Source organism: Macaca nemestrina, chromosome 7 (assembly GCF_043159975.1).
Source record: "Macaca nemestrina isolate mMacNem1 chromosome 7, mMacNem.hap1, whole genome shotgun sequence".
Classification (NCBI taxonomy): Eukaryota; Metazoa; Chordata; class Mammalia; order Primates; family Cercopithecidae; genus Macaca; species Macaca nemestrina.
This window is the reverse complement of record NC_092131.1, coordinates 84664829-84803971: the sequence shown is the minus strand read 5'-3', so window position 1 is coordinate 84803971 and position 139143 is coordinate 84664829. Positions and strand designations below refer to the sequence as shown.

Genomic DNA, 139143 nt, shown 5'->3' with positions numbered 1-139143 from the left:
AGAGAAAGGACGACGAAAACGAGCAAATGTCATGAGCTCACAACCTCATTCCCTTACGCACTTCAGTGACATCAGTGCTTTGACAGGGGGAACTTCTCATCTTGATGAGGTGAGGTTGAGATACGGTTGTAGTAGGATGTGACTTTCATGCTTTCAGCCAAATGTATGTGGGGCTTATTACCATGAGAAACTGGGGAAGGGATGCTGGCTCTCAAAAGCACAGTGCCATTCCTTCACTTCTCCATCTGTCTCCAGGATCAGAATCCTATTAAGAAGCGGAAGAAGATACCTAAGAAAGGTCGGAAGAAAAAAGGTCAGTGAACTGCTAGGACTTAGGTGATCAGGTGCAAGGTGGGGAGTACAAATTGAGACTCTCTGGATTTGCCATTCTGGGTCTCACCAACCCTTGTAGTATCTCTTCCGTACTGGACAATAATCTCCTTAGGTGGGCTTTTATTGTTTCTTTCCTAAGCTGGAAATCAGCATCATTCACAAAATGAATTTCTGGATTCCACCTCTAAGGTCCCACAGCTCCTGTTCAGGCTTCCCTAAATAGAACTGATAAAGTGTCACTTGAAGGAACCGTTATCCCATTTCAATTTATTCCTACTTCTCATCTTTTGTCCTGGGAAGATATTCAGAGTACTGCCTAGGAGACCCCACCCCTGTGAGCCCTTCTCTCTAGATGTCCTCTTTTCCTGTCCCTTTAGCTTTTCCAACAGTCCTTTGCCTCATTCTTGGTTTCCCTTCCTTTCAGGTTTTCGGAGGCGGCGGTGATTATGGGTGTACGTATTTGTCTATTTTTTGTCATCCTGAGATACTTCTAATTTCATTGTATATAGGTTGTTTTCCGTGGAATTCATTAATTGTTTGCGTTGGACATGTGGAAAGAACCTTACTAATAAAACTGATTTTACTTATGAATTAAAGCCCCTTTTTTCACATGTGTTATGTGACTGGAGTCGTTGGGTGTGGGATATTTTTGGTGAGTGGTTGGTGAAAAGGGAAAGATTTTTTGGAAGTGTAAAACATTTATATTGTTTTCTTTGATAGTATATTTTTCCCAGAAACCAAAAATTGGAAAATATTGAGAGACGAGGGTGGTATAATAACTCTTCCAACCCATGTTGCCTCAACTTCCTGTATGATTTGTTACAATACAATACAGATTGAGATATTAATACATGAGTTTTAGGTTTTATTGGTGTTATCTGGGCTGGCCACCAGGTGGCATAAGTGGTTCAAGAAACTGGTGGAGCTTGGCTGTTATCAAAAGCAAGATAGAACCTTTCCACATCAGCAAGATTATTCTTGTCTCCCCTTCTCTGAATGTTTTTCATTTCTTTCTGAAATAGCATGAACATAAGGCTGACCTTTGGTCCGTTACTGAGAGAGTTTGTAGAAAATAGTAGAGTGAGTAAGAAGGCTAGAGTGAAGAGTCAGTATAGTTGTGTTATTCAGTCTCTTACCCTGCCTTCAAATGAGGATTGTTTTACCAGAGTCAGTAAAGGCCAACCCTTCTATAAAGAGCTGGCGAAAAAAAAAATTGCCAGCAGACAATCAGAATATTCCTAGCTTAACAGCCAAGCAAATGAAACTCCCACAGAAATAATTAGCCAAACTCAATCCAGGAGACTGGTGGGAGTTACACATCTGAGATCTTGTATTCTAACGAGAGAATAACCTCTGTTGTGAGATATCCCCCAGGCCTTGGATAATACAGAAAGTGAAAAAAGGGATAAAAAAAGATAGAAGTTGGGTTTGTAGAATTAATTCATTGGAGTTTTTAAAAAAGGCTTTGGGTCTTATAAACATCGGATTTTAGTGTCTAGTATTGCTGGATTATATCGATAGACAAATTAATTTGGGTTATTTTATGACTAAAACCTTGTTGATTCTGAATTTATGAATTTGGATTTATACTATTCTGCCTGATTGGGGCAGGGGTCTACTTTCAGTCGTCTGCTGCCTGGTAGAAAGTAGTTAAGAGACTGGACCTATGACTGTCTTCTGCTAATTCTATGATCTTGGGCAAATCACTTAATATCCCTGGCCTTTAATTTTCTTCAGCTAAGAAATTAATGTATTAGACTTCATCTCTGAGATTCCCTTCAAGTCAAAGAGCCTAGAGCTTTTGTGGATGACACCAAGATGGGCTTATGTCTGGGGCTGGTCACTTTTAGTCCCTGATAGATCTGAGGGAGTCTGACATGCCCTGGGCTCTCATACTTCTGTTTCCTCGAGGGAATCTAAACAAAGAGCCACAAGAACAGATTTGGAGACTTTTTTTCCTTTGCGACTGAACTAACTAGATGAGTGATTCTGTTAAAAAATATTTTAGTTAAAACCACTTCATTTGCTTGTTAGGACGACTGTATTTGTTTCTAATTTATTAAGATTTGTGGATTAGGGGAACTGCCAGGGGAAGGGAAGCACTCTTTTTTAAAAAAGCAAAACAGATACTACCTTCTGGCCAGGTGTGGTGGCTCATATCTATAATCCCAGCACTTTCGGAGGCTGGAGCAGGAGGATTGTTTGAGGCCAGGAGTTCAAGACCAGCATGTTTAACACAACAAGACCCTGTCTGTAAAACAAATAAAAAATAAATAAATTAGCCAGGTGTGGTGGTGTGCACCTATAGTCTCAGCTGCTTGGGAGGCTGAGGCAGGGGTATTGCCTAAGCCCTGGAGTTTGAGCTTGCTGTGAGCTATGATCTCACCACTGTATTCCAGACTGAATGACAGCAAGACCCTTGTAAAAAAAAAAAAAAAAATTGTGTTATATGCTGAGCTAAGTGCTTTATGCTTAATCCTTACAATTTTTTTTTTTTTTTTTTTTGAGACAGAGTCTCGCTCTGTTGCCCAGGCAGGAGTGCAGTGGCACAATCTCCGCTCACTGCAACCTCTGCCTCCTGGGTTCAAGCGATTCTCATATCTCAGCCTCACAAGTATCTGGGACTGCAGCTGCGTGCCACCACGCCCGCCTAATTTTTTGTATTTTTAGTAGAAACGGGGTTTCACTGTGTTAGCCGGGAAAGTCTCAACCTCCTGACCTCGTGATCCACCCATCTCGGCCTCCCATAAGTGCTGGGATTACAGATGTGAGCCACTGCGCCTAGTAATCCTTATAAAATGTATGACATCTCCACTTTACTAGTGAGGAAGCTGAGACACTTAGGGCAAACAACTTTTCCTAAGTTGTAGAACCAGTGCTTGGAGAACACAGGATGGAGGACTTCAAGTGTCCTGTGGTTCATGAAAATCTTCAGGGTTAAAAAATCTTTTTTATTTGTAGGTGGTTTATAATCTAGCTCTCCCACCCTACTGCCGCATTTTTGTTAGAGGCCTCGTCTTCAAAGAAACCCCAAGTTCCACAATTCTGGTCTCTCTGTGGTATACCAGGGAACACAGCAGACAAAATCCCTGCCTTTGTGGACCTTGTATTAATTCAATCAAGTCTTTAATCCCAGGACATTTTGTTTTCCCTGGCTTTTAGGTATTATTTGAAATAAGTTTCTGGTAAAAAGTTGAACTATTTCTGAGAATATTTGTGCCAGAGTCATCAAACACTGTTGAGAGTGTATTGTTTGATGGAGTATTACATGGATTCTCAATATGTAAAACAGGGGTAAGTGTGGTTACTTTGATTGAAGTGGGGATGAGGAGTCCTAAAGTTCCGTATTCTTATGACCCCCTTTCTCCAAGATTCCTGAGGAGCCCCCAAGGAACCTTTCGAATTCCTTAGAATATAGTTTGAGAACAACTGTTAGGGTAGTAGAACAAGGGAACTAAGAATTAAAATTTTAGGATTTTGTTATGGCTGTTCTGTTCACTTTTTTCTTTCCCTTATTCCTACTCATAGATTCAGTTCTCTGATTATTCAGACCATATGAATATCAGATTTTCTCAGTGTATTGCTGACAACAGATCATTTCTGGTGTTCACTAAGTAATAGCTGTCATTAATGCACACATGAGCACCTTACTTGTTCAGTTTTATCGTGATCGTTTTATCATGTGATAGCTTTATTCTGTACAAGTAGTTTAAATGTCCGCCTTATTCTTTTCATCTTAGGGGACAGGGAAGAGAGTTTGACCAAGGCCTGTCTTTGCTGTAAAAGCATTGTTTTGTTAGGATTTTATGAAGGCTTGGGGAAATGTCTGTTGGGAATTCACAACAGTCTTCATAGATAACTTTATTAGGAAAAATGTGTTTTGTTTGTGGGGGAGATTATTAGTGTGTCAATTGTCAGCACCGTGGAGAGTTCAAACTCTCCTCATTCCTTGGGTTGGTGAATAGGATGTAGCTAAACCACAGAATTGCGTGATATAGACCTGCCCTTTTTCAGAGCCCAGTTTGTCCAATCTCCAAGTTCTGATTGGTACAGATTGGGTGAGAGTCAAACACCTCTGAGTGTCCCCCATCCTCCCTGGAATCGTGTAAATGTATAAATCCCAGATTCATGCCAAAGATTTGGCTAATTTGATGGAGGTATGTGAGTGGAATCCTGCCTCCTGCTCCATTAGTAACATCATTTATATTGTGATACGTGAAATTTTTACCAGCCCTTAAGAAAAACTCTTTCCTATTCATCTTTGCTTAGAGAACCTTGAGGGAACTTAAAGTTGCTTTTTCATTCCTTGGGCCTCGTTTTCTGCCTCTGCATGAGGAAAGGCATCAATGCTCTGGCTCTCTGCCCAGTCTTGCTTTTGTGTTTCTTTGATCTCATTGTTCAGAGGGTCTCAGAGAAGCCCCAAGAGCCATGCCTTTGCATGTTTAAGCTATTGATGCTTTTGAAATAACAGAGCGTCGCTGTGTAAGAAGTGTATTAAAGGTCTATCTTGAACAAATTTGGGTCAATAGGTGGCAGTAGTCACCGAGTCTTGAGGCCCTGACACCCCCTAAACACAAACACATTTGATGGCCATTATATTTAAGGAAGGATGTGAGAAAGGAGGTCACATTGAGATTAAAATGGGGGAGAAAAGCAATCCTTTTTGGTGGAATCCAGGAAATGCTGAAATGTGCTGGATTACATCTGTGGGAATGTTGTGTGGGGTATGAGGGAAGATTGCTGTCAGCTAATGAAGGGCACTGATTGGAAAGAGCACAGCCTCAGGATTGGGGGAGCAGATTCATTCATCTAAGATGTAGGTGCTAAGGCCTCTTCCAGCTAGAGTAAGCCTGTGTTAAATGAGGACCAGCACTGAAAGGATAGAGTGGGGTTGGAGTGAGTAGAGATACAAGTGGGGGAAGGAGGGGCAGATCTGTGTGAAGGGACCATGGAAAGGGTGGGCTGTGAAGGGGAGGACTGCGGTTAGAGGGGGAGGGGGGAGGCTGCTGCAATACTTGAGCCTATCTAATAGGGGAGGGGAGGGGGAGATATTGGTCTGTGCTGCAGCTGCATTGCTTCCCCTCCCCCACACTTCTCAAGGAGCCAGAGCAGTGCTGGCAAATCTGTCTTCATGTATTTATTATTATTAAAAATGTGACAGATCCTTCCTCCCTGGAAGCACAACAAATACTGCTGATCACATTTCTCTCTCCCCTCCCTCTGCAGAGCTTTTGCATTCTCTCTTTCATTCCACCCTGTCCTCCCCCACTTGGTCTGTTTGGTGGGGGGGAACCTTTCCCTTCTTTCCTTCTTAGAGCTTGGTGGCTCCCTGGGGGTTTCTAATGGTGGTTGGGAGTTTTGAGGCAGTGCTGGGAGGAAGCAGCCGAGTGAGGGGCATTCATGGCCCCAGGGAGGTAGCTGTATTCTCTCATATCCAGTGGGGAAAGGAAATCACTTGGAAATAAAGATAAAAACTCTTTCTCCAGGTAATGAAATAAGCAGGTGCTCACATTCCTTTCAGTACCTGGTGTTCCTCCCTCTTCATATTCTTGTCTTTTTTACTGCCTGAATTCTGAAGGGGAAACCCCCTTGTAATGGAAAAAGCCAGGAGTTCTCTGTCTTCCCTCCCTTACCTTAAGTCCCTCTCTTCCCAGGAGAGCCATATACAATTTATTCTTCTAGCCTGCATGTTGTGTAACCAAGAGGTTTGAAGGGCAAAAGCCATGGCTTCTTCCTCCCAACCTGCACCCCAGACTCCCATGCCCAGGCGAGGACCTCTTTTGTTGCAGCCTGTAGCCCTTCGCCATACCCATAGGTGGTGCTGCTGTTGCTTTGCAGGCAGGGCCCTCCCCACCAACATCATTCCTCCCCACCCTGTCGCCCTCCCCCTTTCTCCAGCCCTCTACTGCCTGATTGTTATTCCACCAACGTCTCCTCTACTGTTCCCTTCCTCAAATTAATTTTGTGGTGCTCTTTTTTTCCGCAGTGCCATCTTCTTCCCCTCCCCCAGCTCCAGCTCTCTTGCTTTCTGTCTCTCTCTTTCTCTCTGTCTGTCTGCACTATCTCCATCTCACTTCCCTATCTGAAATCTATACTCTTCCTTACTCCTTTCTTTTTCTATCTCTTTCTCTCTGTCTTTCTGCAGGATCTCCATCTCACTTCCTTATCTGAAATCTACACTCTTCCTTACTCCCTTTCTTTTTCATTATCTGTTCTATCCTTGACATCTTACACATGACTCTCCCAATGAAAGAGGGCTGTAGATGAGAGTGGCTTAGAAGAGAACAGGGTGAGGAGAACCGAGGGGTCAGTACTGAAGAGTAGGTGGGGAGAATGACGAGGCTTTGTAGGGGAAACATGATAGGAGAGAGAAAATATCTTTTGCTGTCTGCATCTATTCAGTTCCTGGATTTGGATAATGAGAGTTCACTTGGCAAGGGATCGATCCTGTGTTATCTGAATCTACAGATTTGGGTTCTACATGCTGGGAAAATGGGAGCTAGGGAATAGCAGTAATTCAGATAATAGTGGCTTCATCCAGAAACTTTTGGATTAGATTGCTAAGGATACTTCTACTTTCGTTATCCTATGTTTTGAAGACTGGAGGAGATGTCCTATTACTGATCTTTTGTGTCCTTAGAAGGTTCTTGCCAGGACCTGTGACACTTATGTGATGGGCATCCTGGCTCTCTGGTCACTGCTAAACACAATTCTGGCTGCAGGACCTTGGCACACTCTTGTAGTCTGCTTCCTCTTTTTGTCATTTCGTGTCATTCCTTTATCACAGCTGAATTTACATGGTTGCCCCATTCAGCCCACAGTGCCCTGTATTGTTTAGCCTTTCCAGAATACACCCACGCTCCTTAGACTGTTATGTCAGCTCTTGCATCATCTCACTTCTTAACTTTATTTTGGAGACCTTTCATTGTGAGACCAGTACCCCACAACCACCTAATTCAGCAGTGTTTTTTATTGTAAAGTTATCCAATTTCTAGGATGGCTAATTTTTCTCTTATTGGATTATTCTTTATGAATTAATAGCATCCTAGTTATTCCCTGGATGGTAATGCTGAGTCTGACTTCTGTATATCCTAGGAATAGGCCAGAATATGGACCTCTTTCCTTGATTCCCTGGTGGGAGGAGATCTTCCTTAGCTTAAGTGGCAGTCCTAGAATGGCTGGCTTCCATTTCCTCAGCATGTGTGGGTCAAGACTGAATCCTGGACTATGGGGAGAGGCAGAGTTTGCCAGAGCCAAGTGAAAAGCAGGGACTAGAACACCAATCCCTCGCCTTACTGTCTGAGCCTTGGAAGTACCTGTGGAGCCCTGTCTTCTTGCCTGCCTCTCCTGCCTTCCTAAGGTGCATACATGTGTTGGTGGAGGCAGAGGCCAGTGGCCTCTTCATTTCCTCGGCAGATTTTCCTGTTTCCTTTCTTAGAGATCTTTTTTGCTCTATTCAGGGGACTGTAGTTGGGATCATGGTTTCATGTAATATAGACAGTGATCTCTGTTTAGGTCCCTCTTTTAAAAAGCGAGGCCCAATAAATATTTGTTGAAGTGGATGGTAGAGACTTTTCTGCTTTAGCATCCTTTGGGAGAGCAGTAAATTGAGTTTTAACTATTTTTTTTTCTAGGTACTTACATTGCTGTAGCTAAAATTGTTTGATTTTTGTTTTCTTTTGCTTACAGGCCCTATAGGGGGAAATGATTTATCTAAGACTATTCAAATAAATCATTAGCAGAACTGGTATTAGAATCTGTTTTCTCTGACATCCAGGTCTGACATTCCCTTTACTACCCCTTAGGAACCAATGTCCCCAATTCATCCCCAGAGCCACTGGCAGCCTTGGAGGCAGCAATGTGGCCAGGTTTTGTGTCAAAAGCTGGCCTTGGTTGGCCTGATGCTGAGACAGCATCAGCAGCAAGATAGTCAGGGTATGTGGGCTTGGCTGGCTGGTTGAGGAATCTAGCTCACTGGGATGGGATTAGCATTTCCGCAGGCCTTACACAGGCTAGCCTACTACAGGGGCCTCCAGAATACCAAGGCAGGGAATAAATTCCCATTCCAGATTTAATTTGACCTTACTGCTGGCTAGCATACTCCTTCTGCTAAATACCTTGGGGCTGGGTGGCACATGGTGGTGGATGCTGGAACTCTGGATGCTCCATTCTCTCTGTGCTGATCATTTGCAGCAAGCTCTTCAGTCCCAGGATCACTTAAATAACAAAAGGCTCTATAGACTACCCCCTTCCACTAGTGCTGGTAACTCTAAATCTTACAGCATTTCTTTCTAGTGTAAAACTACCATTGTGGCTATGTTAATACATTTCCTTATAATTTTTATCGTTAGTTAAAGCTTAGAATAGAAAATAGGCTTAGAAAGCATTTGTATGTGCCACTTTGACTGAGCCTATGGTACCTTACCCTGACAACTGCTTTGTTTCATTTCCCAGCCTTGGGTTTAGCCCCACGGGTGGGCTCTGGAGAACAGAAAGCCCCTGAGTTTCTACTTCCTCTCTCCCAATTTTGATTTACTCACTGCTGACTCTTACAGGAAGCCCTAGGTGGTAAAGAGATCAAATCAGAATTCCTAGCCAGGAAAACCTTGTCTCTTAGTTACAATGACCCTTCTCTGTACTGCATTCAGCTCTGTGGCAGTTAACACCAGAAAACCTTCATCTGGCTTCACACCCTCCTTCTTAGTTTCCTTCAGTCACGTCTTATGTAATCTGTCACTGATGGCAGACTTCCTTCTTACCCTCCTTAGGTAGTCCCCCTGAGGCTTCAAGCCACAAAGCTTCCTAGGTGCCTCCCACCAAAGGGGTGCTTTCTGAAACTAAATCTTTTCTCTCTTTCTCAGCCCTCGTATCCTCACATCAATCCCCTACTGGATACATTTCCCCTGAGAGTATCAGGGGACACTCCTAGAGAGCCACTAGGTACTGCTTCAAATCCCATTCCTCACCCATCTCCCTGCTGGAGCTCCTGGAATCGGATTTTGCAGTTTCCTGTCATTCTAGCCTCCTCCTCTGTTCATTTGGAAGATTTTCTCCATTGCTTTTGATAAATTCCTGGTTTGGTAGAAATATCCAGTTTTTAGGAAGATCCTGTGGGATGGGTTCCCTGTCTCCAGCAGCTTGATTGCCCCTCAGAAAGATCTGCTCCTGCATTTTGCCTGCAGTGCTGCCATTGCCCTCTGCCTGGCCTAGGCTATGTGGGATCAGTATGTGGAGTCCTCTGCATAGACATTCCGTCCCTCTTTATCCATCTTGGCAAACAAAGCATCGCTGTGCCCCTAACTTCCTCCTCTTCCTTCTCCTCCATCATTTATTTCTTCTTTGCTTTCCACACTTCTCCCTTTCTTTCATGGATACCCTTCCTTTAAATCTCCTTCTTGTTCATTTGCTCCCTGTTGCCCATCCGTGCCCACTCCCCCCATCTTTCATTTTGAATAGCTATCTTCCTCATTGCTTGCTCCTGCTGAGCAAACAGCATGCTGTGGGAAGAATGGCAGCAGAGTAGGTCCCTGGTTGCCAAAGTAAGCTATCCTTTTTCTCCAGAAGATCAGTTCTATGTTTTCCCATCTTGTCCTCAGTGATCCTTAAGAGCCAGGGAACCCCAAGATGCTGACTCTTGGAATGAACAAGCTCTCTTGGCTTCTTCCAGTGTTGAAGAGGAGAGGAATTATTCGGTTCAGATGCCCCATTCTTTGGCTCCTGAGTGTGGGTATGTCCATGTCTCTCCCTCCCTTTCTCTTGTTTTCTCTTTCTGTTTCTCCCCAGCACAAAGCAGCGGCAGGACTGAATGAGCCTGTCTAGAGACTCTGCCAGCCTATGCCCCTCACTTTTGTCCCTCCCCCCTCGCTGTGCATGCTGTTGGCGGGGGGCGGGGGCAGGGGGGGCTTGGAGGGCAGTGGCATGATGCCAGCCAACCCAGAACCATCTGCGGTGCCTTCTGCACTGAAGCGGGCGCTGTCTGTCCCGCCCTCCTCCTCTCCCTCTCTTCCTCTCTCATTTTTAATTAGGTGCTGAATTAATTAAATCCTACATGCTAATTAACATTTCTACAGGGAAGAATGCCAGGTCAGAAAAATGGGGGGTGGTAAAACAAGGCTTTGTCCATTTAAGATAGGAGATTTAGGGATGGGAAGGTAGGGGGAAGAGGAATAAAGGTTGAGGTGGAAAGAACAATCTTAAGAGTGGAAAGAAACTGAGATAGGTATAAAGAGATGGAGAAGGGAAATCATGGAACCTATGAAAAAGAAAAAAGTAGAATTATTAGCACTGGCGAAATGAAACTTGAAGCCTCTAAAGGTTAGGAAGTAGAGCCGTGAGTCTCAAGCGTTAGCATGCATGAATAACCTGAGAAATAATTACACAGGATGCTAATTTGCTGCCTTGAATGTCTTCTAAAGAAATAAATTTCAATTTTAACAGGAATACTTTAGGTTAGAAATGGAGGAGAACTTCCTTATTTCAAGGCCATGGGACACTTTACTAAAGGAACTCTAGAAGGTAAATTATTTTCTGCTCAGAATGGTTAAAGTTTGCCCAAAGCCAGGGGAGGGGATGTATTTTGAAGATTTTTTTCTAGATAAATACTAATCCTGTAGTGTATACTGTATCCTCGAGACCCAAGAAAATCCAGGATGGGAAAATTCAGGATTCATCCTCAGTTCTCTTTTCTCATTGCATCCAGGGTGAACTTTGACCTTGCTCTCTATGGTCCTATCAACTTTTTAGGGATGAACCCTCTCTTTAAATTAGGTTGTTGCTTCCCTGGGAGGTTTAGGTCACTGATTCCTAGCTAGGACTTCAGATGGCTGTCTGATGGCTAGCATGAATTCTCTTCTTGGCTGAGGGGTTGACAGACAGGAGAATGACGAGTTCTGTATGAGGCCAGAAGAAGGGGGGATGGGAGGGTATGGATTGACAAGGTTATGGCCGGCACAGAGGACTCCACTGTGAGATGTAGCCTAGCCTGAAAAAAAGTAGGGAAAGCTTGCTTGTCATTGCTTTTTTCCTCTGAAAGGTAAAGAAAACTATGCTTAGTACAGATCTAAACTCTCCCTTGTGTCCCCTGCTCCCCCACCAAGAAATGATGTCTGGAAGGTATCCAACAGGTTAGCAGATCCTTCTGATGGCCCTTAACCGAATGTTTTTCAGTCTGAAATGCATCAGGGGCAAGTACTGTCTTATATCCCTCACACCACCATTCATTTAATTAAATGGCATTGCCCACCACCATTATTCCTGCTATAATAATCAATTCACTCAAAAATGTTTGCATATTAAGCACCTACTATCTCTGTCAGACACATTAAGCATTAGGGTTAGATACAAAAATAAGGAATGAGGTAGAACTACTATATCTGAGGGGTTTATAGATTCCAGTTTAGTGGGGTGGGGAAAGGATGTACACAGTGAAGTGTGGTAACTTGGCCGGGCATGGTGGCTCACACCTGTAATTTCAACACTTTTGGGAGGCTGGGGTGTGAGGACAGATTGAGCTTAGGAGTTTGAGACCAGCCTGGGCAACATAGGGAGACCCTATCTCTAAAAAATTTTTAAAAAATTAGGTATGGTGGCATGCACCAGTGATTTTAGCTACTTGTGAGGCTGAGGTTAGAGGATCGCTTGAGCTCAGGAGGTTTGAGGCTGCAGTGAGCTGTGGTTCATGCCACTGCACTCCAGCCTGGGTGACAGAGTGAGACCCTGCCTTAAAAAACTCAACAAAGTGCAGTAACTCATTCTGCATATACATAGGAACATACAAATATGAATTCCTGTAGCACTTGTTGCCTGTGCTTCTTTTTTATATATTGTTACATATTCATTCTTACATATATGTGTTTTATCTGTCCCCAGAGATGGGGGCCTTTTTGATGGAAGAAACAGGGCTTCAGAGTGAGGTCCAAATAGCACTAGCCTAAAGTCTTACATGTTAGCCGCCGTTCAGTAAATTTGTTGATTAATATATCACCATTTATTAAGGTGGAATCATTGCTTTAGAGTCTGTGACATTCCTAGTTGTGGCAAGTATTTGTCCTATGAAGGGAGCTCTTATTTTTTAAAAGTTGCAAAAAGTATGAGGGTGAGTAAGATACAATTATGTGATAAACCTGATAGGTAAATGAATAGGATCAATTGCTTAGGTTCCTAAATGGGAGTTGAAGCCAGCCTGGGTGGCTAATTTAGGAACTGCCTAGGGCCTAGGGGCAGTTCCTAAATAGGGGCAGGCCTGAAGAGAGGCAGTGGGGAGTGAAGAGAAAAGGGCACAGGCCTGTGTTTGTATGTACTATATTTCCTTTCACTTTTTTGTAGACATTTCCCCCCATCTTCCTACTCCAAAATTATGATTAGGCAATTTATATACATTTATATTGTTTACATTTATATTGTTTTGTTCCCTTAACATTGTGTCATCTTTTCCTATACTATTTAAAAATCATATTAAAAACATACTTAGGTTAGCACGGTGGCTCACGCCTGTAATCCCAGCACTTTGGGAGGCTGAGGCAAGAGGATTGCTTGAGCCCAGGAGTTCAATACCAGCCTGGCAACATAAGGAGACCCCATTTCTATAAAAAAAAAAAAAAGAAAAGAAAAGAAAAATTAGTCAGGCATGGTGGCTTGTGCCTCTAGTCCCAGGTACTTGGGAGGCTGAGGTGGGAGGATTGCTTAAGCCCAGGAGGTCAAGGCTGCAGTGAGCCGTGATTGCACCACTGCACTCCAGCCTGGGCTATAGAGCAAGATCCTGTCTCAAAACAAAAACAAAAACATGCTTAATGAACATGTAATAGTCTATCGTGGATATACCAAAATTTGTAAAACCATTTCTTATTTGTTAGACATTTAGAATGTTTCCAGGTTTTTGTTGTTTTGTTAGGTTTTCTTCCTTTTATGATGACATTGACATCTTTATACATAAGTCTCTGTAGTTTTCTGAAGAGGAATTTCTGGCACAAAGCATAAAGACCCTCATTTTAGTCTATAGATTGTGTTAGATTCACCTGGGAAAGCTTATTATTATTTAAAATTTTTAAGGACTTATTTTTTGAATAGGTAAAAAATTTAAACACTGTGAAAGGGAATGCAATGAAATTTTCCACTTTTGCCCCTTGTTTCCCCTCCATAAAGGTGTTCTATGCATGTATGAGTACATGTGAAGATATTGAATATCTGTGCAAAAAAAAAGAGATTTGTTGTTGTTGTTGTTGTTGAGACAGAGTCTTGCTTTGTCGCCCAGCCTGGAGTGCAGTGGCTGGATCTCAGCTCACTGCAAGCTCCGCCTCCCGGGTTCCCGCCATTCTCCTGCCTCAGCCTCCTGAGTAGCTGGGACTAGAGGTGCCCGCCACCTCGCCCGGCTAGGTTTTTGTATTTTTTAGTAGAGACGGGGTTTCACCGTGTTAGCCAGGATGGTCTCGATCTCCTGACCTTGTGATCCGCCCGTCTCGGCCTCCCAAAGTGCTGGGATTACAGGCTTGAGCCACCGCGCCCGGCCCAAAAGAGATTATTTTGATTCTACCTCCCAGAAGTTCTAATTCAGTCTGAAATGAAGCATTGGAATATCCCCCCACTCCCAAAGCTTTCTAGCTAATTCTACTGTGTAGCCAAATTTGGGAACCACTAGGTTAGATGAACTTATAGGATCCTTTCCAGCTCTAAAATTTAATGACTGAAACTCATAGAGTTCATAATTTTAAAAAGAGTGATGATTATTATAAATAAGTCATAATCAAGTGTCATAAAGATTCTCTTTGAAATGATCTCAGGGATCCAGTTTTTTACACTGAATTTATTATTAATAATAATACAAATAATGGCTACCATCTGTTGAGTGCTTATTTGTGGTGATCTCTGTGGAAAAAAAAAAAAGTGCTGTATACATTCTCACTTAAACCTCATAGCACCCCATGAGCCAGCTAGGTAATTCTAAAGGCTTTGGGGAGATTAAGCAGCTTGCCAGTAATTGTGGGACTAGTAAGTGGCAGAGTGAAGATCTGAACTCATGCCTCTTACTGTAGGCTAATGTTCATCCTCCCTCATTCCCTGCCGCCAACCGTGAGATTAATAATATAGATAAGAGAATACCCCTTTCATCCTTACCCCCAAATTCTTGTAACCACTGTTATCAAATTAATGTGTATCTTTCTGGATTCCCTTCTGTGCGTTTATTTATGTAGAAGAGTATTACATGGTTTTGTGAGTGTTTTGAAGTTGTTATTTTATTTTTAGATAACTAGGAGCACACTGTACAGAGGGTTATACCATACTTGCTTTTTTACTCTTAATAATACACCTTGAAAATATTTCTGCCTAAAGATACAATGTTGGCTGGGTGAGGTGGCTCACGCCTGTAATTCCAGCACTTTGGGAGGCTGAGGCGGACAGATCACCTGAGGTCAGAAGTTCGAGACCAGCTTGACCAACATGGAGAAACCCTGTCTCTACTAAAAATACAAAATTAGTCGGGCATGGTGGTGTATGCCTGTAATCCTAGCTACTCGGGAGGCTGAGGCAGGAGAATTGCTTGAACCTAGGAGGCGGAGGTTGCGGTGAGCCGAGATTTCACCATTGCACTCCAGCCTGGGCAACAAGAACGAAATTCTGTCTCAAAAAAAAAAAAAAAAAGTAATGTTATTCTAGGGAACGAATGTCTCTAGTTCATATAACTGTTTCCCTAATGGTGGGAATTATTATAAGCAGTACTATTAGAAAGAATGTTGAATTATTTTGTCATAAATTCATAGAACTAGAATTGCTGGAGAGAAGTTTTAAATGTTAATGGAGATGGAAGTTGCCCTCCAAAAACGCTAAACCGTGCTAGCAAGGGAAATGGTATTCTCATACACTGCTAGTGCAAGTCTATGAGAGTACCATTTCCCTTGCTAGCATGGGACAAACGGTAGCTCCTCACCTGAATTTGCTTTATGTTAATTGCTTCTACTGGATGGTCTCTTGCAGAAAAAGCCAAATATTGACAGATCTCTTTTGATTAAACTCTAGGGTAACTTTCCCCCTATTATTTCTGACCTCTGTCTGCACCTGTTCTCGGAGATACATAGTCTTTTTTTTTTCTTTTTGAGTCAAGTGTCTACATTTTATGTCTTTTTTGAACATCCTTGTGCCTGTCTGCATTTCCTTTTTTTTAGTCACTATTATGCCTGTGGTTTAGGTATAACTCTGCTTAGAGTCAGAATAATTTCTCTTAACTACCTGTCAGCCCCGGTGGGGGTGGGGGTGAGGAATTATATCACACTTTAACACATTGCTTATTTTCTGTTTTAACACTTTATTTGTTTGCTAAATATTGTTTTGCCCTATTTGTGATCTGTTTAGAATGTGTGCGTCAGGCTGCCTTTGAACAGAAGCCACTAAAGGGTGGGATCAGAGTGCTTGTGTGTGCGCATCAGTTCAGCAGGAGGCCTCTTGATTATAGGGCAGCATTGGCTCATGCACAGTGAAAATGGGCCTGCCCTAATGAAAAGGGGTACAGTCACCTTCAAGCCCTACTGACTTTTGAATTACACACAGGAACAAATAAACAATAAACTAAAAATAAATAAGAAGTAATGAATATTGTTTGCTACTTTAATAACTTCAGTTGCCTTAGTAGTTATTACAGAAAAAATAAAAGGGATAGATGCATTCAGGAAGGCTTCTATTTTTGAAGGCCTTTTTTGATTTTCCTCCTGTGTGAGTAATGGAGGAGTAAATGTGTGGAGGGAGGAGTAAGAGGCCTCTTCCAGCCCCAGGGATCCAGGATCCTTGAATAATTGGGAATGTTTGCCACTGTGGCCATAAAAAGTTCAAGTTGGGCTATTTAGCTTCTAGATCTTGATGCTATGAACAGATCAATGAAGAAAAACTGACATTGAGAGATCATTTAAGAAACTCCAGAGCATTAGAGCTGAGAGGGAATTTGGAGGTCATTTACAGTGGCATATGGCTTAATGGGGTTTGGAATCTGAAAAAACTGACCTTGAAACTCAACCACATCCTAGCTGCATAGCTTTTGGCAAGTCGCCTCCCCTCTCTGAGCTGCAGTTTCTTCATTTGCAAAATAAAGATAATAACTACTTCATAGGATTGTTTTGTTTGTTTTTTTAAGATGGAGTCTCACTCTGTCACCCAGGCTGGAGTGCAACGGCACAATCTTGGCTCACTGCAACCTCTGCCTCCCTGGTTCAAGCGATTCTCCTGTCTTAGTCCCCCGAGTAGCTGGGATTACAGGTACACACCACCATGCCCAGCTAATTTTCGTACTTTTAGTCAAGACAGGGTTTCACTGTGGTGGCCAGACTGGTCTTGAACACCTGACCTCAGGTGATCTGCCTGCCTTGGCCTCCCAAAGTGCTGGGATTACAGGTGTGAGGTACTGCGCCTGACCACTTCATAGGATTTTTATGAAAAATAGAAATAAGTATAAAGCATTTCCCAAAGTGCGTAGTATGTAGAAGGTACTCATGTGGTTATCATATAGGCCAGCACCTTCATTTGGATGAGGAAACTGGTTTAGAGAAGTGAAGTAGCCAGCTTGAGGTCACAGACCTTGTGAGTAGCAGAGGCAGGCCCAGAATCTAGATATCTTGACTTTTCGTCCAGTTTCCTTTCTACCATACTACAATACAGGCTTCTTTCATTTATTCTTTAGTTTAAAAAGAAAAAAAGCAAAAACATGCTGCTGCCACCGCCCTCACCCCACAACTTGTGCGCACCCTCTTCCTTCTTTGTCTTTCTTTGTGTATAGGGAGATAATTGGGATGGGAACCCCACCGAGGTACAAGATAGGAAGAAATGCTCAGTTGGGGAGATTTAATTGACTGGCTTATCAGAAGGCCTTGCTGGCAGCAAACTAGTCATCTTGGATCCATCTCTGGCATTAAGCAGTGAGGAATGTACTTTGAGCTCCTCCACTCCCCTCCCCCTTTTTTCCTACTGTGCTCACAGGCTCTGGTTGGCTGGGACTTCCAAATGGATGAGGCTGATTTGCACTGGTATCTTATTGGTCAACTCTTGTTTCCTCCTAACCAGGAGCTGCTGAGAGAGGAAAATAGCTGGTTGGCCTTTGGGATATTTTTTTCTGCATTTTGCAGAGAGAAGAAGGGAGGAGGATGTGAAACTGGAAGGTCCAAGACTGAGAATCTTGCCTCAGCAAAAGTATGCAAGTGTCTTTGGGAATCATTGGCTCCCATATTGCTAAATTCTGTACAGAGATTGTCCTGGATGGATTAAGTTGGCAACACTTACCCACTCTCCTTTTAGAGCTAACTTCAGGGGACTGTTGTGTCCTATGCTAACGACCATGGCTGCTGTCTTCACTGTGGTACCTCTAGCTCTGGACCATTACCTGCTTTTCTTGCCCTATATTATCTTTTCCTACGTCCATTCCCAAAGGGCCTTATTTTCTGTTGGGAGACACTGAATAGTGATGTTAGCTAAGTGCTGCTAATGAGTTTGATTGCTCATGGTATCCTTCCCAGGTGACGTCATGCCTTAACTTAGGTAAGGGTAGCACATGTCTACAGAGGATTCTAAGGAAATGACTCTAGGCATAGGTAATTTGGGCAGTCTGATATCTGCAACAGGCAGCATTTGCTAGGCACACCATAACTCTTTCTGAGTGCTGCTTTTTGTATTAGGCACTGTGCTAGGTGCCAGGCTAAGACAAGAGCCCTCTCACAGAGGAATTCATAATTTGGAAGAGAGTTGGGCATGTTTGAATGGTCATTACAATATAGGGTATGCTCTGGAGTGGACTGTCAAAGTACTATGTAAGATCAATGGAGTGGGTCCATAAGACATGGCAGAGAGATTTGAGAGCCTTGGTCCAGGACTGTGGTGTTGGGTCTGGGGCTGTACTTTAGCTGTCTGCAGACTCAGGGTCGTATGCAAACCTGGTATGATGGTAGAGGCATTCCCCTCTTTTGAGGAGAGTTTATTGGAGCAGAAACCTTGATAGCATCATGGGTCACACCTGGGTTTAGGGATACTCTTCACATGCAGTCTGGTGTGGTAAAGTGGCAAGAACCCTAACTGGGAATAATAAGACCTAGGTTCAAGTCCCAGTTCTCTTACCTAGAGCTGGATCATAATCTGTAAGTTAATTGAGTACCTCCCATGTGCAAAGAGGGTATAAAAATTGGACACATAAAACTTCCTTCCTGATCCCAAGAGCCCATGATGAAGTTTCAAGGCAAAGCTTAAAGGGATTTAAAAGGAGGAAGAATTAAGTGATTCAGTAACTATTAAAACAACTTAATAGCAGGAATTGGGATACTCATAATTACATCTCTCTCTTTTCTTAAAAAGTAGGTACTCTACAGCTCCTTACTTGAAGCTAGATACTTAGCAAAGCCCTTGATAAATACTAGTTGATTGACTAAGATTTGACAATGAAAAGTTAGCCATTTCTGAGGACCTTGGTAAAATTGACAAAATAAAACTCCCTTAGCTCTTTATATAAAGTGCTTTAAGATCCTTGGAGGGAGATATTGAAGTAAATGCAGAATGCTATCATTAGTCTGATACATGTCATTGGGAAACCCTTGTCACCTTATGAGATGTGAGCTGCCTATAGCTTCAGTCCAGGCCATGTGTTATAGAGAAAAGTGCCCTGGATTATGAGTCAGAAGACCTGGGTTCTACTCTCACCTCTGCTACTTAACAACAGGGTAAGTTTGAGGGAGTCAGCCTTTCAGTTGCCTCATCTTTAAAGGGACAGTAATATCCACTCTGCGTTGATACATAGAACAGGAAATTTCCAAAGCAAAGCTTAAAGTAGAATGTGCTCTTACCCACAAAAACACCTTCCTCGGAGGCATTAAGTCTCCTGTGTTCAGGTAGGTCCTGAAGTATCCCTGCCTTACAGATGAAGTAACTGAGACTTACAAAGGTTATGTTTTGAGCTGATCTTGTCTTTGTTTCAGAGAATGATCTTTACTCAAATGTCCCCTTCTCTATCACCACTCTATTTAAAATGGCCCTATCTCTCCCTCTATACAAACCCCTGGCCCCCTTCCCTGCTTGATTTTTCTTTGTGGCATTTTCACCATCTAACATACTACATATACTTAGAGATGGCTTATCTACTGAACATTGCCTTATGGTACAATTTCTGCTGGCATTTCAAGAGCAGAGGAATGCCATGGCTGGAGTGAGCCTTGGACATTATACATCTCGGGTCTTGCCTTCTGGCTAAAAAGGGATCCTGCCAAGTGGAAGGATCTTGGTAGTCTGTTTAGCTGGGTTCAGCTTCTAGGTCAAGGATAAAACTGGTAGTAAATAATATTCGGAAGAAGAAATCTGGGAAATAGGACTCTTGTGTTCCTTTGTTCCTGAGCTTGATCATAGGCACTGTTCTGTTGGGGAAGGCCAAGAGGGTTCAGAGGGCTCAGGTTCCCTAGAGTGAATTCCCTGTAGATTGGTCCAGTTACTAATGAGGTTACTATATTAAAAATTCAGATTTATGGTGGCTCACGCCTGTAATCCCAGCACTTTGGGAGGCCAAGGCAGGCAGATCACTTGAGGTCAGGAGTTCGAGATCAGTCTAGCCAACATAGTGAAACCCTGTCTCTACTAAAAATACAAAAAATTAGCCAGGCATTGTGGTGCACACCTGTAGTCCCAGCTACTGAGGAGGCTGAGGAAGGAGAATGGCTTGAACCCAGGAGATGGAGGTTGCGGTGAGCTCAGATCGTACCACTGCACTCCAGCCTGGGCAACAGAGTGAGACTCCATCTCAAAAAAAAAAAACCAAAAAAACTCAGATTTATGCAAAATTTAATGATTAGCGAAAAAGGCTTTACTTACAAAAAGATTTGGGACATTTATGTGTTATAGATGACAAAACCCTGGACTAAGACTTAGCAGCTCCGGCCTGGGTGCAGTAACTCAAACCTGTAATCCCAGCACTTTGGGAGGCTGAGGTGGGTGGATTGCCTGAGCAGAGGAGTTTGAGACCAGCCTGGCAACATAGCAAAACCCTGTCTCTAAAAAAAATACAAAAATTAGCTGGGTGTGGTAGCATATACCTATAGTCCTAGCTACTCAGGAAGCTGAGGTGGGAGGATCCCCAGAGCCTGGGAGGTCGAGGCTACAGTAAGCCATGACTGTGCCACTGCACACCAGCCTGGGTGACAGAGTGAGACCCTGTCTCAAAACAAACACAAACAAACAAAAGACTTAGCTCTGCATTCTAATCTTGGCTCTGCAGCTAATTTTCTGTGTGGCCTTTGGTAAGGCACTTAACTTCTCTGAAGTTGGGTTTCACTGTTTCTTCCTCAGTTGCGATCTCTCTAGTTTGATCACATGAGATCTTAGGTTTCAAATTTTTTTCTTTTTTTTTTTTTGTTGAAGCAGAGTTTCGCTCTTGTTACCCAGGCTGGAGTGCAATGGCGTGATCTCGGCTCACCCCAACCAGGTTCAAGCGATTTTCCGCCTCACCCTCCCTAGTAGCTGGGATTACAGGCATGTGCCACCATGCCTGGCTAATTTTGTATTTTTAGTAGAGATGGGGCTTCTCCATGTTGGTCAAGCTGGTCTCGAACTCCCGACCTCAGGTGATCCACCTGCCTCGGCCTCCCAAAGTGCTGGGATTACAGGCGTGAGCCACCATGCCCAGCCAGGTTTAAAGTTTTTAACACTAGGCCAGGTGCGGTGGCTCACGCCTGTAATCTCCAACAGTTTGGGAGGCCTAGGTGGGTGGATCTCCTGAGGATAGGAGTTCAAGACCAGCCTGGCCAACATAGTGAAACCCTTTCTCTACTAAAAATACAAAAATTAGCCAGGCATGGTGGTGCGTGCCTGTAGTCCCAGCTACTCGGGAGGCTGAGGCAGGAGAGAATGGCGTGAACCTGGGAGGCGGAGGTTGCAGTGAGCTGAGATTGCATCACTGCACTCCAGCCTGGGCGACAGAGCAAGACTCTGTCTCAAAAAAAACAAAAATAAAAATGAAAATAAGTAAAAGTTTTTAAGACTTATAAAGGAAAGAAGGAAATGAATATGTGTTAGCATTTATTGGGTGACTCCTAAATGCCAACCACAGGATAAGGGGTTTTCCTTAGGAAAATGAGCTTATTTAATCTTTACAATCACTGGGGCATTTTACAACCATCTTACAGATGAGGAAACTGAGGCTTTGGGGATTTTTCCTTAGATAGTGAAAAATTTTTCCAGGGTTCCAGATTTATTATATGAGCTCCTTTCTCAGATGTGGATCTTGGTCCTCAGGATGCTGCCTAGCTGCCCCCTTGGAGTACTGCTGTTGCTGTCCTGGCATGCTTCTTTGCTAAGCTTCAGCATGAGAATATAAATAGTTTTTCTTGGCCGGGCGCCGTGGCTCACGCCTGCAATTCCAGCACTCTGGGAGGCCGAGGCGGGTGGATCACAAGGTCAGGAGATCAAGACCATCCTGGCTAACATGGTGAAACCCCATTTCTACTAAAAATACAAAAAATTAGCTGGGCATGGTGGTGGGTGCCTGTAGTCCCAGCTACTCGGAAGGCTGAGGCAGGAGAATGGCATGAACCCGGGAGGCGGAGCTTGCAGTGAGCAGAGATCCTGCCACTACACCCCAGCCTGCGCGACAGAGCAAGACTCCGTCTCAAAAAAATTAAATAAATAAATAAATAAATAAATAGTTTTTCTTATTCAGTGGCATTAAAATGGGAATAATTAAACAAAACAGTCCTAAGCAGTGTCCCATGGCAGTAGCCTGAATGGGACAGATTAGCATGGCCACAAGATCTTTGGCTTTGCCCAAACCCGGTGGACCTCACCATGTGACCTGTTGAACTTTTCTTCTTGAAACTCTTCTGCCTTTGTTTCTGTGATATACACTCCCATTGGTCTTTGTATCTCCCTTTTCCTTCTTGGTCTCTTTGGCTTCAGAGCCTTCTCTCACCCCTTAGACATCTTAAGAGTCTGTCCTCCTCTCTGTTCCTCACACAGCATTTTCTCACTGAGTCATGCCATTCACTCCCGTAGTTTCAACTACATCAATTTCCTGGTAATTCCTAAGTCTCTATCTTCAGCTTTTAACTTCTGTATTCATTATTTGATGGGTACTTTCACCTGGATGATCTAAACAAACTTTAGTTTAATAATTTTTTTTTTTGTATTTTTATAGTTTTTGGGGAATAGGTGGTATTTGGTTACATGATTAAGTTCTTTAGTGGTGATTTCTATGATTTTGGTGCACCCATCACTGAGCAGTGTACACTGCAACCAGTGTGTAGTCTTTTATCACTCACACCCTGCAACCCTTCCCCTCAAGTCCCCAAGGGCCATTGTATCATTCTTTTTTTTTTTTTTTTTTTTTTTTTTTTGAGACGGAGTCTTGCTCTGTCGCCCAAGCTGGAGTGCAGTGGCGCAATCTCGGCTCACTGCAAGCTCCGCCTCCCAGGTTCATGCCATTCTCCTGCCTCAGCCTCCTGAGTAGCTGGGACTACAGGCGCCCGCCACTGCACCCGGCTAATTTTTTCTAATTTTTAGTAGAGACAGGGTTTCACCATGGTCTCGATCTCCTGACCTTGTGATCCGCCAGCCTCGGCCTCCCAAAGTGCTGGGATTACAGGCGTGAGCCACCACGCCCGGGCCCCATTGTATCATTCTTATATCTTTGATTCCTTATAGTTTAGCTCCCACTTACAAGTGAGAATATATGATGTTTAGTTTTCCATTCCTGAGTTACTTCACTTAGAATAATGGTCTCCAACTCCATCCAGGTTGCTGCAAATGCCATTATTTGGTTCCTTTTTATGGCTGAGTAGTATTCCATGGTATATATACACCACATTTTCTTTGTCTACTCATTGATTGATTGATGGGCATTTGGGCTGGTTCTGTATTTTTGCAATTGCAAATTGTGCTGCTATAAACACGCATGTGCAAGTGTCTTTTTCATATAATTACTTATTTTCCTTTGGGTAGATACCCAATAGTGGGATTGCTGGATCAAATGGTAGATCTACTTTTAATTCTTTAAGGAATCTCCACACTGTTTCCCATAGTGGTTGTACTAGTTCACATTCCCATCAGCAGTGTAAAAGTGTTTCCTTTTTACTGCATCCACGCCAACATCTATTATATTTTGATTTTTTAAATTATGGCCATTGTTGCAGGAATAAGGTGGTATTGCATTGTGGTTTTGATTTGCATTTCCCTGATAATTAGTGATGTTGAGCATTTTTTCATATGTTTGGTAATTTGTATATTTTCTTTTGGGAATTATCTATTCATGTCCTTAGCTCACTTTTTAGTGGGATTATTTGTTTTTTTCTTGTTGATTTGTTTGAGTTCCTTGTAGATTCTGGATATTAGTTCTTTGTCGATGCATAGTTTGCAAAAATTTTCTCCCACTCTGTGGGTTGTCTGTTTACTCTGCTGATTATTTCTTTTGCTGTGCAGAACCTTTTTAATTAAGTCCCATCTATTTATCTTTGTTTTTGTTGCATTTGCTTTTGGGTTCTTGATCATGAACTCTTTGCCTAAGCCAATGTCTGGAAGTGTTTCTGATGTTATCTTCTAACATTTGTATGGTTTTAGGGCTTAGATTTAGGTCTTTGATCCATCTTGAGTTGAATTTTGTAAAGGTGAAAGGTGAGGATCCGGTTTCATTCTTCTACATGTACCTTGCCAAGTATCCCCGCACCATTTGTTGAAAAGGGTGTCTTTTCCCCACTTTATGTTTTTGTTTGCTTTGTGGAAGATAGTTGGCTGTAAGTATTTGACTTTATTTCTGGGTTCTCTATTATGTTCCATTGGGCTATGTGCCTACTTTTGTACCAGTACCATGTTGTTTTGGTTACTATAGCCTTGTACAGTTTGAAGTCGGGAATGCGATGCCTCCAGATTTGTTCTTTTTGCTTAGTCTTGCTTTGGCTATAGAGGCTTTTTTTTGGTTCCATATGAGTTTTAGGATTGTCTTTTCTAGTTTTATGAAGAATGATTATGGTATTTTGTTTTTTTGTTTTTCTTTCTTTCTTTTATATATATATATATATATATATATATATATATATTTTTTTTTTTTTTTTTTTTTTTTGAGACTGAGTCTTGCTCTGTCACCCAGGCTGGAGTGCAATGGCGCAATCTCAGCTCACTGCAACCTCCACTTCCTGGGTTCAAGTAATTCTCCTGCCTGAGCCTCCTGAGTAGCTGGGACTACAGGCGCCCGCCACCATGCCTGGCTAATTTTGTATTTTTAGTAGAGACAGGGTTTCACCATGTTGGTCAGGCTGGTCTTGAACTCCTGGCCTCAGGTGATCTGCCTGCCTTGGCCTCCCGAAGTGTTGGGATTACAGGTGTGAGACACTGTGCCCGGCCTTTTTTTTTTTTTTTTTCTTTTTGAGACAGAGTTTCACTCTGTGGCCCAGGCTAGAGTGCAATAGCTTGATCTTAGCTCACTGCAGCCTCTGCCTCCCAGGCTCAAGCAATTCTCATGCCTCAGCCTCTCCAGTAGCTGGGATTACAGGCATGTGCCACCATACCCGGCTAATTTTTGTATTTTCTTTTTAGTAGAGATTGGGTTTCACCATATTGGCCAGGCTGACCTGGAGCTCCTGGCATTAGGTGATCCATCCACTTTGGCCTCCTGAAGTGCTGGGATTACAGGTGTGAGCCACTGTGCCTGGCTGATGATGGTATTTTGATGGGAATTGCATTGAATTTTTAGATTGCTTTTGGCAGTACGGTCATTTTCACAATATTGATTCTACTCATCCTTGAGCATGGGATGTGTTTCCACTTGTTTGTGTCACCTATGATTTCTTTTAGCAGCATTTTGTAGTTTTCCTTGGAGAGGTCTTTCACCTCTTTGATTAGGTATATTCCTAAGTATTTTATTTTTTGCAGCTATTGTAAAAGGGGCTGAGTTCTTGATTTGATTCTTAGCTTGGTTGCTCTTGGTGTATAGCAGTACTACTAATTTGTGTACATTGATTTTGTATCCTGAAACTTTACTGAATTCATTTATCAGATCTAGGAGCTTTTTGGATGAGTCTTTAGGGTTTTCTAGGTATATAATCATATCATCAGTGAACAGTGACAGTTTGACTTCTTTACCGATTTGGATGCCCTTTATTCCTTTCTCCTGTCTGATTGCTCTGGCTCTTTTTCTTTCTTTCTTTTTAAATTTTTTGTAGAGACAGCGTCTCACTGTGTTGCCCTCTCTAGCCTCGAACTCCTGGCCTCAAGCAATCCTCTAACCTCGGCCTCCAAAAGTGTTGGGATTACAGGTGTGAGCCATCGTGCCCGACCTTAGCTTAACATTTCTAAAGCCACTACATCATTTCTCCACCACGTTTACTTCTTTTTTTTTTCTTAAATAAACTTTATTTTTTTAGAGAAATTTTTGGTTCACAGAAAAGTTGACTGAAAATTACAGAGTTCCCATGTCCCTTGTAACCCGTGTCCACACATGTACAACCTCCCCCATTATCAACATCCCCCCACCTCAGTGGTACATTTGGGAGTTTTGTTGTTGTTGTTTTTTGGGTTTGTTTTGTTTTGTTTTTTGTTTTTTGTTTTTTTAGAGATGGGGTCTCACTAGATTGCCCAGGCTGGTCTTGAACTCCTGAGCTTAAAAAATCCTCCCATCTTAGCCTCCTAAAGTGCTGGGATTACAGGTGTGAGCCACCATGCCCAGTCTCACAGTGGTACATTTGTTACAACTGACAAACCTATATTAACCCATCATCACCTTAAGTCCGTAGTTTACAGTAGGATTTGCTCTTCGTGTTGTACAGTCTATGAATTTTGTCAAATGTATACTGACATGTATTCACCATTATAGTATCAGACAGAATAGTTTCACTGACCTAAAAGTCCTCTGTACTCTGTCTCTTCATCCCTCCCATCCCACTGACCCCTAGCAACCACTGATCTTTTACTATCTCCATAATTCTGCCTTTCCAGAATGTCATTTGGTTGGAATCATACCGTATGTGTAGCCTTTTCAGAATGACATTTTTCACTTAATGATATGCATTTAAGTTGTCTCCATGTCTTTTTATGGCTTGATACCTCATTTATTTTTAGCACTAAATACTATTCCATGTACCAGAGTTTGTTTAGTCACTTACTGAAGTATATCTTGGTTGCTTCCACGTTTTGGCAATTGTGAATAAATCTTCTATAAATATCCATTTTCAGTTTTTTGTGTGCTTATAAGTTTTTAACTTTTTTGGGTAAATATCAAGGAGCACAGTTGCTGAATTGTATGGTAAAAGTATGTTCGGTCAGGCATGGTGGCTCACGCCTGTAATCTCAGCACTTTGGGAAACCAAGATGGGTGGATCACGAGTTAAGGAGTTCGAGACCATCCTGGCTAACACAGTGAAACCCTGTCTCTATGAAAAATACAAAAAATTGGCTTGGCATGGTGGCAGGTGCCTGTAGTCCCGAGTTCCCAGCTACTCGGGAGGCTGAGGCAGAAGAATTGCTTGAACCCGGGAGACAGGTTGCAGTGAGCCAAGATGGCACCACTGCACTCCAGCCTGGGCACCAGAGCAAGATTCCATGTCAAAAAAAAAAAAAAATTATGTTCATTTTTTTAAGAAACCGCTGAACTGTCTTCCAAAGTGGGTGTATCACTTTTCATTTCCATCAGCATTGAATGAGTGTTCCTGTTACTCTGCATACTCAACAGCAGTTGATACTGTATTTTGTTCTTAGCCATTCTAAGGATATCTACTAGTATCTCATTGTTATTTTTATTTCCAATTCTCTAATGACATATATGTTGAACATCATTTTTTTTATATACTTACTTGCCATCTGTGTATCTTTTTTTTTTTTTTTTTTTTTTTAGATGGAGTTTCGCTCTTGTTGCCTGGGCTGGAGTGCAATGGCACAATCTCGGCTCACTGCAACCTCCGCCTCCCAGGTTCAAGCGATTCTCCTGCCGTGGCCTCCTGAGTAGCTGGGATTACAGGTGCCTGCCACCACGCCTGGCTAATTTTTTGTATTTTTAATAGAGACAGGGTTTCACCACATTGGTCTTGAACTCTTGACCTCAGGTGACCCACTCAGCCTCCCAAAGTGCTGGGATTACAGACATGAGCCACCGTGCCCAGCCTGCCATCTGTGTATCTTATTTGGTAAGATATCTGTTCATATCTTTGGCCTATTTTTAAATTGGGTTGTTTGTTTTCTTATCATTGAGTTTTATGTGTTCTTTGTATGTTTTGGAAAATACTTATTAGATGTGTCGTTTGCAAATATTCTCTCCCAGTCTGTTCCTTGTGTTCTCATTCTCTTGATATATATACGTGTGTTTGTGTATGTGTACACAAACACACACACTTTTTTTTTTTGGCAGAGCAGAAATTTTTGATTAAAAAATATAGTTTTTTAATTTCAATAGGTTTTTGGGGAACAGGTATTTGGTTACATGAATAAGTTCTTTAGTGGTGATTTCTGAGATTTTGGTGCACCCATCCCCTGAGCAGTGTAGACTGTACCCATTGTGTGTGTAATCTTTTATCCCTCACACCCCTCCCACCCTTTCCCCCATGTCCCCAAAGTCTGTTGTATCATTGTTATGGCTTTGTGTCATCATAGCTTAGCTCCCAGCATCTACTTCTTTTAGTCACTTTCCAGTTGGTGGTTCCAGTATCTTCCTGATCACCTAAGCACATAGTCTGAGCATCACTCTGGATTTTTTCCTCCACTTGTCCCTATATACCATCAGTTAAGGAAAGCTAATATTACTTTCTATTACCTATTACCCATGTTTTTGTTTAGTTTCTAATTACATCTAACCTGAACCAGCGACAACCTCCTCTTACCCCTGCCTCTGGTATTATTCCTATTCAAATCTGTTCTTCAATTAGCCACCAAAGTAATCTATCTGAAGAATAAACCTTACCATTACTGTAATCCCAGCACTTTGGGAGGCTGAGGCGGGTGGATCACTTAAGGTCAGGAGTTCAAGACCAGCCTGACCAATATGGTGAAACCCTGTCTCTACTAAAAAATACAAAAATTAACTGGGCATGATGGTGTGCACCTGTAGTCCCAGCTAGTCGAGAGGCTGAGGCAGGAGAATTGCTTGAACCTGGGAGGCAGAAGTTTCAGTGAGCTGAGATTGCACCACTGCACTCCAGCCTGGGGTGACAGAGCAAGACTCTGTCTCAAAAAAAAAAAAAAAAAAAAAAATCTTACCATTACTCCCCTGCTTAAAATCCTTCAATTGCTCTTAATAGCCTTCAGAATAACATTTAAATTTCTAAATGTAGCATACACAGAAAACCCTTTCTGACCTGCCTTCTGCACATCTTTGCCTTGTACTTTTTTTTTTTTTTTTTTTTTTTAAGAGACATTATCTCACTCTGTTCCTCAGGCAGGAGTGCAGTAGTGCAATCATAGCTCACTGTGGCCTCAGAAATCCTGGGCCCAAGCAATCCTGCCTCAGGCTTCTAAGTAGCCAGGACTACAGGTGTGTGTCACCACGCCTGGCTTATTTTTTATTTTGTAAAGACAGGGTCTTACTATGTTGTGCAGGCTGGTCTTAAACTCATGGCCTCAAGCAGTCCTCCCGCCTTGGTCTCCTAAAGTGCTGAGATTAATAGGCATGAGCCACACTGTCTGGCCCTTTGCCTTATACTTTTTGCTGTACAGCAGTAATCTACTTGTAGTTTCTTGTGCTCACCATTACTCTTTTGTGGGCCTAGCACAGTTCCTGGCATTAAGTAGGTACTCATTAGTTTTATGTTGAATGATAGTGAAATATATAAATGTGAGATCGCATGGACTAGAAGTATTCTAGGTTCAGAGCTTCTAGAATAGGATACTAGGGAACCAGCTTATCTAGAGAGCTTAAAATTTCCCTGAGAGGATATGTAGATGCCACTGACTTTATAAAATTCATTTCTGCTGTTAATTCTATGGTGGGAGACTGACATCCCAGCACTGTCCTGGAATTTAGGAGACTTAGACCTAGTATTGGATCTGTCACTTGGAGCAACTAACTGGCTATCTATAGGCCCAGAATCAGTGAGTTTGCAATGTAGTTAAAAGAGTGGGCTCTGCATTTACTTAAGAAAGACTGTGAAGGGAGTAGGTTTAGGGATAAAATCAATAATTTAGTTTTTGGAGTAAGTTCAAGAGATCTGTTGTACAAAATGATGACTATAGTTAATAACAATGTATTGTATTGAAAATCAAGGCCGGGTGCGGTGGCTCACACCTGTAATCCCAGCATTTTGGAAGGCTGAGGCAGGTAGATTACCTCATGTAAGAGTTCAAGACCAGCCTGGCCAACATGATGAAACCCCGTCTCTACTAAAAATACAAAAAAATTAGCCAAGTATGGTGGTGTGCACCTGTAATCCCAGCTACTTGGAGGCTGAGGCAGGAGAATCGCTGGAACCTGGGAGGCGGAGGTTGCAGTGAGCTGAGATGGTGCCATTGCACTCCAGCCTGGGCAACAGAGCAAGACTCCATCTCAAAAAAGAGGTACAATGTTCTCACCACAAAAATGTTAAGTATGTGAAGTAACGCACATATTAATTAGCTCAACTGAGCCATTCCACAGTGTATACATATTTTAAAACATCATGTTATACACAATAAATATATACAATTTTTATTTGTTAATTAAATAAATAAGTAATTTTTTTTTTTAAAGAGTGGGCTCTGGAGCCCAGTCTGCCTGGTTAGAATCTCAGCTGTTCCTCTCACTAGTTAACCTCTCCTTGCCTCAGTTAATAGGTGTAATAATAGACCCTATTCACAGAGCTGTATTAGATGAGTTAATATAGCACCCGATATAAGGGAAGTACTGAGTAAACATTGTTTGTTATTGTTATTGTTGAAGGAAATACAGTTGGCCTTTGGAGATCTCCAGGTGACATGACCTTAACCTAGTAGAGGCAGAGGGGAGCCAGGGCTCCTTTTCAACCGCTAGTCTTGGGATCTGACCTAGCTATATTATATCTGAGTGACCCACTCTTCCCTATTCCCAAACAATACTTGTTACTACAAATGCCTTGTGGGTGGGGAGGGTTATTAGAATGCATATTTCTGGGTCCTTCCTCTGCCCTAGTGAATCAGAGTCTGAAACGTGGTCTGGGAATAAGCATTGTCAGCAAGCTTATCAAGTTATTCTTATACTTACTCAAGTTGGAGACCATGGCTCTAGAAGTTTGTATTTAGTTTGGGAATAGGGGACTGAAGTCTGTAGGAGGACTAAGCAACCCCATTGAGTGCAAGTTGGGAAGGTGCTTGGAGTTCCAGAAAACATCCCACTGAAACATCCAGGTTCTCCTGATTGGCATGTTCTTGAGGCTGTGATAGAGACAGAGGAGGATGTAGAGTGTTTACCAGCCATCTTGCCAGTAGTTAGAGAACACTGAAATGACCCATTTCTCCCTGTGCTCAGCCTTGATGATGGAATTAATCATCCAAAACATATGCCAAAACATATACCATTCTATACTTAGCTTTGTTCATTCAGCAAATATTTATTGAGCACCTCCTTTATATCAGACACTATTATTGGTGCTTGGGATATATCAGTGAATAAAGCAAAGATCCCTACCCTTGTGGAGCTTACATGCCAGAGGTGAGAAATAGAAATAAACAATAAACATAATAGCTAAATTATATAGTGTGTTAGAAGGTAATAAATGCAATGGAAAAAGGAAACATAGAGGAGGGTAAAGGGGTTAGGTTGGAGATAAGCTACAGTATTAAATAGGGCAGGGCGCGGTGGCTCATGCCTGTAATTCCAGCACTTTGGGAGGCCAAGGCGGGTGGATCACCTGAGGTCGGGAGTTCGAGACCAGCCTGAACAACATGGAGAAACCCCGTCTCTACTAAAAATACAAAACTAGCCAGGCATGGTGGCTCATGCCTGTAATCCCAGCTGTTTGGGACGCTGAGGCAGAAGAATTGCTTGAACCAGGGAGGCGGAGGTTATGGTGAGCTGAGATCATGCCATTGCACTCCAGCCTGGGCAATAAGAGTGAAACTCCGTCTCAAAAAAAAAAAAAAAAAAATAGAGTTGTCAGGTTAGGCCTCAGTGAGCAAAGAGCAGGTGGAGGACAGGGAGCTTGCCACCCGGTTATCCACGGACATGCACACCAGGTACAGAGGACAGCTAGTGCAGCGGCCCTTGGTGCGGAGCATATCTAGGTTGAAAGGTTGGAGTAAGCTGGTTCGGGTTGCAGGGGGTATGTGGAAGTGGTGGATGCTGAGGACTTTTCATCTTCCTCAAGGTTTCCTGGCCTTCTGTTTTTCTCCCCTGCATAGCCTCCCCATCCCCCAAGGGCCACCACTAAGTAGTCTCTCCCGCTTCTTTGCTGCTAATGGTAGGAGACTTGGAGAGTGGCTCTCAGGCAGAATGATGGTTCCAGAAGACAATATACAGTTTATCAATACTGAATTTTGTAGCTCACCTCTACCACCACTGTTTAGGGAGCCAGCCAGGCTTGGCAATGTTATTTGATAATATAATAATCATCATTTATATTGCAGCTCTGGAGTGCCTGTGCTACTGACAACCGCTCAGTATCTGGGTGTTGGAGAGATAAAACAGGCTCTAGAAGGGAAAGTGAACCAGGATGGTCTACAACCCTGGCATACTGAATATTGGCCTCTCTCACTGACCACTGAGAGGATAATTTAGCAAAGATGTCACCCAATGATAAAAGCAGCCCTGAAACGCTTTCTTTAAAAAAAATGTGTCCTCTGAGAACATTGAGGTTTTGCCTCTATACTCTGGTTAGGTGAGTGACTTCACTTTGTCCCCCTTTATCCTATGGTTCCTCAGCTAGAGGAGTAGTCAGCAGGTGGGACAGTGAGTCACACTCTAAAATGGCTCTGTCAGCCCTGTGCCATAGGGCTGTCAGGAGCCTGGGACTTCTACAGGAGGCTTTAGAGAGGGAAGGAGGAGATGGGGTCAGATGGCACATTCATAGACTTTCAGAGTTTGGAGGGACCTTATCACCTAGAAATATGAATGTAGATCTCTTTGGCAAATCAAAATTGTATTTTAAAGCTGTTCTGTATTTGAAATGGTATGGTGAGTTTTCTTGTGAAGAGTCATCACTCATGTTAAGTTGTTGGGGAGTTGTACACTGGGAGTGTGGGTATGAAGTAGGATGGGACCAACAATAGGACCCAGAAAGTGGAAAAAAAAGATAATATTCTTATTAAAATGAGTTGGTCTCCACATATTACCATTGTTCTTCAGCTCCACAAAGGGCCATGCAAGGGAAGGTGGGCTCATTATGGCAGGGGGAGGCCAGTCATCATGAGGGTAGATGTTCTGAAGCTCAAGGAGCTAGAGAACCACCCCTGGTCACTTGACAAGCTTTCCCCAAAGTGGAACCTGCTTCTGTGGGAACAAAATTTAAAATTAAGGTGAGTCATGTGTCCCTGCAGGTTTCAGACAGCCTATCCTCTCTTGAGGACTCTGATAGAGAGGTTAAGTGACCTCAGGGACTCCAGATGCCTAAGTGAGGACAGGAAAAGGAAAGGTTGCTAGGGATGTAGCAGGAGATGTCCCAGGAGACATTTGTAGTTTCTGGACCAGAATGGGATTGAGGAGGTAATGGGAATAGAAGCTTTGGGTTGATACCAGTGGTCTATAATGAAGGATGTTTTAGAAGAGAGAGCAGAGATGGCTTAGCACTGAAGTTCTGAATCCAAGATATCAGGAACACTTAGGGGAGATTTTGAAAAACACAAACTCCTTCTCCCACCCCGTGCCCCTACAGGGATACAAAATAGACTTTCCAGGAGAAGGTAGATGCTGCAGGGTTCCAAAGATGGAGTGAAGGCAAAGGGTATAGGTCTGTGATATGATTTCCGCACCCCATGACCTGGTTTGGTACTTTCCTGTGTTACTCCTACATTAGAAAGACAGCCTCACTGCTGTCCCTTTGTTCATGGACTGTTAGGATCTTGCTGACCTGGGTGGGGCTGGCTTATCCATCTGCCAGCTTCCAGGTCAGAACCAACACTAGTTACTTGATAGGGCTTTCCCCAGAGCAGAACACTGCTTCTGTGGGAATAAAATTTAAAATTTAAAATTAAAAGTTAGCTGGACATGGTGGTACGTAACTGTAGTCTCAGCTACTTGGGGGGCTGAGGTGGGCAGATTGTTTGAGCCCAAGAGTTGGAGGCTGCAGTGAGCTGTGATCATGCCACTGCACTCCAGCCTGAGTGACAGAGCAAGAGCCTATCTCAAAATAAATAAATAAATAAATAAAAATAAAACTTAAATATGGCCAAGTAAGTTTGAGAATTAGTGGATTAAATATGGTCAACCATTTGGGTTTTTTAACCAACTCCTCAGAGCCTTTAACATACCAGCATACGTTGTGAATCTCTTAAAAGAGGGAATATGCAGTATTTCTCAAACTAATTTGATTGGGGGGTCGTTTTTTTCTTGAGGAGCATTTCATCAGATCAATGTTGCACAGAGCACACCCAGGAAGAAGTTTCACTATACTGGCATCTGTCTCTTTTTAAAAAAATAACAACTCAAAGTTAGATAGCCCTTACTCACTTACTCCTAAATTCCTGACTTTTGAGTTGGGTAAGACTACACACTTTTCCTACTCTGGAACTCCAAAGGCAGGCAGTGTTATGTCGTGGTCTTCTTAAGGCAGTCTTACGGGCAGTGCCAGCGATTCTTTGCTGTTAATAATTCCCATTGAATTGATACCCTCACATTTCCCTATATTGATCTCCCATGTCTCCCTGCAGCAGATGTTCCTAGAATACCCCTTCCCCTTGACAGAGAGGTAGACAAGGGCAAGTCAACAGGGGCGCCTCTGAGCCCAGAACGTTCCCTTGGTGACCTGGTCTGAGGGTCAGTGTGGCTGGATTGACAAATAGTAGCTGTTGACTCCCTGGTTTGGAGTTGGTTTTCTATAGGAGAAGCAACTGTTGGAGTCCGCTGCCTGAGGAATATACTTCTAGGCTGGGGTGGGGAAATGAACTTGAAGACAAGGAACTGGCTAAGTCTTAATTTGGGTAAGAAGGTTCAGTGGCGCTCACTTGGATCTCAGTTTTACACCTTATTTTCCATGCTTATTCTCTTCCTCCCCCTGCCCCAACCTGTCCATCACCACTCAACTCTCTTCCTCCTTCATCCTTCTTTTGGGTTCTCTTTCCCTCTCCACTGTTCTTCTAAGAAGACTGGCTCTCCTTCCTCCTCCCCCATCCCAATCTCTACTTCTCTTCACATCCCCTCTGTACCCCCAGCCTGGCAGCCTGCCCTGTAGGAATGTTAATTAGCATCCACGATTTAATTAATTCAGTAGCTAATTAATGATTGGGGGCTGGGGAGCTGGGGTGCAGGGGGTTGGGAGCTGGAGGTGACAGGGAGAAATGGCAGAGGCTGCAGAAGGCATCGCAGATGGCTGTGCGGTGGCTGGCACAGTGCCCACCGCCATGGATGCAAACACACTTGCGCGCACGCACATGTATACACACACACACACAAAAAGGAAAGGGTGATCGAGGAATCAAAAGCAAGCAGGGAAGGGCACAGGGGCCCTGGGAACTGGGGCTGTGGGGCTGGGGGTGGGGAAGGCTCTAGATCTATTTGAATCTGCTCCGGAAGTAGAAGAAGAGAAAAAAAAGAAACAACCACAGGCGCAGAGAGAAGAGAGCTCTCCCGATACCCACCTCACCCCACCCCCACCCCACCCCAGCCACCCCTCCTCCCTGGCATGGGATTCATGGGCACCAGCTGAGGACGGGGTCCCCTCCCTCTGCCTGCCATAAATATTGGTACCGAGGACCCAGACTCAGAAGGATAGGACATTCCCAAAGAAAAGAGTTTTTATTTTAAGTTGCTCTAAAATATATATGTGTGTGTGTGTGTGTGTGTATATGCATATATGCATGTATGTATATATGTATATATGAATATATATATATATATATTTTAAATTGCACCCGTTCTGGTGTGAGGGCGAAGGCGAGTGAAAGAAGGTGACTGAGCCAGGAGGAGAGCACAGATGGCTTGGTGGTGGTATGGTGTGGTGAGTTGTGGGGAGGAAAAGAGGGGGGTCTGGGAGAGGTTGGGGGTGGGCGGAATGAGGACCCTGTTTTCCTCTTTTCGTTTTGCTGTGGGTGAAGGAGAGAGAGAGAAAGAGGGAAAGTGGGTGGGGAGAGAAGCGAGACAGATGGCAGAGTGGAGAGGCGGCAGCCAGTGCCGGCACTGCCCAGCCTGGGCGGACCCAGCTCCCTCCGCCTGCCAGCTCTCCAAATGCCACCCTTCCCCCATCCTCCCCTCTCCCCATCCCCCCAGCTTGGCACTGATCTCGGGGAGAGAGAGGGAGGGAGGCTGGGCAAAGAGCATCTGTTCCCTCCATTCTCCCAGCTCCATCGGCTGCCAACCTAGGGCCATCGTCTGCCTCCATCACCCCTCCGCCCGCCCGCCTACCCACCCAATCCCAAATGGGTGCTGGATCAGGTGCTGAATCTGGCTGCCTCCTCGGGTACCAGTCACTGTGCATTGCTGTGTGTCTGCCACCGCTGCCTGGCACTCATGGGGCCGTGTGTGTGTGTATGTGTATGTGCGCACTTGTACGTGTACGCATAAGCGTGTGCTGTATGTGAGCCTCCTGGGCATGGGTGGGGGTTGGCATTGCGGTTGCCAATCTAGTGTCCAACCAGAAGGACAGAGGGATGGAGTGGAAGAAGGAGGGGAGAGGCTTGGGGTCTGGGAGGGGAGAAGCGGGGGCACGAGTTGCTTCATGCTGCCTGCTTACAGGCATTGGCATTGCAGCTGCCACCCTTGTGCCCACGGAGATGGGAGGAGGCGAGTGGAGGGCGCAGCAGCAGGAGTCCTGTGCTCTGGGAGGAAGGCTTTGTACATGGGAGCTGTTGGCATCATATCTGTCAGGCCAGTGCCCAGAACTGGGGCAATGGAGACTAGGGGATCCAGGAAGCAGGGAGAAGGGGCAGGAATGTGTTTCTGACGTTGCTGTCCCTCTAGAAGCTCAGCTCTGAAAAATGGTTGGAGTATGAGGTGATTAGTGCTCTTCCAGCTTGAGAAAGTAAAGTGATGGAGAGAGTAGCCAGGGAAGTGCCAAGAAACAGTCAACGAGCCAGGGAGGAGGGATTGTGCCACCGTACCCAGGGAGAACTTGTTGGGGCTGGCAATCTGGCTCTTTGTCAGAGTATTGAAGGAGACAGCAAGGGGACCAGATGTGAGGTGGGTGGGTACTGGCACTGCCCATGGCACCTGGCACAGGCTCTGGCATTGTGTGGAACAGGGGAGGGCGACAGTGCCTCTTGCCAATCTGGTTGAGAGGGCAATGGTGCCAGGAGTGAGAAGGAAGGAGGTGAAACATTTCGGGAGGTGGGGTGTTTGGGAGACCAGAGTTTTTTCCTGCCAGGTCCTCCTTCCCCTTCCCTCTTAGGCATGGGGAGTGGAGCAACAGACGGAGAGTGGCATGAGGACACAAAGGAGGAAGCACACCATTGCCAAGACCTCAAGGAAGAAGGATGGAAAGCACTGGCAGTCCTGCCTGGCCCCCAGCCAGTTCCCTGCTGAAGATGGCCAAATCCCCTTGCCTGGTCTGTATATGCGACTTTTGCTGGGGTGGAAGGAGGGAAGGGCTGACTTGCTGAGCTGGGCTCTAGAATGGGAAGGGTACCTTTCTGCAGATCCCATTTGGACTCTCCACTTGAACAAGTGAGGTGTCTGATTTTCCTCTTTGGTACCTTCCTCTCCTCCCCCTCCCTTCGCCTCATCCCCATTTCATCTTTCATCACCACCTGGGTCCTACTGCTTGGCACCCAACCAACTGGATGCCGCCACGTTTGGCAGTGCTGCACTGGCACGTGAACAGTGTCTCAGATCCTGGCACTGCGGCAAACCCAAAGCCACCAAACATGCTCATGATGGCACTTGGTGGCAGTCAGGGAGAGGGGGCTGTGCACATAGCGGTGCCAGGCATTGGATGGAGCTCTGTGTAGGGAACTGGCATGAGAGGATGCCCTTAACAACTGGGCTGAGTCAGCACTCCCTCGTCAATCTCAGCTCTGCCTTCCTCCCAACTAGATATCCACCTCCCTCCTACCGTTACTGCCCCCAAGAAAGGGATTTAGATGGTATCATACTGAGTGTTTGAGCACCATGCAAAAGGAAACGAGCACAGAGGGACAGGCTATAGCACAGGCTGTAGACACACCCAAGGCTCCAGGCCAGTAGACCATACATATCCTTGGACAACAAGAACAGAAAAATAAAACCCTAGGAGGGCTAAAGGAGGTGGAGAGAGGGACACCAGCTGTGTTGTTACCAGGATGGCACAAGAAGAGATTGGAAGGCAAGTAGGAAGGAATGACCCTCAGACTTTGCTCTTGGGTGATGGGGTGGTTTGTACCTATGCATATTTCATTCTGCCTTGTACCTTGTGATTTGCTGAGCTGTGGTTGAGATGAACTGGTTCTTTCTCCCTTGTTAAAAGGTCCATATTCAATAATAGTCCTAGGAAGATGGAAAGGTGCTCTAGGCCTAGAGAGGTAGACAGGTGTTAGGAAGACAAAGGGACTTGTCCTTCCAGAAAGACTATGCAAGGCACCCAGTTAGAGTTGGATAGATTTCCATATCTTTGAAATCCACCCCAAGAAGGGAGATGGGATCAGCAATGATCCCTGGTAGAGGGGGAGGCCCCTAGGAGGAGAATCCCCAGCAACTGTGGTGATACAGACTAGCCCTCACATAACTAGACCTTGGGCCCCCAATCTGAAAGAATTTCAAGTAGCTTTGGCTTTCCTAATGACTGGGCAGATCTTCAGATCTGGAAGATTTGACTGTGGGTGATGTGGAAGGGAGGCTGGGTGGCTCTGGGAGATAGGACCTGCCCAGAGGTAGGAGTAAAGTCCATGCTGGGCTGAGCTGCTCAGGGCTGGGGAAGTTCTGATTTCAGCATCTCTGGAAGTGTATGGCCACTTCAGAAGAAGCAAGGTGTTTTCCACAGCAGAGAAGAAAGCAGGGAGACACTCAGCCAAAGTGGTGAGTGGACAATGTTTATATCTTTTCTCCTGTTCAAGAACAGCCAACGCAAGCAGAAGACCATGGTCAATTTCCAGTATGTTGGCGGTGGGGGTGGGGGTGATGTCAGAGTGATGAAGTCGGCAAATCTGAGGTTATGATAAGCCCTGGTGTGGTAGCTCCTAGGGTAGCAGGGTTGGTCCCTGGGTGCTGAAAAGATGGGGGCAGGTCACAGATATGGTGTTAAGCTCTCTAGGTCAGTGGTTCTCAAACTTCAGAGGGCATAGAATCTCTTCAGGAGTTTCTGATTCAGTTAGTCTTAGGTGTGGTCCGGGAATATGCACTTTACATAAGCACTCATGTTGCAAGTGCACACTTGAAACATTGAGAAACACTGTTCTGAGAGATGGCAGTCACCTTTAGGGTGGTTGATCCAATCAGGGTTTCCCTTGCCTTTTGCATCTGTCTTCCCCAAACTTACTCATGTCTTTATGCTAACATGTTTGGGGATATGTGTGTTGTGGGGTGTGTGTATGCATTTTGAGTGGGAGCAGTAGGAGGAAAAGGAAAGATTGTGAGGTTGAATCCAGCAAATGTAACTTGTTAGAACAATGATCCTCATTGGCAGTAGTTACCACAGAAGAATCCTTTAGGGAACACTTTCAAAATTCACTCTTCCTTCACCCCCCAGATTCTGATGACTGGCTGCCCGTGGGTTTCTGAAACCTCATCATTGAGAATCACTAGCTTAGGAACATTGCCAAGAGATTATTCTCTGTGGTCAAGTCAAAATTGTGTAGATTATGTGGCTAGGTACAAGATGGGTCCTGGAGGCAGGCCTGGGTTCTGGGTAATGGAAGTAGGGATCTACAGAGTACAACTCAGCCTACTGCTGATACTCAGCAAATGGCAGAGGATGCTGTTGTTTGAGCACTTGGTGGAGACATCTGGAAATGAGCACCGCATGGGTCATTCTTCATGTCCAATTGAGAAGACTTAGTGCAGGGTTTGGTATGAGGGAGGACTTGTAGATATGGGACTGTGCTGAGCCCCTGCTGATTACTGGTTGCAATGTCTTAGCCATTGTTTGTGTAAGAATATGTGTGTAGTTGGGTGGGATTATGAGTCAACCTCGGGTGCTGCATCACCTTTCCCCCTCTTCTTGGACAGGTTCAGCTTGCTCTGGTCTACCTATACTCAACCTGCTTCCCCATTAGCTTCTGGCCAGACTTCTTTCCATGGCTGTGGAATTGCAAGAAATACCATACTCAGACTACTGACAGAGAATAATGACATTTACCCCTTGTCTGTGCTTTGTGTGAGGGCTGTCTGGGTCCTGTATATCAAGGAGCATCACTGGGTGGTCACACAATTGCAATTTTATGTTCTTCCCATAACGTGTAGTTTCTCTCAAGAGGAATTGCCTTCATGATTACTTCCTATCTTTCCCCAAACTTGGTGGGCCATGGTCTAGGTCTTCTGCAAATGTCTTCTCTCAAATTTGCCTTCGTCTGATCTTTTTATAATGTATCTGAGCTATAATCCTGTAGACCCTGAGGCTGGGTCTATGGACTTGTAGCAAGAGCTTTCTCAGTATAAAGGCATTTCTTCCCAACTCAGTCTTCTAGAAATGACGCTTTCATGGCTTATAAGTTTCTGACTGGTTGCTTCTGAGAGAAATGGTCCCCCAATACCTGGCCATTCACCAAAGTTTACCCTGTGTTTCATGGTGATATCACATGAGTTTTCCCAAAAGTTTCCTCCTAATTTGCCTCCTACATATCTCTTCCCTGATGTCCAGAATAATTTAAGGTCCTCTCCCCATAGGGTTTTTTGTTTGCTTTTTGTGACTGTGAGGAGGGGAGCAGACCCCCCAACCATGTGCGTGCCCTCGCTGCTGCCATCCCCCCGTCACCTCTTGACTGCCAGCAACGGCTGGGTATGGGCCCAGTGCCCATCCATTTTCAGGGCTAGTTGATTTGGCGGGTGAGTTGTTACACACTCCTTAGCAGATCCTCTCCCCATATGTTAATACTCAACATTTGGTCACTTTTCCTCTTACTGGTTACTTTTTCCTCTCACTTTCTGTGTTTATAAGTTTTTTTCTACCTACTTTTGTGTGAGGAAAATTAGCATGTGTTGGAGGGTGTTTCTGCTTATGGGAGTATAGGTCATAGGTCTTGGGGTATGTCCCTTGTACTTATACATATGCCCATGGGGCCCCATCCTTGCTGGCACTGGTGTGTTTCTCTGCAGCCCCCTCCGCTGGGGTCTGCTGCTGTTTCTGAGGGTGTGTTTGTTTCACTGGTATAGTTATATACATGGAGCTCTGTATTTCAGATTTACGTATCTTTCCAGGGATGAATGACTGTCTTAAGACAGATCATGGTGGTGGAGATTTGGAGAATCAGTGATCTGGTCTATAAGCCCTGAAAGTGGTTAAGAAACAAGTACAAAGAATTAAGCAGATGGGTGCTATTATGCCTGGAATAAAAGGCTTGCTCTTTTGCCCCCCAAATTCCAGGGTTCCAGGTAAGTACAGTTACTTAGCATCAGCTCATATGTACTGTTGGGACTGCACACGGTATTGCCAGGCCAGGGTATTGGGTGTAAAAGAACATGTTGCGTGACAAGAGGACGGGGGATTTCTGGTTACATCAACTCTTGGTGAAAACACTCATAGTTCAAACTAAAGCCAACCTACCCTGGCTGTAAATTCTTTTTTTTTTTTTTTTTTTTTTTTTGAGACGGAGTCTTGCTCTGTCGCCCAGGCTGGAGTGCAGTGGCCAGATCTCAGCTCACTGCAAGCTCCGCCTCCTGGGTTCACGCCATTCTCCTGCCTCAGCCTCCCGAGTAGCTGGGACTACAGGCGCCGGCCACCTCGCCCGGCTAGTTTTTTGTATTTTTTAGTAGAGACGGGGTTTCACTGTGTTAGGCAGGATGATCTCGATCTCCTGACGTTGTGATCCACCCGTCTCGGCCTCCCAAAGTGCTGGGATTACAGGCTTGAGCCACCACGCCCGGCCTGTAAATTCTTAAGATACAGGACACCACACCTCTAACCATTCCATGCCAGGTGTTTGTCGATGATTTCTTTAAAACGTTTCCTTTTTCTCGTTTTTGTTCTAAATTGTTTTTGGTTTCCAACTTTTATACACAAGTCACATTCCCAGAAAGCACAAGTGGAAAATCTTCTTTCCTCAGATACATGCTGCTAAGAAAATAGTTTTATACACAGAATTTCAACAGGAGAGAGAAAAGGACAGGGAGGGAAGAGTACCAGAGAGGCAGGGAAAGAAAGGTGGCAGTGAGCGCAAGACCCAGGTGGCCAGTTTCTCTCCTGTTGCCTAGATTTGTGACTGGCATTTTTGGTATCAGAAATTGGGGTGGAATTACAAAACTAACTCCACCTAATTTGCTGTTAGTTAGAAAACTAACTCCACCCCACCCCTAGTTTGTTAGAGTTGGAGTATTTTAGAGGTAAATGGGAGAGGAAGTGAGACTCACGGAATATATGGGGGCTACTGACTGAGCTGAATTTTCTCTCCCCTCCCATCCTGTCCACATGTAAGACACTGCTTCAGTATTAACATGTTCACAGAGTGATGTGACTGATAGAGCAGAAAACCTAAATCCCAGGGCTGGGCGAATTTGTATGAGAATATGAAATGGATAATGATAAAGCAACAGTCTGAAGGGGAGAGAGGATGGAAGGAGAACACCTTGAAAGAGAAGTGGTCTTAGGTACAAGAGTAGTAGGAAAAACTATCTGGAGGACATGGGAATTTTGCAGACTTTTCTTTGCTAAAAGAAAACATGGACTTCTCTACTCCACACTAGCTGGGCTTTAGGATTGCCAGAATGATCACCTGATGGCTATAGAAACCATTTGCTTAGGGGTAGGGAACATTCTTCTAGGTTCTGTTGGTTCCCTTGGTGATAACACCCTATCAAAGATTGACCTGTGCTTCAGTCATCTCCTTGCCCACCCCATCCCCTCAATTCCTATCAGCTCTAGACCCCCATGAGTGTCATGGACGGATCCTGACTCCCTTGGGAATGCTTCCAACAGCTGCTGCTTAATGGAGGAGCTGGGCTGGGCTGGACTGGAGGGAGCAGGAGCAAGGGCAGAGGACAAGGGGGAAGAAAAGGAGATTGGGGGGAAGGGAACAAGGGATCCAGCAAAGGTGGGCCTCTAGGGAGGGCAATAGGATTAGGAGTTTGTGAAAAAAGTAAATGCAAGGAAAAGGTAGGAGATGAAAGAAAGGCAGATCTCAGATTCAGAAATTAAATACCCCCCTCACCCCTTTCTTCCTGGGACTGCCAAGATACTTTTGGTGACACTGATGACACTGACTTTTCTAACTCATAGCTGGAAATGAAGGGCTATTACCTGTCCTAATAAATACCCAATTCAGGGAACTGGGACATGTCTCTCCCCAGAGTTCAGGCTCTTCTCCCTATATTGCCAGCTCCCACCTCTGAGACTGGGCATAGCCAGGGGAAGGTTGCACTGACTTCAGTCCTTCGAGGACCACCAGACCCGTAGCACGGAACTAAAGCTGTTTGATCTTCCAAAGATGAGGTGGTTTAAAGAAACCCTTAAACCGGGGGGTAGGGGTGGGACAGGGAGTAGGGAGTGACACAAATAGGAAAAAAACACTTGTTTGATGGGAGAGTTTTCTTTTTTTTTTTCTGTATTTTCCAAGTTTATGTTTTTCTTTAGTTCATTCCTCTGGTCTCCATTTCTCTCTTTTGTGTGCGTGTGCACGCACTGTCTCTCGCTCTCGTTTTTTTGGTTGTGTTTCAGTTTTTTTTTTTTTAAATAACTTTGGATTTGCCGTTGGTGGGCAGTGCCTGTCCCTGGAGGCTGGACCCTTATGTGGCAGGGCTAGGACAAGGGGCGGGCCCACGGCTGCTGAGAGGATCTCTGTGTTTAAAGCCTTTGAGAATAAGTTACTGCAGTTCCCAGGGTGCCGGGTAGGGATTGGCAGAGGGGTTTCTGGTGGCAGCATCCCCTAGAGTCCAGGCCGCAGGGGCTCCCCTGTCAGGCAAGAAGAGGGTTAGGAGGGAGAGGGTAGGGAGAGTAAACCAGAAGCACTTCTCCCATGCCAGCCTCCAGTTTGGTTAGAGTTTTGTGGGCTCCCTGCCCATCCCAGGCTCCAACTTTGGGAGCCAACTGAGCATTTGGAAAGAGTTTGTGAGCAGTATGGTGCTCTAGACAAAGGGTTAGGAAGGAGAAGAGGGGGTGGCAAGTTTGTTTTCCTTCCCCCTTCTTGGCCTTGGGCTTTCTTTTTCGTTTCTTCTTTTTCTTCTTTTTATCTTCTTTTTCAAAATTTTTTGGTGTTTTCTCAGTGGAACATCATGGGATAACGTGTGTGTGTGCATGTATGTGTATGCATTTATGGGGATGAGGAGCTGGGAATTCAGTGAGGAAAAGGAAGATAGAACCAAGGATATATTTTGTGTGTGGTAGGCAGACATGTATGAATAATCAGGGTGCCAAGATGGGTGTATGTGTCTGTGAAGATGGGCAAGGGCTACATCTGCAAGGAGCTGAGGATGAGGATCAGTGTGTGTGTCTGTGGGGATTGGGAGGAGGCAGGACTCTGCTGGAGGTGGGGTGTGTGGTGCCCACTGAGGGTGGGAACTGAATAGTTCCCGTGAGGTGGGCGGGGCCAGGGGGTGGGGTGAGGGATTTGAGCTCCCACCAAACACCCCTTGGGGTACAAGAGGGAACCCTGAGGCCCTCCCCTCTTCCCCATCTTGGTTTATCTGTTTATAAAGCTAGAAGTGTAGAGGTAGTAGTAGTTTTTGGGTTGGAGTCCGTGTGAGGTAATCTTGCTTCCTCTTTGGCAAAAGCCACAGCAGCCGAGGCAGCAGTGGCGGCGTTGGTGATGGAGATGGGTGGGCCCCCTTGAGGTGGGGCTGCCTTGCGCCTGTGGGCCGAGGAGCGCAGGTGGGAGGCCAGGGCTTCACGCCCACTCAGCAGCACCTCACATGCCAGGCAGTGGTAGGTGCAGATGGGCACCCGCAATGGGGGTGGCATGGAGCCCCCAGAGCCCCGCCCAAAGAAGCAGAAGGATCTCTGGTGGGCAGTAGCTGGGGCCTCCCCGTCAAATGCCATCTTGCACTGGCGGCAAAGGTAGCGATGAGTTACATCCACGGTGGAGATGCCAGTGCTGCCTGTCAGCAGCTCATCAACCTCACCAGCCTCCCCCTCCCCTGGAGTGGGCAGTTCAGGAGGCTTTGGAGGTGCTGTGACTGTGGGCTCAGGGGGCTGAGGTGGCGGCTGGAGGAGGGCATTCGGTAGCAGCCCAATGAGGGTCTGAGGTATCACGGGGTTCATGGGAAATAGCCCCTTCTTCATGCCGTAGAGCTGTTGGAAGTAGGCTCCCTGTAGCTGGGGACCAAAGACAGCTGGCGGTGCTGTTCCCCCAGCAGGGGGCAATGGAAAGGGCAGGAACTGACCCCCTAACAGGGCTGGGACAGTGGTCTTCAATGCTTTGAGGTTCTTGAGGGCATCATTGGAGGAGCTGGTGGGGGCTGCAATTGGCTTTCGCTCACTGGAGACCTTGTCCCCCAAGGGCTCAGTAGGAGGGCCCGGGACAGGGTCAGTGGTGCCTGCTGTGGAGGTGTTGATTTGGTCGGGCACGGGTCTCTGAGGTAAGGGGCGGCCTGGGCCAGCAGTCTGGACCACTGTGGTGGTAGGCAGGACCGAAGTGGCGAGGCTGAGGAGGCCTGAGGAGGCTGCTGGGCCTAGGAAGATGAAAGGAAGGATGAAGGATTAGCCATCTCCTGTCCCATCATTCTTTCTGCCATAGGCCATCTCCAGCCACACACACCCATTCCCAGCACCGGATTCCATGCCCCTTCCCTCCCTTCTTTCCCCCAAGAGCCTGACACAAAGGAGGGCCACAGGAGATTGGACATGGGAAGAATCAGGAAGGAAAAGGAAGGGCATGTCATTAGAGGGGGATGTTCTCTGAAGTCCAGCTCCTCCCAGCCTCCCTACTCACCTGAATTGAAAGGAGCTAAGTTGCCCAGCGGGGGCTGAGCCAGAGCTGGACCAGACAAGAGGACCGGGGCCAGGCGAGGCAAGGTTGGGGCAGCCCCAAGGGGCACGGAGGCAGGTGTGGTCGCAGGTGGGGCCTTGGGAGCTGGGGGAGCCTCAGGTGCCGGGGCCAAGTCGTAGCACTTGCTTTCACTCTTCAGCTGGGCTCGGACTGCCTCCTTGAGCTTGGCCAGGTGCTGACGGGAAAAGAGATGGCCTCGGCAGGAGACATAGAAATCATACTTGACATCACAATAGGGGCAGTCAGTGCGCTGGGCTGCTAAGGGGCCCTCACTGCTGCCTCCAGTGCTCCCAGCGGCTGCCCCCTGTAGTTTGGCCTTCTTTTCCTTGGCACGAGCATTCTGGAACCAGACCTGGATGACTCTCTTGGGCAGCCCAATCTCCTCTCCCAGAACCTCACACTCCTGCATGGTAGGGGTGCGGTAAGCTTCATAGCAGGCTTTCATGATCTTCAGCTGCAGGCTGCTCATCTGGGTCCTGTAGCGCCGCTGCCCCATTCCGTCTGGAACACCAGTCCCACCTCCAGGTCCCCCACTGGTCCCTCCAGCCCCAGGGGATTCTGGTTCAGCTAGGCTGGAAGCAGATGAATCACTCAGATCTCCTGCAGACAGACTGCAAGCCTCACTCTCTGGAGAAGCTTTAGGTGGTTCCTCCGGGCCCTCTTCCTCACTGGGTGGAGGGGGAGGTGGGAGAGGTAGAGGTGGCTCTGGTGTTGGGGTGGTGGCCTCTTTCCCAGGTGGTAGGAAAGGCAGGGGCCCAGAAGCAAGGGTGGCAGTGGGGTAGGGAAAAGCAGGTGCTTCCCTCTTTGGGGCCTCCCTTCCAGTGCCATCATCTACCTTGCCTAATAAGAGGTTGAACTTGGGCAAGGATGCAGGGGTGGCTGTGGCAGGCGGTTTCACTGCTGGACTAGGCACTCCCCCAGGGGTGCTTCGAAACTGGCCTTTCCTCTCCCGGGCCCTGGTATTCTGGAACCAGACCTGTACCACTCGCTTTTTGAGCCCCACCTCCTCGGAGATGCAGTCGAGCATCTTGCGTGTTGGGTTGGAATCCTGCATGTACCAACGGTACAGGATCTCAAGCTGCTCAGGCAAGATGGTGGTACGCAGGCGCTTGTCCCTGGGGGGCTCGCCCTCCCCTCCTCCCCCTGCTTCACTGCCTGTGGGGGACAAGCTGCCATCCTCATGCTTCCGTTTGAGAGGTGGCCCTGGCATTGGTGAGGTGGCTGCCACCAGGGGGTTTCTTTCCCCAAACACCAGCAAGGGCAGATCTAGGAGTTGGGGAGGAGCACTGGGCTGCAGAGATGGCAGGAAATGTAGTCGGCGGTGACTGGTCAGGAGGTCCTGACTGGAGAAAGAAATGGCACACTGGTCACAGGTGTGGGCTGGGGAAGGTGATGGAGTAGCCTTCTCTTCAGACTCTTTGCCTCCTGCCTTTGTTGCCTCTGCTTGGCTCAGCTCCTCCCCATCTGGAGGCTCTGGTAATGGACCCTCAGGCCCTGCAGGGGGTTCAAGGCCCTGTTCCTCCTCTACTTCTTCTTCCACCTCTTCCTCCTCTTCCCCTCTCTCTGCCTCTTCCTCCTCCTCTTCAGGGGTCTGGTCATCATAGCACTTCTTGAGGTGGCGCACCAACTCAAAAACACAGGAGAAAATGGCGTGGCAACGCCTGCAGCCGGAGGCTCCCCCAGTGCCTCCTCCGGTTGGCATGGACCCACCCTCACAGGCATTTTTGCGTGCTTTCTGGCGGGCATTCTGGAACCACACCACCACCACACGGCTAGCGAGACCCAACAGACTTGCGAGTCGCTCCACCTCTCCGTCTTTGGGGTAGGCACTAGTCTCAAAGAAAGACTGCAGGGCTTGGGTCTGGAACTCTGTGAACTTGGTTCTGGAGAACCGGCGGCCGGCAGGCACCAGGGGAGGAAGATTCCCTCTGGAGCTTTCTTCCTCCTCTATGGGCCAGTGTCCCCCTGCTTGACTTCGCTCTTCAGGGGCATGGGTCCCCCCTGCCTCAGGCTCTGGGACCAGGAAGGGTGGGCCCAGATGGGGAGCAGGTGAATCCAGAGACCCATCAGGAGGTTTGGGGGGCTCTGCAAGGGGCGGGTATAGGCTGTCATAGCTCTTTCGAAACTGAGCAGCATAACGGCTCAGAGCTTCAAAGGGCAGAAAGCGGCGGTGGACATGTTCCTCATGTGTCTTGAGGATAAGCATATTGGAGAAGAGTTTCCCACAGGCCCCACAGGCCAGCTTGTCCCCACCCCCGAGGGCCTCAGGTGGGGGTGGGGTAGGGGGAGGGGGCGCAGCTTGCTTCCCTTCATTGTACTGGATCACCAGCTCAAAGCCAAAGTTTTCTAGAAGGGCTTTGGCTGCAGTGCGGGCAGCCTCGTTGGGCAATGGGTGGGGGGGTGAGGAAGGCCCTGCCTCATTGCCCTCTTTGGCCATGGGGGGCCGCTCCCACTCCCGCTCAGCCAGCTCAGCCTTGGGAGGTGGGGGTGGAGGAGGAGGGGTGGCAGCTGGCAGGGACAGCACAGGTGCAGGCCCAGCTAGTGTCAGCTTGGGCCCCACCTTGAGATCATGGAGGTAGAAGGGCAGGAGCAGCTGCTGCTGCTGGAGCTTAAGCAGTGATTCGGGCACCAGAGGGAAGGGGGGCAGGACTGGTGGGGTGAAGAGAGGGGCTGGGAATCGATGCAGGTCCAAGGGAGGTGGGGGAGGGGACAGGAAAGGCAATCCAGATATGAAGCCACTGGGGTCAGGGCCCTTCTTCTCAGTGCCCACCTCCCCCTCTGTCTCGCCTTCCTTGGGCTCTTCTTGGCTGCGTTCTGGCCCTTCAATCTTGGAATCAGTCTTGGTTCCCCGAGAGCGAGTCTGATGCAGAACTGACCGCATATGGATCTCCAGGGTGGAGCTCTGGTTGTAGGAGACTCGGCAGACTGTGCACTTAAAGGGCTTGTCTGTGGCAGCAGTGGTGGTAGGTGGGGCACCAGCCTCTCCCCGGGCAGGGGCAGAGGGGTCAATGGCAGCCTTCTTCATCTTATGCAGGTGGGAGACAGAATTATAATGAACCAATAGAATATTCTTCTGGGTGAAGGACTCCTTACACACAGTGCACTTATAGGGCCGGGCAGGGTCCAGAAACTTGTCCAGGGCAAAGTTGGTGGTTTTCCGATAGGTCAGAGGGTGGCGAGAGTCAGCTGGAGCTGGCTCTGCAGAGCGGAGCTCCCCAGTGGTCCCCTCTTCCTCCTCAGCCATGGTAGGCGGAGGAGCTATGTCTTCAGCTTGCGCATCAGGCTGAGAGACTGGAGATGGGGCTGGAGAAGGGGGTTGACCAGGACTTCCCAAGGGTTTGTCTGGGGCCTCAACTGAGGCCAAGGGAGGCTCAGGAAGAGGATCTGGACTGGCTTCTGGGGTCAGGTTAGGGCCTTCTAGGGGAGAGAGAAGAAGGTACAATAAGCAGGGAACTTCGTTTAAGCCAGACCCCACCCACTCAATACCAGGGCAGTTGACCTTGGCCTCAGTCATCTTCAGATGGCCCACGGAGTCCCCTTTCCTGGTACCTTGGGAGGTTTGCTGTTCCATTCCCTACCTGCTGTCTGGTCTCTGCTGGGTGTAGGCTCTGGCCCATGAGTTGGGGGTTCTTGGCCATCGTCCAGAGGGCTTAATGTGGGTCCAGACAGCACTTTGGTTGTAAATGTCATTTCTACAGTTGTAGCCTGCAATGGGAAAAAGCCTAGTGGCTTCACCACTACCCGCCACTGCCCCTACGCCACTCCTGACCCATCTGCCCTACACCTGTACCTGTGCCGAGATCCCTTTCCACAGATCCAGCCTCCTGTCTGGACAAACCTCCCACCTAATTGCTGCTTTTGCTACAGATGAGAGAGCCTGGGCTGCTGCCTCTCTTATCTGGCTTCTTTCCCCAAGCCGGAAGTCATCGTTCTGGCAGGCTGGTGCCTGCTGTTCAGCAACTCTTCTCAGGACTTAATGGAAGTGAAACAGAAGCCGAGTTTTCTCATCTCTGAGTAGAGGCAGCTAGACAAGCTCAGTTCTGAGTCTCCCTCTCTAAAATCCAACTTCAAACCCATGAAATGCTACCTTTGTCACCAACACATGCACTTGCCTGAATACTCCTGCCTCTTCCTCCCCTCCTGGACGGCCCTAACAAGACCTTGTCAGACCATCCTCAGCCAGCCAACACATGCACTTGCCTGAATGTTCCGTGCCCCCAACACACGCACTTGCCTGAATACCCCTGCCTCTTCCTCCCCTCCTGCATAGCCATAATAAGGCCTCGTTGGACCATCCTCACCCAGCCTGTACTCACTACAAGCAGCAGCTTCTCAACGCACTCGGGCACCACGTTGTGAAGGTGGCTAAGGTGGAAGTGCAGGGCAGGCCGGCCCACCAGCTGTTCCTGGCACAGTGGGCATCTGTACTTGGGCTGCACCGCATGCTGGGAGAGTGTATGAGCCCTCACCTGGCTGGACTCTGGGCTCAGGAAGCTGCAGTATGGACAGCAGTATACCTGGAGGGTACATATGGGCAGTGGAGGAAGTGTCAGGGAAGGATAGGATCCATCATCACATAGTCCTTTGGATGCAGCACTGGCACCTACTCCGTTTTTTTTTTTTTTTTTTTCCGAGATGGAGTATGGCTCTGTCACCCAGGCCAGAGTGCAGTGGCATGATCTCGGCTCACTGCAACATCCGCCTTCCAGGTTCAAGCAATTCTCCTGCCCTTAGCCTCCCGAGCAGCTGGGATTACAGGCGTGTGCCACCATGCCCAGCTAATTTTTGTATTTTTTTAGTAGAGACAGGGTTTTGCCACATTGGCCAGGCTGGTCTTGAACTCCTGACCCCAGGTGATCTACTCGTCTTGGCTTCTCAAAGTGCTGGGATTATAGGCGTGAGCCACCACGATTGGCCTCTCACTCCTAATTTAAGAGGAACTAGCCAGATAGGAACTAGCCAGCCTCCAGCCACTGTCCTGAGAGCTGGCTCCTCCCCACTTTCCCTTGGACTGGGACAAAGGCCTAGCTTAGGCCGCTACCTTGTACTTCTTCTTTGTTTGGCCCTCTTCCACCATCCTGATTTCTCTGCCTTTCTTTGGTGTGTCTTTCCCAGTCTTTGCTGCCTGCCTCAACTCTCCAGCTAACAGATGGCTCTGTACCTACTGCCCCCACCTTGGGTTTAGTTTTCTTTTCTTATCTATCCTATCCTGCCTGTGTCTTCTCTGTGAAATGGTTCCATTTCCTCTGGGCATTTTCTGGACCCAGAGGCTCCTTGTCCCTGCCCACTCTGCCTCTGTGAACTGTCACCTGAAGAGGGGCCCTACCTGTCTGCTCAGAAGCCAGCTCATCCTCCCTCAGGCTCAGCAGCTCCCACCTTATTTTCCATCTTTCTTTTTCCTTCTTCTTTTTCCTAATGTGAATAAACACCACAGCTTCCCGAGTGGCCCAGGAAAATTCTGGCCCGGCCCTCTCAGCACATTCTTAGCCACACTTCCAGAGGGGTGAGGCTGCCAGAGGCTCTACCATCACCTGACTGCCAGACCTGCCCAGCCTGCATCCAGGCTGGCACCAGTGGCACAGGCCTGTGTGTCAGGGAGTGGATGACCATAAAGGAAGGGGATCTGGATGCTCATCTTAATGCGCCTAGCCCCCGGAGCAGACATCTGGAAGAGGTCTGTTGATGGGAGCCGGAGTTAGGAAGAAAAGATGCTGAGGACATAAGGCATTACTTCAGCTTGCAGTGATGCAGTAACACTGCGTATTGCAATAACAATAAATGTTACATATTGCGGTCCAGTTTGGAGAGCTGTGAGGCACAGGATGGCATCTCAAACCTGAGGCTGGGAATCCCCTTAGAACCAACTTTCAGGCCACAGAGCTGCCATTCCTGGGTGCTGCCTAGGTCTGAGTCCTGGGGATTTAGAGATTTGTGGCACATGCTGTCAGCGTGAATCATTTGGTTGGTGCCTCTACCCTTAGGAAGGGGGTGCCAGGACAGTTCCATCCAGGCTCAGGGCGTTTTGTAGGGTAGGAACACTGGTGTCTTGTTGTCTTTCTGCTCCGGAGGGATAAAGAGCTGGGCAGTAGCTGGTTGTTTGCTTTTGCCTTTCTCTTTTCATTTCTTTACTGCTTTCCTCCCCTGCTTCCAGCATGTACCCCCACTCTTTCCTACTCTCAGCACAATTCCTTTATTCATCTTTCCCTCAAGTTCCTGCTGTCTCCCTCCTATCATCTCCCTCTGTGCTTGACCCTGCTGGGCCAGCTCTGCCCCTCAAAGTGCTGAACATGTGGAACTGGACCTGGGTGGAATTTCTTAACTGTGCTATTCTGAGTGAAATAAGTCAAAGCATGACAAAATTAGGTCTGCCTTAGAATATGAGCAGATCTCAGTAAAGCCAGGCCCCCACTTCAGCTCTTCCCAGTTACCCCAGTTCTGACCGTGGTCTGGTTGGCACTGTCTCTGGAAGGGCCAGTCTTGTTTTCTGTCTCTTCTGAAGCTGAGGATGAAAGAAGAGGAGATTAAGGAACCCTGAGAGCCCTCAAGATGATTTGTAGCAGACAGCTTCCAGGGTAGGGAGTTGGGCACTAGGGAAAGGGCAGGAAACTCAGTAGATAGGTGAGGCTTGGCAAGGGCTGACTCCGGGTCAGTAGGATGGTCAGGTCTGAGTTCTCAAAAAGGGCAGAAGTGCCTAGCCTCTTGTGGCTCAGCCTCCCTTCCCCCTGATGAGCCCTTTCTTTAATCAGTTTTGCTCCTTGAGCACAGACATTGCTGGGCTCCTGGATTACTGCAAGGTCCCATGAGCATCTCAGAATGTAGGAGGTACTGGGGGGAAGGGAGGGAAAACAGACCAGAAGAACAACTCACCCAATTGTTCTGTCTTGTTCTGGGCATCTTTCTCAGGGGTAGGTGGCTCAGCTAAGGGGGTGACAGGAGCCTTCCCTGTGTAGGATGGGGGAGAGTCAGCTTAAAGAGGGGTGGCATCAGGGAATGGAGGACATAGGGCAGAGGAAGCAGGACAAGCAGCCAGTCAATGAAGGAGAAAATGGATGGATCAATCAGCAGGCAGGAGAGTATGAGAAGCCAACAAGAAACATCCACACAGAAGACAGAGGGAAAATTACAGTATTAGAACTGGTAGGGCCTAAGAGATCATTTTATGAGAGTCCAGCTCCTATCCTTTTATAGAAGTCCAGCAGTAGACAGCAGAAACAAGATCAAACTCAGCTCCCTGTCTTAACTGACCCAGGAAGTGGGAAGCCCCAGAAATGTAGTGGGAGGGGCACTGAAGAAGGAAGCCTCAGTTGAATGGAAGCAGCTGCTGCAGTGAGCAGGAAGTGGCAGGTCTAGCTGGAAGAGGAGATTACCACTCAAGTAAGAATTGACAGATGTGTAGGAATTTATTTTCGGTGGCAGCCTAATTAAAGTGTTAAAGTTCCTTAACTCCATTCAGCCCTGCGCCAGGATCGTTAGCTATTGATCTGGGCCCCTCCGGCACTTAACTCCAGCCAGCATATTGGCAATTCAATTAGCACCAGTCAATGCTGCGTGTTCCTGGCTCCTGCTGCCCATGCCCTCGCCCTTGCCCACCACTGGCTCTACAAAGCCCGATGCCCATGCCCACCTCTGGCAGCGCCTTCCAGGCTCTTCTCCTGCACCCTGTGGATCAATGGTGCCTGGATGGCTGTTCCCGGCCTCTGCTGGTACAACCTCAACTGCCTAAGGGTGACTCTAAGCCCAGCCCTAGGGCTGAAGACCTCCTAGGAGACAGGAAGAGGCTGGGAAGCTTGTCAGGGGCCTGTTCTCATCCCTGCTGCCTTTGGATCATGCCCACAGCTCCTATCTCCTTCCAAGATGCGCGGGCCCAGCACAAAACAGGTTATCTCTCCTTCCTGCCCAGCTCCAGCCTGCCACCCTTCAGCATTACTAGGACAGTAGTCACTACTCAGAATCACTAGGTGGTTCCTTTTCACCCCCTCCCAGCAAAGCCGCTGCCCTTCTTTGCCCTTCTACTCAAGGTAGCCTCCATGGTGCCTGACATGCTCATTCTGTCTTATCCCTTCACAGCTTCTTCCCATTTGCTATAGGTGGCCCACAGGCCCACTTCTCAAACTTCCTTGTATCCCTAATTCTGCAGCCCCCGTGCTCCCCACATCCTGCTGCCCTCCCTGCCCAGCTCTTATTCTCCAGTCCCCTCTTCCTCACCGGGAGTCCGGAGCTGTCCGTGGCTGAAGCTTAGGATGCTCTGAAGAGCTGCGAGTCCTTCCTCAGCAGCTGGGCCATTCTGTAGCAGCTGCAGACGCCTCTGGGCCTGGGCATCACGGTGGGCAGGTGCGCGCAGGTGTTGCAGCACAGCCAAGCGGGAGGGTGTCTCCCACGCACACAACAGGCAGTGGTATAGCCCCAGCTCTGCCCCTGCCTCTGCTCCCTCCATTTCCAGCAGAAACTAGAATCATGGGAAGATCCTGGCTCAGACCCAGAAGGGACATGCCAGATCTCAGGGGACTTTCTTTTTTTTTTTTCCCAGAGAGTCTTGCCCTGTTGCCCAGGCTGGAATGCAATGGCACAATCTCTGCTCACTGCAACCTCTGCCTCCCGGGTTCAGTGATTCTCATGCCTCAGCCTCCCAAGTAGCTGGGATTACAGGCATGGGCACCACACCCAGCTAATTTTTGTATTTTTAGTAGAGATGAGGGTTCACCATGTTGGCCAGGCTGATCTTGAACTCCTGACTTCAAGTGATTCTCCTGCCTCAGCCTCCCAAAGTGCCAGGACTACAGGTGTGAGGCACCACACGTAGCCTCAGGGGACTTCTTGCCTCCCCTAAGGGAGACTGACTAGCAGCAGCCCCCTCCCCACCCCTCACTTCCTCCTCCTGAACCCCCCCGCCTTTCCCTCCTATGACCACCTACTTATTATTGCTTGCTCTCCCCAACCCTTTCTCTTTCTCCTACCACTCCTGGACTCCCTCCCAGCATGCAAATGGAGTCTGGTTCCATCCTCTTGAACCTCTGGTGACATGACAAACTGAGCTGACACCACCCCTCCCTCCAGGGCCAAACACTAGAACAGCTGAATAAAGTCTGTTTCACTTGTCAGAGTCTGCTCTTCTTTGGTCTCTTTCTCCATATCTGTCACTTTGTTACCCTGGTACATACTTTGTTACGTGTTGCATACTTTCCTTTTTCTCCATTTGTCACCCAGGGTTTTCCTATCACTTTCTTATTCTGCATCTCCTCCCTCCGTCCCCATTCCCTTCTCCTCTTCCGATGGCCCTTTTTGACCCAGCCTCACCTTGTATATTTGGCTGTTTTCTTCGTGGGCTGCACCCCTGGCATGCAGCTGCATCTTCTCCTTGCTGTTGGACTCAAAGTCACAGATGTTGCAGCGCAGGTGCAGCGGAGAGACAGACCCATAAGGAGCCCCATCTCCCAGGGACACTGGGGAAGGGGTGCCCATGGCCCCACCCCCCTCCCGCAGGTGGGCTGCCAGCTGGTACTTCTGAGCATGTTTGTCAGTCTTGAGGTGGAGTTGGAAGTTGGCCTTGAGCTGGGTGCCATAGCAGCAAAGCTTGCAGCGGTGGGTGTCACCAGCCACCTCCTTCCATTCAGCTTCCGGGAGGCTCCGGCCTATGCTGCAGTGGTAGAGCAGCAGCTCCAGGTTGTCTGTGCTGAAGACCTGGCACACTAGGCAGCGAAACACCTTCAGGGACGGGCTATCATCTGGGGGTGGTGAGGTGGGCAGGCTGTCGGATGAGGAACCCAGAAGCTGACTTGGAGGCAGGTGGGCGTCAGGGGATAGGCTTCCAGGGGCTAGAGGACAGAGACAGATTAGTGGCCCAAGAAAGAAATGGGGCAGGTGGGTTCACTATGTGGGGAGGTGGGTTAATGAGTAGGATAGTGCTCAGAGGGACTTACGGTTACCTAAGTTGGGAGTTGGTCCTTGGGAGAAAGCAAGGAGTAGAGTTTGGCCCTGGGGAGGAGAGAAGAGGGAAGAAGCACAGAAGCTTACCGGGTGTGGGGAACTTGCGGGCAGGTGCTCCAAGGTGGTGGAAACCATTGAGAAGCAGCTGGGCTTCCAGGGGCTTGTCTGGCCTCAGCCCTGGGCCAGGCAAGGGAGTCTGAGGCTGCCCTAGGGCCTGGGGCCCAAAGTACTGGAAGAGTTCAGGGTGGGTAGTGGGGGTAGCGCCTGGTGGGGGAGGAGGGCCTGGCCCCATCAATCCAGGTGGCAGGCCCAGCGGCAGCCCCTGGTGCAGCATTAGGACATTCTGCATGTGCTTCTCAGAGGTCATATGGATGCGCAGGTTGCGGGAGATGTTCGTCTCGTAGCTGCACACCTTGCACTGCCAGGATGATTTGGTCTTAGGCTCTTTGTCTCCCGCGGAGGGTGTGAGTGATGCCTCTGGTGGACTTCCCTGCCCACCAGGGCCCGCCTGGAAGCCCTGCAGGTTGGCCAGGTGCTTGTCAGACTGCATATGGATGCTGAGGTTGCCTTTGGTGGTGGTAGAGTAGTTGCAGACATCGCAGCGGTAGGGTTTGTAGCCACAGTTGTAGCTCTCTCCACGAGCAAGGCGGGGGTGGGCGCCCCCAGCACTGCAGTAGCTGCAGTGACTGTTGCTCTCAGGGTGCTTCTCTCGCATGTGCACATCCAGGGTCTGCTGGTACTTGTAGTGCCAGTTGCACTTGGGACACTTGAGTGTCTTGCAGGAGTTGCGTGAGTGGAGCAGGGACATGTGGCTAGACAGGCTGAGGCCCTGGAAGGCTGCAGGGGCTGGGGTGTAGTCATCAGCTAGGCGATAGGGCTGGGGTGGGTCACTGGGGTCTTCGGGGGAGCCCACTGGGGCAGGGAGAGTGCCCCCCTCCTTGGAGGTGGGTGAGCTTTGGTTGAGTGGGGGGCAGAGCCCTCCATCCTCTTCTTGCCCCTCAGGGAACCAATCTGGCCCTGCCTCGCCTGCTGCTACTGGCGATTCTTTGGCTTGGGTTGGGCTGGGGTCCCAGGTGGCTGTGGATGGAGAGGGTGGGCTCAGGGCCATGACTTCTTCATCCAAGAGGACAAGGGCCTGGACTTCTGCCTCAGGGGGGCCATCCTCCGTCTGGGCCACATTCGCCTCCATGTTCACTGTGCTGCTATTGTCAAGGGGTATGTCGGAAGAGGGGCGAGCAGGGAGTTTTGGTTCCAGAAAGCTTATGAGGGCCTTGCAGCCTTCATCCCCCTCCTGGAGCACAGCTGGGCTATCTGACAGGCCCTGATATTGGGCAGGGGTTAACTTCACCCCATGAGACTGTGTGTGACCCATAAAGGCCTGGGGCTTGCTGAAACCCAGGCGGCACAGAAGGCAGAGCCAGAAGACTGCCACGTGGTTGACCCCGCTGTTCCCCATGGGGCCATCTTTGGGATCTCCGGGTGGATTTGGAGCCAGCTGATAGCTCCAGAAAGCTCCATGCCTTTCCTCACAGGCAGCCGGAGATGGTGCTGAGGTATCATGGGACAGAATTTGGTCAGAAGAGCTAAAGCCTTGGATTGGGTCAAAGCCATGTTGGATGTGAAGGGCAGTGAGGTGTGAAGGGGGTGGGTAGGCAAGGAAGGGAAGACTGGGCTCTTCCTTGATGCCCACCTCACCCCAGGGGAAGCCCTTTGGTAACAGGAGTTCACTGTCACCTGGTAGGGACAGCTTGGCCACTAGGTAGGCCTCACCTCCAGCTGTGAAGAATAAGTGGTTGCTCAGGTCCATGGGAGGGAGCCCTTCTTCTTCCTCCTCCTGCTCCTTGTCCTTTTCCACCCCTGGGTCATTTGGTGGGAAGTGACCACAGTCAGGCCCTTCCTGGGGCTCCCCAATCTCCTTTGGTGGGATGAGGCCACAGCCTGACTCCAGGGGCTGTCCCCCTGGCTCTGAGTACCTCATGTTCTCAGAGGTGGAGGGGGCAGCAGGGGGATCTTTGGTGACAGGATCAGAGGGGATGCTGGAGGAGGAGGTGTCCAAAGGCGGGGATGGGCCATTGTGCCCAGGGGAGGGGGTGGTACCAGTGGTAGAGGCTGAGTTAAGGGTGGCCATGGTAGACGGAGGAGTGCTGGGGGCTCATGTCAGCGTGACAACCAGTACCCTGTAGGGAGACAAGGAGAGAGCAGTGCTGTGAGGCTGCAGAGACCCCAGCTGGGCAGCTAGATCTCTTCCCTGCCCCATCCTCTTCCCTGAACACCAGACTTAGACACCCCTTTGCTAACCTGAAATTTCACTTAGTGTCTAATAGGCTTCAAAATATAATATGTCAAATATCAGAACTCTTCATTTTATTTATTTTATTTTATTTTATTAATTAAATTTTTTTTTTTTTTTTTGAGATGGAGTTTTGTTCTTGTTGCCCAGGCTGGAGTGCAATGGCGTGATCTCGGCTCACCGCAACCTCCGCCTCCTGGGTTCAAGCGATTCTCCTGCCTCAGCCTCCTAAGTAGCTGGGATTATAGGCATGCGCCACCACACCTGACTAATTTTGTAGTTTTAGTAGAGACAGGGTTTCTCCATGTTGGTCAGGCTGGTCTCTAACTCCTGACCTCAAGTGATCCGCCTGCTTCGGCCTCTCAAAGTGCTGGGATTATAGGTGTGAGCCACCGCGCCCAGCCTAGAACTCTTTATTTATCCCCTGAACCTGCTCCTCCCCATCTTTCCTATCTCAGAAGTTGGTACCAACATTTATCCAGTTGCTTAGGCTAAAAACCCAAAGTTTTATTTTGCCCTCACCCACTGGACATATCCAATTCAACAGCAACCTCTAAAACATGTCAGTCCCTCCATTTATCTCCTTCACTAACACCATCCTGGGGCCCGCTGAAATCCGGGCAGCACAGATGGCAGGCCATTATTATCTCTTTCCTGGACCAACACAACAGACACCACACTGGCCTCCCACTTCCACTACTGCCCGCTACAGTGTATTTTCTCTCCATCCAGCAGTCAGAATGGAGGCTTTAGTTCTTGCTCTATCTTTAGCACAGAAAACAATGCCTGCCACAGTCAGTGTCTTTTGAATGGCAGAATTCTAGGAAAGACCCTCAGATTTTCCATACCCTGACGAGGTAAATTCCCTAAGTCTTGCCAGAGATAGGGCATAATTGATTTCCCCTGGCATGCAGGCACTGTGCTTCTCTCCAATGCCTTCCAGATCCATCTCTGGTCACAGCATGTGGAACAGATGGGAACTTCTCTGGTCAGCTGAAAGATAACAACTAGTCTGTTGCCTCCTCTTCCTCCCGAAAGAGGTAACAAATAATAAGTAATAGTAATAATATTACTAATAGTTATGAAGGTACTTATACCATGGTCCTGGCACTGTTAAATGCTTTATATTAATCATCTCATTTACTCTCACAGCAACCTTATTTTACAGATGGGGCATCAAAGAAACAGAGAGGTTAAGTGAGCTACTGAGGATCACACAGCTCCAAGATGGTGAAACTAGAAATGGACTGATGGGGCACTGAGTAAACCCCAAAGTTGTGGTCTAGACTTCTCCACCCAGCTAGACTGTCCCTTGGACACAATACAGGCAAAATGAGACTCCAAAGGACTAGAAATGAGGATTCCAGGCTGGGCGTGGTGGCTCACATCTGTAATCCCAGCACTTTGGGAGGCCGAGGCAGGCAGATCACCTGAGGTCAGGAGTTGGAGACCAGCCTGGCCAACATGGTGAAACCCTGTCTCTACTAAAAATACAAAAAAAAAGTTGGGTGTGGTGGCGCATGCCTGTAATCCCAGCTACTCAGGAGGCTGAGGCAGGAGAGCGGCTTGAAACTGGGAGGCAGAGGTTGTGGTGAGCCGGGACCACGCCATTGTACTTGAGCCTGGGCAACAAGAACGAAACTCCATCTCACCAAAAAAAAAAAAAAAAAAAAAGAAATGAGGATTCCTGGGCTCCCTCCAGCTGACAGAAGCGCCAAGGCTCCCATCCTTTTTTTTTTTTCCCCCTTCTAAATCAGGAACCTCCCGCTCAAACTCACCAATTCCCATGCCTCTCCATCCTATACTTCCCCCAAGGTCCCAGTTGGCTCATCTACATCCTCTCTAGCTCTTGTATTAGCAGATCTCTAGTGATTAAACTGGTAGTGCTTCAGGCCAGAGTGCTTCGCGTAAGGGGCGAGGGGCATGGCCTCTCTTTTCCTGGGCTACCTCTAATCCTCACCTCCAGAGTTTTTGATTTGGAATAGGTCCTCAGTCTAGCCCCAACCAACCTGAAGGCCCCATTCTTGCTTCCCTCCTCCTCCTGGGGGTCTAGCCAGGCGTGAAGTCAGAGCCATTAAGGAACGCTAAGTGGGGTGGGATTAGCATGCTAATGAAAATGCAAATCAGCACCTGGGAAAGGGGTGGAAGGGATGGGGAGGTCAGGGGAGTTGGAGAACCAAAAGGGAAGTGAAGGAATTGGACTGAGGGGAGCTGATTTCTAGATAACCAGAAAGCAGAAGCCCTCAAGTTGAGGGAGAAAGGTATTCCTCCTACAGAATCCATCATGGGGGAGAGAGGTAAGGGTGCTGGTTTGTGAGGGTCTGTTATTCCATTGCCACCCACAGGTGGGCCACACCACCCTTCCACTACCCCACCTGGTGGGAATAACTGACTCTGGGCAAGAGGCCCTGTCCTGGGCCCTGCCGCCAAGAGCTGCACACAGATGGGTGCTCTCTCCCAGCCGGCCCAAGCGCTAGAGTTCACCCTCCCTACGCCTACCAGCTGCTTTCTGGCTCCTGACTCACCATGCTCGATCACAGCTCAGAGTAGGGCTAGGCAGACCTAAGCCCCAAATCCTGCAGTAACTCCCAGATCCTCTCTCAAAAGCATCTATTTCCTAGAAATGGAAAAAGACATAGCTGATTCCTAGCTAGAAACCAAAGGAGCTTAGCTTTTGGCTAGCTTGTAGGTGAGACTCTGATCGGCCGAGGGTAGGTTGGCAGCTATTTAAAATTGCAAATGTCTTCCCCACCTCCCAACCTAACCCTCCTCCTCTTTAGGAAAGAATTTCAATTGCAAATATATCTCTGCCTTAGTACATCCTCCCCCAACCCCAACTTCCCCTCCGCCTTCTTGGAGCTTCTCCCATCACCCACTATTTATTACAAACCTTTAGCTGCAGCAATTATTTTTTCACTTTTTTTCCCCTCATTGCATTTTTACTCCTCCATCTTTCCTTCCTTCCCTCTTTGAATTGCTACGTCCTTTTCTTTGCCCTTTCTACCTTGAACTGGAGACAGCGCAGAAATGGACAGGCCTAAGAGTCATCCCCCTCCTGCCACCCCCAAGACCAAGATTCTTGCTCATTCTCAGACCCATCGCCATTCTTCCCTTTAGTTCCTGGCTTTCCTTAAGGGCATCCTCTATCCCTGCGGACACATCTCAGGTGTGGGTAAAGCGACAAGGCGACTGCTGAAAGGCCCTGATGTTGCTGCCTCTGAAGGAGGCAAGAGGAGGAAGAAGGAAGAGGGTGGATCTGGTGTAGGGTGGAGGTTGGGGATAGTCCAGGAAAGACCTGGGTAGAGGCAAGGGCTGGGGGCCTCTGTGAAGGAGAGGGGTTAGGGGAGACAGAGCAGGCAGTGGCGGCGGTGTGATTAGAGAGGAGATTGATGTGAAGGGGCGCCACAGACGGCAGAGAGAGTCAATAAAACGAGAGGATCACATTAGAGGCGACAGAGAGAGCTTTAAATTACAAGGCTGCTGCCACTGAGGGGGATGGGAGGAGGGAGGCCTGGAGCCATGGGAGGGTGGAGAGTTCTGAGGGTGTAGTCATCCCCTGAGATGAATCTTGCAGCTCCAAAATGTCCCTTAGTCTCCAGAGTTCCCTGCTGCCCCTTCATTCTACCCTCCTCCCCTAATGCACTATTTCCTCACAAGGCTGAAGAGGGGAGGAAGGTGAAGATGAAGAGAAAGGTGTGGAGAAATAGAAGACATTTTTTCCTTTTGGTATTGCCCTCTTCCTCCGTCGAGACCCAGGCCTCTATTTACTTCTCAGGATGAGAAAGGAAGGTTGGAAGTGCTACTTTCAAGGCTCAGTTTGGGAGTTAATGCCCTATAAACAAAAAAATATACACAGTCATAATTGCTGAGCTGCAAATATTCTTCCATGGGAGGTGGGAAGATACACATTAGGACCCAGAAAGCTACTGAGAGAGAAATGTGATGAGACAGAGATAAGAGGCTCAGATGTAAAGTTGCAGAAACACAGGTGGAAAGCTGAAAAGGCAGGCCCTGACCGAGCAAAATCGGGGAAACAGTGAGACTTAAGGATTGGAGAATTACAAGAGACAAAGGGCATGGGCAAAGGAAGGACCAAAAAACTGAAGTCTGAGAAAGGAGAGAATCTGCCCCTCACTGAAGAGGAGCCAAGTCGTGGATTCAGGCTGGCCAGCAGAACTGGAGGCAAAGCTGACCAGGGGTGCTTCCTCCCATCCTCCAGCAAGACCAGGACTCCAAGGCAGCCCCCTCCCACCTCTTGCTGACCAAGAGAGGAAAAGAAACACTACTGCTCCCTAGTGGTTACAGAGGGAATGTCGCCAAGGAGCTGGCAGGACTAACGGGACCTGACTGGCTTTTTCCTTCCTAACTACCCTCCAAAAAACAAAACTCTCCTCCCTTTTCTCCAAACCCAACTCCATGGCAGAGGCTTTTGAAGTGAAGTCTATCAGGGCACCATCAAGTTTGCATACAATGATATTCACATCAGGGCCTTCCAAACAGTTGTTTTTCATTTTTTGAGACAGGATTTCGCTTGGTCTCCCAGGCTGGAGTGCAGTGTCACTATCTTGTCTCACTGCAGACTCTGCCTCCTGGGCTTAGGTGATCCTCCCACCTCAGCCTCCCTCCCAGTAGCTGAGACTACAGGCATGTGCCACTACGCCCAGCTAATTTTTGTATTTTTTGTGGAGACAAGGTTTCGCCATGTTGCCCAGGCTGGTCTTAGATTCCCGGGCTAAAACAATCTGCCCGCGTTGGCCTCCCAAACTGCTGGGATTACAGGCATGAGCCACCGAGCCCGGCCTTCCTAACAGTTTTGCTTTTCACTTTTCTAATTGTTTAATCTACCCACTTTCCCTTACTCAGAGTCAATTTTAGGGCCTTTTTTTTTTTTTTAAATTCCTCTCTCTCAAATTATTGCCTAAGGCATTGCATTCTTCCATACTCACTGTCCTCGCCTTCCTCCCCTTTTTGTCTCAACCTGTTGATTACAAGAGGAGGAGACCATGGAGAGAAGGGGAAGAGAAACAGGAAGGATGAGATGTGTGTACCCCTAGTAAGGGGGATTGTTTGGTGTAAACAGCAAATAAACTATAACTACATGAGCTCTATTTTTTAGGGCAATGGAAGAACATGGGCTTTGGATCCATGCACAGAGACCCAGGTTCAATCCTTGCTCCACCACTCACTAGCTGTGCAACTTTGAGAAGTTACTTATGGAGCCTTAGTCTCCTTATCTGGGAAAATGGGAATAATGATATTTTCCTTACTCAGTTGTGAAGATCAGATAGGTAATGTGTAAAGTGCATTTGTTGGGTGTTCAATGAGGGTAGTTCTTTTCCTTCTCTCTTGGCTGTCTCCCATCATAGAGTGGAGTACGGTGTTTGCACAGAGGCTAACAGCTTTCCTTTTGTTCACCCCTTTCTTTTTCTTTTTTCTCTTTTTTTTGAGACAGAGTCTCGCTCTGTCACCCAGGCTGGAGTGCAGTGGTGTGATCTCAGCTCACTGCAACCTCTGCCTCCCAGATTCAAGTGATTCTCCTTGCCTCTGCCTCCCAAGTAGCTGGGATTACAGGTGCATGCCACCAGGCCCGGCTAGTTTTTGTATTTTAGTAGAGACGGGGTTTCACCATGTTGGCCAGGCTGGTCTCGAACTCCTGACCTCAGGTGATCCACCTGCCTTGGTCTCCCAAAGTGCTGGTATTACAGGTGTGAGCCACTGCGCCCGGCCTCTGTTCACCCCTTTCTTGACCGAGACTCATCCTCTAATCTCTGCCCTTTTCAATTGAGGGCAGAATCTTAGGTGGACAGGATTTTTTCTGTTGTTGTTCGTTTTTTTGAGATGGAGTTTCGCTCTTGTTGCCCAGGCTGGAGTGCAATTGTGCGATCTTGGCTCACTGCAAACTCCACCCCCCGGGTTCAAGCGATTCTCCTGCCTCAGCCTCCCAAGTAGCTGAGACTATAGGCATGTACCACCATGCCCAGCTAATTTTGTATTTTTAATAGAGACAGAGTTTCTCCATGTTGGTCAGGCTGGTCTCAAACTCCCAACCTCAGGTGATCTGCCTGCCTCGGCCTCCCAAACTGCTGGGATTACAGGCATGAGCCACTGCACCTGGCCAGGATTTAAATCTAGTCTACTCAGCCATAGAGTTCACTTCTTACTTAGCCCTCTTGATTGCTGGGTCTAGAGATACCCATTATTCCAGAGCAAAGAGTAGAAATTTTGCCCAGGCTCACACTTGGACAGAAGCAGCTAATAACTAGATCAAAACTATTCTGGCCTTTCCCTGCATGTCTTCTTTTTTTCTTTATTCCAAAGATCCTTTCCAAGTCATCCCTGCATTTAAAATATCATTCTATCTCTAAATCTTACCTTCTCTATTTAAAAAGAAAACAAAACAGTACTTTGATTCTTCCCTTTTAATTCTACCTATCTCTCCTAGACCCCTCCCTTTCTATAGATATTTAAGGAGTGCTTACTTTGTGCAAATTAAGTTTTGTCCAAAAGAGAGAGAGAAAGAATGAGTATGGCAGGGAATAAGACAAGCAGGAAAAGGAGTGTTGTAGAAGGCAAAGAAAGATTGCCAAGGCAGAGAAGAGGAGGGAGGAAGAAGGGAAGGAGAGAAGGAGAGGTAAGGAAGTGAAGAGGAAGATGAAGCTAGGTCTTGATTTGCATATATTGAATCTTTTCCAGGCCTCCCAGCTCTGGCACCAGATTGGGATGATGGCCTGTCCCCAGTGAGAAGGAGGTGGCAAGGAGGCTGTGTCTTATACTTTGCAAGATGCTTAAGGTGGGCATGAGTAAATTGGGTGAGGTGTGAGGAGAAAAGGGTAGGCTCAGGAAGAAGATGTGGGTGGTAGGGAGCAGACAGGAGGAGAAGGGAAGCGGTAGACTGAAACCACACACACTCACATTTGCATGGATTTGCTGAGGTGTGCTGCAGAGTGTCTGCTACTGGTGGGGGTGGGTGTCCAGGAGAGGAGGCATCTCCCTTGATGACTTGGAAAGTGTTGGATGTGTTAGGACAGCAGTGTGGAGCTGCTCTGCTGCACAGATCTATGTGATTTTATAGTACACTGGAGAGACTCACATCCTGCTGGACGTGGTTGTCATCTTCTACATACCCCAGGCTTAGACAACCACAAACCAGCTTGGAACCCTTCTTCTGTGTGAGCACTGAGTAGTGAAGGGACAGGGAGTTGTGCCCTTAAATTCACAATCAGGATCCTATCTGATCCTTGCATGGGGACCGCTGAAGAATTTGGTTTCCTAGAACTTGGAAGAAAAACATTTTTTTTTTTTTAGAGATGGTGTCTCTGTCACCAGGCTGGAGTGCAGTGGTGTGATCTTGGCTCACAGCAATCTCTGCCTCCCAGATTCAAGCAATTCCCCTGCCTCAGCCTCCCAAGTAGCTGGGATTACAGGCGTGTACCACCACGCCCAGCTAATTTTTTGTATTTTAGTAAAGACAAGGTTTCTTTTTTTTGAGACTGAGTCTCGCTCTGTCACCCAAGCCGGAATGCAGTGGCACGATCTTGGCTCACTGCAACCTCCGCCTCCTGGGTTCACGCAATTCTCCTGTCTTGCCCTCCTGAGTAGCTGGGACTACAGGCACGTGCCACCACACCTGGCTGATTTTTTTTATTTTTAGTAGAGACGGGGTTTCACCATGTCAGCCAGGATGGTCTCGATCTACTGACCTCGTGATCCGCCCACCTTGGCCTCCCAAAGTGCTGGGATTACAGGCGTGAGCCACTGCACCCGGCTAGAGACAGGGTTTCACCATGTTGTCTAGGATGGTCTCTATCTCCTGACCACCTGACCTGCCCACCTTGGCCTGGGATTACAGGCGTGAGCCACCGCCCCGACTGGAAGGAAAACATTCTAAGTGACCGTGTATTTACATAAGTCTTATTTACATAAGTCTTTCTGGTTATTTTATTCTGTGAACCTGTGTGATGTAATGACTGCATTTAAATACTATTACAACAACAAAAACTAATTATAATAATAGTAAATAGCTAACATCTTTAAATGTTTGCCATGGGCCAGGCATTGTGCTAGGCCCTCGGCAAGTATCACATCACCTAATCCTCCAGTACAATCTGATGCAATAGATGCAGCTATTCATTCCTAGTTTACAAACATGGAGACTGACTTATATAGGTTAAGTAATTTTTAAGATCTCCTGCTTAAAAAGAAGTAGAGTTGAGATTGGAACTCAGGTAGCCTGACATCAGCGCCTCTGCTCTTGGGTTAATTTGTAAGCTTCTGGCTGGTATGCATTTTGAATGAGGCCTTTTGAGTCTGATTGTATTACTCCTGTGTGTCACCTTGAGCATATGTGCTATCATGTTCCTCTTTAAGCTTGAAGGTGCTAGATGGCTGTCTTCCATTTGGTTTGTTTCTTAGTATAAGATGGGCCAGGCAGGGTGTGGTGGCTCACGCCTGTAATCCCAGCACTTTGGGAGGCTGAAGTGGGTGGATCACGAGGTCAGGGGTTCGAGAACAGCCTGATCAACATGGTGAAATTTCGTCTCTACTAAAAATATGAAAATTAGCCAGGCATGGTGGCATGCACCTGTAATCCCAGGTACTCAGGAGGCTAAGGCAGGAGAATGGCGTGAACCTGGGAGGCGGAGGTTGCAGTGAGCCGAGATTGCGCCACTGCACTCCAGCCTGGGTGGCAGAGCTAGACTCTGTCTCAAAAAAAAAAAAAAAAAAAAAAAAAAAGGTGGGCCAGAACAGGACTGCTGCTTTGTGTAACTCCAGGGTGTGTCACTCACACTGCAGTCCATGCAGGGGCACTGGCCATGCCTTGTGTGAAGGAAGGGAAGGAGTGGGAGGGGGGAGTGGGAACAGGAGGGAGGGATAGATAATGGCAGGTAGTGTTATTTGAATGATATGTGTACCCATTTGTGACAACATCTCTTAAAGTTGAAGGTCTACACATGTGTATCCATATTAGCATATGAACTTCATCAGACAAGCAGTCTCCCTCCAATAGAGGGAGACCCTGTCTCAAAAAAACAAAAAAACAACAACAGCCTTTAAAGTCAGAGAGACCTGGAATCAAATTCTAGTTCTGTTCCTTAATATGTAAATGACCTCAGGTAAATTGCTTAAAGTCTCAATTCAGTCTCTTCATATAGAGAATGAGGCAGGGTGGGCACACACCTATAATTCCAGCACTTTGAGAGGCTGAGGTGGGTGGATCACTTGAGGTCAGGAGTTTGAGACCAGCCTGGCCAACATGGTAAAACGCTGTCTCTACTAAAAATACAAAAAAATGAGCCGGCCGTGGTGGCACCCACCTGTAATCCCAGCTACTCAGGAGGCTGAGGCGGGAGGCTGAGGCAAACCTGTAGTCCCAGCTACTCAGGAGGCTGAGGCGGGAGGCTGAGGCAAACCTGTAGTCCCAGCTACTCGCTTGAACCTGGGAGGCAGAGGTTGCAGTGAGCTGAGATCGCACCACTGCACTCCAGCCTGGATGACAGAGTGAGACCCTGTCTAAAAACAAACAAAACAAAACAAAGCAAAAACAGAAAGAAGAAAAAGGGAATGGGGAACAGTACCTCATGGAGTTAAATGTCCATTGAGAGGATCATCATTGAGACTGGTACTTTGGGTGTAATCAATAAATGGAAATGATAAGTATTCATCCATATGCCTTATTTCCTGTGTTGGGGTATGTATATGTTTGTTGTTTTTTGATTGTATGTGGGGCAGCTAGTAACCTGACTGTAGCCCTGTCCCAGTACTTCTTTGGGGTTGGTGAAAGTACTTGTTCTCCCTGGCTGGATTTTCCCAGGCCCTCCATGTACATGTGTGTGGGCCCTGTGCTTCCCATTCAGTAGCAGGGTGTCCTGTTCAGTGTGTTGCTGTGAGCCCGTCTGTGCTTGGCCCGGCTGGCGCGGGCGTGTTTCGGGTGGTGGTAATTACTGGGATGGCCCAACCCTAATGAGTGTGATCTCGTTACACTCTCACTGCCTCTAATGGAGCTAACCTCATTTCACAGCCATTAGAGATGGAGATGAGGCCCCGCCCACTGGCCCTGCCAGCTGCAGCTTTTGCAGTCCTGGCCACGTTCTTTCCCTCCGGCTCGCCATTTCTCCATTCCACTTTTCCTTCTCCCACCTTTTTTTCCTGCTCCTCCTACCACGTTTCCCTTTCCTGTCCCCCATTGTTCTTTTCCCTGGCCGTTTTTCTGCACCCCTCTCCTCTTTCGTTCTCTTTTCATGTCTCCCTTCCCTACTCCTCTCTTCGATTCCTGGGCTCCTCTTCTCTTCACTCATCACCCCCCCCTTTTTTCTCCCCTAGTCGACTTGTCCTCCACATTGCCATTTCTCCATTCTCTTTTCCTTCCCTCTCCCCCGCCCTTCACGGCTCCAGTCCCTCCCCTCCCCCACATTGCCCTGTCTGGCCAAAGGACAATCTCAAGGGGAAACCAGCAAAGACAAACAAGGAGCAGTGACTTCATTATCATCATTAATTTGCCACTTCAGTTCCTCCCATAAGGGTCAAAGCCAGCACGGCTTGAACTCAGGACTGACACATGCAGGCTGAGACCACGGCCTGGCTTTTCAGCCCTACTTCTTACACAACCACTCGTCCGCCCTGCTCAGCTGTCTTCATTTCCCTGCGGAGGGGTCAGGCTTCCTGTTTTCTCTCCAATTTCTTAGTCCTCACAGCCTACCGCACTCCTCCCTTTCTCATTTAAATTGTGGCCATCTCTCTGTGCTGTCTCCCATCTCCAAGTCATGGGTTTTTCACCTTTGACTCCTATCTCTGTCATACTCTCTCCCAACTTCTCCCTGCCTAATCTTTCCTGAACCTCTTTCCTATCCTTTCCTGGCCTTCTCTCTTCCTAATTTCAAGCACACTTCTTTCCTTAAAGCAGCAGGATTTATCTGTAGGTTTGTAGAAACCACTTAGCCTGAAGAAGCTGGAGATGAGAAGAAGGGCATCTGTGGCCCAAGCAGACCAGTGATACAGAACACAGAGATGGCTGGGGGGAAATGCAGACAACTGTGTGGAGGCAAGAGGCCCACAAGTAAAGAGGAGCAGAAAAATCTAGACCCATGCCCATGGCCCATGAATAAAGAAGACAGAGGCTTGAGACTAAGGGAAGGAAAGGGCATCACAAAACAAGGAATGAAAAATCTGAGGATGGAAATGGCGTTTACCCCATCAGGTCCTCGGGGAAACACAATCTAACACTTCTGGCCCACCCTCTGTCCTCCTTCACTGAGAAGCCAAATGACTGGTAATTGACTCTTGACCTCTAGCCCAAGCCCAGCCCCAAAGGGAGAGGTCCAGGGTAGTTAGCTATGACTGAAGAAGGCACTAGGGAAATGTGCATACATGAAGTTAAATTCCTGCCCACACCCATTCTGCCCCACTGACTTTGTACATCAACATGCTCCATAGGATCAGACTCTCCATGCATAAACCTCTCTGCAGAGGGGTCTTGCACACCCTGGAACATTCATGTCTTTCTGATTGCACAGGCCTCTGTGCATGCGACATCCCAGTTGATGGCCCTGCTGGGAATTCCAAGGCCTGAACTTTAGCTTTGATGTAATCCTGTGTTCCTGCCAAACACAGAAAGAGGGCTCCTATTCTCTCATTAGACTTTGGGGGTAAAAAATGCTGAGGGGTGCTGAGCTGTCTCAGTAGAAATTATTAAAAGATATCTTCCTCCAGGTGTATGCAGCCCTCATGCCAGTGGTACAGCTTGGTGACAGGACTGTGGGTGGACCTCAGCCCTGTCACCCCTTAACAACTGCACATGGGGGCCCTGGTGTCTGGACTCGTTCCTACATGAGGAAGCCACTGAGAGCTCATGGGATTACCCTATGGGGCTGGAAGTTACTTCTAAATCTTTCACCCCTGCCTTGCCAGCCTGGGGAGGAGGGATGGGCAGGCAGTTCCCTGGGACTTTCCCCAGAGAGGCAAGGGGCTCTGGGAAAGTGGGTGGTGGGATGACTGAGCTTAGTGTGAGTAGCTCAAGAAGAAAGATGGAAAAATCAATGAAATGAGTTTCTAACGGTGAGGTAAAGGACCGCTGTGTCGACAGCCTGTCGCCTGCTGCAAAATATGAGCTGCCCAACTCCGTAGCGGCGGCTGACAGTGCAACAGCCACCACTGTCCTTCCTTCAGGCCCCCTGCCCACCAGCCCCTTCTCTAGCTGCCCTGGCCTTTTCTTATTATAGCCAGACTGTCCTCCAGCACTCCCAGCTCTCTCCCCTGTCTTCTTTCGTAGATTTCTCAACCCATTCAGGGGCTTTTTGGCCCTTCACCTCGTGATTCCTGGTTGGGTGCATCTTTGTTTTCTATAGCTTCTGTGTATTTAGACCTCTGCTTTCTGCAGATTTCGCTCTGAGAGTTGTGGTGAGCTCTACATCTCTTGCCTCCCCCTCTTCTAGATACCTCTGGAGTCTTTCAACAATGGAGAGTCAGACATCAAGGCCATCCGTCACAGGGTTCTTTACATCAAGATCTGGGCAGCAGTAACTTCTCCCTCCTTTGGCCTTTTGGCCCACATGGCCAGTGCTGCCTTCCTTGTATTAATAATTATCTGGGTTGGGATAGGTGTTTAGAATGGGTCTGGTATTGATTTATGAACTCCTTATTTGCGGTCATTGTATATATATGGTTATGAACAATTCAGTTGTAGTTTCATGATTGGGAATCGGGTGGGGATGCTACTTTTAATTCACATTTGCCAACTCTCTCTTTGGAAACAACTCTCAACCTTTTCTGGAAACCGCCTCCTTTCTCTTCCCTCCTCTACATCTTCCTCTTGGGCTCCTAGGACTGTTCATTCAGGTTTTCCTCCAATTATCACTACAAAGACTCGGCATATCAGCCCTGAGAGTTCCCCTGGCTGCCTCCAAGTGTGACCCTAACCCAGTCTTTCCTGTCTGCCTTAGATCTCACTGTCACTGGTTAACTACCCTCTAGCCATTCCCTCGGGTTTCTGATTTCCCAGTTTGCCCGTTAATGTAGACTTAGATGGGGGGAGTGGGTGAAAATTAGGTGGGCAGCTCTTTCCCCCAGCCTCTCCCTACTAATTCAATGTTTGATCAACAGATATTTATTAAGCCTTTTCTGTGTGACAGACACTGTGCTAGGTGCTGGAAAACAACTGGAAACTAGACAGATATAGCCACTCCTCAGATGGCCATGTGACTAACCCTGAGTCTCTCACCAGACCTAAGTCTCTCAGACTAGGGGACTCTGTCCCATTTTACCCTTCCTGTACAGCCAAATTCCACTGTGCCCTCTGGCATTTCACAACTCTTCCCTTTTCTCAATCCCTGAATAAGTTTACACTCTCACACAGCCCTGATCCCTTCCTCTGCATTCCAGCTTTAGTCTCCATTCCTAAACCCAAAGCCATTACACTTTCAACAACTCTCCCAGCTCACAAAGCCCTTCTCCTTTCACATTCTGTAACTACCATTTCTAGTCCTCCTCTTCTGTCTCTGCCTGACTTTTGATCCAACCATCCCAACCTCAATGCCCTATCTTAGGTTCCTTCCTCTTGCTACTGTCAGGCTCTAGTAAACCTCAGGCACTCACAAACAAGAGTTATTTGTGACAACTGTTGTTCTGAGCTAAGAAGAGCTCCAGGGAGACAAGGTCAAGCTACCAGAGTCAGAAATCCTACCAATTCGACCCAGGCCCTGGCCCCATAGGTGATACAGCACCCTGGCAAAGCAGCAAGTTATTCCTGTATGGGTCTCAAGGTAACACCAGCTGCCTCTGACATCATGGAGGGAGGAACCGTGTCAGGTTGCCAAGGCAATACCAATTTATGACATCAGAGGCTTGAGGTCTTTAGTTCTCAGGGGCTGGGAAGATTCAAGTTCCTCTCAGCTGAAGTTTATGGGAATTCTACTTTTTCATTTCTTTGCTTGTGTTCTGGCTTGGGAATGAAGTACAAAGGCCTTTGGTGGGGGTAGTGAGTGATTAGGCCAATGAAATGAATGCTCGTAAGGTTCTCTCTCTTCCCCATATATTTCTGCTTTCTCTCCCTCTCTTGGGCATTTATCTCTTCTGAGGCTTCGCCCAATGGTATTCCTGCTATTTCTGCTATGCTTTTTTTCCAACCTCCCCTGCCCCCCCGCAGTGCTCTCGCTTTCTTTGCATCAGTCACGCTGTGTCCTCCTCACACCAGAGGCATTTGTTTCCTTTGATACCTCATCCTCTCTTTTCCCCCACCAAGCTCTGTGCAGCTCTGATCTGCCTCAGCACTCCTTCGTTTGCCATCCATTTACCTTCTTTGTACCATACTCTTTTCCCATCTCATCTTGTTCGGCAATTCCTTCCTTCCCCCTCTTTACTATTGTATTAATTTAATAGTGCTTTTTCTGTTGACCTCCACTTTAGGAATATTCTATCATTTCTCTTCCTTTTACCTTCTGTATTGCTATCAACACGTTTTGTTTCATTCTTCCAATTTCCTAATTAATCACCTCTTCATTCCTCCCCTGCCCCCCAGTCCGCATAGATTTTCCTCTCTTCCTTTGCATATCCCTCACGTCATACATTTCTCTACCCCGTGTGTTTATTGCACTGACCACCCCTTCCTTTCTTTAATTCTGTTAACCTCTGAAATCGTCCATCTTCTGCCCATGTCTACCTGCTCCTTTTACCTTTCCAAGCTCCTGAGGTTTGGAAAAACAATGATGGGCTAAAAACCAAGGTAAACTCTCCAGATCCTTTATCCACCCTTACTGTTCTTCAGGCTGAATGAATCTGGCTCCTTACATACGATAGCTTTTATCACACTAATAAACATTGCCTCATTAAAAAAATGGTGCTGGATCTAAATATGATACTAGCAGGGGCCTAGGAAGAAGATGAACTAAAAAGTGAAGAAAAAGCAACTGATATTTAGAATGAACTGAAGGATGGGAGGCAACCAGGCAGGGTGGAGCTTAGAGTCCTAGGGAATGTCCTCTTACAAAATCAAAGTTGACAGTTAACTGACATAATGGCACTGATTGATGAAGGGGTTATATGCCCCTGGAAGCCCATTAAATTATTTCTTGGCCTGTTTATGTGCCTTCACAAACCATACCCCACACCTCTCCCAGCCCCTTGCTTGCTGGTACATTCTGCTGCTGGGGTTAAAATGCTGGATAAGAGGAAAAGGGATAAAAGAAACTTAGGATGATCAAGAAGAAAAGGTAGGAAGAGGGCAGATTATGGGAACAAAGGTGGAAACTCATAAGAGAGCTGGTGGGAAACAGATGGAAAAAAGAGGTGAAGCAAAATGGGGAAATAAAAAAATATACAATAATAAAGTGGGGGAAGGGAGGAAAATTAAGTCAGCAGGGAAGAGGTTTTGTGGTGGGAAGCTCCTGGGAAGGCAGATGACACGCATGAGACCAGAAGGTGAGGTTCTGATGAGGGAGACAGGCACATGGCAAAGGGGACAGTCAACAATGCTAGGAAGTTCCAAAGCTTCCCTGGTGAAGGTGGAAGAGGAGGCTGTCCTGGCCATGCTGAAGGCACTAGAGGCTTTGGTGGAGACACATTTGCTCCATCATCCCACTCCTCCAGGCCCTGACTGTGACCACCACAATCATGACTGATAAGCAAATTCCAAAGTAGCTTGAAAAGGCCAGAGATATCCAGACAGACTCTGAAGGAGAGGGCATGGAGTTCTAGACCGACAGAACAGGCAGCCAACGCGTGACACATGGTGACAGAGACACACAAGGAGAGGATCACTGGGATGGGAAGGGTCACAAGTGAAGGCAGTAACATACAGACCCAGAGATGGATGGGATGGAAGAGACGAGATGAATGGCAAAACCAAAAGTCAGGGACACATGGACAGAGATCAGCGGGGCTACAGGCGCAGCGAGAAGCGTGGTCTTGTGCTTGAAAATGATAGGGCTGCTCAGAGGGGCAGACAAGAGCGGATGGGGGTGGTGGGATGGGCGTGCAGGACAGACACGCTTCACCTTGAATGGGCATGTGGCCTCCCCTCACCTACTCAACCCTTTCAAAAAAAGGAATGGAAAGCCCAACTTCAGCCAAAAACGAACGAAGATTGAGGGTATCCACGTCCCCTCCCACTCCACGCCCCAGCGCGCTAGCCCATCCATCAGCCCGCCGGCCGCTGTTCTCCCGTCCCACAGCCGGCGGGGGGCCGCCGAGACCCAGGCCCCTCCAGGCTGACAGCTCTGAGCCCTCACACTCACCGGGCCTCCCCTTCCCTCCGGGACCCCCGCTCCCTGCATAGCTCAGCGCGGTCCGTCTAGGCTTTCCATACCCTCCGTCTGTCCGGCGGGCCTCTGCCTTTCCCGTTCCCGTTTCTCCCTCCACCCCCGCATCTCTCTCTACCCCCGTCCCCGCGCACGCCCTCTTCCTCCCACACCCCTGTCTGCTTTCTCCCTGGGCTCTCGGTCTGTCTGTCCGTCCGTCCTTGTCCCCTCCCCCAGCCCCTTCTCGTCCCTCTCCGTCCCCTCCAGCGGCAGTCTCCGAGCGCCTCCTCTCCCGTCTCGAGCTTCCAAAGAGCAAGGAAGGGAAGAAGAGAGAGAGGGAGAGGAGAAAAAAACCAACCCAGCAGCATCGGAAATCGATGCACTTACACCTCAGCTGGAAGCAGGGACGGGAGTCGAACCGCGGCCGCCGAGCAGCGCGAGGCGGGGAGGGGAGGGGGCTGCTCTTGGAAGGGACTTCTCCGATGTGTTGATTCCTCTTTTTTCCCCTCCTCCTCCCTCCCTCCAGCGCTCGCTCCGGGGCGTCGGGGACGGAGATGGAAAAAATAAATAAATAAATTCACGGCGGTGAGAGAAGTGAAGGAAAATAATCAATGCTATTTGGCTGCGGCTGAAGTGTTTCCCCGGCTTCGTGAGGGGGTTTCCATTGATTCACCCTGGGCACTCGCAAGCTCCCTGCCTCCTCCTCCTCCTCCTCCTCCTCCTCCTCCTTCTCCTCCTCCTCCTCGCCCTCCTCCTCCTCCTCGCCCTCACTCCTCCGCCTCATTCACTGGCTGGAGTCGAGGCGTCCCACACAATGGAATAATCAATACCCAGGCGCCCGGGGCGGCCCCACTGAGCAGGTGCAGCGACCCGCCCGCCGCGGCGCATGCCGGGAGTTGTAGTCTGTTCGCGCCCGCCCGCCTCGCGGGACCCAGGGCCTGGGGTCAGGCCGGCCAGCCCACCAGGTCGCCTCCTCGACTCTGGCTCCAAGTTCAAGCCGGTGCTTGCAAAGAGGGCAGGCCCCTTTAAACTCTTTTCCGTCTCCTCTCTTCTTCATCCTGTGGTCTGCAGAAACCATACATGTGTTTTGTTGTTTTGTTTTAAATCAGCTACAGAACAAACCCTGAGCCGCCCAAGGCCTCCTTTTTTTCATTCCCTTCTTCCTGCCTTATTATTCCCCCCCTCTCCTATTGGGTACTAGAACCTTTTCTACCGCAGCAATTACTCTTTAGTCTCTGAGAGCTTCTGCCTCCTCCACGCGGTTACATAGTCCCCTGAGCTGGGTAGTGGGAGGTTCGGGCTCCTCCTCCTCATCTTCAGTTTATCAGCTCATTAAGTGTTCCTGCAATTTTTTTTTTTTTTTATTTTTTTGTTGTTGTTGAGATGGAGTCTCGCTCAGTCGCCCAGGTTGGAGTGCAGTGGCGTGATCTCGGCTCACTGCAACCTCCACCACTGGGTTCAAGCGATTCTCCTGCCTCAGCCTCCTAAGTAGCTGGGATTACAGGCAAGCACCACCACACCCAGCTAATTTTTGTATTTTTAGTAGAGACGGGGTTTCACCATGTTGGTCGAGCTGGTCTCCAACTCCTGACCTTGTGATCCGCCTGCCTCGGCCTCCCAAAGTGCTGGGATTACAGGTGTGAGCCACCGCTGCGTCCGGCCCATTTTTTGTTGTTGTTTTTTGAGACAGAGTCACTCTGTCGCCCAGGCTGCAGTGCAGTGGCATGATCCCAGCTCACTGCAACCTTCGCCTCCCAGGTTCAAGTGATTCTCCTGCCTCAGCCTCCCAAGTAGGTGGGATTATATAGGTGCCCGTCACCATGCCCTGCTAATTTTGTATTTTTAGTAGAGATGGGGGTTTCACCATCTTAGCCAGGCTGGTCTGGAACTCCTGACCTCAGGTGATCCACCAGCCTCAGCCTCCCAAAGTGCTGGGATTATAGGCGTGAGCCACCTCGCCCGGCCGCTCCCGTATTCTAATAACAATAATTTCTAAGATTTCTTGAATGCACAGGGACAGTTTCAAGCACTTTTACATATATTGTCTAGTCCTCTCAATCCCATGAGGTAGATACTATTATAGTCCCATTTTACAGTTGAGGAAACTAAGGCACAAATAAGTGAATTAACAGGCCCAAGGTCCAATGGCCAATAAGTAAGTGACAGCACCAGGATTCAAAAACCTCCATGGTCTGGGTCCAGAGCCCACACTAACTGCTATAGCCTACTTCTCTTAAACAACACAATAAAACCCTGAAGTTCACATGACAAAAAAGAGAAAGAAATGAACATTTTGAGTTTATACTATGTAACAGTTTATGACTGAATCCTCATAGGTAACTGTGGGGCAGACCACATTTTCTCAACGAAAAAGCAGAGGCTGGCTGGGTGTGGTGGCTCACGCCTGTAATCCCAGCACTTTGGGAGGCCAAGGCGGGTGGATCACCTGAGGTCAGGAGTTCAAGACCAGCCTGACCAACATGGAGAAACCCTGTCTCTACTAAAAATACAAAATTATCTGGGCGTGGTGGCATGCACCTGTAATCCCAGCTATTTGGGAGGCTGACATAAATAATTCCTTGAACCCGGGAGGCAGAGGTTGCGGTGAACCAAGATCACACCATTGCACTCCAGCCTGAGCAACAAGAGTGAAACTCCATCTCAAAAACAAAAACAAACAAATAAAAAACAAAAATCAGGCAGGTGTGGTGGCATGTGCCTGTAGTCCCAACTACTCAGGAGGCTGAGGCAGGAGAATCACTTGAACCTGGGAGGCAGAGGTTGCAGTGAGCTGAGATGCCAGAGTGAGACTCAGTCTCAAAAAAAAAAAAAAAAGAAAAAGCAGATGCTTAGGGAAGTAGAGTAGCTTGCCGATGGCCAAACATCTAGAAAGTGAAGCTGGGAGTCAACCCCAGGTCTGGCTCCGGAAACTGATCTTTCTGTTCAAATAAGCTGCAGCTTTTACCCCACTGGATTGGACCTTATAACACAAGGAAAAATTAGGTCTTCATCCCAGGTTAGCAAAACTGGAAAGCAAAAGATGGATGAAAAGCAGGCCCTAGGAGCTGGGGGTTGCTTCCCTCCCTAACCAATGGTGCTTAACATGGAGTGGGGCCAGGGGTTCACCCAAGCTATCCCAAGTTCAAGATGCCATTTGTTTATTTATTTTTACACAGGGTCTTGCTCTGTTGCCGAGTACAGGCAGTAGCAGGATCATAGCTCACTGCCCTTGACCTCCTGGGCTCAAGCTATCCCCCTGCTTCAACCTCCTGAGCAGCTGGGACCACAGGCATGCGCTACCACACACAGCTAACTAAAAAAAAAAATTTTTTTTTTTTTTAGAAACAGGGTCTTGCTATGTTGCCCAGGCTGCTCTCAAACTCCTGGCCTCAAGTGATCCTCCTACCTCGACCTCCCAAAGCGGTAGGATTACAGGTGTGAGCCAACGCACTTGGCCAAAATGCCATGTCTTTAAACCAGTGTCCTTCTCCTTATAATACCTCTCACTGGTCATGTGTTTCCAAAAACATACTGGGGAGAGGGCAGGTGTTGAGAACATGGCACTTCTCACCCATCATAGGAAGGAGTCCAGGAGTTAAGAGCCACAGTTCCTCAGGGAGCTTCCTCACATGGAAGGTCAGACATATAATTAGAGTCTCCAGATAACCATAATCCTCAGAGGGAGTAAGAAGGAATCATTTCTATTAATATTTTGTCTCCCAAAGCATTCAAAGGGTCAACCCCATGTTTTCCTGAATTTTATTTTTTGGGGGAGAGATGGAGTCTCATTCTGTCGCCCAGGCTGGAGTGCAGTGGCGCCATCTCAGCTCACTGCAACCTCTGCCTCCCTGGTTCAAGCAATTCTTATGCCTCAGCCTCTGGAGTAGCTGGGAACACAGGCATGCGCCACCATGCCTGGCTCATTTTTGCATTTCTAGTAGAGACGGGGGTTTCTCCATGTTGGCCAGGCTGGTCTCGAACTCCTTACCTCAGGTGATTCACCGGCCTCGGCTTCCCAAAGTGCTGGGATTGCAGGTGTGAGCAACTGCACCGGCCTTTCTGTATTCTAAATGAACATAAGTAGTTCCACACCTGACAAAAACTGCTTAGGGACCTCTGGAAACTGACACAAACTCCTCAGTCTAGCACTCAAGGCTTTTTCTTCAACTGCATTTCTAGCCTCGTCTTCTACTTACATACCACCCAGGTGCTCTCCAGTTTCTGGGCCTTTGCTTAGGCTAATCCTGCCTCCATCCAGGTCTCCAACTGTTGAAATTCCATCATATCTTTAGTTCCTGGCCAAATATCACTTTATTCTCTGACAGAAAGTTTCTCACCCACTCCTACCCTGAACGTTCATGCCAGGAGGTATTAGATCTCCTCTAAAACTCCAGAGTAGCTAAACTGGACTTTATTACGCGCTGCCCCCTGCTCCCTTCCCTCCCCCAATCCCCCGCCACCCGCCACCCGCCACCATTGCCACTGGCCTGCACTTAACTGGCTCTATAGCAGATATCTGCTGGACAGTGTGAATGGCTTGTATTCCAGGCCCATCTGCCTGCGTTGGGGGTGGGGCGGGTGGGTGTTGGAGATGGGACTGGGGCTTGAGCCCCTTGCACTCAACTCTCCCCGCCGCCCTGTAGCCCCAGTTCAGCTTTAGGCAGAGTACCGCAAGCACCAATTGCAGCTTTCCTGTCACCATAGCGACGGACGGGGCGAGAGGGCAAAGTCTCCCTTTGGAACTACATCTCCCATCATGCATCCGCGCCCCACGGTGCCTGGCTCAGCCTCTGGTCTGAGACCTGTACCAACCCCCGGGAGCCGTGCGGGGCAGACAATGAGGAGCAGAGCGCCAGGGGGCGGCCTCGCTCCCCTGGCCACCGCGGGGGTCGCGGCCTCCCATTACATAGCGTGTCTCTCGAGCCCTGGCCTGCTCTCGGCACCGCCACAACGGACCTAATATGGCCGCTGGTGCCGGGACCTGCCGGGCCCGCGGAGGGTCGGGACGAGGTCCGGGATCAGGAACTGCTCCCGGCATTCCTCGCGGGTGTATGGCGTGGGCTCCCTTCCCCCTCTCTGGGTCCCGCGAGGAGACTCTCGGGCTTTGAGGTGAGACCTGAGGTTCCGCTGGCCAGTAGTGTAGCAGGAAAGGGCAGGTCATCCCGGGTCGTGAGCCACTGGCCTCCTGGGGTGGGAGGGTGTAGAGAGGGGGGCGTTGAAAGGATACCCGCTACCCAGCCTGCTTTCTAGGGGGCTCTTTGGATTGAGGACATCAGCAGCAGTGGAAGGGATTTTACTGGAGACCTGTCACTGTCAGAACGTTAAAATACGACCGACGGGGCCTTAATGTCACCGAGGTAGAGAGAAAAGGGCAGTAGCCCTAGAGACTATTGCGACACACTGTGCCCCTCATAAGTTCTTCCAGGGAGGGGGTCTGTACTGAGTTGACGCCCCAGGAGCTGAGCATGAGGCTTTGCATCCTTGGGAACTCAGCAAACGTTTGTTCAACCAATTGCAGGTAGCATGGCCCAGGGCTTGATAGAGGTGGAGCGAAAGTTCCTTCCAGGGCCTGGCACAGAGGAGCGGCTGCAGGAGTTGGGGGGCACCCTGGAGCACCGGGTCACCTTCCGAGACACCTACTATGACACCCCTGAGCTGAGCCTCATGCAGGCTGACCACTGGCTGCGACGACGAGAGGATAGTGGATGGGAGCTCAAATGTCCTGGAGCAGCAGGTGTCTTAGGACACCACACGGAGTATAAGGAACTCACAGCGGAACCTACAATTGTGGCCCAGCTCTGTAAGGTGCTGGGGGCTGACGGCCTGGGGGCTGGAGATGTGGCTGCTGTCCTGTGCCCATTGGGGCTGCAGGAAGTAGCTAGTTTTGTGACTAAGCGGAGTGCCTGGAAACTGGTACTCTTGGGAACTGATGAAGAGGAGCCACAGCTCAGGGTGGACTTGGATACAGCCGACTTTGGCTATGCTGTGGGTGAGGTAGAGGCCCTGGTGCATGAGGAGGCTGAAGTACCAGCTGCCCTAGAGAAGATCCACAGGCTCAGCAGCATGCTTGGTGAGAGAGACAGGCCCTTTTGTGCTTTTCCTGCTCCCCACTTCTCTCTTTTGGAGGCACCCACTGGACCATGTAGTGGGGGAGGGCCTCTGGATTAGAAAAATTTTTTTTTTAAATAGAGATGAGGTTTTGTCATATTGCCCAGGCTGGCCTGGAACTCCTTAAGCAATTTGCCTGCCTCAGCCTTCCAAAGTGCTGGGATTACAGGTGTGAGCCTCTGCGCCTGGCCTGGATTATTTTTGTAATGGGAATTGTTTTAGCAATTTTCTAAGTTTGCTTACAGTTCTGTGAAATCTCATTTTCTCTTTAACAGTAGCTAATTTGGATTTAGTCCTTCCATGTGTCTAATCCCAGCCAACCGGTCTCATTTAGTTCTCATACCTATAGCCAGATCTCCTTCAGTTTCATTTCTCAGTTCCCTGCTTTGACTCTTCCTTCCCCCAATCTTTTTTTTTTTCTTCTTCAGTCACCACTCCTCCACAAGGAGGAGTAAAAAGCCTTTTTACAAAAGCTGCCCTCTGGCAGGCTCAGACTCAGGATCTTCCGATCATGAGACTGATGCACTGCCCACTACACCAAGAGTCCAACCAATCTTCTGTCCTTTTGTTTTACAGTTACCTAGATCCTTTTAATTTGTCCTTTCAGCTTTTCGTAAAGGGCAATAACATTATAGTTATGTGAGACAGTGGGGCATGATTTGGTAGATTTGTTCCCAAGCATAATTCCCTTGTAGACAGTTCATTCACACTAGTGTGGAAGTTTGCACCCCATGGGGCCTTACAGCCCTGCAGTGCTGTTTGAGCCCCCTCAGCAAACATACACTGAGTTCCTTGCTACATGCCTAGCACACTGTCAGGCACTGACAACAGACACCAGCAATAGGCAATTCCATTCTCACCTTACGATGTAGAGGTGAGAACTCTATGTGAATCCCACCCCATGGCTATAGCTTCCCTCCTCTTCTTTCTATAGCTCTTGGTTTCTATTTGTACATCTCTGCATGTGCTTCATTACTAAGCTTATGAGCTTTGGCCTGGTCTAGATGGGCTTTAATCTTTTTTTTTTTTTTTCTTTGAGACAGAGCCTAGCTCTGTCCCCCAGGCTGGAGTGCAGTGGTGCGATCTCAGTTCACTGCAAGCTCCTCCTCCCTGGTTCACGCCATTCTCCTGCCTCAGCCTCCCGAGTAGCTGGGACTACACGTGCTCACCAACACGCCCGGCTAAGTTTTTGTATTTTTAGTAGAGACGGGGTTTCATCACATTAGCCAGGATGGTCTCTATCTCCTGACCTCGTGATCTGCCCGTCTCGGCCTCCCAAAGTGCTGGGATTACAGACGTCAGCCCCTGTGCCCTGTGATGGGCTTTAATCTTGATTGTGGGACAGGGTAATAACTGAAATGAGCTGATGTTGAGGTATCCTTCATCTTCTTGGTGCCTGGGTGCCTCTTCGCCATTTCTCCTTGCTGGAGGAGAGGCTCAAGTGTGGCTTCTAGTCCCACTCTTGCCTGAAGTTGCTCTTTTAGGTCCCAGTTCCACAAGCAGGCAAGGAGTGGACTAGTGTGTTATAGAAGCTGGGTGGATGACATTCAGAACCCCAGTGTGGCTTTGGAAACATCCATGGGTCCTGGCTAGGTGGCCAGGGAGCAGAGTCAAAGTGCTTGTGGCTCTGTCCATTTCTCTCCTCGTTGTCCTTTTACCTGTAGGTGTGCCTGCACAGGAGACAGCACCAGCCAAGCTGATCGTGTACCTACAGCGTTTCCGGCCTCAAGACTATCAGCGCCTGCTAGAAGTGAACAGCTCCAAGCAGAGGCCACAGGGGACTGAAGATCCTGATAACTGCCTGGGCTAGGGGTGTCACTTCCTAGAATGGGAAGGGAACTCTGGGTCTAATGGAGTCCACTCCTGGCCCACTGTGCCTCTCCCCTCAGCGTCCCTTCTGACAGTGACTCCTCTCTCTCTAGCTCTGCCTGTTTCTTCCCCCTACTCTAAGCTACTCTTCCTTGAGCCCTCCCTGGCTGCTGCTGCTTCCCTCATCCGTCAGATGCAATCTGTGGGCCGCCCCTCTCCCCTGGCCGCTAAGCAGCCTCCATTGATTTCCGCTCGTGTTTATAGGATTTCCACTTAGCCGTGATCAGTAGTTAAGCACAGGAAAATCCCTTGCCACCCCCCTCCCTTGGTCGATGCCATTGATTCTGCCAGCAGCTCCTAAACCGCCTTACAGCTGAGTTAGACGATGAGGGGAGGCAGCAGGGATTTCCCTGCCTTGGGGTGTGGGAAATAGAAGCAAGTTGAGGAAATGGTTGGGAATCCCAGTTAGAACTCTAGAAATTCTAATCTGATTTTGCCACTGTGCCCAGCTCTGGCCCAGAGGGTAGAGTGCCGCCTGTAGAAGTTTGGGGCAAATTTGTTCCCTGACCTGAAGCGGGTTAGAAAGAACCAGCAGCCGCCCCATCCCCGCCCCTGTGTTGAGACAGGTTCTCAAGGTTCAGGGGAAGATGCATACCTCTTATGTAAGAATGCTTTTCCCTTGCTGTTATTCATACACATTTTCCACTTCAAATATACCCAAATATGGCTTTCCTCCCCTCTCAGGCTTTATTGGGCTTTATTTGTGGGAGAAGGGGGCTGGTCCCCAGTTTTTGCAGTGCAAAGCCAGAGTGCCACCTGCTGGTAGCCCTCAGGTGTAGGTTTCAAGCGGCTGAGGCCCGCTGGGGTTTGGGACACAGGAGAATTTCAGGCTGTGATGGAGACAGTTACTGCCACGATTCCACAGGCAAGTTGTTCACCTCAAAGATCTCCTGCACTGACTGGTGAAAGTGGTTGTAGGTGAGGCGCAGCTTTAGCCGCACGGGGGCCTAGGAATAGGAGAGCGGGGACCAGGGTTAGCACCCATGACTTCTCCTATCCCTGGGTCTTGTCCTGGGGGGACTCCTGAAGCTCACCTTGTTAGGATTGAGGATTCTGAAGAGCTGGGTGATAGGAAGGCCACCCCGAGCTGGAACTGTGTTCCCACTGGGGGCCTGCAGCTGGAGCTGGAGACTCTGAGCACAGGAGTTTAACAGAGCACAGTATGGCAGTAGGTGGGGCTCAGGCAGCTCCTCTACACCCAGTGGCTCCACACCCTTTTCCTGTAACTCCCCAAGTGCTGATCTCCAGATGACTCAATCGCATCTCACACTGTTTCCCACCCACCACCTCCACTTAGTGGCCTTTTCTCCTGGAGTCCCCAGGCCACCTCTGAACCCTGATCTTTACAAACCTTGGGCACAGCAGCCTGGCAGATGAAATCGGTGACATCACCCTCTGAGGAGTTGGTGGCAGTGGCGGTGATTAACAGCAAAGCAGGGTTTTCAGGGGGTCGAATGAAAGACAGATTCAGCTGTACTCCCTCACGCTCAAACACTTTGAGATCTGGGATGGGAGCTGGAGTAGGGAGACAGAGGCAGCTCAGTGTGCAGGTTTGAGAGAACATGTTTGTTCATTCAACAAAAATTGAGTGAACACCTACTGGCCCTGCACTACTCGAGAGGCTAGTAACAAAGTAGATATGAAGATGAGGCTGGAGCTTACTGTCTAATGGGGGAGAGAAACAATAAAAAAGGGCCGGGCATGGTGGCTCATGCCTGTAATCCCAGCACTTTGGGAGGCTGAGGTGGGTGGATCCCTGAGGTCAGGAGTTTGAGACCAGCCTGGCCAACATGGTGGAACCCTGTCTCTACTAAAAATGCAAAAAATTAGCTGAGTGTGGTGGGTTGTGCCTGTAGTTTCAGCTGCTTGGGAGGCTAAGACACAAGAATAGCTTCAACCTGGGAGGCGGAGGTTGCAGTGAGCTGAGATCGCGCCACTGCACTCCAGCCTGGGTGACAGAGCGAGACTCTGTCTCAAAAAATAAAAATAAAAATAAAATAAGCAAGGTAATTACAGACCATAATAGATGCTATGAAGGAAGTAAGTCATTCTAGAATAACTGGGGAGAACTGACTTAAATAGGAGCGGTAGGGGAAGGCATCTGACATTTTAGCTGAAGCCTGGAGTGAGAATGAGCTGGTCATCTGATGTGCTCGGGAAAGAACATTCCATGTAAAAAAGAACATGAAATGCCAAGGGTGGGAGGGTGTGAGGAGCTGAGAAGGGGGCAGTGAGTGGGTAGTGGGAAAGTGGTATAAGAAGGGCTGGGAAGGAAGCAGGGCCCTGTAGGCCAGAGAAAGAAGTCTGGAACAAAGGGAAGACAGGTGACCATGACTGACTTCATCCTTTTACCTCCTGAGATGGGGATGGGATGGGGGACACACAGGAAGAAGCAGGGTCCATGAGCCTCAGCCCTTGGCTTAGGAGAAGCAGCACATTTCCACCTACCTTCTCTAAGACATCTTCCTTTTGCTTAGGCTTACCTGGGGGTGGAGGTGCACAGGGAAGGTCTAGCAGGTATACCAGGGCACCTCCAGGGGAGGGGTCCAGAGGGGGAGGATGCTGGGCATCCCCAGAAGCCCCATCCAGGAGATCTAGCAGATCCAGGAGCTGTGAGGCCTGGCGGAAGGGACAGAAGGGGCAGGGCTGGGTATGAAGCTCAGCCTGTCTTCCTACCCCAGGGTTTCCAGCCTCCTCACCTGGGGCTCTGTGGGTGCTGGGGCTGCTTCTAAAAGTTGGGCTGCTGCTTTGCTTTCCTTTGCTTCCTCATCAGCTTGAGGGCCATCTCGCTCCACAAGAGGCATTTTTTCCAGGATGGCAGCCCTGAGAGGATGGAATGCAAGTGTGCCTCTGTGGTCTTTGGGCCTTTCACAAGAGGCATCTAGGATGATGACTAGGAACATGGAGCCCTGGGCACATGGTGGCTCAGAAGTTCCCTTCTGATTTCCTAAAATGACATGTTGTTGCTGATTTTCAGATGAGCAAGGAGGGTTGGAAGCCAGCTTAGCTTCAATTAACAGTGGGTGGGAAGCTCTCACCGTGGATGTGGAACACAGGTGAGGATGAGGCCCTTGTACCTACAAAAGGGCATTTGGGAGAGGGCAGGGGTTTGGGTCCCATGCTGCAGCACAGTGCTGGACACACCTCATGTGATCGTACTTCCGGAAGAGTGTGTCATACTCCACAGCCCGCTGTTGCAGCTCTACGTCCAAGCAGCTCCTGTAGATGGACACCACCTGGCGGATGCGGCTGGGCCAGTGTAGTATGTAAGTGGCAATGGCAGTGTGCCACTGCAGGATGTGGCAGGAAGGAAAGGCCCATGGAGCAGGGAAATACCCAGATTTGGCTCAAAAACAAGAACCTAAGGGCTTGGGGTTAGGGCGGGCTGGGTATATATGCCTGGAAAGAAACTCAGAAATGGGTGGGTCCAGTGAAAGGCCATCTCTCAAGGGGCTGGGACCCCTTCTTACTTATTGTCCCCTTGGAGGCGAGTGCTGAGTTTCATGAGGGCTGTGAGGGCATATCCTCGAGTGGCTGGCAGGGACATATGGGACTGCAGCACCTTTTCCAGCAATGCCAGTACTTCCTCTTCGTCCACCTTCAGACATGGATACAGTTAGTGACCCTGGTGCAAGTCCTGCCCCCCTGACGAGTCCCTCCTCAGTGTACCCCCAGTGAGGTCTCACCTGAAGGGGCTCAATCTCCTCACAGTTCCCCTCCAGCAGGAGGTCCCCATATTCCCCAATGCACCAGGCTGCCACCTGCACCAGTGGTTGCTACATGGAATAAGAAACTGCTGGGCTGGCTGGGCATGGTGGCTCACGCCTGTAATCCCAGCACATTGGGAGGCTGAGGCGGGAGGATCGCTTGAGACCAGGAGTTCAAGACCAGCCTGGGCAACATAGCGAGACCCCCGTCTCTATTAAAAAAAGAAAAAGAGAGAGAGAGAGAGAGAGAGAAACACTGCTGGGCCAGTGTCTGAGGTCCTCTCCCCACTTCCAGACATGGTAATATCCCTTTAGGCAGTACAGAGATGGTGGAGGGGGGTTGGAGGGGTGGGGAAAGGGAAGTTTGTTACCTGGCTCCCACTGCCCTCTGGTGGCCAAGCATCAGAACTACATGGCCTAACCACACAGGATGGAAATGTGAGAGGGTCCCTCCCTTGTGGAAGGTGTGGATGCTTTCTGCCCACCCTATTTAATTAACATGGAAGAGGGAGCTGTAGATACTGCCTGGCATCTGTTAATTCATTCAGCATTCAAGGTAATAATAAAACCTCATAAACACAAGAGCTTTAATCTCAAGGCAGCTCTAAGAGGCAGTCAGGGTACGTGGAGCATAAGGGAAGTTAGTCATCTGTAGTTACATAGCCAGGAGGTACCAGAGTCAGGATAAAAGCCCAGATGTTCTTAAAAACAGGGCTCTGTGCTTGGATGTCTTCTGCACTATGTAGGTAGCTGTGATCTTGAGAGAAAAATTGGAATCTAGTATAAGGAGGAGGCCGCCCAGGATGGGCAAGGGAGTGGTTGGGCAGCCCTAGGCCTGGGTAGGTGGGAATGATACCTGGGAAATGTCTTCTGCCAGGGCATTGTAGAGGCGGCGCACAGAGTAGGCATGTAGCTCCTGGGCCCCCCCAATCAGCTGGGTCAGGTTGGCCACTGCATCATCCCGCACATGGGTGCCTGCCTGGAAGGTGTGGGCATGGCCAAGTCAGTGTGGTGAATCTTGACCACTTCTGCCCAGCTCTCTGACTGGCCCCTGCCTCACCGTGGTCAGCACATGCAGGATGGTGTCTATGTGCCAGCGTTTGGTGGGAGCAAACCTAGGGGATATATGGCTCATCAGTCCTGGTACTGACCCTGCCCAGATTCTACCCTCTTCGACTCCTGGGCACCTCACCTTTCTGCAGCTAGCAGGATGCCTGAGGCACAGTCAGCCCGTAGGTCAGGCGGGCAGGACTCCAGAAAGGCCTGCAGCTCTTGCATCATGGCTCGCACATTGGAGCTATTTACCAGAGCCAGGCTTAGTTCCAGGGCCCTCCTGGCAGGAGAAAGAGGTTTCCATGCAGGTAGCCCAGGTTATCCTGGTCCATGCCTCAGCCCCTCTGCTTCCCCAGGGACCTGTCCCCCTTAGTCCTCTTACTCCAGCTGCTCTAAGCTGGCTCGAGTCTTGGCCACAAGGCACTGGGAACCTCTGCCCTGCCCTCCCGTCCCCTGTATCACTGCTCACCGGCTGAGGGAGGCATCAGTTTCCTGTAGACAATCCACCACAGTGGGCCGATGCCGCTGCACAGCACTGTGATCAGACTGCACCAGTCGAAGCAATGATGTCAGGGCTACATACCTGGTCAGGATGGGGGAGGTTCTATCACACCATGGCCATCAGCCCCCAGTCCCCATCCTGTCTTGAGTATAGGGGTAAGAGAGAAATGGATCAGGAAGCTCTGGAGGAAGGAGGGCAGAGGGCCAGGGGATCAGTGGCACAGCCTAGGTAGACAGTTGGGACTATTACCTAATGTTCCTGTCACTGTTGAGTAGGAAGCGGCCAAGAATGTTGACAGCTAGAACCTATGAGAGGCAGAAGCTGGGGTCAGCCAGGAAAGAAGCAACCTGCTCAGCCATTGAGGAGTGAGAACACATTGGCGCAACACGATGGGGCTAGGAGGAAGAAACCAGCAAGCAGGACCTGTGTGGGTGAGGTGGTGGGCGGGGCCATAGTGGGAGAGGCATAAGGGATGATACCCGTAGGCCAGCTGCAGAGCGGATATCCATGATGGTGAGTACTGTCTCAAACAGGACCGCATTCCCGGCATTTCGGCTGGTGTCTGTGTTAGTGGCCACCTGAGTGGAGGAGAGAGGAGATGTATCTGCTCAGGGCCCTCCTCAGGTCTCCGTTTCTTTTGATACAGGGTCTCACTCTGTCGCCCACAGCTCACTGCAGCCTTGACCTCGCAGGCTTAGGTGATCCTCCTGCCTCAGCCTCCTGAGTGGCTAGGACTACAGGCACATGCCAACAAGCCCGGGTAATCCTCAGGTCTCTTGAAGGACTCCAACATGTCATCTGTCCAGCCTTCAACCATCCAACAAAGTTCCCTTAGCCTCTACTATGTGCCAGGGCCAGCCTGGGCACTGGGGCAATAGCACTAAGACAGACTGTGTCCCTTCTTCATGGAGTTCACTGTCTAGAGGAGACGGAGAGGCAATGATATGGCCACTGCACAGTGAGGAGTCAAGTGAGGGGCACCCAGGGCTGGTGGGGTCTCCAAGCAACACAGCTAACCAGTGCCCTCCTCCCAGCCCCGACCTGGGCCAGCAAGTCATTCATGGTCTCACTGCTCTCCTCGTGGTTCCGGCCCAGGATCCGAAGCAGACGAAGTATCTGGACCTGAGGTTGGGTTGAAAATTGAAAGGTGAAGGGGTTCATAGGATAAGGAGTCATGGAGCTGAGGAGAAAACTCTAACATGGAGGAGAGCACTGTGAGGGTCTGGCTCGCTCCCTAGATCCTCCCCACACCTCCTCACCTCCACAGGTCCCTTGGTCCTGGGAGGGGAACAGAGGTGTCTGAGGCCAGGGGAGTTTAGGACAGGCTTAAAAAAAAATTGTTACCAAACTGTATTTTCCTGACTTTTAGGCATTCTCTCTCCCCTCACAGGTCCTGGGATGACCTGAGCAATCCTGTGCCTGCTATTCTGCTGCCCAGGACACTGAGAGGGCCAGTGTTCTCTTGGAGGAGACCACTGGTCATGGTCTTACTGCTATGCCCTCTCTGTTCCAGGGATACAGCAGTGAAAGGTCACCCCACCTGCAGGAAGGGGTCGCTGACTCCAGATATGCTGTGTTCTGTGGAGTATCCCGTTGTCACCAGAGTCCGGAGGATCTGTACCAGCTGGGGTACCACCTGGAGGGAGGGCACAACTTTGGGCATTTGTTCTAATCCTCTCCAGCTAAAGCCCCATTCCTTCCCCACTGACCCTCTCTTCAGGCCCAGGGCCTGCCCCTTCACCAGCCCACCTTTCGGAAGTGCCTGAGGGCTGCAGGGCTTCGTTCGCAGAGCTCCGTGATCAGCGTGATGGTGCCCAGCAGGATGCCTGGGGTCAGGGTCGGGGAAGTGAATGGTGGGGGCCAGGGGCAAGAGAGTCTATTGCGTGTGTGCCTGTGTGTGTGCGCTACCCTTCTCCTATGAGCTGGTGTTCCCATCCGATTTTCAATTCTTCTGTCCACAGAGCTGAAGCAAAGGATGGGGAGCCCCACAGCCTTACCATGGTGACGCTCGTGAAGCAGGTGGACACAGGGTGGGAGGAAGACGCTGGAGAGTTCAGGGACCTTCCGGATCATGTGCACTGCAGTCAGAATAGCCTGCAGAGGTCCGGGGCCTCAGACAGGGGTCAGAGGGGATTGACCCCTGCATCTACTACTATATGGCACACAGCAGGCAGTATCTGCAGGAGCAAGTGCCAGGAGTCCCACCATCTCACCTTCTTGCGCACGTAGGGACTGGGCTGCAGGAGCAGTTTCTCCACCTCTGGGGCCAGGTCTCGGCACATCTCAGCAGAGCCCATGGTGCTCAAAGTGCACAAGGCCAGGCCTTGTACTGGCTGAATCCCCTGGCTCAGGTCACTGCAGGGTTTGGGAGGACGGTCAGTCAAACCTCTGAGAAAATCAGTCCTTTTCAATACCCACAACAGGCAGTCCCCTGGGATTTCCAAGGTCCCTACTCTCCCATCTCCCTGATTCCAAGTGATTGCCAGAACCCTCTCACTTCTTGATGCTGTTGGTAATGAGCAGGTGGGCATCGTGCCTCTCATCCAATAGAAGCATGGCCCCCAGGTAGCCCACCCTCTTGTCTGTGAATCTGGAGGAGGCGATCAGTTTCAGGCACTCCATCTATAGTCAAGGGGGCAAACCAGGAAGAGGCAGGGGTGAAACCATAGACACTCACATCCCTGTTCCATCTTCCTCTTTAAAACCAGATTAACCTGTGGGGCATCCTATCTCATCACTCTCCCTTCAACAAGAGGAGAAGCTTAGGAAATTCAGGCGTTAGTGGGTAGGAGGAACTAGGAGTTGAGGAGGATGGGAGAGGAAAGGAGGATGTGCCTGCCCTAAACGAGGCTGGCCAGAGAATGAAGGGTTCAGGCCAGCTGATGACCAGTAGGGGTAGCAATGGGGAAAGAGGTTGCAGTGCAGCCTGTGATGACTCTGAAATTGTAGAATTTTAAAAACCAGGGCATAAACAGGTGAGAGAGTCCGTGACTCTGCCCCACTAGCCTTCATCAAGCTCAGGAGGGAGGTATTCCTGGCCAGTACCTGTCCAAAGTGGGCGGGGTAGCCCAACATGTGGACGTAGAGCAGTTTGGCCAGCTGCCGGTGCCTGTGCACTGGGTCCCCATCGCGGAAGGAGGCCCGGATGTGGGCGCACTCCTTTTGGATCACCTCCCGCTCCTGGGCCTGAGTCTTGGCCCCGCGAATCTCTTCGATGAGGTCCTGAAGCTTCAGCGAAGGCGCCACCATTCTGACTGGCAGAGTCCGGGAGTGAAGAAACACTCTCTGGCCGGGCGTGCCTGGGTTTTCGGCCCAGGCGCGTCCTGTGTCAGGACCCTAAGAGCCCAGGTCCCACAGGTACCCTAAAATTGCTCCCGCATTTTACCTTTCCCGAAGTAGGTCTCCAAATTCCGCGACCACCCCACCGCCCGAGAAGCCCACTACGCATGCGTCGACACCCTACCGGCGCCCCTTCCTATTGAGCATGCGCTGGAGCCCCACCTATTTCTCCCGTTTCCTCCCCCTACCTGGTACCCCATCCCTAGCTTAGCCATTGCTTTCTTTCCACGACCCTCCGCTGTTTCTTCCGCGAGCTTCCTCCCCCGATTTCCATCTCAGGCAGCGGCAGCGACAGCCTGCCTACCCCCAGGACTCCAGCCTCACCTGGCTTCTGCCTCAACTCCGCTCCTCTGCCCCCCAGCGCTTCCTGGTACGGGGCCGAGCAGGGGTTGGTGATCCGTGCGGTCCTTCCCTCTCCCCGCCTCCACCACGGGACCCCGCCCTCCTGGGCCGACTGCAGAGCCTTCCTGGATCCTCTGACCTCGAGCCTCAGGCTTTAGCGGACAGACAGCATGATAGGCCTGGAGTTCTTCAAGAGGCCTCCTCGCACATCCTCACCACCCGGAGAGCCTCAGTTTGGATTTGAAGCCATCGCACCCCAAAGGAGATGACAATCCCCCCCCTTTTTTGAACTTTTTTATTAATATATTTTTTTTTTGTTAAATTTCTTTGTATTTTTTTCCTGCAAGACTTGGTGTTGGCGGCACTGTTGTAGTTTAACTTCAATCCCAAATTCCATGAAATAGAAATCAGAAGTAAAGGTTGAGAGGGGAGGAAGGAGGGAGGCAAGCCAAGGAATAAACAGAGTTTGACTAGAAAAAAAGAGGGTATGTGTGGTGGGCATTCCCGGGCAAGGCCATTCCTTGAGGGAGGGGGTTGGCAGGCAGCTTGCCTCTGCCTCATGCAGGGGAGGGAGGAAAGATCCCCTGGGGACCCTACAGTCCCCTCTTCCTAGGGCTTCCTGCTCCCAGGGGAAAAGCTAATACCAGAGAGGGATCAGCCACAACCTCAAACAGGGCTCTCCACCCACCTGTCACCCAGGTTTGACTCCCACCTCTGCCCTGCCTGGGAAGCATGTGAGATCAGCTTTCTTTGATCCCCTCCTTCTGTTGTTTTCCCATTTCACAAGATTCTGATGTGAAGGGGGAAGGGACATAACCCATTTTGAGACTACTAAACTTGTCACAGCTTCTGCTTCCTTGTGAGCTCCTGTTATCTTGTCTGGTCCTATCCCCAAGAAGTGCCTCCCCCGACCACAACTCCCAGAGTTGGGGTGTGGGGGCCTTGCTCAAGTGCCTCTAACCCTCTGCAGTAGAAATGTCTTCTTCAGGCCCCTTAGGAATTTAATCAAAGGCCACAAGTGAGTCCAGACCAACCAAATAAACTATTGTGGGGGAGACAGAAGGGTGGGAGAAGGCAGTGGCAAAGTCTGGGCGGGGTGGACTTGACTGCATTGGATATTCTCTGTTCCTTTACACGTTGCTCTTGGCATGGCATGCCACCAGAGGGGGCTGGAGGAGGGGCTGGCCGATGAGGAGAAAAAGACGGAAATGGTAGGGAGTTATTCTACTTTTCACTTCCCTTCTCTCCCTCAGGGAAGGATGGAATTGGGCAGGAACCCAGCTCAGTGCTTGGAGGTGAGCTAATAGCCTCCAAGATTAGAGGTGGAGGATGTACCTCCTGCAGCTTTTTCACTAGGCCTCAGAGGGACAGCAGGCCCCTCAGGCTAGGGAGCCACAGCAGCGCAGCCAGTCCCTTGCCCGGCATTCAATCACTCCTTCTTCATTTTCTTCCTCCTCCTCTCCATTCAGCTTCCAGGAGTCTCCTTAGGACACCAAACCCCCACCCGCATCAAAGTTGAGGTCTAAAGAAAAGGTGGGAGGGCGTGGGGCAATGGTCTGACTTAGATTTGTGTGTCTCAGAGAAGACAGCAACTCTGAGAGAGAAAAGCCCTTCATATGTAAACAATCTAGAGAAAGAAGGGGTTGGAATGGGGAAGGGAGTGAGGAATACAGAGACAGATCCAGAAGAAATGAGATAATCTGAAAGAAGAGAGGGAAAGAGAAAGCGAGAGAAAAAAAACAAAGGAGCACAGAAAAGAAAGGAAGAAGAGAAAGAAAGATAGGAAAAACAGCCAGGAAGAGGAGAAGAGAAAAAAGGCAGGTCAAAGGGGTGAAGAGGCACGCAACCAAAGCCAGAACCAGGCCAGGAAGTAGCCTCAGGTGAGGAGCTGGGAGAACAGGAACGCCAGGCTGAGGTCCAGGAGGGCCACGGCTCCCACCACCAGGGGGTTGGCAGCTCCCTAGAGAGACAGAGGGGGAAGCAGACTCAGTCCCCAAGGACAGTGCCCACCTTCCTGCCCTGGCTGAGGTGGCAGAGCTGAAGGGTCTCAGGTACCTCCCTGCAGAGCCTGGAGCAGGGGGATCGCCAACATTTGTTTTGGATTGCAAAACCCTGTCTTCTCCCAGGCAGGACCCCACCTTTCCTCTGGCACCTTCAATACAGGGACAGCCCTTCCACCTCCTCCCTCTAGTCCCCTCCCATCAGCATATCATGTGTCCCAGGCAGGAGGTGCCTGGCCTTAGTAGCAGACATTGGCAGCAGCAGGCAGTACTGCAGCAACGCAGAGGGATGAAGGGGTGAGGATGTGGTTGCTAGGAAACAGAAGGCCTAGAGCCCAATCAGAGTAGAGGGTTCTAGGGACACTCCACCTCTCCCGGTTTTCTGCCTTCTTCCCTATTTCATCTTCTTCCCAGGAGAGGGAGGGAGAGTCAGGGTAGGGAGGGAACAATCTTTTCCTTTTTTATTTCTGGGCACCAAAGAGAGAAAGTGCGGAGGTGGGGGTGGGGGTGGAGTAGGAAACTCAGAGCTGGAAATGATATGGAAGGAGAACGGGGGAAAAATATTCTGGCTCTCCCATTGATTATTAGTTTATAACCCTGGGCAAGTTACTCTAAGTGCTCTGGGCCTCAGTTCCCCCATCTGTCAAATGAGGGAGTAGGCTTGTAGGCGTGTAAGGTTCCTTCCAGCTCGAGCACCCTCTATTTTTTTGAGGTGGGATGTGGTCCAAGACTGGCCAGGCAGAGGAAGCCGAGTGGAGATAAAAAGCCCCCTGGCGATCAGACAGGTCTGGAAAGGGTGGGAGGCAAGGCTTTGGGAGAAGAGGACACACAGCAGGGACAGAGGATCTCACCGGCTGGGCAGGCCTCTCGGTTGCAGCAGGCTCCCCGAGTTCTTCTGTCAGGCACCCAGCATCAGGACCCCTCGAGGACGAGCCCCTCAGGACCAGCATAGCGATGGGCTCAGGCTCCGTGCCTGCTGGGGCCCTCAGCAGGGGCAGGGGCTCTTCATCCTCCCCCTCCTCCTCTCGAAGACTTCCTGAACTGTCGCTGCAGCCTCCAAGGAGTGGGGAACCATCTCTGGGCCCCGGCCCTTGCATCCCAGCCTCATCCTCAGCCTCATAGCCAGCTAGTTCCTCTGCCTGTGCGCCTGGCCCCCCCCACTCCTCAGGCCAAGCTTTGGGGCTGGAGAAGGGACCCTGGTCCCCTCCAGGAGGCAGTGGGCTCCGGCAGGCAGGGGGTCGCCAGGGTTGGCGGGAGGAGGCAGGACTGCTGGGCAGTTCAGGGGATCCCTCTGAGGGAGTCAGTCCGTTCTCATACACCCCAGGGCTGTCCTCATCCAGGGGCTCCGTGTCGGAACCTTCTGAGTCCTGCCTGGGTCTGCGGCCTGGGTAGGGATAGCTGAGAATCAGAGGGGCCTAACTGGCCTTGGACTGGAGTGGCTGCAGCTTTATTCCTGACTGGGCACTTCCCAGGACTTTGGAATTCCCAGGCTCATAGCCTGTCACTGCCAGACTCCAAACCCCCCATTAACCTATTGCATACATTCCCAAGTCCCACTCCCCAGACTACCAGGTCTGGCCCCCACCCTGTGTTCCTTGCACCCTCATTCCTTGTTTTTTCCCATCCCCGGTTCCCTTGCAGGGCTTCTCATCTGTTTCCCCACACCTGAGTCTCTCTAGCTTCCTAGGGGCCTCACTCCCCTCCCCCCAGCTCCCATGCCTCACCTGGGGCCTCTAGCATGGGCTGCAGGTCCTGGGCTATCAGTTTGGCCATTCGAGCTGCCTCCACAGCCTTCTCAGCGACACTGCTGGCTGCCACTGCCTTTAGGAGGGCGTCTGCTGCCCTGTTGGATCCAGAGACAGGGACTTAGCAGACCTTCCCCCACTTCAAATTAGCCCCTGCTTAGATGCTCCAGCCCCCTAGCCCCATCCCCTCTATATCATATCCTCCTCTCTTCTGGAGTCTTCACCCTTCCCCACACTCTGCCAGCTGCTTCCCTTCCTGGCAGGCCAGGGCAGCTCCCATTCGGTTTCCTCCCCCTGACCTGGGCTGCATTTGCCATCATCACACCCTCCTGCTCCTCTCACAACCTTCTACTGCTACGTCCTGTACACTTCTTCCAGTTGCAAGGGCCAGGACCTCCTGGAACTCTGTCATTCCATTCCTGTCCTGCCTCCCTCCCAGTGACAGTTGAGACCTCACTCTTTTAGCACATCCCCTGCAGTCCTGCTTGGTGCTTACGAGCTATACCTACCACCTTCTTTGCAGTTAGCACCTCCTCTTGTTACTAACCCCTCTCACCCCCTGGAGTCACAGGCCTCTCTGTGGGGTCCAGCGCAGGGTCCTGTACTTTGATCCTCCCGTCCAAGCAGCTTTGTCCCTGCCCCATTCCCTTGTTCAGAGCCACTGTCTCCCTCATGTTAACAGTCTCTACCTCCCTTTCCCTTTCTACCATCTCTTTTCCTTATTATTAATCCTATCTCTACCAGTGCAGATTTCCTAGCATGAGAATTTCCTATCTTGCGTTCCTTCGGCCTCTTCTGTTATCACATTGTTCTTTACCCTGTCACTGCTACCACCCCACTGCCCCCGCTCATGCTTTTCTGAGCTCTGGAACTGGAGTAAGAGTGGGTCTCCCCTTTCAGTAATGATCCCGTCCCCTCTCCCTACTAATATGCATGCTTTCTCACCATTGCGACTACACTTCTGGCTAAACCCTTAGTCTCCCTTCCACACCCCCTCCCACTTTCCCTGCTCCTTAGGTGCAGGCAGTCTGGGAGTCTGATCAGTCTTTCCCCACTGTTGTTTCTCAGTTCTCCCTCTGATGTCAGATGCTTCATCAGTTTTCTCTTCCCTTTCACCCTCTGCTATTAATCATAGATGCCTTGTCCTTAAATGAGTTCTGTAATTCCGAGGGTAGGACACAAAGGAGCTGAGAAAGAGTCAGTCAGATGAGCTTGCCGTGGGCTTGAATGGATCACACCCCATGACTTCCTCTGGTCACAGGCCTGTTCTCTCTGGCTTAGGAAGGCAGTCTGGTATGGGGGTGGGGAAGAGGATGGTGATATCTACTGTGCACATTCTTAGTCCATAGCTTCTTATTTATGTTCTTTGGGAGCTATGATTAGTCCCTTCTCCTTAAACCTGGTGGGTCAAAGATCTTTAGAGCCTGTTGGGAGGGATCTCAGATAACGTGGTTCTTCTGTCTTAGAGACTTTCTGACTCTATATGACTAGCCCTGTCCTGAAACTGAGCTGGTCTCAGGGTGCACAGCAGGCATATGTGCAGTCTCCTGCCTCTGGCCTTTCAGTGGGGCAAAGTCAAGGAGAAGGTGGACAGGGCTGTCAAGGGCACCTGTTGAGCCATGAGCATGAGGATCATGGTCTTGGGTTGTATTGAGTTATTTTGGTGGCCTGAAACTGGTGCACTGATGAGGCCTGTTTTTGTATATGAAGAGTATGGATGATCAAGTCCTATTCAGTAGACTTAGTCTGTGCTCAGGCCTCAGACTCATGCCAGGGTCAGGCTACCTGGCAGAGGCACCTGCTGCTGAGGCTCTGCTGTTTCCATGGCAGCTGGCAGCCAATCAGGATTGCCAGGCCTGTTGCTGGGGAGATCAACCAACCTCCTCCCACTGCCTGATCCTCTAGTTACTGAGATCAGTTTTTCCTGCACATGTCTCCACCCTATCTAGCCTAAAATGTTCCCTGGTGCTCTGCCCTCCCCCTTCCCTGGCTTAAGGCCCTGGGCTCTAACATCCAGACTCCCAGACAGATCTATAGATGCACATTCTCTGACTCAAACGTCTACTCTGCATTTGGCATGTTTATATTCTTTCTTTCTCTCTCTCTCTCTCACACACACACATACACACACACTCACTCACTGTGTCACCCATTATACAAACTCATTTAAGCATATCTGGACATATCCTGATCTCTGATCTCTGAAGAAGTCTCAAATTTAAATGAAATCCCCCATCCCTTTAAAAGAAAATCCAATATGTGAATATTCAAATATGTGAGTTGTATAAATAAGGGGTCTATGAATCTCATTACAAGTGGATTTTTGGCTTCTTTTAGATTTTTTTTTTTTTTTAGACTGGCTTTCGCTCTTGTCACCCAGGCTGGAGTGCAGTGGCATGATCTCGGCTCACTGCAACCTCCGCCTCCCAGGTTCAAGTGATTCTCCTGCCTCAGCCTCCCGAGTAGCTGGGATTACAGGCACCTGCTACCACACTGAGCTAATTTTTGTATTTTTAGTAGAGATAGGGTTTTACCATGTTGGCCAGGCTGGTCTCGAACTCCTGACCTCAGATGATCCACCTGCCTTGGCCTCCCCAAGCACTGGGATTACAGGCGTGAGCCACCGTGCCTGGCCTTCTTTCAGATCTCTGCTATCTAATTCAGTAATTACAAACCATTTGTGGCTATTAAGCATTTGACATGTGTCTAGTCTGAATGGAAATGATGTGATTTAAGTGTAAAATTTAAGGGGCAGTCCCATGCTGCCCACCTTGCTGCTCACCTCGCTGTGCAGGGAGCCTTGCTTGCTGCCCAGGGAGTTGCAGATTTCAAAGACTTAGTTCAAAAAGAATTTGTAAAATATCTTAATAATTTTACACTGGTTACCAGTTGAAATGATAATATTTGGATATATTGGTTTAAATAAAAATATTATTAAAATTCATCTCACCTGCTTCTTTTTATTTTCTATTCCTTTGTTTGTATGGTTTTTTATTTTTTAGAGACAGGATCTTGCTATGTTGCCCAGGCTGGTCTTGATGGGCTCAAGTGATCCTCTTGCCTCTCAAGTAGCTGGGTCTACAGGTGTGTGCCACAATGTCTGACTTCTTTTTATTTTTTAATGTGGTTACTAGGAGATTTAAAACTACCTATTTGGCTTATATTATATTCCTGCTAGACAGCACTGCTTTAGATAGCAAGGTTCCTGATGCAAGGAAATGTAATTTGATTTACATAAAAGTTTGATTTACAGGGAAGCCTCTTCCCTTCAAACCTCCTATCAGTTGGGTAAAAGAAGGCAGAGGGGGCAAAACTGGGAGAGACTATGTTTTCAGGTGGATAAGTCAGCAGTACAAATTAGACTTCCCAAAGGCCCAAGGCTGAAATGGTGTCAGGCTGGGATGTGGTTAGGAAGGGACAGTCCCTCTTCCACCCAGGGCTGATGCTCCCAGCCTGAGGCCTGAAGACTGGATCAGCTGCAAGAGGAGGAAGACTAGGGACATGTTTTGAGTTCCAAGAGATTTCTGGGCCTGCACAAAACAGGTTCCTTGCTACTCCCACACACAACAATGGATTCCATAGACACGTCTCCACACAAAAGACACCGAGACACATTTACAGTCTTACACCACCTCCCTCAAATACCCAGCTACCCACAGTTACACCCACATCCACCTGTAGCCTCGGATATAAACACCGAGAATGCCCAGGGCTACAACTGCCTGGCCTTAGGCTTGCTATTCCCCACCAAGCCCTAGGCCTTAGGCCTTGGTCCTCCCTTAGGCACACCCCCCTTCCCGGTCCCCAGCGCACCCCCTCCTCTTAGTCCAGCTTTGCCCTCTGAACTGGACGCCCACCTGGCAGCGGCGACCTCCTGGCGCTGACGGGCAGCGCTCACGGCTCGACGGGCGCCCTCGACAGCCCTGTCCACCTTCTCCTTAACTTTGCCCCGCCGAAGGGCCAGAGGCAGGAGGCTGCGGACGCGCCCTCCGTGCACCAGCCGGTTGCGCTTGTACTTGCCCTCCTCGCGGGAGCCGTCGGGGCGGGTGGTGCGTCCGTAGCCGTGCCGCCGGTTGCCCAGCCACTCGCCCTCGTAGCGCAGCCCGTTGGAGCGCTGGCTCACGCCGAAGCCGCTGCGCCGGTCTGCGCGCCACTCGCCCGCGTACACTTCTGTGGCCGAGCCCTCGATGAGGGCGGGCGGTGCTGCGGCCGGGGGCCCGCTGGCCTCCGAGCCGGGCGGTCCGGTGCTGCCCACCTCGCTGCTCACCTCGCTGCGCAGGGAGCCTCGCTTGCTGCCCAGGGAGCTGCGACGTCCGCCCGCTCGGAGGCCACTGAGCAGCAGCGAGCGACGAAAGAATCCGCCGGTCGCCGGAGTGCGCTTTCGGGAGGACGCGCCGTCGGCGTCCCCGGGCCCGGCCAGCACGAAGCCGCCCCGGGAGCCCGAGGCGGGGCTGCCTCCCTCGTCGCCCGGCAGGGGCAGGGGTGGGGGTGGCGTCGGGGGGTCGCTGTGGCCGGAATCCAGGGAGGTGCGGCGGGGTGAGCGCAGCAGCGCCGCCTGATGGTAGGGCACACTCTGGCGCACCCCGTAGCCGTGGCGCTTCCCGGCCTGCCACTGGCCCTGGTAGGTGCCTGCGGGCGGTGGAGGGGTGGGAGAAAGAGTCAGGCCGTGCCGCTGGGCTCCTTGCGCCCCAAGTCCCAAGCCCCCCTGGAAGCCCAAGCGTCAGGCGGGAGAGGTGGAGGCGGTTAGTGTGGAGGTCGGGGAAGGGCACTGGGAGCCGGGGACAGGCCAGGCTGGGCGGGAAAGTGTGGAAGAGCAGAATGAAGACGGGCAGGTAGCAGGAGCCCTACGTAGATTTTGGCAGTGCGGGTAGACAGGGGAAACGGGGAGGGCCCGGCAGGCGTGCGAAGGACAGGCCGGTGGGGGCGTTTAGATAGGCAAACAGGACTCTGAGTGGCACGCAGAGAGCAGAGGTGTTGGGGACAGGCAGGTAGAGAGGGAGGTGTGAGGACAGGCAGACAGGGAAGGGGTGAGGGAGAAGCGAGCAGGAGACAGACAATTAAGGAAAGCATAATCATCGTGGGAGAAAGCAGAAATTGGGGCTGGAGGTCACATCGATGTGGGGCGGGGGACAGATGGATGGGCGCAGGGGCGCAAATGGAGGGCGAAGGCGCAAGGCTAGGGAAGGCGCACGCGGACGAGCAGACAGACACTAGTGGGCCGGGTCCCGCACCTCCGTCGGAGTAGGTCTCGGTGCCGTAGCCGTCCTGGAAACCGTCCTTCCAGAGCCCGGCGTAGCGCAGGCCGGACACGCTTTCCCACACGCCGCTGCGCCCCTTCAGCCCGCCCAGCCACTCGCCGCGGTACGTCCAGCGGCTCTTGCGCTCCACGCCCAGCCCTTCGCGCTTGCCTTGCTGCCAGTGGCCCTGGTAGCTGTGTCCACCGGGCCCCGTGAAGACGCCCAGTGACTCGAAGCCGTGTGCCCAGCAGCCGCTGTACTCGCCCTGGGCGCCGGGGCCCGTGCACACGCCGTAGCCATGTGCCCGCCCCGCCTCCCAGCCCCCCACGTAGCAGCCCCCGTCGTCAAAGTCGAACTTGCCCCCGGGGGACATGCATGTAGTTGGCGCGGCCTCAGCCCCCCGGCGGCTCAGCGCATCCTGGGGCTGGAGAGCCGGCTGGGGGCCTTGGAGCCGGGCGAGGTCTGGGGGCGGGGGCAGTTAGACCGGGGCCGGGCGGGGGGGCCCCAGCGAGGGCAGGCAGGGCCGGACCCTCATCCTGAGTGGCTGCGGAGAAAGAGGGAGGGGGGCAAGTGGCGAGAGAGGCCCCTCCTCTTTGCCCGCCGCTCCCTGGCCCGGTGGCTCGGGGCATCAGCACCGCCCCCCAATCCACCCCCCTCCTTCGGCAGCATTTTCCAGCAGCTCCCAAGCTTGGGGGGCATGTGGGCTTCCCCCATTTCTGTTTTTGTGGAGCGGGCCCCTCCCAGGACTTGGGGCCCCAACCCCAAGCGGGAGTCCCAATTCTCCAACCTAGAACCCCGAAGTGTCGAGTGTGGATGGCAGTTTGGGGGTCCTGAGAGGGGGCTGGGCAGAATCGTAGGGCACCCGTTTCCCTGGCTGCTGTCAGGACCCCTCTGTCCCGGTTCTTCGGCGTCTCTGGCAAAGGGATGGGGGTGGGGGTAGAATATGTAGCGGGGAGATCGGACCAAGGTGGGCAGACGGTTTTTCGGGGGCAATGGATGGGGCCCAGGGGAGGCTCTGCAGGGGAAAGGCCAGGGTGGGGACGGGCAGAGAGGCAGAAGGGAGGGGGCAGGCTACTCACCATGTGGGCTGGGGCTCAGGCTGCCTCCCCGGCACAGCATCCATGGCAGGATACCTCCACTCCCACCTCGCCCGGACAAGCCAAGCCCCCTCCCCTTCCGGAGAGACTGCTCCAACCCAGAGAGGAAAGGTGGGGGAGTCCGGAGAGTCCCCTCTCTCCCCGCTGGAGGAGCAGGCTGGGTGGGGGGGGCGAGGTAGTGGCAGGGGTGGGGGAAGATGAGAATAGTGTAGGGGAAAAAATCTGCCTTGGATGGAGATAGGGAAGAAGAGCTGGGAGCTGGATGCAAAGGGGGAGGGGGCTATCAAGAGGGGGTGTTTTTATTATTTTTTTCTTCTTATGGTTGGGAGAGGAAAAATAAATCAAAATTCCGATTCCATCCCAGCACAAATCAATGTTTGCTCCATCCCAGCATCACGGGGGAGGCTGGGCCAGGCAGATTTAAAGGGGCAGGGAGAAAAGAAAAGAGAAGAGGGTGGGTAGAGGAGGATATGGTGAAGAAGAGATAGAGGCAGTGATGCGGGTGGTGGTGGGGTCCCCAAGCAGAAAAGGATGGGTGTCCGCTAACCCTTCGGTGAGGGAGGAGGCAGGCAGAGAGGAGAAGGAGATGCACTGAGACCCCCAGGGAGGAGAGAAATCCTGGCATGCGGGCTAGGAGTGGGGCGAGGCGGAGGGGAGGGAAGAGGAGCGAGGGGGAGGAGACTGAGTTGAAGATGGGGAGGCAGGGGGAGGCCGAAGCCGGGCGGGGGAGGAGAGATGCTGGCGAGGCTGAGAGAGGGTGAGAAGAATACAAAGAAAGAGGTGCAGGGGTGAGCACTAAGGAGGGGGGAGATGCAGCCTGAGAGGGAGGAAGGCGGGGAGACCCATTCGGGGGCTGGGGAGGGATGACAAGGAGGAGAGAAGCAGGGGAGGAGGGAAGAAGGGGGAAAGAAATAGATATGGAGACTGAGAGAGAGAAATAAGGCTCGTGAAGGGAGGGAGAAAGCTCTGCAGAGGGAAGGGCAGGCGTGGGTATAGAGATCCAGGCAGGAAGAGCCCAAATAGAGGCAGGAGGGCCGGAAGTGGTGTTTGTGGGGCCCTAGGGAGAAAGATGAACCTGCCAGCTGCTTGGACTGAAGCCAGAAAGCTTTGGGGCATGGATGCAGGTGTCCACTGAGTCCACTATCTTCCGGAAGAAACCACTGGAGGGGGACCAGGAGGCTCACGCTCTTGCACTTTCTGAAGAAGGCAGAAATGGGACCTTGCTAGGAACGCGGGCCCCATCGATGCTTCTCTAGGCCTCCCCATCCTCCATCCCCACCACCAATTTCTCCCTGGGTTGTCTCTCTGAAGGGGAAGAGTGTTTATTGCTTTTGAATGGGGAGGAGGGCATCACGCTTGGTGATGGCGTGAAGATCCCAGGGCTTTAGAATCTTTTCTTTTGCAAACCTTGAGGCAAAGACACATAGACATGTTTGGGAGGTCCCTTATTGTGGCAAGGCCGCCTCCAGCCCACCACCCCTCTGTCCTGTCCTCTCACCAGAGGGCCAGCACATCCTGACCTTGCCATTTACAGACAGAAGTAGGCACACACTGTCTTCCCTCTCCCCTTAGTTTACTTAGACTCTGCATCTAGTTCTTTCCCTGCCTCTAAGCCTTTAGGAAGGAGGATACTGTGTCCAATTACATGCAACAGTACATAGTCAAATGCACTCAATTGCCCCTATTTTCATACACAGCTTGGTCCACCACTCCTCCTCCAGTGCATCCCCATTTTACAGAGAAGAGAACTAAGGCCCAGAGGGGAAGTCATTCACCAGAGGTCATACAACAGAACTGGCAGAGCTAGGAGTAGAACACTAGACTTCAGACCATTTAAGCCCGGTAATTCCTGCCAGGATTCCATGAACTTGGGGACCCTCCCTTAGACTCAGGGCCTCCATTTTGAGTACTTTGGTAAAATAAACAGCATGAGGTTTGGAATAAATAGGGATTTCCCTTGCATCATGTCTTTCCACAATTTATGAGGTTGGAGAAATGTAAATTTTAAGCCTCCAGGAAAGGCACCACGTCTTCTAAGTGCTTAGCATACAACAGGTCAGCTGTGGGTCCACTTGGGGCATGACTGTTGATGGAGAGTTTATTCATTTATTCATTCACTCATTCCTCTATTTATCAAGTATCTACATAGTTTACTGAGTACCACCCACATAGCCAAGTGCTAGAGACACAGTGGTGAACACTGTGGGGCCTGCCCTCATGAAGTTTACTATCTAGTAGTGAAGACAGACAACCAACAAGAAATTCTAGTGTGGTTAGTGCCACAAGTTTGTGGGGTAGGAATAGGGAATAGAGATGGAATTCACCTGAGGCTGGTGCCCTAGAGAAAGAGGCATTTAAGATGAATCCAGAAGGGAGTTCTGGGGCAGGCCAAGCTATGTTGCTCACCCCTAGATATTCAGCCTACAGTGTCAGCCTTTCCTTCTCCACACAGTGCCTTGTCCCACTCCACCCCTAAAATTCCCCTTTTCTCCAAGAGAAAGGGAAAACAAGAAAAGAAAAACCAATGTATGGTCCTGGAACACCCACGCCTTGTTTCTTAGGGAGAAGAGGTGACAGGGGTAAGTGGAAGTTGGAATGTGATGCCTTGTTGGACGCTATACTGTCTTCTGAGCTGCAAATTAAGTGTAGGGTCCAATAAAGTCCTGAAGAAATCTCTGACAGAAGTGCCCCAGAACATGTGGGATGCACAGTCCCAGCGCAGCCCCCATGTCTACCTGAGTGAGTTAGCCTTCCAGCCCCTTTCTGTTCTTTCCCTACAGGCTCTACAACTCCCTCTTTCAGAGCAGGGGCACTTTTTTTTTTTTCTCCAGAGAGTGCACTGGTTTGTTTTGCCACAATTTACCAACATTCAGGTGTCAGAGAAAAGGGAAGTAACGTTCGACGGAGCGGCTCTGTGCTTGGAGCCAGGTACTGTGCTTGGCATGCCATCTGTATGACCTCATTCCATCCTCACAGCAAAACTGTCCCTGTGAGCGGTCCAGGCTGGAGGCCTGGAGCTAGGTTTCCAAAGATGGTCAGACCTATGTCTGAATCCTAACTCTATCTGCCACCTACTAGTTGGGTGAATCTGAGCATATTACCTAACTTTTCTGAGCTGCAGTTAGTTTATCTCTAAAATAGGAATATCACAATCTACTCCATGCCTTATTTTGAGGATCGAAATGATCATGTATGAAGTGTAAGTATGCATAATATGTATAAAAATATAAGGAGGGAAAGGCCGGGCGCAGTGGCTCACGCCTGTAATCCCAGCACTTTGGGAAGCTGAGGCGGGTGGATCACGAGGTCAGGAGATCGAGACCACAGTGAAACCCTGTCTCTACTGAAAATACAAAAAATTAGCTGGGCGCGGTAGCCAGTGCCTGTAGTCCAAGCTACTCCAGTGAACCCGGGAGGCGGAGCTTGCAGTGAACTGAGATCGCACCACTGCACTCCAGCCTGGGTGACAGAGCAAGACTCCGTCTCAAAAAAAAAAAAAAATAAATAAAAATAAAAATAAATAAAAGGAGTGAAAACCACCTGGCATAGTGTCCAGCACATAGTAAATGCCCAGTAAATAATGGCTTGAAAATTAGATTGGCATTATGCCAGTTTTATAGGTGAGAACTTGGGGACCCAGCAGTTCCTTAATTTGCTTCATGTTGCCCAGCTAATATATGGCAGCCCTTGGAGCTTGATATATATCAGACTCCCAAGTTAGTATGCTTTAACAAATGCAATTTTGGGGGTCTTGTTTATAAAAGTAAAACATGCTCATTGTAGAACAGGAAAATACAGCACAATATCAAGAATAAAAATTAAAACCACCTATAGTCTCACTGTATAACAGTTTAGTATATTTTTATATAGTCTTCTATGTACTTTTAACATAATTAATTAAATGGTGCATATACAATTTTGTATCCTACTTATTCACTTAGTTTTCATTGTAAGCATTTTTTTATTATTACACTTTAAGTTCTGGTATACATGTGCAGAATGTGCAGGTTTGTTACATAGGTATACATGTGCCATGGTGGTTTGCTGCACCCATCAACCTGTCACCTACATTAAATATTTCTCCTAATGCTATCCCTCCCCTAGTACCCCCACCCCCCGACAGGCCACAGTGTGTGATGTTCCCCTCCCTGTGTCCATGTGTTCTCCTTGTTCAACTCCCACTTATGAATGAGAACATGCAGTGTTTGGTTTTCTGTTCTTGTGATAGTTTGCTGAGAATGATGGTTTCCAGCTTCATCTGTGTCCCTGCAAAGGACATGAACTCATCTTTTTTATGGCTACATAGTATTCCACTGTGTATATGTGCCACATTTTCTTTATCCATTCTATCATTGATGGACATTTGGGTTGGTTCCAAGTCTTTGCTATTGTGAATAGTGCCACAATAAACATACGTGTGCATGTGTCTTTATAGTAGAATAATTTATAACCCTTTGGGTATATACCCAGTAATAGGATGACTGGGTCAAATGGTATTTCTGGTTCTAGATCTTTGAGGAATGGCCACACTGTTTTCCACAATGTTTGAACTAATTTACACTCCCACCAATAGTGTAAAAGCGTTCCTATTTCTCCACATCCTCTCCAGCATCTGTTGTTTTGTGACTTTTTTCTTTTTTTTTTTTTTCTTTTTGAGACGGAGTCTCGCTGTCACCCAGGCCGGAGTGCTGTGGCGTGATGTCGGCTCACTGCAAGCTCCGTCTCCCAGGTTCACGCCATTCTCCTGCCTCAGCCTCCCGAGTAGCTGGGACTACAGGCAGCTGCCACTACGCCCGACTAATTTTTTTTTTTGTATTTTTAGTAGAGACAGGATTTCACTGTTTTAGCTAGGATGGCCTCGATCGCCTGACCTCATGATCAGCCTGCCTTGGCCTCCCAAAATGCTGGGATTACAGGCGTAAGCCACCGCGCCCAGCTGTTGTTTCCTGACTTTTTTTTTTTTTTTTTTTGAGACACAGTCTCGCTCTGTCGCCCAGGGTGGAGTGCAGTGGCATGATCTTGGCTCACTGCAACCTCTGCCTCCGGGGTTCAGGCAATTCTCCTGCCTCAGGCTCTCAAGTAGCTGGGACTACAGGCGCCCGCCACCATGCCCGGCTAATTTTTGTATTTTTAGTAGACACGGAGTTTCACCATATTGGCCAGGCTGGTCTTGAACTCCTGAGCTTGTGATCCGCCTGCCTTGGCCTCCCAAAGTGCTGGGATTACAGGCGTGAGCCACCGTGCCCAGCTTGTTTCCTGACTTTTTTTTTTTTTTTTTTTTTTTTTTTGAGACTGAGTCTGGCTCTGTCGCCCAGGCTGGAGTGCAGTGGCCGGATCTCAGCTCACTGCAAGCTCCGCCTCCCGGGTTTACGCCGTTCTCCTGCCTCAGCCTCCGGAGTAGCTTGGGACCACAGGCGCCCGCCACCTCGCCCGGCTAGTTTTTTGTATTTTTTTAGTAGAGACGGGGTTTCACCGTGTTAGCCAGGATGGTCTCGATTTCCTGACCTTGTGATCCGCCCGTCTCAGCCTCCCAAAGTGCTGGGATTACAGGCTTGAGCCACCGCGCCCGGCTTGTTTCCTGACTTTTAATGATTGCCCTTCTAATTGGCGTGAGACGGTATCTCACTGTAGTTTCGATTTGCATTTCTCTAATGACCAGTGATAATGAGCATTTTTAAATATGTTTGTTGGCTGCATAAATGTCTTTTTTTGAGAAGTGCCTACACATATAATTTTCCCACTTTTTGATGGGGTTTTTTTCCTTGTAAATTTGTTTAAGTTCTTTGTTGATTCTGGATATTAGCCCTTTGTTGGATGGATAGATTGCAAAAATTTTGTAGACTGCCTGTTCTGTAGGTTGCCTGTTCTGTAGGTTGCCTGTTCACTCTGATGATAGTTCCTTTTGCTGTGCAGAAGCTCTTTAGTTTTTTAATTAGATTCCATTTGTCAATTTTGGCTTTTGTTGCCATCGCTTTTGGTGTTTTAGACATGAAGTCTTTGCCCATGCCTATGTCCTGAATGGTAGTGCCCATGTTTTCTTCTAGGATTTTTATGGCTTTAGATCTTACATTTAAGTTTTTAATCCATCTTGAGCTGATGTTTGTGTAAGGTGTAAAGAAGGGGTCCAGTTTCAGTTTTCTGCATATGGCTCGCCAGTTTTTCCAACACCATTGATTAAATAGGGAAACTTTTCCCCATTGCTTGTTTGTGTCAGGTTTGTCAAAGATCAGATGGTTGTAGATGTGTGTGTTGTTTCTGAGGCCTCTATTCTGTTCCATTGGCCTATATATCTGTTTTGGTACCAGTACCATGCTGTTTTGGTTACTATGGGCTTGTAGTATAGTTTGAAGTCAGGTAGCATGATGCCTCCAACTTTGTTCTTTTTGCTTAGGATTGTCTTGGCTATGTGGGCTTTCTTTTGGTTCCATGTGAAGTTTTAAGTAGTTTTTTCCAATTTTGTGAAGAAAGTCAATGGTAGCTTGATGGGGATAGCATTGAATGTATAAATTACTTTGGGCAGTATGGCCATTTTCATGATATTGATTCTTCCTATCCATGAGCATGGAATGTTTTTGCATTTGTTTGTATCCTCTCTTATTTCCTTGAGCAGTGGTTTGTAGTTCTCCTTGAAGAGGTCCTTCACATCCCTTATAAGTTGGATTCCTAGGTATTTTATTCTCTTTGTAGCAATTGTGAATGGGAGTTCACTCATGATTTGGCTCTCTGTTTGTCCGTTATTGGTGTATAGGAATGCTTGTGATTTTTGCACATTGATTTTGTATCCTGAGACTTTGCTGAAGTTGCTTATCAGCCTAAGGAGATTTTGGGCTGAAAGGATTTTTTTTTTTTTTTTTTTTCCTGAGATGAAATCTCACTCTGTCTCCCAGGTTGGAGTGGTGCAGTGGCGTGATCTCGGCTCACTGCACCCTTCCCCTCCCAGGTTCAAGCAATTCTCCTGCCCGGCCTCTTCAGTAGGAGGGATTACAGGCTCCCGCTGCCATGCCTGGCTAATCTTTTTTTTTTTTTTTCTTTTTTTGAGACAGAGTCTCACTCTTGTCACCCAGGCAGGAGTGCAATGGTGGGATCTCAGCTCACTGTAACCTCCACCTCCCCAGGTTCAAGCGATTCTCCTGTCTCAGCCTTCCGAATAGCTGCGATTACAGGTGCGCACCACCAAGCCTGACTAATTTTGTATTTTTAGTAGAGATGGGGCTTCACCATGTTGTTCAGGCTGCTCTCGGACTCCCGACCTCAGGTGATCCACCTGCCTCGGCCTCCAAAAGTGGTGGGATTACAGGTGTGAACCACTGTGCCCAGCCTAATTTTTGTATTTTTAGTAGAGACGGAGTTTCGCCATGTTGACCAGACTGGTCTCAAACTCCTGACCTCAAGTGATCTGCCCACCTCAGCCTCCCAAAGTGCCGGGATTACAGGTGTGAGCCAGGCACATTGTAAGCATTTTCCATGTCATTAAAACATCCTTGATTTTTAAATGGCTATATAATATTCCAATGTTTGGATGCACAATAATTTATTTATTTTAGCATAGCACTTTTACACTGTTTGTATTTTTTTCTGTTAAAAATTAACAAGTGACCAGGCGTGGTGGCTCACGCCTGTAATCCCAGCACTTTGGGAGGCCAAGGCAGGTGGATCATCAGAGGTCGGGAGTTCAAGACCAGCTTGACCAGCATGGAGAAACCCTGTCTCTACTAAAAAAAATATAAAATTAGCTGGGAGTGGTGGCACATACCTGTAGTCTCAGCTACTTAGGAGGCTGAGGCAGGAGAATCACTTGAATCTGGGAGGTGGAGGTTGCAGTGAGCAAAGATTGCGCCACTGACTCCAGCCTGGGCAACGAGAGCAAAACTCTGTTTAAAAAAAAAAGAAAAAAAATTAACATGTTCATATACAAATCTTTGTGTCTCTGACGCTTTTTTTCTTTCTTTCTTTCTTTCTTTCTTTCTTTCTTTCTTTCTTTCTTTCTTTCTTTCTTTCCTTCTTTCTTTCTTTTCTTTCTTTCTTTTTTTGTTTTTTTGAGGGATCTCACTCTGTCACCCAGGCTGGAGTACAGGGGCATGATTATATTTCACTACAGCCTCAGCCTCCCAAGATCAAGTAGCTGGGACCACAGGTGCACACCACGATGCCTGGCTAATTTTTTTTTTTTTTTTGTAGAGACAGGGTTTTGCCACGTTGCCCAGGATGGTCTTGAACTCCTGAGCTCAAGCAATCGTCCTGCCTCGACCTCCCAAAGTGTTGGGATTACAGGCATGAGCCGCCACGCCTGGCCTCTGATACTTTCTTTAAAAAGTTTTATAAAAAAAAGTTTTATCATGGAACATTTCAAACATATACCAAAGTAAACAGAACAGAATAAAGAACCCCCATGTATCTATCACCCAGTTGCAGTAATTCTCACTCTTGGCCAATCTTCTTTTCTCCTCCCTCTTTTATTTCACATTCCAGGTATCATGTTCTATCAGTCTATTGATTTCTTCAGGCAGGATTCTTTTTTTTTTTTTTTGAGACGGAGTCTCGCTCTGTTGCCCAGGCTGGAGTGCAGTGGCCGGATCTCAGCTCACTGCAAGCTCCGCCTCCCGGGTTTACGCCATTCTCCTGCCTCAGCCTCCCGAGTAGTTGGGACTACAGGCGCCCGCCACCTCGCCCGGCTAGTATTTTTTTGTATTTTTTAGTAGAAACGGGGTTTCACTGTGTTAGCCAGGATGGTCTCGATCTCCTGACCTCGTGATCCACCCGTCTCAGCCTCCCAAAGTGCTAGGATTACAGGCTTGAGCCACCGCGCCCGGCCGAGGCTGGATTCTTAACATAGGATAACTGAGTCACAGGATAGAAACATTTTTAAAGATTTTGGCTTTATTTCACCAGCATCTCTGCTAGAAAGGTTGTACAAATTTGCACCCTCACCAATTGTTCATGCAAGTGCTGCTCTTATTGCACCCTGATCTGCATTGATCTTTAGTTGTAACACACACACACATACACATACACACAGAGATATACAGATACACAGACACACACACACACATTTTTGCCAACTTGATGGGTGAAAAGTGCTTTATGCAGTATACATTTGTTTGACTGCTGGGCTTATATCAAGAAGGCATCTTGGTGACTCCAGTGGAGCAAATCCTCCTGAAGGTGCCCTAAACATGCTGGCACCTCCTGGGGACCCCAGCTGAGGCCTGTGGGGGTGGAGGTGGGAGGGTACAGCTTTTCATCTGTGCTGGGACCCGGGAGTTTCCCCCCACCCCACCCGCCCTTAGATCAGGGAGGAGCTTGAGAAGATTTTCCTCCTCATCTCCCGGCAGCCACCAGGGGTCAGGATGGGGCCAGAGATGCTGCTGGTGGGAGAGGGAGAAGATGGCCAGCTGCCAGACACTGCATTTCCTCTGTCTGGCCACTGCTGGCTGGTTGCACAGGTCCCCTCTGCTCATCAGATCATGATTCCAGAAGGTTCTTCATGGCTGACCTTCCCAGTCTGACTGTCCCCGCCTCTCACTGCTCCCACGTTTGGCTTGCTGAAAAGGGAACCTGCTTGACAGATACCACCCTGGATATATAACTTGGTTTTGCTTTGTTTCTCTACACATCTCTGTGGGACTGGGTTCACTATGGCACAGGGATTTTTAACCTGAGATCCATGAACTGAGAGACCCAAGGACAGGCCTTAGGAACTGTAAACCCTCTGAAATTGGGCAAATGGGTTATACATCTCCTTTTTCCCTGTCTGGGGAGAGAACAATAGCTTTGTGAGATTCATGGCCCCCAAAGTCCAGCATCTTCTGGTACCCCTCCTCCCTCCTAAGCCCATTTGCTTCCTATGATGGCTGCAAAGAGAGAAGCTTGCTGTTGGAAACAGGTGGCCTTGGGAGTCAGGCTAAGGGGTTGGACCTTCCTCCTCACCCAATGGAATTGAGAGAGGAACCTGCATTTTCCCTGGGGCGGGACGGATTGGTAAACGGGAAGTGGGCAATACTGTCAACCTGCGGGGCAACCATCGGGTCTGTACTGGATCTAGGTACAGTGAGGTACCCTGCCTCATACTGATGTGCACATGCTTGTGTGCTGTTAATGACTGGGTCCAGGGAGCAGAGGATGAGGGAAGAAGGCTGATCGCAAGCTAATTGTCTTGGAGCCTATATCTCTGAGCCCTGCATGCGGCATGAGCAAGATGTCCAAAATGTAGCAACCAGCCATGTTACTTTCTGCTGGGGTACTGCTTATTTTGCTTATTTTAGTCTTAATAAAGCAAAATAAAGTCTTATTTTGCTATAACTTGATCTAAGTATTAACTCCTGTGCAAGCGTGGGTGGGATGTGCGGTTAGGACTCATGAGACTCTCAGAGCAATGCAGGCTTGCTCTACAGCAAAAAGAGGAGCTGGGGGCTTGGTGAGGCTGGGGGTCAAGGCCAGAGTTGTCCAGGACATCAGATATGCAGGAAAAACCTGAGCATTACTAAATTCCGTACTAGTGCTTCATTTTATCTCATAGTAATGATTTATATTTGTACATAAACTAAGGCTGGGCACAGTGGTTCATTCCTGTCATCACAGCACTTTGGGAGATGAAGGTGGGAGGATTGCTCGAGGCCAGGAATTTGAGACCAGCCTGGGCAACATAGTGAGATCCCATCTCTACAAAAAATTTAAGAAAACACTTGAGCCAGGTGTTTGAGACCAGCCTGGGGAACATGACAAAACCCCATCTCTACAAAAAACCCCCAAAACTAGCCGGATGTAGTGGTGCATAGCTGAGGTCCCAGCTACTTGGTAGGCTGAGGTGGGAGGATCGCTTGATTCTGGGAGGCAGAGCTTGCAGTGAGCTGAGATGTGCCATTGCACTCTAGTGAGACGTCGTCTCAAAAAAACAAAAGCAAAAACAAAAACACAAAAAATTTTTACTAGCCAGGTGTAGTGGTGTCTGGAGTTGTCCCAGCCACTCCGGAGGCTGAGGCGGGAGGATTGCTTAAGCCCCATAGTTTGAGGTTACCCTTTCTCCAAAAAAAAAAAAAAAAAAAAAAAAAGGCCAAGTGCAATGGCTCATGCCTGTAATCCCAGCACTTTGGAAAGCCGAGGTGGGCAGATCACCTGAGGTCAGGAGTTCGAGAGCAGTCTGGCCAACATGGTGAAACTCCATCTCTGCTAAAAATAGAAAATTAGCTGGGTGTGGTGGCACAGGCCTGTAATCCCAGCTACTTGGGAGGCTAAGGCCGTGTTTTAGTAGAGACCATGTTGGCCAGGCTTGTCTCGAACTGCTTACCTCAGGTGATCTGCCCGCCTTGGCTCCCCAAAGTGCTGGGATTACAGGCGTGAGTGCCTGGCCTACTTGGAGTTCTTTTGAAATACATAATAGATTATTATAAACTATAGTCACTCTACTGATCTATCAAACACTAGGTTTTATTTCTTCTATCAAACCATATATTTGTACCCATTAATTAATTTCTCTTCATCCCCGCACTCCCTTCCTGGCCTCTGGTTACCACAAATCTACTCCCTATGTTCATGAGATCCACGATTTTAGCTTCCACATATAAGTTAGAACATTTTAAACAACTTCCCACCTCAGGTCCAAAAAAGTTAGAACATGTGACATTTATCTTTTTGTGGCTGGCTCATTTCACTTAACACAATGATCTCCAGTTCCATCTATGTTGCTGAAAATGAGAGGATTTTATTCTTTTTCATGGTTGAATAACATTCCATTGTGTATATATACCACATGTTCCTTATCCATTCATTCACTGATGGGCACTTAGGTTGATTTTGTATTATGCCTACTGTGAATAGTGCTGCAAAATCATGGGAGTGCAATATCTTTTCAACTTATTTATTTCTTTTCTTTTAGATACATACCCAGTAGTGAAATTGCTGGGTCATATGGTAAGTCTAATTTTTAGTTTTATTTTTGTTTTTGTTTTTTTTTGAGACAGAGTTTCGCTCTTGTTGCCCAGGCTGGAGTGCAATGGTGTGATCGTGGCTCACCGCAGCCTCCACTGCCCAGATTCAAGCGATTCTCCTGCTTTAGCTTCCCGAGTAGCTGGGATTACAGGCATGCACCACCACGCCCAGCTAATTTTGTATTTTTAGTAGAGACAAGGTTTCTCCATGTTGGTCAGGCTGGTCTCGAACTCCCAACCTCAGGTGATCTGTCAGCCTCAGACTCCCAAAGTGCTGGGATTACAGCCGCGAGCCACCATGCCCAGCCAAATTTTTAGTTTTTTGTGGCAACTTCATCTTGTTTTCCACAGTGGCTGTGCTAAAAATTTACATTCCTACCAACAGTGCACAAAGATTCTCTTTTCTCTACGTCTTCACTAGCATTTGTTATTCTTTTTTGTTGTTGTTGAGAGAAAGTCTTGTTCTGTCACCCAGGCCAGAGTGCAGTGGCATGATCTTGGCTCACTGCAACCTCCGCCTCCTGGGTTCAAGCAATTCTTGTGCCTCAGCCTCTCGAGTAGCTGGGACTACAGACATGCACCACCATGCCCAGCTACTTTTTGTATTTTTGGTAGAGGCGGGGTTTTGTCATTTGGTCATGGCTGGTCTCAAACTCCTGGCCTTCTAGTGATCCACTTGCCTAGGACTCCCAAATGCTAGGATTACCGGCATGAGCCATCACGCCTGGCTGCATTTGTTATTCTCTATGGTTTTGGTAAAAGCCATTTTAATTGGGGTTAGATGACATCTCATTGTGATTTTGATTTGCATTTCTCTGGTGATTGGTGATGCTAATCATTTTTTTTTTAATGTAGCCGTTGGCCACTTGCATGTTATCTTTTTGAGAAATATCTATTCAGATCTTTTGTTCATTTTTAAATTGGATTATTAGTTTTGTTTGTTTGTTTTCCTATTGAGTTGTTTGAGCTCCTTATGTATTCTCATTATTAATCTCTTGTTAGATGGATAGTTTGCAAATATTTTCTCCCATTCTGTGGGTTGTCCCTTTTCCCTTCGCTTTAACATCTTTCCATATTTTTGCATCCTCTTCAGTTCTTTTCATCAGTGTTTTATGGTTTTGCTTGTGTAGATCTTTCACTTCTTTGGTTAGATTGATTCCTAGGTATTTTGTTTTTCTTGAGATGGAGTCTACTCTGTTGCCCAGGCTGGAGTGCAGTGGTGTGATCTTGGCTCACTGCCACCTCCTCCTCCCAGGTTCAAGAGATTCTTCTGTCTCAACCTCCTGAGTAACTGGGATTACAGGTGCGTGCCACCACGCCTGGCTAATTTTTGTATTTTTACTAGAGATGGGGTTTCACCATGTTGGTCAGGCTGGTCTTGAACTCCTGACCTCGTGATCCACCCTCCTTGGCCTCCCAAAGTGCTGGGAGTTACCACGCCCAGCCGATTCTTAGGTATTTTATATTCTTTGTAGCTATTGTAAATAGGATTGCTTTCTGGATTTCTTCTTCAGATTGTTGGCTGTTGGTGTATATAAATGCTACTGATTTTTTTTTAATGTTAATTGTATCCTGCAACTTTACTGAATTTGTCAATTCTAACAGTTTTTTGGTGGAATCTTTAGATTTTTCTAAGTCTAAGATCATGTTGTCTGTGAACTAAGCTAATTTGACATCTTCCTTTCAAATTTGGATGCCCTTTAATTGTTTCTCTTGCCTGATTGTTCTGGCCAGGACTTCCAGTGTTATGTTGAATAAAAGTGGTGAAAGTGGACATCCTTGTCTTATTACAGATCTCAGAGGAGTCTGGGTGTGGTAGCTCACTCCTGTAATCCCAGCACTTTGGAGGCCGAGGCAGGTGGATCACTTGAGGTCAGGAGTTCAACGCCAGCCTGGCCAACATGGTGAAACCCTGTCTCTACTTTAAAAAAAAAAAAAAAAGCCAGGTGTGGTGGTGCATGCCTGTAATCCTAGCTACTTGGGAGGCTGAGGTGGGAGGTTTGCTTGAACCGGGAGGCAGAGGTTGCAATGAGCCGAGATTGCGCCACTGCACACTCCAGCCTGGGGACTCTGTCTCAAAAAAAAAAAAGAGGAAAGGCTTTCAATTTCCCCCTACTCAGTAGGATGTTAACTGTGAGTTTGTCATATATGATCTTCATTATTTTGAAGTATGTTTTGTCTACATCCAGTATGTTGAGTTTGTTTATTTTTTGAGACAAGATCTGTTTCTATTGCCCAGGTTGGAGTGTAGTGGGCTCACTGCCACCTCCACCTCCCAGGTTCAAGTCATCCTCCCAGCTCAGTCTCCTGAGTAGCTGGGATTACAGGTACGTATGTACTACCATGCCTGGGTAACTTTTTTTTTTTGTATTTTTTTGTAGATGGGGTTTCGCCGTGTTGCCCAAGCTGGTCTCGAACTCGTGAGCTCAAGTGATCTGCCCACGGGCCTCTCAAAGTGTTAGGATTACAGGGGTGAGCCATCTTGCCTGGCTTGTTGAAGGTTTTTTTTTTAAATCATAAAGGGATGTTGAATTTTATCGAACACTTTTTCAGCAACTACTGAAATGATCATATGGTTTTTGTTCTTGGTTCTGTTAATTAATGTATCACATTTATCAATTTGGGTATGTTAAGCCATCCTTGTATCCTTGAGATGAACCCTGCTTGATCATGGGAAATGATTTTTTTAATGTGTTGTTGAATTCAGTTTGCTAGTATTTCATTGAGGACTTTTGCATCTATGTTCACTAGTGGTATTGGCCTGTAGTTTTCCTTTTTTGTTATGTCCTTGTTTGATTTTGATATCAGGGTAATACTAATCTCATAGAATGAGTTTGGAAGTATTCTCTCCTTGTCAATTGTTTTGAAAAGTTTTAGTAGAATTGGTAATAATTCTTTAAACATTTAGTAGAATTCAGCAGTGAAACCATTGGATCTTGGACTTTTCTTTGACAGGAAACTTTTTATCATGGCTTTGATCTCTAACTTGTTATTGGTTTGTCAATATTTTCTATTTCTTCATGGTTCAATCTTGGTAGACTGTATGTGTCCGAGAATTTATCCATTTCCTCTAGATTTGTCAATTTGTTGGTGTATATTAATAGTTGTTCATAATAGTCTCTAATGATTCTTTGAGGTCTTTTGTTTGTTGTTTTGTTTTGAGATAGGGTCTCTCTCTGGAGCCCACGAGTGCAGCAGTGCAATTATGGCTCACGGGGTCTCTCTCTGTAGCCCACGCTAGAGTGGAGCGGTGCAATTACGGCTCACGGCAGCCTCAACCTCCCTGACTCAAGCCATCCTCTTGCCTGAGCCTCCTGAGTAGCTGGGACTATAGGTGCATGCCACCACACATGGCTAATTTTTACATTTTTTGTAGTGATGGAGTCTTGCCATGTTGCCCAGGCTGGTGTCAAACTCCTGAGCTCTAGCAATCCTCCCACCTCGGCCTCCCAAAGTACTGGGATTACAGGCATGAGCCACTGTACCTGGCTGATTCTTTGTAGTTATAGGGTCTCAGTTGTTATGTATCCTTTTTTATTTCTGATTTTATTTGTTTGGTCTTACTTCTTTTTTTCTTAGTAGACTAAGAAAAAGGTTAAAGGTTTGTTGATTTTATTTATCTTTTCAAAAAATCAACTTTTAACTTCGTCAATTTTCTGTATTGTTTTTTAGTCTCAATTTCATTTATTTCCACTCTGATTTTTTTTTTTTCGAGACAGAGTCTTGCTCTGTCACCCAGGCTGGAGTACAGTGGCATAATCTCAGCCCACTGCAACCTCCGCCTCCTGGGTTTAAGCAATTCTTCTGCCTCAGCCTCCCGAGCAGCTGGAACTACAGGCATGTGCCACCACGCCCAGCTAATTTTTGTATTATTAGTAGAGACGGGGTTTCACCATATTGGCCAGGCTGGTCTTGAACTCCTGACCTCGTGATCCACCCGCCTCGGCCTCCCAAAGTGCTGAGCCTACAGGCGTGAGCCACCGTGCCCGTCTCACTCTGATCTTTGTTGTTTCTTTCCTTCTGTTAATGGGTTTAATTAATGTTAACCCATTAACAGAATGTTAATGTTAATTCTGTTTTGGGTTTGATTTGTTCCTGCTTTTCTAGTTCCTTGTATATCATTATGTTATTTATTTGAAGTCTTTCTCCTTTTTTTTTTTTTCTGAGACAGGGTCTTGCTCTGTCAACCAGGCTGGAGTGCAGTGGCATGGCCATAGCTCACTGCAGCCTCAGATTTCTGGATTCAAGAAATCCTCATGTCTCAGCCTCCTAAGAACTATAGGTGCACACCACCATACCCGACTAATTTTTCAGTTTTTGTAGAGATGTGGTCTTGCTATGTTGCCTAGTCTGGTCTCAAACTCCTGGCCTCAAGTGATCCTTCTGCCTCAGCCTCTTGAAGTGCTGAGATTACAGGGATGAATCATCATTCCTGGCCAAGTCTTTCTACTTTTGGATTTTGATGTTTTTTGCTATAAAATTCCCTTTTAGCACTGCTTTTGCTGTGTCCCATAGATTTTGGTATGTTGTATTTCCATTTACATTTGTTTCAAGAATTTTTAAATGTCTTTCTTAATTTCTTCACTGACCATTGACTGTTTAGGAGCATGTTTAATTTCCTTGTGATTGTGTATTTTCTGAGGTTCCTCTTGTTATTGATTTCTAGTTTTATTCCATTGTGGTCAGAAAGGACATTTGATACAATTTCTACTTTTTTGAGTTTGTTAAGACTTGCTTTGTGGCATAAGGTATGGTCTATCCTGGAGAATGTTTCATGTACTGGCCAAAAGAATGTGTATCCTGCAGCAGTTGGGTAAAATGTTCTTTAAAAAATATTTTGTAGAGATAGGGTCTTGCTATGCTGCTCATGCTAGTCTTGAACTCCTGGGCTCAAGTGAACCTCCTGCTTCCTTCCCAAAGTGTTGGTATTACAGGTGTGAGCCACTGCACCTGGCCAAAATGTTCTTTACATGTCAGTTAGGCCTATTTGATCTAGTGTATAGTTTAACTGTGATATTTCTTTGTTCATTTCCTGTCTGGATGATCTGTCCCTTACTGAGAATGGGATGTTGAAGTCCCCTGCTATTTTTGTATTGAAGTCTATCTGTCCCTTCAGATCTATTAATGTTTGCTTTATATACCTGGGGGAGTTCCATTGGTGGGTGCATAGATATTTATCATTTTTTTTTTTTCGAGGCGGAGTTTCACTCTTGTTGCCCAGGCTGGAGTGCAATGGCATGACCTTGGCTCACTGCAACCTCTGCTTCCTGGGTTCAAGCAATTCTCCAGCCTCAGCCTCATGAGTAGCTGGGATTACAGGCATGCACCACCACGTCCAACTAATTTTGTATTTTTAGTAGAGATGCGGTTTCACCATGTTGGCCAGGGTGGTCTCAAACTCCTGACCTCAAGTGATCTGCCCACCTTGGCCTCCCAAAGTGCTGAGATTACAGGTATGAGCTACTGCACTCGACCTGATATTTATAATTGTTATATTCTCTTGCTGAATTCACCACTTTATCACTATATAGTGACCCTCTTTATCTTTTCAAACAGTCTTTGATTTGTAGTCTCTTTTATCTGATATGATTGTAGCTACTCCTGCCCTTTTTTGGTTTCCAGTTGCATGGAATATCTTTTCCACACTTTCAGTCTATGGCTTTATTGGTGAAGTGAGTTTCTTGTGAAAGCAAGATTATCCATCCAGCCACTCTGTGCCTTTTAATAAGAGAATTGAGTCCATTTACATTCAGCTTTATTATTAAGTGAGGACTTACTACTACCATTTTGTTGCTTGCTTTCTGTTTGTTTTATAACTCCTCTCTTCCTTTCTTGCTTTCTTACTTTCTTCCTTTGTGGTTAAGTGATTTTCTCAGGAGATCCACCCGCCTCTGCCTCCCACAGTGCTGGGATTACAGGCATGAGCCACTGCGCCCGGCCTATAATGCCTGTCTCAACAGGTTGCTGTAGGTATCATTGTTTTTGATAGATTTGTCTTTCAGGCTTCATATTAAGAGTTATGAGTGGATAGCACACCACGTTTATAATATTAGTGTTTTGGGTTTGTCTATGTACTTAATTTCCCCAATGGGCTTTTTTTTTTTTTGACACGGAGTCTCACTCTGTGGCCCAGGCTGCAGTGCAGTGGCTGGATCTCAGTTCACTGCAAGCTCTGCTTCCCGGGTATATGCCATTGTCCTGCCTCAGCCTCCCCAGTAGCTGGGACTACAGGCGTCTGCCACCTCGCCTGGCTAGTTTTTTTTTGTTTGTTTGTTTTTGTTTTTGTATTTTTTAGTAGAGACAGTGTTTCACCATGTTAGCCTGGATGGTCTTGATTTCCTGACCTCGTGATCCACCCGTCTTGGCCTCCCAAAGTGCTGGGATTACAGGCCTGAGCCACTGCACCCGGCCCTCAATGGGTTTTATGCCTTAAAAAAATTATCTTTTTCACGTTAGTGCTTTTTCTTTCAGACGAACAACTCCCTTTAGCATTTCTTGTAAGGCAGGTCTGGTCCCTTATAAGAAATGAGAAGAAAAAGTTAAGAGGTGAATTCTCTCACCTTTTTTTTGTTTGGGAAAGGCTATATCTCTTTCATATTTGAAGGATAGCTTTGCTGGATACAGTACTCTTTAATGGGAGGTTTTTTTCTTTTGGCATTTTAAAAATGTTGTTCCACTCTCTTCTGGCCTGTATAGTTTCTGTTTTGGAAGTCTGTTGCCAGATGGATTGGAGTTCCTTTATATGTTATTTACTTCTTTTCTCTTGCTGCTTTTAGGATCCTCTCTTTGTCCTTGTTCTTTCAGAGTTTGATTCTTTTTTTTTTTTTTTTTTTTTTTTTGAGACGGAGTCTTGCTCTGTCACCCAGGCTGGAGTGCAGTGGCTGGATCTCAGCTCACTGCAAGCTCCGCCTCCCGGGTTTATGCCATTCTCCTGCCTCAGCCTCCCGAGTAGCTGGGACTACAGGCGCCCGCCATCTCGCCCAGCTAGTTTTTGTATTTTTTAGTAGAGACGGGGTTTCACTGTGTTAGCCAGGATGGTCTCGATCTCCTGACCTCGTGATCCGCCCGTCTTGGCCTCCCAAAGTGCTGGGATTACAGGCTTGAACCACTGCGCCCGGCCTCAGAGTTTGATTCTTATATGCCTTGGAGTAGTCTTGTTTGAGCTGAATCTCTTTAGTGTTCTCTGACTTTTTTGTACCTCAGTATTTATCTCTTTCTCAAGTTTTGTAAAGTTTTCTGTCATTATTTTTTTGAATAAGCTTTCCACCCCTGTTCTTACTCAATTCCCTCTTGAACACCAATACTTTTTAGAATTGGTTGGCCTTGAGGTAATTTTCTGTATCTGTTTTTTCTTTTTGGAACAGGGTCTCACTTTGTCACACAGGCTGGAGTGCAGTGGCACTTGGCTTACTGCAGCCTTGACCTCCTGGGCTCAAGTGATACTCTCACCTCAGCCTCCCAAGTAGCTGGGACTACAGTACAGGCCACCATGCCCAGCTAATTTTTAAATTTTCTTTTTATAGAGATGGGGATTTCACCATGTTGCCTAGGCCGGTCTTGAACTCCTGAGCTCAAGCAATGCACCCACCTGGGCCTTCCAAAGTGCTGGGATTAAGGCATGAGCCACTGTGCCTGGACAATTTTCTGTATCTTATATGTGATCTTTGTTTCTTTTCATTCTTTTTTCTTTTTATCCTCTGACTGAAATTGCAAATAATCTGTCTTCGAGCTCACAGATTCTTTCCTCTCCTTGATTCGTTCAGCTTTTGAGAGCCTCTATTGAATTTTTCAGTTTAGCAAATGTATTTTTCAGTTTCAAGATTTATTTGATTTTTATTACTTCAAACTCTTGTAAAATTTCTGTGATAAATTTCTGAATTGCTACTAGTCATAATGGATTAGAGAAGAAAAGAAAAAAAGTTCTGAATTGTTGTTCCGTGTTATCTTTTTGATCACTGAGTTTCTTCAAAACTGATATTTTTAATTCTTGGCCAGAGAGTTCAAACATATTGCTGTCTCATTAGGGCCAGTTGCTGGTTCCTTGCTTTGTCCATTTGAGGTCATGAGTCTCAGATTGCTGTTGTTTCTTATGGATGTATGTCTATGTTTTGGCACTTAAGGATTCGTTACTTATTCCAGTTTTCTCTGTCTGCCTTTTTTTTCCTTTTGAAGGTATTTTTATCCCTCGTTGTTTTGTTTTTTATTCAATATGTTTGCTTAGGAATTCTTTGTAATTTACCTGTTGATTTTTTTACTTCTTTTTTCCCTGCTAAGTCACTGCCTCTTTTTTGGCACTAGATGGTGCCTTAAGCCCAGGTTTGCCTCAGTTTTAGTAAACAGTGTGCCTGTTAAGAATGGGAGAGGTCCCAAAGGTAGTGTAGTGTAGGAAGGCTGCCTCAAGGTTCATGCCCAGGGACTTGTGGAATGAACTTCCTATAGTGTGGTGCTGCTGAAGAGCTGCTCTTGTTTGACATCTCCTTTGGCTGAGTACAGAGCAGAGTGTCTCTGAGATATTTCTCCCTTTAGGGACTTCCAGTGCTTCCCCTGGGTTGAGGCAGGAACAGATCTCCTGCCCGGGGAACCCAAGACAGTGGGGAAGCTGGTTGTCCACCTCAATCTTTTTATTTTATTTTATTTTAGTGTAGAAACTGTGAGTCAGGGGAAATTTTCTATATACTTGGTGCTGGACAGATTGGGGGCAGGGGCATTGTGGATAGGGAAGTCTGATTCTCTTACCATCTGCTTGGAGCTTTTTCCCTTTTTTTGTGGCCCCAGAAACTGTCTCATCTTTATATTTGAGTTCTGGACTTCTGGGATATTGCTGGTGATAATCTTGGTACTGTATGTTGGTTACTAGTTTTCTGTGGAGAGGGAGTGAAGCCAGCTTGCTTTGTTTGTTTGTTTGTTTTTTGAGACTATCACTCTATTTCCCAGGCTGGAGTGCAGTAGCGTAATCTCGGCTCACTGCAATCTCCTCTTCCCAGGTTCAAGCAATTCTCATGCCTCAGCCTCCCAAATAGCTGGCATTACAGGCTCATGCCACCACACCTGGCTAACTTTGTATTTTTAGTAAAGACGGGGTTTCACCATGTTGGCCAGGCTGGCCTCGAACTCCCAACCTCAGGTAATCCACCTGCCTCGGCCTCCCAAAGTGCTGGGATTACAGGCATGAGCTAGTGCGCCCAGCCCAACTTGCTTCTTTATTGCCATTTTGGAATCAGAAGACTAGAATTCTTAGTTTCTGATGTTTACTCTGAACTCTGGTTCAACCATCTTATTTTCCAGGGTGGAATTTTACTTCTCTCTCTCTTTTTTTTTTTTTTTTTGAGCTGGAGTTTCACTCTTGTTGCCCAAGCTGGAGTGCAACGGTGCAATCTCTGCTTACTGCAACCTCTGCCTCCCAGGTTCAAGCCATTCTCCTGCCTCAGCCTCCTGAGTAGCCGGGATTACAGGCATGTGCTACCACGCCTGGCCAATTTTGTATTTTTAGTAGAGATGGAGTTTCTCCATGTTGGTCAGGCTGGTCTCAAACTCCTGACCTCAGGTGATCCGCCCACCTCAGCCTCCCAAAGTGCTGGGATTACAGGCGTGAACCACCATGCCTGGCTTTTTTTTTTTTTTTTTTGAGACAGAGTTTTGCTCTTGTTGCCCAGGCTGGAATGCAATGGCGCGATCTTGGCTCACCACAACCTCCGCCTCCTGGGTTCAAGCGATTCTCCTGCCTCAGCCTCCCGAGTAGCTGGGACTACTGGCATGTGCCACCATGCCCGGCTAATTTTTGTATTTTTAGTAGAGATAGGGTTTCTCCGTGTTGGTCAGGCTGGTCTTGAACTGCCAACCTCAGGTGATCTGCTCGCCTTGGCCTCCCAAAGTGCTGGGATTACAGGTGTGATCCACCGTGCCCAGTCTTTTTTTTTTTTTTTTTTTTTTTGATGTTGCCCAGGCTGGATTGCAGTGGCACAATCTCAGCTCACTGCAACCTCTGCCTTCCGGTTCAAGCGATTCTCCTGCCTCAGCCTCCCAAGTAGCTGGGATTACAGGCACCCGTCACCACGCCTGGCTAATTTTTGTATTTTTTTAGTAGAGATGAGGTTTCACCATGTTGGCCAGGCTGGTCTTGAATCCCTGACCTCAGGTGATCCGCCTGCCTCGGCCTCCCAAAATGCTGGGATTACAGGCATGAACCATGGCGCCCAGCAGGAATTTTACTTCTTACAGCTGAGCTGTTACTTTGCACAGAACTTCCTTATTAAACAGGAAATTAGCAGATGTTAAAGATATATTAACATCTAGTTGACTCTCTCTGATGAAAAAAGAAAAATTGAAAAACATATTTTTAAAGCAACATATTTGAAGAAAAATGGGAACAACTGTTCAGAATGATGTGTGCCAAAAATAAATGCAGGAGATTTCAGGATCTGTGAAATCCATTTTCAGGTAAAGAAGCTTCATCTTTTGCCCCATGGGGCCAACAGAGGCCCCACCCCTTTCCTCCCTTTGCTTTTGTGTGACGCCTTCTTCTAGACAAGGCTACCATGAACTCAGTTCCTGCTGTTTATACTAGAGCAGTCCTTGACCAGGATTTGCCCTTGTATAAATGTAAGGGTGTTCACACCATGAGGTTAACCCTTAGCCTTACACTTCCCTAACGAAATCTTTGCATAAGCACATCAACCTTTCCAATTGGTTCTTTGACTACATAGTTTTCCCACAACTCTGGAATAGGTGGTGGTAAAGGCTCATCATTACATGGAACATGGAGAAGTTGAGGTTGATTTCACTCTTCAGTGAGGACTGAGCAGCCGGTATGTGCCCTGTTCCCTTGTGTGGGAGATATAAAGGAGGCGTCACACCTGGCAGGTCATGCTTCATACACCTGGTAGCTCTGGAGTGGGGGCCTGAACCAGGGCACCTCCCAGAAGTTCTCAGCTCTCCTTCTCTCACTACATGGGAGGGAGATATGCCTCATGTCTTTTTGTCGATGCTGTGGGTGCTTGACAGATGACACTGACCAGATAACTCAGGAAGAGGGCACCATTTGGCTGTGGATTCTTTTTGGTTTGCAGATTAGGTGGGAGATAATGGTGATAATAACTGGCATTCACTGAAGGTTTACTGTGAACCAAGCCTTGTGCTAAGTTCTGCACTTGTAGTATCCATTTAATTCTCAAAATAACCTGAGGTAAGCATTATTTACATTTGAGCCCATTTTACATGTAAACCCATTTTACAGGTGAGAACACTGTGGGTTAGAGAGGTTGGTAACTATATCTTAGGTCAATGGTTCTCAAACTTTAGTGTACAATGAAATTAGTGGCAGAGCTTGTTAAAACAGTGTATGGGACCTCACCCCCAGAGTGTGATTCCATAGTCTGGGGTGGGGATCAAGAATTTTCCTTTCCAGCAATTTCCCAGGTTAGGCTGATGCTACTGGACCAAAGGCCACATTTTAAGGAATACTGCCCTTGGCCATACAGCTGCGAAGTGTAGAGTCATGCTCCTTTTTCCCCTAAAATCTATGTTTTTTAAACCATTGCACATGCTGCCTCATTACAAACTTTTCTATGTAGATTCCCCCAAACCCTGTCCTTGGTGGGAGATGAACTGGGTGAAGCAGACAGCCAGCCTCCCTCTCTTCACTCTAATCATACCTGTAGCTTTCTCTCCTCCTGGGAAGACTTGCCCCAGCCTCCCAGCTCTTTTTCCATATGGCTCTGTGCTATGGTCTGAATGTGTCCTCCACCTCAGATTCATATGTTAAAACCTCATCTCCAATCTCCTGGTGGTATTAGGAGGTGGGGCTTGGGAGGTGATTAGGGATAAGAGTGTAGTCATCCCAGAGAGCTGCCTTGCCTCTTCTACCATGGAAGGACGTAAATAGAAGGTGCCATCTGTGAACCAGGAAGTGTGCTCTCACCAGACACAGTCTGCTGGCACCTTGATCTTGGACTTCCAGCCTCCAGAACTGTAAGAAACAAATTTCTGTTGTTTATAAGCCACCCAATCTGTGATACTTGGTTACAGCAGTCTGAACAGACAAAGACACTCTGTTACCCTGTCAGGAATATCTTCCTAATGACACCCATTCTACCGTCTCCTCTGTCCTTGATTCTGAAGGGCATCCTGCTCCTACCCAGTGGATGGAAGGAGCCTACAGGAGTAATTTGATAGTTTGGCTTCAAGGCCATGTGGCTGCTGGTCTTGAGATGATCCTGGGGCTCTTTTGTGCCATTGAGTCTGACCTTGTGGCTTCAGGCTCCAGATCACATAATGACTGAAGATCCTGCTTGTGGGTCCCTGACATTAACAGCCAGACCTCTTTTGTTTGTTTGTTTGTTTGTTTTTGAGACAGAGTCTCGCTCTGTTGCCTAGACTGGAGTGCAGTGGCACGATCTCCGCTCACTGCAAGCTCCGCCTCCCAGGTTCACACCATTCTCCTACCTCAGCCTCCCGAGTAGCTGGGACTACAAGCACGTGCCACCATGCCTGGCTAATTTTTTTGCATTTTTAGTAGAGATGGGGTTTCACCATGTTAGCCAGGATGGTCTTGATCTTCTGACCTTGTGATCCACCTGCCTTGGCCTCCCAAAGTGCTGGGATTATAGGCGTGAACCACTGCGCCTGGCCACCAGACCTCTTTTGTACTGACCTCCTGCTCACTGGTATTGACAGGTCTCTTCCTGCTTGACCAGCACTCTGCTTGTGCTGGCACAGGAGCTGTTCTGAATATGTTCAGAGTGACTGTGGGCATTCTTTCCTCTGGGGTGCATGTCTAAGGTCATAATCCCATTCTTGGAGGTGGGCTTCCCTTCATCTTAAACCACTACTGTGTCTCCTTGCTGCTAAGCTACAGGAAAAGAAGAGAAGGGTAACTTTAACTGCACTAATATTTAGTGGTGATCCCGGCACCTCTTCCCTGGCAGAGCAAAGTCTTGGGGCTAAACTGAAGAGGTAGTGTGATCCTGTTTTGTAACAGAAAGAACATGCAGGCATAACAAGAATGACCCGATACCACATGGGTAGCTCAGGTGCCTAGTGAGGCTCCCACTGCAAAAGGCCACTGTTTCATCTTTAATAAAGCAAGCATTAGATAAAGCACATTAGAAGGCCAAGTGACTCATTTCTATTTCTGGCCTTCAGACATCAGTGACAGTGGTGACCTCAGGCTGTGGACAGGAAGGATGGTGAAGGGTTGGCAGTGGTAGGATGGGCCCCAAACCCTCTGCAGGAGACCCTGAACAACTTTGGAAAGACTTCTGACCATTTTTGCCTTGACTGATGATGCGCCAGGGCCCTTCGGTCTTTGCCTTTGTTCAAATCTCACTTCTGTGCTCTCGTCTCCATGAGCTTACCTGTGAGCACCCCTCTTTCCCACCACATTCTCACCAGTTTCTGGATCACTCTCCCAGCAGAACTCGTGGCTCTCCCCTTTGGAATCCCATAGGACTTGGTTCCTCTGCATCTCAGGAGTTTCTTACATTGTCTTATCTGTGGTTGTGCTACCAGCACCTGACCCTTAGGCCCTAGAGGGCAGGGACCCATTCCCAGTGCTAAGCAAAGCCTGACAGTGATGACTAAAAAGCTACAGGCTGTCACATGACACTGGGGGCTGCTAGCGCTGTCTCAGGCCCCACTGGGTTGTCAGAGCCCAGGTATTAGATCCCTGGTTTTCTAGATTTGTCCTGAAATTCAAAGCTCAAGCTACTGTAGCCGAATGGCCACAGTGGGCAGGGAGGAGGCTGGCAGGGAGAGGGTAGATGAGATGCAGGAGCTCTGCAGAACTGTGCTGGGAGGAGAGGATTGTTTCTGCCTTGAGCCAGGCTCTGGAAAGGGGAATTTGGTCAGAAAGGAAGGGAGATGTTGGTGGCAGGGGTGCCCAAAGGACCCCAGCAGTTAGAGGAAAGAGGCTTCTGGAAGCCCATCTGGGCTGGACCCACCCACCTTTTGGAATGCATTTATGCTAATTAGATACCATGTCATAAAGTAGATTTAGAGGTTCATGGTTTTTTTTTTTTTTTTTGAGACAGAATCTCGCTCTGTTGCCCGGGCTGGAGTGCAGTGGCGCGATCTCGGGTCACCGCAAGCTTCGCCTCCCGGGTTCACGCCATTCTCCTGCCTCAGCCTCCCGAGTAGCTGGGACTACAGGCGCCGCCACCTCGCCCGGCTAGTTCTTTGTATTTTTTAGTAGAGACGGGGTTTCACCGTGTTAGCCAGGATGGTCTCGATCTCCTGACCTCGTGATCCGCCCGTCTTGGCCTCCCAAAGTGCTGGGATTACAGGCTTGAGCCACCATGCCCGGCCTGAGGTTCATGTTTTTATTAAAAGAAAAGAATAAAAAAGATACCAGGTCAAATGGGTTTGGGATCTGATGGGAAGATTGGGAAGGTCAGAAGGCCTGGGGTACCCAATGGAGAGGAAGCAAATGTGAAATTTGTGGTTTCTTAGGCCAGTAACCTATCTTCTCTAGACCGCAGTTGCCTCGCTAGACACAGCTTTGGTGTTAGGTCTAAGTTTATCCACCATTTCCTCACAGGCAACTGGGGCCCCTCATGAGGCTCCTGGGGGCTCTTTCCAGCACATCCGAGCAGGCTCTGGAGTCAGGAGGACCCTGCCAGGTTGTAGCTTGTGTGTCTTTGGGAAAGTTGTGCAACACGCTGAAACTCAGTTTTTCTTACCATTAAAAAGGGTATCATGGGCCGGGTGTGGTGGCTCACGCCTGTAATTCCAGCACTTTGGGAGGCCAAGGGGGGTGGATCACAAGGTCAGGAGTTTAAAACCAACCTGATCAACATGGTGAAACTCCGTCTGTACTAAAAATACAAAAAAAATTAGCCAGGTGTGGTGGCGTGCACCTGTAACCCCAGCTACTCAGGAGGCTAAGGCAGGAGAATTGCTTGAACATGGGGGGATGGAGGTTGCATTGAGCTGAGATCATGCCATTGCACTCCAGCCTGGGCGACAAGAGTGAAACTCTGTCTCAAAACAAAACAAAACAAACAAACAAACAAAAAACCAGTTTATTAAGAAAGCAAAGGAATAAAGAATGGCTACTCCCTAGGCTTGGGCTGCTGGTTGACCCTTTTTTTTTTTTTTTTTTTTTTGAGATGGAGTCTCGCTCTGTCGCCCAGGCTGGAGTGCAGTGGTGCAATCTTGGCTCACTGCAAACTCTGCCTCCCGGGTTCACACCATTCTCCCGCCTCAGCCTCCCAAGTAGCTGGGACTACAGGCACCTGCCACCACGCCCGGCTAATTTTTTTGTATTTTTAGTAGAGATGGGGTTTCACCGTGTTAGCCAGGATGGTCTCGATCTCCTGACCTCGTGATCCGCCCGCCTCGGCCTCCCAAAGTGCTGGGATTACAGGCGTGAGCCACCGCGCCCGGCCTGGTTGACCATTTTTATGGTTATTTCTTGATTATATGCTAAACTAGGGGTGGATTATTCATTTATTCATGAGTTTTCTGGGAAAGGGGTGGGGAATTCCCAAAACTGAGGATTCCTCCCCATTTTAGACCATACAGGGTAACTTCCTACATGGCCATGGCATTTGTAACTGCCATGGGGCTGGTGGGGGTGTCTTTTAGCAGCTAATGCATTACAATTAGTGTATGAGCAGTGAGGATGACCAGAGGTCACTCTCATTGCTATCTTAGTTTTGGTTGGTTTTGGCTGGCTTCTGTTTTTTTTTTGAGACGAAGTTTCACTCTTGTCACCCAGGCTGGAGTGTAATGGCGCGATCTTCCCACTGCAACCTCTGCCTTCTGAGTTCAAGCGATTCTCCTGCCTCAGCCTCCCGAGTACCTGGGATTACAGGTGTGCACCACCATGCCCAGCTAATTTTTGTATTTTTAGTAGAGATGGGGTTTCACCATGTTGGCCAGGCTGATCTCAAACTCCTGACCTCAGGTGATCCACCCGCCTTGGCCTCCCAAAGTACTGGGATTAGAGGTGTGAGCCACTGCATCCGGACTGGCTGGCTTCTTTAGTGCATCCCATTTTATCAGCAAGGTCTTTGTGACCTGTATCTTGTGCTGAACTTCTATGTCCTTCTGTGACTAAGAATGCCTTAACCTCCTGGGAATGCACCCCAGTAGGTCTCAGCCTTATTTTACTCAGCCCCTATTCAAGATGGAGTTGCTCTGTTTTGAATACCTCTGATAATACCTCACAGGTTGTTAAGATAATTATGTGGGAAAGTACCTGAGGATGTGTACCACCAGGACTGGTCTAGCAGTTCTTGGACCTGGCCTCCCTTCATTCCTTTCCTCTAGCTCCAGGGAGTTGGGGGTTATGGAGTTACTATATGGCTCTCTGGCAAAGTTTTTGGGCTCAGAACCTCAATCCCCAGCCACTGTGGCTTCTCAGAGCCTTTGGCTTGGTTCTTCCAGTCCCCAATACTCTCCCTGGGGCTCTGGAGCAGGAGGTTGAGTGCCAGGCCAGAGACCCCTCTGAGTTCTCATGGCTAGCATCTCCAGGCTGGGGAAGAGGGAGAGGGTGCTTGTTCCCTGATCTTTGCAGAGTGGAAACTGGCTCAAGTCCCACACCCTGACTCAGCCACCCAATGTCTCCTGCTTCAAGGTTTCATTCTTTCTGGATGCCATTACCTATCAGGAAAGGGGACAGGGATTGGCTATAGGTACTTCAAGCTTAAGCCTTGCATTGATTCACATAGGGCCCTAGCTTGTCAGAAAAAAAGGGCCCTGCTTAGAGGCGAATGTAGAGGCGTTAAAGATGACACATTGACTCCCTGCACAGTTCTGCCAACCCTAGCCCTTTTTGTCTTCACTTGTCTATATACAGAAGCTAGGTTGTCAGTCCTGACCCAACTGAAACCAGTGATTCTTGACAGTAGAGAAGATCTTTTCTCTGGCAGGGCATATCTTCCATAGAGCTTCATAAATAGGAAGATCCACCAAGAGTACAATTGTAAGAGGTGGAGAAAAGTCCACAGTTAGAGAATAAACTTGAAGGGACTAAAAAGAGAGATTTGTGCCAATAGCAGACATAGCTCTCTAGATACAATTAACAAAGGATTTGAGCTCCAAGCACTTACCAGAGACTCTCCCATGGCACTGCTCATTAAGTTTTATACATGGTGGTTGCTGACTGAATGACAGCACAAAAGACACAGACAGAAGGGAAGGAAAAACACTGGGAAGAAGCGCTTGTGGAGGGAGACAGGCCTGTGTACAGCCTGGGCTGCAGGACAGGTGGGAAACATTGCAAACAGAAGGCGTGGCAGGAAGCCCATTTATGCCAAACATGCACGAAGTCAGTGTCCCAGTCTTTGCGTGTCCGATGGCTATACCAACACATCCCAGGATTGTCTAGCTTTTGATTTTCCCCGTGGCATGACACTCCTAATTCATGTTTAGGTTGTGGCCGACTCCGACTCACAGCTTTTCTTCTATTATTCTTGTACTCAGCCACTTGAGCACCAACCTACACTTGTGGGATTTGACTTTCTAGCTCTATTTTTAGAAGAGCAACATAATTCTAAGAACAGAGGGGTCATCTGGCAGTTTCTTCTCCCCACAGTTGTCATGGTCAGTCTTTTACGTGAAAATCAGATGTGTCACTTCTGTGTTCAAACCCCCTGCTCAGAGTAACATCAGAGTCCTCATTGTGACTCAAAGCCTAACCCTCTCTGGGTTAGTTCCTATCCCTCTCTTTCAGCCTATTCACTCCAGGTACACTGAGCCTCCTTGCTGTTCCTTGAACTATGCCAAACACCCTCCTACCTCCTGCTTCTGCTTGGTTTTTCCCACTGCCTGGACCATTCTTCACTCTTTCACTTATTTAAGCCTCTGCTCACTTGTCAACTCTTCAGAGAGGCCATCCTGATATGGGAAACAGAAAAAAATCACTCACATCCTGCACTCCCTGTCCCCCTCACCTTGTTGTATTTTTCTTCAGAGCACTTCTCAGCACCTGCCATTTTTATGTTTACTTGTTTATTACCTGTCTTTCCCACAAGAATGTAGGATCCTTGAAGGCATAGACTTTTTTTTTTTAAACTCACTGCTGTATCAATAGCACCTAGAGTAGTGCCTGGCACACAAGAGGTGGTGAATAAAATATTTGCTGGATTAATTAATGTCATGAAGACATTTAAAACACCCACAATCCTCTGTGCTCACAAGACAGCTCTTGGAGGGGTATCCCTGGCTGTCATGCTCTGGTCAGCCCTTTGCAAGGGCTGAGGTGGCCAGAGGTAATTCACCTGTGCTTGCTTACCCATGAGGGCAGAGGCCATCACAAGAATATCTGCAGGAACAGGGACCCTCAGCCAGTGCCCAGGTGTGTTCTGTAATCAGAGGCAGGGCCAGGAGAGTGCAGTGTAGGGAGGGCTATCAGGAGGGAAGGCAGCTACCCCCAGGTTCCATGTGTTTGCCAACAGGGAGGATTGACAGTCCTGACATGGGCTGAGCCGTCTCCATGCCTTTCTCCTGCATCATAAGAGACTGCCTCAGACCCTGCCTCTCACATAGTCTCACAAGAGGAGGCTGTGTCTGCCTCCAGCTTGCTCCCAGGCCCCTGCCATCCCCTGAGGATGATTTCTGGAAGTTCCTCAGCTCATCACCCTCTTCGCAGGCATCCTCTTCACCTCTCAGCAGCGGCAACTGCTGCTCCCCATGCCCTTCTTCCTGAACTTCTTTTCCCTTCAGTGTGGGGACACTCCTAATTTGCCTTTTCCGTCGCTGGCTTCTCCCTTTTGGCTTCCTTTTCTTCCCATCCCTAAAATGGAAGGATTTCTGTGTCAGTCAGAGTCCAAGCAGGAAAACAATTCCATGCAAGGCATTTCTCACAGAAGGGATGTGGATTGACTACTCCAGTGTTGGAGGGTTGGAAGGGCAAATGGAGATGCTGCAGTGACCAGATATGGTAACTATAGCAGTTCCTCCTCAGGGCTGGAGGGATAGAAGAGAAGAAGCGGTGCCACCAGAGTCTCTAGGCTCAGCTTTGCCTGGCCCATGCTCAGACCACAGAATGAGAATGCACAGTGATGGGGTTGAGCCTCTGGGGTGCCAGTATTTCCAGGAAGTGTAGTTCACCTGCTGCCAGGAGTGTGAACAATTAGGAGCTAGCACGGGCAACCTATTACCCATAGGCCAAATCCAGTTGCCACCTGTTTCTCCATGGCCCATGAGCTAAGAATGTTCTTCACATTTTGGCCAGGCACGGTGGTTCACGCCTATAATCCCAGCACTTTGGGAGGCCAAGGCAGATGGATGGTCTGAGGTCAGGAATTCGAGACCAGTCTGGCCAACGTGGCAAAACCCTGTTTCTACTAAAAATACAAAATTAGCCAGGCGTGGTGGTGCACACTTGTAGTCCCAGCTACTTGGGAAGCCGAGGCAGGAGAGTCGCTTGAATCCGGGAGGCGGAGGTTGCAGTGAGACGAGATTGCGCCACTACACTCCAGACTGGGTGACAGAACAAGAGTTCATCTCAAAAAACAAGCGAACAAACAAACAAAAAGAATATTCTTCACATCTTAAAAATGGCTGAAAATAAAACCAAAAAAGAAGACATATCTCATGCACATGAATATTGTAAAACACTCAAATTACAGTGTCCATGAATAAAGTTTTATTGCAATGCAGTCATCCTTATTCATTTATATATTGTTTATGGCTGCTCTTGCCTTACAATGGCAGAGTTGAGGAGTTATAACAGAGACCATATGGCCTGCAAAGCTTAAACTACTTAATATCCAGCTCTTTACAGAAAAAATTTGCCAAGCCCTAGGCTAGAGCCCTCCCGGAGAGACGTTGACAGGAGCTGGAAACAGGAGGAAGACCCTTCTCTCACCCTATGTCCTTCCAGCCACGTCTCAGTGCTTCTTAGTAGCAGAATTGAATCGGAAGCCAGCTGGCAAGAGAGAGTCTGGCAAAGGCTGTTGGCTGAGGGCCCTCACACCACAGAGGAGGGTGGCGTGGGCCCAAGAGACAACAGACAAACAGCACAACTTGCAAGTATCTTATACTGGCCTTTTCCTCTTCTGTCTCTGCCCTCCCTCCCTTAGTACTCCTATGCACAGCCATGGCTTCTATCACATCTCTGTAGACAATGCACAGATCCATGGCTCCGTGCTTGACTTCTTTTATCAGTCTTGCATTTCTAACTGCCTTCTTGACAACTCCATTTAGAAGGCTTCCCTTCATCTCAAAGTCACTATATCAATTGGTAGAATTCATATTTTCTATCAAGCTTGTTTCTTCTCCTCTGTTACCCATTTCTGTTGGCAATGCCACCATTGTCCCTGGCTTCATGTTTGGATCCTCTGTCTCTTTTCTCTCATGTCAAAGCACTTAGAAAGACCAGATCTTTCTCTGTAAGACTTCACAACTATTCTCTACTTTCCCTTCCCAGCACCATCACCTGGGGTTGTGCCACCATTACCTCTTGCCTAGATTATATATATGATCTTGTAATGGGTATTACCCCACACAAGTTTCATTCCAATTCATCTCACACATAGTTGCCAGATTAATCTTCTGAGTCATCAGATTCAAAGTCCTTTTGACTTCCCTTCTTCTATGCATTAGCTGGAAATTTAAAACTTTTATATAGTTCTGTATTAGTTCATTTTCACGCTGCTGATAAAACATACCCAAGACTAGGTAATTTATAAAGAAAAAGAGGTTTAATGGACTCACAGTTCCATATGGCTGGGGAGACCTCACAATCATGGCAGAAGACCAAGGAAGAGCAAAGGGACTTCTTACATGGTGGCAGGCAAGAGAGAGAGCCACGCGAAAGGAGAAGCCCCTTATAAAAACATCAGAACTTGTGAGACTTATTCACTACCGTGAGAACAGTATGGGGACACAGCCAAACCATATCATTCTACTCCTGTGCTTCTGCAAGGTACAACCTCTCTCCCGACTTCTTTTGTGGGCTGGTGTTGAGTGTCTGTGACTTTTCCAGGTGCATGGTGCAAAGCTGTTGGTGGATCTACCATTCTAGGATCTGGAGGATGGTGGTCATTTTCTCATAGCTCCACTAGGCAGTGCCCCAGTGGGGACTCTGTGTGGGGGCTTCAACCCCACATTTCCAGGCCCCCACTGCTGTGTATGGAAATGTCTTGATGTCCAGGCAGAAGTTTGCTGCAGGGGCAGGGCCCTCATGGAGAGCCTCTGCTAAGGTAGTGCAGAAGGGAAATGTGGGGAGGTACAATTCAAGATGAGCTTTGGGTGGGGACACAGCCAAACCATATCAAGTCCCAGTGACTACAGTTTGGTTTTCCAAATTTGTTTCCTATTTCTTTCTTTCCTATTCTCTTCCTTTCCAATACTTTCATATATCCTCTTGTTCCTTCAGGTTCTGTGCACTTTATTTTTACTCTCTCCTCTGCCAGAAATGTTTTTGGTACTTGTTAGGATTAGGTTCAGTTATGAGTGACAGAAAACCGAGTGTAAGGGGCTCATTGAGGTTGCACCAGAGCCCTTTGACCCGTTTAATCATCTCCCACAGCTTCTGAACATCGAGAGAAGCAGGGGCAGCCTTTAGCTGAACTAGATAAAAGCCTAGTTCCATTGTCTGAAATCTGGGCAAACTCTGAGGTGTAATTTACACTCCAGAGCTGACCTTTGGGACCAGGCTAAGGCTGGGGGCTTTGCTGAAACATTCCCTTGCTTGTCCTCTTCCCTTCCCTGTCTTACTTTCCACACTCCCTTACTGGTTTCTCCTGGGAGCATTTTTTTAATTTTTATTTTCGAGATAAGGTCTCACTTTGTCACTAAGGCTGGAGTGCAGTGGCATAATCATAGCTCACTGTAACCTCAAACTTCTACACTCAAAGGATCTTCCTGCCTCAGCCTCCTGAGTAGCTGGGACTACAGGCACATGTGACTTGACCAGCTAATTTTTAATTTTTTTTGTGGAGACACGGGTCTCACTATGTTGCTCAGGCTGGTCTGAAACTTCTGGCCTCAAACACTCCTCCTGTCTTGGTCTCCCAAAGTTCTGGGATTATAGGTGGGAGCCATTGCTCCCTGCTTGGAGCATCTGTTTAATAAACTACTTGCACATGAAGCCTTGTCTCAGGATCTGCTCTGGTAACCCAACCTAGGACACTTGTAACAGTGGCTTAAACAAGATTGTAGCAGGCCTCATATCGTGCCTTCATGATCAGACTGCCTCAACATTGTAGTCCACATCCTCAACATGTGCCTTCTGAGGCCAAAGATAGCTGCTTTGGTTCCAGTCATCAGAGTCACATTCTAGACAGCAGGAGGGAGACAAAGGACATGGGCATGCTCCTTCCACTTGAGAACACCTCATGGAAGTTTCATCCCTGACTTCTCTATAACCTTTTATGCAGAATGTGGTCAGGTAGCCATGCCTGGCTGCAAGGGAGGCTGGGAAATGTAGCCTTTATTCTCAGTGGTCAACTGCGTAGCTAAAATTTTGGAATATGATTACTGTGGAAGAAGAGGAAACAGACATTAGGAGACAACTTGTAGTTTCAGTTACATGCTCCTTCTCATCTCTGCCTGTCCAGAGTCTTTCAAACCCAGTGCAAATGCCACTTTCACCTCAAATCCTTCCTTGTGCTACTAGTTAAAATTATCACTCCCTCATGGCACTTTGTGTGCCCTTTACTTGTGGCACCACAGTTTTTCTATCTGGCTTGTAGTTATTTAAATATGCCTTCCCCACAGGACTGTAGACATCTTTAGAGTAGACAGCAAGCTTCAGTGAATTTCTGAGTTGAAAATTGAAATAGTACAATCCCATACTCTGGAGAATGTGGTTTTGGAGCCCGACCAATCTGGTTCAAAGTCAGGCTTTATCTTTAAACCAGTTATGCAACATTCATTTGCTTATTCTACAAATATTTATTGGTGCTTCCTCTCTGTCAGGCACTATTCCAGGTGCTAGAAACTTGGTGGAGAATAGTACAAATAAGCACCCCACTCCCATGAAGGAACCATAAAGGATGAGGGCTAAGAGTACAGACTCGGCCAGGCACGGGGACTCATGCCTGTAATCCCAGCACTTTGGGAGGCCAAGGTGGGCAGATCACCTGAGGTCAGGAATTCGAGACCAGCCTGGCCAACATGGTGAAAACCTGTCTCTACTAAAAGTACAAAAATTAGCTGGGCATGGTGGCACACGCCTATAATCCCAGCTACTCAGTAGGCCAAGGCAAGAGAATCGCTTGAACCCGGCAGGCAGAGGTTGCAGTGAGCCAAGACCACGCCACTGCACTCCAGCCTGGGTGATAGGAGTGAGACTCCTTCTCAAAAACAAAAACAAAAACAACAACAACAAAAAAAAACAGACTCCACAGCCAGACTGCCTGGGCTTGCATCCCAGCTTCACGACTTACAAGCTGTGTGGCCATAGATAAGTTATCTTGCCTCTCTGTTGCTCAATTTTATCCTCAGAAACACAGAGATGTTCAGAGTGTAACTTTTCAGGATAGTGGTGGACACTAAGTGAGTTTACACATATAAAGTACTTGGAACAGTGCCTGGCACAAAATAAGGACTACATTAGTGTTAGTTATTAGTATAAGCTTGCACAGCTTACATTCTAGTAGGTGAGGAAGTAACCCAAACAGACAAACAAACAAAAAATATTAGGCAGGTGATAAATGCCATGAAGAAAATAAAAGAGAAAGGTGGGAGAGAGCACTACTGAGGGTCTGTCTCGTACCAGGTGACCTGGGAATGTCTCTATGAGGGTTGACATTTAGCAGCAATGAAGTGTTTGTGGGAAGAGCTTTCAAGGGCCAGCAGATACAGGGGCTGTGAAGGCAGGCCGGAGCTGGCTGGCTGGAGGCTGGAGCACGCAGTGGAGGGGAAGGTGCAGGAGATAGTCTGGGAGGAGCTTGGGGCCAGACACCATTGGGGCTTTGTGAGTCCGGGAAATAATTTGGATTTGATTCTTAGTACAATGGCAAACCATTGCAAAGTTTTAAGCAGCAGAGACTGATGTTTAAAATGCTAATGCTGTCTGCAGGTGGAAGGAGAATAGCTTGTGAGAGTGTACGAGGGGAATAAAGGGGTCAGATGAGAGAGCATTGCGGAGATGGAGAGAGGCAGAGAACTTGATGCATATTTTGGAGGCAAAATCAACAAGATTGGCTGATGGATTAGAAGCAGAAGGTAAGGTGAAGAGAAAACTCAAGGGCAACTCTCAAATTTTTGGCTAGAACACCTTTCAGAGATGGGGAGATGTGGAGAGACAGGTGGGTGGGAATCAAGAACTCTACTTTGGTTACATTCCGTTGGGCAAATCACTTCAGCTCTCTGGGCTTCAGTTTCCTTATCTAGAGTATGAAAATAATAATAATGTCCCCATACACAGAAGAGCACTGTGGTTAAGGGAAGAGATGCCTGGGCTTAAATCTCAACTCTGTGTTTGCTAGCTATGTGACCATGTGCCAGTTACTTTCTCTCTCTGTGTCTCAGTTTCCTCATCTGTAAAATCAGAACAATCCTAGTACCTATCTCAAATGGTTGTATGAAGAATAAAATATTTAATATTTACAAAGTGGCTAAAATAATTTCTGGCACATGGTAAAGCTATACTAGAATCAGAGATATATAAAACCAAATAGGGTAGGCCAGGTGTGGTGGCTCATGCCTGTAATCCCAGCACCTTCAGGGACTGAGGTGGGAAACTGCATGAGGCCAGGAATTCGAGATTAGCTTGGGTAACATAGCAAGACCCTGTCTCTACAAAAACTTAATAAATTAGCCAGTTGTGGTGGTGCACGCCCATAGTCCTAGCTACTTGGGAGGCTGAGGCAGGAGAATTGCTTGAACCCAGGAGTTCGAGGTTGTACTGAGCTATGATCATGCCATTGCACGCTAGCCTGGGTGACAGAGAGACCTCATCTCAAAATGCAAACAAAAACAAATAGGGTAGAATTGAACCTCATATTAGATAAGTGACTCACCTCCACAAGATAATCATTAACCATTGTTAAAGAAAGAAAGAAAGACTTGTCCCCTCTGGAATATACTAGAGAGATCTGCCCAATTCCACATGATCTCTTCCAGAAATGGAAGAGGAGGGAATATTTCCCAATTTGTTTTATAAAGCTAGTTTTATGCTGATATTAAAATCAAATGAAGATAGTACAAAAAAAGAAGAAAAAGGAAAACTACAGTCCAATGTCCCTCATAAATGTAAATGCAAAAACCCTTAACAAAATATTAGCAAATAGAATTCAGCAATTTTTAAAAAGCAGTATATACCATGACCAACCATGCAAATCTCATTCAATATTCAAAAACCAGTCCATGCAATTTACCATACTAACAGGCATTTTTTCTTCTGAATGTTTTATAGTTTTATGTTTCACCTTTAAGTCTGTGTTCCGTTTTGAGTCAGTTTCTGTGTAGTGTGTGAGGTTTATGAGGAGGCTGACAATCAACACCCCTGGTACTGGAACCCAGGAGGGAGTGTAGGGAGAGGGAGGGCAGGAAGGAGTACAGGGGGTGGAAGAGAGTCCTGGGGACGTTCGGTGTTTTATATTGTGAAATGAACACATTACCAATTCCTAGAAAAATAACTTATGACTTGGCAACAGTTTGTTGAATCAATAGCTAGGATTAACAGACGGAATATATCCTCAAGAAAGAAGGGGATGGGGGAAAAGCCTCCTGAAGGTCCTTGGCATGCAGCCTTGGAGGGCATACCATCAGTTTTTCCGTGAATTAACCCCTAGTTTCCAGGAGTCTGTACTCACCTGGTGAGGGCTTGGGGGTGGATAGGAATTGATAGACCCTTGGTTAGGTGTAGTGTCCCAGAGGAAGAACCTGGAGCTCTTTGCCTGCTGACAGGGGATGGTGGGAAGTGGGTGGCTGTGTGGGAGTGCTCTCTGGGTCATTTTCCTCAGGGCAGGGTGATGGGGATCTGGGGGAAGCTCTGTCCGGGGGCCTGGCTATTTGTCCTGCTCTGCATGGGAATGCCCAGCCAGTCCTGGATGCCCCTAGGGCAATCTCGAACCTACTGCTCTGCCCCAGTGGTTGCCAAGTGGGCAACTCAGACCTGGGAGGCTAAGGGTGGGAAGGCATTGTAGGGGAGAAGGTCATGTGGGTTCAGGAAGGCAGGCAGGTACAGGTTGGGAAATAGGTTAAAGCCTTAGTTAAAATGGGAGGCCCTCAAAATGAGTCCCTGGGAATTTGGGAGTGATGGTGCCAGATTCCCTTCTCTCATCTTTTGTAGGGCAACAGACTGCCTCATCTGGCCATCCCTTACCACCTGGGGGTGTGAGATCCATGGTGGGACATACAGGTGATACAAATAATTTGATGAGTGATTGTGTCATTGAAAAGTGGCAGTCCCCAGGATTTCTTTCACTGACTTTTTATCCAGTAGGCCTTCAGTGATGTCAATGTATAAGGTTTTATTATACCTATATTATCTCAGC

General features: G+C 48.3%; 5 protein-coding genes across 32 annotated transcripts in view; 2 read left to right on the top strand and 3 right to left on the bottom strand.

The window, feature by feature from the left end:
• The window catches only part of LOC105499595 (neuroguidin), an 8430-nt gene extending 7488 nt beyond the window's left edge, over positions 1–942 (top strand). The window contains exons 9-11 of one of the 2 annotated variants that reach the window (XM_011772281.3): positions 1–109; positions 256–313; positions 758–942. The exon at positions 1–109 is cut by the window's left edge and continues 48 nt beyond it. In XM_011772281.3, the coding sequence (XP_011770583.2) occupies positions 1–109; positions 256–313; positions 758–777 (187 nt within the window). In that variant the 3' untranslated portion in view covers positions 778–942. The remainder of the gene's footprint in view (positions 110–255; positions 314–757) is intronic. The other variant, XM_024786982.2, reaches the window with a different exon arrangement.
• Positions 943–35277: 34335 nt separating this feature from the next.
• Positions 35278–82480, top strand: LOC105499590 (thiamine triphosphatase). 5 transcript variants are annotated; one of them, XM_011772245.2, is made up of 5 exons: positions 35278–35342; positions 35684–35801; positions 36705–36885; positions 79343–79894; positions 81597–82480. In XM_011772245.2, the coding sequence occupies exons 3-5, from the start codon at positions 36762–36764 to the stop codon at positions 81740–81742; spliced, it is 822 nt and encodes a 273-aa protein (XP_011770547.1). In that variant the 5' UTR covers positions 35278–35342; positions 35684–35801; positions 36705–36761; the 3' UTR covers positions 81743–82480. The 5 variants fall into 5 exon arrangements, with proteins under 5 accessions (XP_011770547.1, XP_011770550.1, XP_011770552.1 ...); XM_011772248.3 differs by lacking the exons at positions 35278–35342; positions 35684–35801; positions 36705–36885 and adding an exon at positions 36914–38329; XM_011772250.3 differs by lacking the exons at positions 35278–35342; positions 35684–35801; positions 36705–36885 and adding an exon at positions 64302–64388.
• Positions 42588–74528, bottom strand: LOC105499589 (zinc finger homeobox 2). Of its 7 annotated transcripts, none has more exons than XM_071100427.1 (11): positions 74212–74528; positions 60124–60215; positions 55396–57485; positions 54679–55196; positions 53590–53830; positions 52252–52326; positions 51825–51883; positions 49701–49901; positions 48963–49089; positions 45328–48801; positions 42590–45067 (listed from the first exon to the last, which is right to left on the bottom strand). In XM_071100427.1, exons 3-11 carry the CDS (start codon positions 57434–57436, stop codon positions 44088–44090), a joined length of 7716 nt encoding a protein of 2571 aa, XP_070956528.1. In that variant the 5' UTR covers positions 57437–57485; positions 60124–60215; positions 74212–74528; the 3' UTR covers positions 42590–44087. The 7 variants fall into 7 exon arrangements, with proteins under 7 accessions (XP_070956530.1, XP_070956528.1, XP_070956527.1 ...); XM_071100426.1 differs by lacking the exon at positions 74212–74528 and adding an exon at positions 70031–73958; XM_071100429.1 differs by lacking the exons at positions 60124–60215; positions 74212–74528 and having other exon boundaries at positions 42588–43352; positions 44876–45067; positions 55396–57686.
• Positions 82470–91622, bottom strand: LOC105499592 (adaptor related protein complex 1 subunit gamma 2). 16 transcript variants are annotated; one of them, XM_011772266.3, is made up of 22 exons: positions 90727–91622; positions 90109–90317; positions 89561–89685; positions 89277–89418; positions 89061–89157; positions 88813–88889; positions 88604–88699; positions 88105–88185; positions 87543–87641; positions 87313–87368; positions 87031–87144; positions 86701–86841; positions 86569–86623; positions 86365–86487; positions 85488–85577; positions 85272–85399; positions 84946–85050; positions 84501–84624; positions 84285–84420; positions 83153–83316; positions 82836–82934; positions 82470–82748 (listed from the first exon to the last, which is right to left on the bottom strand). In XM_011772266.3, the coding sequence occupies exons 2-22, from the start codon at positions 90310–90312 to the stop codon at positions 82647–82649; spliced, it is 2358 nt and encodes a 785-aa protein (XP_011770568.1). In that variant the 5' UTR covers positions 90313–90317; positions 90727–91622; the 3' UTR covers positions 82470–82646. The 16 variants fall into 16 exon arrangements, 15 of the variants coding, with proteins under 15 accessions (XP_011770568.1, XP_011770561.1, XP_011770566.1 ...); XM_011772259.3 differs by having other exon boundaries at positions 88081–88185; positions 90109–91622; XM_011772264.3 differs by having other exon boundaries at positions 90109–91622.
• A 902-nt stretch (positions 91623–92524) lies between these two features.
• Positions 92525–101794, bottom strand: LOC105499593 (junctophilin 4). Of its 2 annotated transcripts, XM_011772279.3 has the most exons (7): positions 100806–101794; positions 100514–100639; positions 99721–100270; positions 98347–99118; positions 94469–94587; positions 93596–94128; positions 92525–92704 (listed from the first exon to the last, which is right to left on the bottom strand). In XM_011772279.3, exons 3-7 carry the CDS (start codon positions 100097–100099, stop codon positions 92621–92623), a joined length of 1887 nt encoding a protein of 628 aa, XP_011770581.1. In that variant the 5' UTR covers positions 100100–100270; positions 100514–100639; positions 100806–101794; the 3' UTR covers positions 92525–92620. The 2 variants fall into 2 exon arrangements, with proteins under 2 accessions (XP_011770581.1, XP_011770582.1); XM_011772280.3 differs by lacking the exon at positions 100514–100639.
• Between the last annotated feature and the right edge of the window lie 37349 nt (positions 101795–139143).

What these genes read in the sequence shown, in the direction of transcription:
- LOC105499590 (XM_011772245.2), top strand. Translation starts at nt 36,762, where the DNA reads ATGAGGACACAAAGGAGGAAGCACACCATTGCCAAGACCTCAAGGAAG. An exon ending in TGGCCAAATCCCCTTGCCTG is followed by an intron (nt 36,886 to 79,342) that starts GTCTGTATATGC and finishes AACCAATTGCAG; the next exon opens with GTAGCATGGCCCAGGGCTTG. An exon ending in CAGGCTCAGCAGCATGCTTG is followed by an intron (nt 79,895 to 81,596) that starts GTGAGAGAGACA and finishes TTTTACCTGTAG; the next exon opens with GTGTGCCTGCACAGGAGACA.
- LOC105499589 (XM_071100427.1), bottom strand. Translation starts at nt 57,436, where the DNA reads ATGGCCACCCTTAACTCAGCCTCTACCACTGGTACCACCCCCTCCCCT. An exon ending in CGGACAGCTCCGGACTCCCG is followed by an intron (nt 52,327 to 53,589) that starts GTGAGGAAGAGG and finishes CATCCTACACAG; the next exon opens with GGAAGGCTCCTGTCACCCCC. An exon ending in ACAGTGCCAACCAGACCACG is followed by an intron (nt 49,902 to 51,824) that starts GTCAGAACTGGG and finishes TGTACCCTCCAG; the next exon opens with GTATACTGCTGTCCATACTG.
- LOC105499592 (XM_011772251.3), bottom strand. Translation starts at nt 90,312, where the DNA reads ATGGTGGCGCCTTCGCTGAAGCTTCAGGACCTCATCGAAGAGATTCGC. An exon ending in TGGCAGAAGACATTTCCCAG is followed by an intron (nt 85,578 to 86,364) that starts GTATCATTCCCA and finishes TATTCCATGTAG; the next exon opens with CAACCACTGGTGCAGGTGGC. An exon ending in GAATCCTCAATCCTAACAAG is followed by an intron (nt 82,749 to 82,835) that starts GTGAGCTTCAGG and finishes TCCTATTCCTAG; the next exon opens with GCCCCCGTGCGGCTAAAGCT.
- LOC105499593 (XM_011772279.3), bottom strand. Translation starts at nt 100,099, where the DNA reads ATGTCCCCCGGGGGCAAGTTCGACTTTGACGACGGGGGCTGCTACGTG. An exon ending in CAGGAGGTCGCCGCTGCCAG is followed by an intron (nt 94,588 to 98,346) that starts GTGGGCGTCCAG and finishes TGGATCCAACAG; the next exon opens with GGCAGCAGACGCCCTCCTAA. An exon ending in CCGAGAGGCCTGCCCAGCCG is followed by an intron (nt 92,705 to 93,595) that starts GTGAGATCCTCT and finishes CTGTCTCTCTAG; the next exon opens with GGAGCTGCCAACCCCCTGGT.